The sequence below is a fragment of the Nicotiana tabacum genome, chromosome 20 (genome assembly GCF_000715075.1).
Source record: "Nicotiana tabacum cultivar K326 chromosome 20, ASM71507v2, whole genome shotgun sequence".
Taxonomy (NCBI): domain Eukaryota; kingdom Viridiplantae; phylum Streptophyta; class Magnoliopsida; order Solanales; family Solanaceae; genus Nicotiana; species Nicotiana tabacum.
Window position 1 is genome coordinate 124,307,513 of NC_134099.1, and position 144,179 is coordinate 124,451,691.

The window sequence follows — 144,179 nt, forward strand, 5'->3', positions numbered from 1 at the left end:
ACTACGTCATAGTCGTCGGTTCATCTAAAAGCTATTTTTAACTATACATTTATGTCATACTCTTACAAAATCATGCATATTTATTACTGAAACTGCTTTGTTTAGCAATTCTACCCTAATGATACAGACTGTATCGCCAGATCATAGTCGAACGAGTCAAGCAAAGCCAGCGGGGATACTAACTAACCTTCCCCCTACAAAACTCATAGTTTTTCTTTGGATGCAGGCACTGGGACTGCAAAATCAGTAAACACACTGTACGCCATAGAACAAACATTTGTCAAGAATACGGTTCTCCGAACCATTGCACTTGCCAACATTTTCCATCAGTACACACCAGTGATGTTCCGTATGTCACAATGCTCCCAATAATCGCGACGCCACAATCTGCTATCAGTTAAAAAAACTCTACTATCATTTGTTATTTTATTTATTGCATGAGGCTACTATTCTGCCTTTGAATCTGCATTAGGCTACCATTCTGCCTTCCGATACTAAATGTTGTCTCCATTTGCATTCTTGCATAACGCTACTATTCTGCCTTCCAATTTTCATAAGGCTACCATTCTGCCTTCCGAGACTAAACGCTGTCTCCATCCGCATTTCTACATAAGGCTACCATTCTGCCTTCCGAGGTTAAGCTCTACCTCCACCTGTATTTGCATCTTAACATAAGGCTGCTTTTCTTCCTTTCAAGGCTAAGCTCGGCCTCCAATTTTCTTCAAATGTAAGCACTATACTAAGCACTATTTATCTACCTCTGTATCATACTACTACATCCTTCATGGGCTGAAATATCGTCAACTAATCCAAAGGCGTCACGTTCGGAGGCACCATCTTCATAGCCCAAGAACACCATTTCATGGCCTGAGGATCCCTTTCAATCTTTTGCATATCATTATTCAAAGGCATCATGGTTCTGAGACACCATCCTCACAGCCCAAGAACATCATTTTATGGCTTGCGAATCCTTTATCATACGCTTCGTGGACCAGGACGTCATGGTCTAAGGACGTCATCCTTATCGTCCGAAGACAACCTTCATTGTCCGACGAGAATTTGCATCATGTTTAAATTGACGGACAATATATGCTTGTATTGCCTATTTGCAGGAAAGACGGCGAGCAACGGCCATCCCAGCAGGAGCGATCCCGATCCAATTCCCGCAGCCACATCAAACCTAACCATTCCCGTAAACCGTCCACTCACCCAATCCTAGATGTTGCGTCTGTTCTTGAAATCACCTCATTGGTATACTCCGCCGGTGAATCCTGAACAACATACGGACTGATTCTTGTATAACCAGGGATATGTAGGCAACTCAGAAGCCAGGGTGTGGCCTAAACCACTTCAAACCGCTTCGCTCGGTCAAAATTGGCCATCATATCTTTACCCGACAACCCTTTCATTCTTCCCGGGTAAAGAGGGGCAGCTGTTGATACACAATTTTTCCCTATATATTTTCAATGTGCAAAATAACTTCAAAATAGCATATATATGCATACATAAGAATGTCCAAGTGTTTTATTATTTTTCCCATAATTTTAAAGGTCTAAATTGATTTATTTTCTCCCTTTTTATCCGTAAAATCCTTAATAATTATTTCTAAAATTATTGTTTTGATAATTCATCTATGGTATTTCTATATTTATGCCAAAATATGGCTAAATTAATTTTTACAATTGTATTTAGTATTTTTAAAACTAAATTGCACATAAATGCAATATTAGCCATTTTAAGGTTCAATTATGTTTTATAAGCATATAATTGGATATTGTATTTTAAATTGTTAATTATGTATTATAAATAATTTTTATCCCTTTAAATTAGTTTTCAAAAACTATTTACTATTCTTTATAAATTAAATAAGGAAAATGGCTATTTAAAATGTAGCCAAACTGGCTTTCAATTATAGCCCAAATCAAACCCCAATTCCCAGCCCAACTTTAATTAAAAACCGGACCCCAACCCAATTGAAAACCCATCGGACCCAAGCCCAAACCCGGAACCCCACCTACCTCATTCGATCTTGACCGTTGATCATTTAGATCAACGGTCCCCCACTCCCCTTTCCTAAATTAAACCCAAATGACCCCTAACCTAATTCATTTCCTACCAATCCGCTGTCCTTGAATCCCATTTCCTCTCCAATTCTCTCTGAAACCTACCTCAAACCCTAGCAGCTGCCACCCAAATTAACCCTAATCCCCTTCGATGCTCAATCAATCCATGGACTCTCATAGCTGTTTGAGACGTGTACTTGTCTACTACATCCTGCTTTTGTGATTTCGTGGAAAGATCTCGAAGAGATATAGTCTAGGCCTTGCTCAACTTCTATCCATGGTCTTTTCCCGGCCATCCATCTTTCCGGCTAAAACTGGTAATGATCTAATGTTTTCTCATCTTCTTTGGGCTCTCTGAAACCTTAGCTCTTGAGATTTGTTACTTCTCTTTAGATCTATCTTCGATCTAGGTGTATCCATGGGTTTTAACCGTTCTTTTCTTCGTCGTTTTTATTTTTCCAAAAAAACCTAGCTAAAAATCCACTAATCTTTTTAGATCTGTGATGGATCTATGGGTTTGGTAAGGTTTTCACTTGTTTTCCTAAAAAATGTTTCTTCGATTTCAAACAGTTTCTTCATTTTCCAAACTAGGGTTTCAAAACCCTTTTGCAAAAAAGCGATTTCTTTCTAATTACTGTGATTTTTAGCATGTTCAAACATTACCTCAGTCTTTCCTTTTGGCTTGATTCATTTTTGTCAAGAAGCCCTAATACTTCTGGGTTCGATTCGAAGTTTGAATTTGTTTGCGGTGTGTTTTCATGACTATCATAAACATTATGGGTGTTATGTGTGTTCTATATGCTCTTGTGCTTCCTATTTTGATTTGTTCTTAAGGTTTCTTTGATTTTGTCCAAACTCGTGTCATTTATGGGTCCGACCATTTGTTTTACTGATTGTTCACATAATTTATGGTGATTTTGTATAATCTCCTTAAACCTACAATTTTAATTTTGTGAATTTTCCTTGGATTCTGTACTGATTTTCGAAATTGCTTCCTTACTTTTATGATACTTTCCTTAGTTAGTACTGATTCCCTATGATTTTCAATCTCATCTTGTCACACCCCAGCCTCGGGAGGTGCGACCGGCGCTCAATCGAGAAAAACCCAACTTAGCAAGACTTATCAAACATTTCCTACCAAACTCGATACGAATAAGGAAACCATGCTTTCATTCATTTATTTAGACGAGGGAAAATAGTGCATTCTGCATTGTTAGTTTAATTTAATTCACAAAATTAGACCGTCGATAAGTTCCAAGATTCCATAAAAGTACACTTTAGAAAAGCGAGACTTAGAATTACATCATAGTTCGTGGACCCTTCCGACGCCCATACATAACCCATACATATGTCTACGAATCCTCTAAGGATGAAAAGACAAGTTATGACAATGCCGGCAACAAGGCCCCGGCTATGCCTCAAAGGTAGAAATCTACAACAAAAGATGTGTAATATAACCCCTTGAAGGAGAAAGGGGCTCACCAAGACATCAAGAAGAAGGTACTCCGCTACGCGCGATTCGCACTATCTGCAATGGCGCCACCTACATTCATTTAAAAATGTAGCGCCCCCAGCAAAAGGGATGTTCGTACCATGGAATAGTACTAGTATATATAACTAAACACCATATAGTTAGAAAGAACTTTCATACAAGAATAAAAAATCACAATTATAACTCAAGCTTTAAACGATCACCACATTATCATATAAAATAATCATACAACTTCCACATCAAATTTACTTAGCTTTTAGTTTGGGGCATTTCACACTATTCATCATTGTTCACAGTACCACCACTATCTTGAGCGGAGTCCAATCTCGACCTGATCGGCTAGGTCGCGTCAATTGAGGCATATATTTCAATCACAATCTCATTTTCCTTTCCGGAATTCATTCCCAATACCCCCGCTATCTTGAGCGGAGTTCGATCTCGGCCCGATCAGCTAGGCCGCCTTACCAAGGAATTGTTCCCTTCTCATTAATCAATTCGTTTCACATATATCATCTCATAGGCACTTGGGGGCACCACTTATCATATCATTCTTGGCACTAGGCCGCATTTTGCACCGTTCCCAATTTCAATATTAGCTTTGCCATTTAGGACAGTAGGTGCACATAAGAACAATGGACAGTAGGTGCACATAAGGACAATTTAAATTGTAAGCATAGACAAGACGTCACATAGATGGCACAACAATGAAACTTTGATCTAAATTTAAGGTCGAAGCATTTCACTACATAATTCATATCTTTTGCCCCTTTCAAGTTATCAAGACAACACGTTGATCATGTTGAGACACATCTTTCACGCATATAAGGTTACAACACCAATTTATGTAAAACAACACTCAATGCACCAATTCAACTTTAACATTACCATATTCACACAAACACCGATAAAGCTCAATTTCTAAAAGACGGGGTTTTAGCCATACATACCTCAATATAGCTTTCCCCTACTTCTTATAAAATTCCGGGACTTTTAGCACTTCAATCACACATACATGATATGCGACCGCATTCTCGGCCGCAGAATCACACTTTTCTAGAAAAAAAATTTCTTGACTTGTTAATGCATAAACCAGTTCTAACACATGATCCTGATTTCCACTACGAGCTTTCGGGTTTAGAGTGGAAATTTTCACGGGGCCTCATATCCTTCCCCACTTAAGATCATTAGTCCTCGAATGAGGATCAAGGTTCCCTCATTAGCAATCTCTATCAAACCTTCCGCTTTTTACAATCTAAACATACTACTAGTCTCCAAATTTGGCTAACTCACTGAATATTCAAAATTTCGCCAGAGTTTCCTTTGTATCTGGGCCTTATCCACCTGTCAGAGAGCCCCAGAAACACATCCTAACAGCAGGTACACATTCCATAGGCATAACATAACTCGTACAATACTATCCATGGACGCATAGGCAACATATATATAACCAAAACAAAACAGAACAATTTTACGTAGATAAAATCAAAAGATAGTAGTTCAGAGGAGCTAAATGGATAATAGCTATTTTATAACTATTCAAACAAATGTGGGTACTTTTTTTTAATTTCATCCTCGTCTTCCCAAGTGGCTTCCTCAACTTTCTGGTTCCGCCATAACACTTTCACGGATGCAATTTCCTTATTTCTCAATTTCTGAACTTGCCTATCAAGAATGGCAACTGGAACTTCTTCATATGACAGCTCTTCATTAACCTCAATAGTTTCAACTGGCACGACAGTGGGTGGATCTCCCACTACCTTACAACACAAATACATGAAAGACTAGGTGTACCAATGACATCTCGGGTGGAAACTTAAGCTTGTATTCCACCTGACCAATCCGCTGGATGATCCTGTACGGTCCGACATATCTTGGGCTCAATTTTCCTTTCTTCCCAAATCGCATGATACCTTTCATAGGGAAAACCATCAAGAATACCCAATGATCTTCTTTGAACTTCAAGTCCCTACGACGAACGTCTGAATAAGACTTTTGGTGACTCTAAGAAATTTTTTACCTTTCCTTAATAATTTTGACCTTCTCCATGGCCTGGTGCACAAGGTCTGCCCTATCAATTCAGCTTCTCCAACCTCGAGCCACCCAATGGGAGACCTACATCTTCTACCATACACCGCCTCAAATGGTGCCATCTGAATACTAGCGTGGAAGCTGTTGTTATAAGCAAACTCTATGAGTGGAAAATGATCATCCCAGCTACCTTTGAAATCAAGAACACAAGCACGCAACATGCCCTCAAGCGTCTGAATAGTCCACTCTACTTTCCTGTCAGTTTGGGGGTGAAAAGTTGTGCTAAGATTTATCTGCGTGCCCAAACCTTGCTGAAATTTCTTCCAAAAGTTGGCTGTGAACTGAGCCCCTCGATTGGAAATGATTGAAACTGGAGTACCATGCAACCTGACTATTTCCTTGATATACAACTGGGCATACTGTTCCTCTGTGTTGGTAGCTTTAACTGGCAAGAAGTGTGCTGATTTCGTTTGTTGATCCACGATTACCCAAATTGAGTCAAACTTGCGTGGAGTGCACGACAACCCTACCACGAAATCCATGTTAATCATCTCCCATTTCCACATTGGAATCTCTATGCTTTGAGCTAGTCCACCGGGCCTTTGATGTTCGGCCTTCACTTGCTGACAATTCGGACATTTTGCCACAAGTCTGACACATCCTTCTTCATGTTGTTCCATCAGTAAATTTCCTTGAGATCATGATACATTTTTGTAGAACCTGGGTGCACGGAATACCTGGAAGTGTGAGCTTATGCCATGATCCTTTCCCGAAGACCATCAATATCAGGAACACATAGGCGATCTTGGTACCGTAGGGTACCATCATGCATGCCTAGGGAAAAAGCTGCGGTCTTGTGTCTGTGAATCCCCTCTTTCAGTTGTGCTAATAATGGATCATTGAATTGCTTTTCTTTCACCTCAGCCACAAGTGATGATTCAGCCCTGTTCTGCACAGGTACCCCTCCTTCATTAGAGTCCGCAAGGCAAACTCCCAAACAAGTCAACTGGCAAACCTCCCTGGCTAACGACCTCTGATATGCCTCCAAATAAGCCAAACTTCCATAGATTTTCGACTAAGAGCGTCTGCCACAAGATTAGCCTTTCCCGGGTGATAGAGAATATCAATGTCATGGTCCTTGAGTAACTCTAGCCGTCTTCTTTGCCTCAGATTCAATTCCTTCTGCTTGAAAATATATTGAAGGCTTTTATGCTCTGTAAACACATCCACATGGACCCCATACAAATAATGTTGCCAAATTTTTAGCACAAATACCACTGCCTCTAGCTCTAAGTCATGGGTTGGATTGTTCTTTTCATGATTCTTGACTTGCCTAGAAGCGTAGGCTATAACCTTACTGTGCTGCATCAACACACACCCGGGCCCGATCCTGGAAGCATCGCAATACACCACAAATCCCTCTATACCTTTTGGCAAGGCTAACACCGGTGCTGTTGTCAACGTTGATTTCAATTCTAGGAAACTCCTTTCACAAGCATCAGACCATTCGAATTTAACTGCTTTCTGCATCAATTTAGTCAATGGCCTCTCCACAAACCTCCTGTAGTACCCAGCCAAACCCAAGAAACTACAAATCTCCGTTGGAGTGGTAGGTCTAGGCCAATTCTTCACCGCTGCAATCTTTTGAGGATCAACCATAATTCCTTCCCTGGAAACAACATGACCCAAGAACGCTACACATTCAAGCCAAAATTCACATTTTGAAAATTTCGCATACAATTGATATTGCTGAAGAGTCTGCAAAACTGCCCTGAGATGGCCAGCGTGGTCCTCCCAACTCTAGGAATACACAAGAATATCGTCAATGAACACTATCACAAAGGAGTCTAGAAAAGGCTTGAAGACTCGATTCATAAGATCCATTAAAGTTGTCGGGGCATTTGTTAGACCAAAAGGCATTACCATAAATTCAAAGTGCCCATACCGGGTTCTAAAAGCCGTCTTTGGAATATCCTGCTCCCTTATCTTTAATTGATGATGCTTGGACCACAAGTCGATCCTTGAGAAACACGTAGCACCTTGCAGTTGACCAAACAAGACATCTATTTTTGGTAGAGGGTATTTATTTTTTATTGTGACTTTGTTGAGCTGTCGATAGTCAATACACATCCACAACGACCCATCTTTCTTCCTTATAAACAATACTGGTGCGCCCCATGGTGATACGCTCGGTCAAATGAAACCTTTTTCTAGCAAATCCTTCGATTGTTCCTTTAGCTATTTCAGTTCTGCCGGTTCCATTATGTAGTGTGGAATTGATATAGGCTGCGTGCCCGACATCATATCGATCCCAAAATCAATCTCCCTATCTGGTGGAATCCCAAGGAGCTTATCTGGAAAGACATTCGAAAATTCAATCACAACTGGTACAGACTCAAGGCTAAGCCCCTCGGCATTGGTGTCCGTAACCCGAACTAAATGATAGATACACCCCTTCTTAATCATCTTCGCACCCTTGAGGTAGGAAATAAACCCGCCTCTAGGCACTATATTTTCTCCCTCCCATTCAATAGCGGACTCATTAGGAACTTCAAGCCTCATGGTTCTAGTCAGGCAATCAAGATTGGCAAAACATGAATAAAGCCAATCCATTCCCATTATTACATCAAAATCTAGCATTCTCAATTCAATAAGATTGGCCTTAGTATCCCTACCACAGACCGTGACAACATAACTTCTATAAATTCGAGTAGCCAAAATTTACTCACCAACCAGAGTAGATAACGAGAATGGTTCATGAAGCTATTCTGGTTCTTTCCCAAATTCCATAGCAACAAAAGGGGTAACATAGGACAAGGTGGAATCGGGGTCAATAAGTTTATACACATCATGAGAATGATAAATCAGAATACCCGTAACAACATCTGGGGAAGCCTCTGTAGTCTGGCGTCCACTTATAGCATAGAACCGGCTGAGTCCTTCTAAACTCTATGCACCACACCTAGCTGCACCACACCCTGCAGGTGCTGGGGTACCTCTATCTAGAGAAGGGGATGAAGATATAGTAGTTGCTGGGCTAGCTGGCTATGCGGTGCCCCTACCTGCTCCTTGGCGGGACGCACGACAATGCATTTGGATATGACCCTTCATCCTATATCCATAACATATGGGCAACTCCATGTAGCAAATCCCCGAGTGTATCTTCTTGCACCTAGGGTACTAGGACCTCTCCTACTGTTGCAACCTCTCTTCTGACCGACTCCGTTGATGGGGTCTCCTGTCTCCCTGTTCGGGCCTGAAACGACACCGTTGCTACTGGCTGGGCCTTGATGGCGGTGCACTAGCAGAAGACTATGCAACATACTAGGAAGGCCCTGATGATCCTCCCCTGAAAGATGATCTTCCTCCACATAGTGACTCTCCCATGCTGCTCGTAGACCGGGCCTTGTTGTTACCCTTTCTCTCCATTCTGTTCTTTAGTTTACGATTTTTTGTGGCTTGAGTAAATGCTACCATCTTCCCATAATTCACATCAGAATTCAATGCAGCCATAGAAGCCTCATTAATAGTCAAAGAATTAAGGCCTTGAACAAACCGGCGCACCCTGGCCTCTATTGTGGGCAACATATGAATGTCATACTTGGACAAGCGAGAAAACTCCATGTGGTACTCCCACACACTTTTGTTACCTTGCCTCAATTTTTCAAACTCTACTGCATGGGCTGTCCTTGTCTCGACAGGCAAGAAATGGTCTATAAATGCATCGGCAAACTCGGTCCACCTTGCCGGAGAGCTCCCCTCCCCACGGGAATCTTCCCACAACTCAAACCATGAATAGGCCACCTCTTTTGGACGGTAGGCATCTAACTCTACTCCCTCCATCTCAGTTGCACGCATAACCCTGAGGGTCTTGTGCATCTCATCAATGAAATCCTGAGGTCTTCTTCTGGATTGGCACCTGAAAACACTAGAGGGTCTCACTGAAGAAATCTGTTAACCCTAGAACTAGTAGAATCCCCTAGCTGGCTAGATGAACTAAGCGCAACATTTGACCTCTAGGCTTGAGGGGCCACTAGCTGAGTCAACATCTGAATAGCTCCCCTAAGATCTCCATCAAAAATATCAGAACCGGAAACTGGGGCTGGAGGCAGGAAAGAGGTATCAACGGGAGGGATAGCAGTACCCTCCATAGGTGTAGGAACTGGGGTACTTTGCTCTAGAATAGAAGAATCAGGCAGAGTGATAGCAGGGCAACTGCCCTCGCCCACAGTATCAAGTAGTGATTCATCAGCTACTCCTGAAGTGGAATTATTAATGGCTTCCTGGCAAACTCTCACTTTCTTCTTAGGTGCCATTTAGTGAAAGATGGAACAATACACTATTCAGAAAGGGAACAGTTTCCCCGTACGATCCAGAATATCAAAGAAGGGTGTTATTCCTAAATGCCCAAGTAGCCTCCAACTTATAGATGTGGTTGACTTCACACCGATAAGAAGGACTCTACTAGACATGGCTCCGAGACATCCTAGGACAGTTTAAAACCTTAGGCGCTGATACCAAGTTTGTCATGCCCCATCCTTAGGAGGCGCGACTGGCGCTCAATCGAGAAAAACCCAACTGAGCAAGCCTTATCAAACATTTCCTACCGAACACAATACAAATAAGGAAACCATGCTTTCATTCATTTATTTAGACGATGGAAGATAGTGCATTCTACATCGTTAGTTCATTTTAAATCACAACATTAGACCATCGATAAGTTCTAAGATTCCATATAAGTACACTTTAGAAAAGTGAGAATTAGAATTATATCATATTTCGTGGACCCATCCAACGCCCGTACATAACCCACACATATGTGTACGAAACCTTTAAGGATGAAAAGACAAGTTATGACAATGGCGACAACAAGGCCCCGGCTATGCCTCAAAGGTGGAAGTCTACAACAAAAGATGTGCAATATAACCCTTTGAAGGAGAAAGGGGCTCACCAAGACATCAAGAAGAAGGTACTCCGCTACGCGCGATCCGCACTATCTACAATGGAGCCACCTACATTCATTTAAAAATGTAGCGCCCCCGGCAAAAAGGACGTTAGTACCATGTAATAGTACTAGTATGTATAACTAAACACCATCTAGTTAGAAAGAACTTTCATACAAGAATAAGAAATCACAAGTATAACTCAAGCTTTAAACGATCACCACATTATCAAATAAAAGAATCATACAACTTCCACATCATTTTTACTTAGCTTTTAGTTTAGGGCATTTCACACTATTCATCATTGTTCACAATACCACCGCTATCTTGAGCAGAGTCTGATCTCGATCCGATCGGCTAGGTCGCATTACCAATGCATTGTTCCCTTGTCATTAATCAATTTGTTTCACTTATATCATCTCATAGGCACTTGGGGCCGCAACTTATCATATCATTCTTGGAACTAGGCCGCATTTTACATCGTTCCCAATTTCAATATTAGCTTTGCCATTTAGGACAGTAGGTGCACACAAGAACAATTTAAATTTTAAGCATAGACAAGACTTCATGTAGATGGCACAACAACGCATCTTCGATCTAAATTTAAGGTATAAGCACTTCACAACATAATTCATATCTTTTACCCCTTTCAAGTTATCAAGACAACACGTTGATCATGTTGATACACATCTTTCATGCATATAAGGTTACAACACCAATTTATGTAAAACAACACTCAATGCAACAATTTAACTTTAACATTACCGTATTCACACAAATACCGATGAAGCTCAATTTTTAAAAGACGGGATTTTATCCATACATACCTCAATAGAGATTTCCCCTAATTCTTATAAAATTCCGGGACTCTTTGCACTTCAATCTATTGTGTAAGAATTACAATTGAACCAAAAATAAGTGACGAGACTAAGATTCTAGCTTGTTTGAGTATACCATCAAACATCAAAAGTGCATTGTGATCTTAGGCCCCTTTTTAAAAGAAATTTCTTTAATATTATACCTCAATTGTTGTCTCTTTAGTTCTCATCCTCCCCATGCCCCATTATCTCTTGTGCATGCAAAATTACTAGCCTTATACCCATGTACCCACTTGCTAATTACCTATTTTAATAGAAATTTTAAAATTATTGATGAGGGTATAATTCTTACCTCTTAGGATGAAGACCTAGTAGCTTCAATTGACAATCTTCAAGGATTTGGAACAAGGGTTTAGAGAGAACTTTGATGAAGATTAATCCTTCTCACCCTAAAACTCCCCCTCTCTCTCTTTGTTTTGAAAAATAATAGAAAAATGGTCTATTGGGGTGTTTTTAATGTGATGGAGTCGGGTTTTAAAAATTAGAAAATAGGAGACCGGTGTCAGATCTGCGATCGCATTTGCTATCGCAAAGTTGACATGCGGTCCGCATAATGGACCACAAAAATTCTCCCCAAAACCAAAACACACTGTCTGGGTATGCGGTAGAAATGCAGTCTGCATACCCGTTCTGCGGTCGCATAATGCACCGCAAAATTGCCCCTTACAAAATCCCAAGGGAATTATGCGATGACAATGCAGTCTGCATATCGGTTATGCGATCGCATAATTGACCGCATCGTTGACCTCAAATTTGACCAACACACTGACTCACTTTGCGGCGACTATGCGGTCCGTATACCTGATATACGACCGCAGAAGCGCACTTTTCTGGAAAATATTATTTCTTGACTTTCTAATGCATAGACCAGTTCTGAAGGGTCCAAACAAGAATTTCATGCATCTCTAACACATGATCCTGATTTCCACTATGAGTTTTCGAGTTTAGAGTGGAAATTTTCACGGGGCCTCACACATCCGTGATTCTTTCAACTAATTTTCAGAATCAATTTGTGCTCTACCATGTATATGTGCACAAATATGTTGTTAATTAACGTGTACCTTCTTTATGTTGAAACTATTTTTTACTTAGTCCCTATTACATGTTGCATGCTTTTACTATTCCTATTACAGTAAATTCAGTCTTACAAGCAATTCTTTTCATTATTTTGATATAACTTGTACCCAATCGAACTATGACTCCCTGAAGGAAGTCCGGGTCTTTAATTGATTCTGATTTGTATTATTTCTATCATTGTGCTAAGTCAGTACTTATTACCTTTTTTTCCTGCCTGTTTTCAAAAACTATAAATACTCTACCCTCTATTTAGCATAACACACGAAGATATAGTTCAGAACAAACACATTCACACTCAAACTATCTCTCCTTTCTCTACTACTTGTGCTACTTCTTTGCCTAGCGGGCTGAAAGCCAAGGCTAGACTGTGGAATTCTACTTGCTTTACTTTTCTGCACTTCGCTTCTTCAACTTGTATGTCCTAGTTTAATTTCAAATCTTCAAAAACAACATGTTTCTCTTATTGTTTCAGTTTCTCTCATTTCTGGTCTACTTCTACTTGTGTTCTGTTGTGGAACCTGTAGTTAAGTTACATTATTAGCATTCTATAATGTCTCCCCTTCCCCTTTAGATTAATGCACTCCCCTATGTGTGTTTCAAACCCTGTCTTGTCAATCACTTACTGTGTACTTACCATCTTATGAATCCCAAATCTCTATCCCCTCCATGTGCTTATGTTCTTTCTGACTGGTTTGTGATGATGCTAGTATCAACCATTGCTGAGCATGTCCAAACCAGTCCTAAGACCCTTTATGGTGTTATGTGTTTACAGTCAAATGTCTGTGTATCCTAAATCCTTTGACCCCCCAGTATGACTACTGATTCTGTAGGTGTTTGAGTTTTGTTTACTATTACCACTACTTTCAATCATCTCTGTTACTGATTGCTTTCAAAATGGACTTGTCAGTCCAATTTTATAAAATAAACTTCTTTTCATAAAAAGTGAAGCACTCTCATATATATTTTTAGGCTACTACGTTCTGCCCCTTTTGTGTGAGACTTGCTTTGGGACCCTTGAGCTCCCTCTGAACCTGGACACATAAGAGCTGGCCCTTCAACACTGCACTTACTCTTCGTTATACAATTTGGGTGTGAGCACTGCCCGGGATCCCTTAAGGTCCTTAGGAAACTCTAACACACCCATATATGAGAAAGGTTATGGAACAATATTGGCATTTGAGGTGATTTATTACATAACTCAGAGAGGAACTCCTAATCAGGCTTCCTATAGTGTAGCTTCTTATTTTTTCACTTCTATTTATGTAATTCATTCACATGGTCTGTAATAATTTGTAAACGAGTATTGGGGTGGCTAGTGAAACAGGATGGGATAAATATGCATGCTATAATTTGTTAAGGGTAGAAAACCTGTCAATAGGTTTGTATTCCTAATTGTGCAATAGAGACATTTAGCAATCATGCCTTAGAGACTCCGTTTTCAACAACCCTATCATTTGCATATTAGAATATCATGTGTTTAGGATCCTGTTTGCATTTAGTTCAAATGCCTAGTTAATTACTGATTCATGTAAATGTAGTAAGTAATAATTTTCACATTGTGATGCTTTCTGAATAAGCTGGTAATAATCTCTACATTCAACTAGAACAACATATTTTAGGTAAAAATAATCTCCAAACTGTCGTAATAACTCGGAATAACTATTGCATATTGCTTTACGCCTAGGCAAGCCTTAGGTAATGACATAAATAAAACTGGAATTGCCTTTGTTTAATTATCAACTGTTAAAATTCGTAGGCAAACCTGATTCGGACTTCTTTTCTAAGTCATGTAACAAATCTGGTTCTGATGTTATCACTTAAACACCCTGCTTAAGGATTTTTAAATTCAGACCTTAACTATGTATAAGTCATGCTGTCTATGTGCATTATTTGTGGAGGTATATCTGAGACTTCTGCTTATTTTTATGTTTTCCCCTTTTTAAATGCAGTCCTACCTGTTTTGTTTGTCGCCTTAGTATTTTGCCTTTAAACCTAAGGATCTGCCTAGAACCTCTTTCTTATAGTATAAGAGTCCTAAATTCCTCCGCGACTGATAGGAAGGGACGCATAATAGTATGTAATAGGGGTCGAGACCAACCTCCGCTCTAATTACCTTCATGGGGTGGGAAAGGGTTGATATGGATATGATGACCGGTGTACTAATACCATGTGTAGCCCCTCTTTTCAGGAGTGTCATACCGAGTATTGCATTGATGTGATCTATATGACCAACAAACCTAGGACACCCCCTTTACATTCATAAGCATGCTTAGATTGAAACTCTTTTCAAAGCCTTGCTTGATCGCTTGCAAACACTTGTGTGTTTAAATCCCCTATTATTTTAGCCCTACTTGTTCATTTGCTAATTTAAAAAATTCAAAAAAACTGTCTGACCGAGAACCACACTAGTGGATCCAGAGGGGTGCCTAACACCTTCCCCTTAGGATAATTTCATGCCTTTACCCTATCTCTGGTTATCAAACGTAGTTGTAGATGAACCTTATGGGTTCCCTAACGCACCTTAAAATCATTAGGTGGCGACTCTTCAAAAACGTAAACCCCCTTTCCCAAAAAGGAATGAGTTGTCCCATACCCAAAATGTCATGAACCCGATTCCGAGAAGGAAAAAAAGGGGGCGCGACAGCGACAAAATAGGAATGGATTGGTAGTAGACAGTTTTGCAGAGACAATATGAACATTTGAATAATCAACAAGCAACAGATTTACTACTCATTCAGCATCAGTTAACAATAGAATGCATACATGGATATTGTGATTGAGAGACATATGCAACTCACATAGTGAAACACATAACAACAGAAGCACAGAAGCTTTTTAGGAGTTTATAGGGTTAAGGAATTAGTCATATAGCTAATGATACAAACATAAGTCAAGGATTTCAGAACTGATAGTTAGAAACCTAGTTGTATTAGACGGAATTGAACGTAGAATCAGAATCACTTAGCAAACCAGGTTAATACCAGAGTCTAGATAGGAAAAAAAACAAACAATTCTGACATACATGGAGCACAGTTAGACTGAAGCATGCTAGAGGAAGCAATAGGTAACTCCTTAGACATGTTAATCATAAGTTTAACAGGACAGAACTCATTCTTGCTAAGATTTAAGCAGGCTAATTACATATTGAACAGCCATAATAATAAGCATGAACAAGACTAGAAACTAGTAAAATAAAGCAGTAACATAACACATATGGTTTTGGACTTGAAATTGAATCAGAACATACCAATTAAGGGGAGTAGACACAGAATACAAAGGCAAGTGTGGTACAATAACTAGCCTAGGCTTATAGCCGACTAGTTCAGTAAGAGTAGCAAGTAACAAGAAAGAGCAAAAAGCTTTTAAGTGTAAGGGAGAATTGATGAACTCATGTACTAGTGAGAATAGAAGGGGGTATATATATAGCAGTTGAGAGCTAGACAAATAAGGTAAGCAATAAATTGTTCAATAATTGGATTCATAGAATCAATCAAGCATAAAAATCAGTAAGATCTTCCCTTAATTAAGGGAGTAATTCACCAACGGTAAAGAACAAGAAACAAATAAAGAAAGAAATCAAATAACTCAGGTATAGAGTAGGAAATTAGGGGTAGATACACAAAGGTTCATTTAAGGAAATAAGTAGTAAAAATCAGTGAATAACACAATTAGTTACAAATAAGGTAGGAGATAATTGAAGACTGTGAAATACAGAAATAATTGGGGAAAATCAGCACATAAGTATCACCACAGCAAATCAGTGAATCCGATATTCAAAATAATACTGGTTTTAAGGAAAATAATATAGATTTTTCATGAATAAGCAAGTAAACCAAGTATAAACAGAAAGGATTGAACCTAAAACCCTAATAGAGGCATACTAGGGTAAAAATTTCAAAATACTCTAATTAAACGAGGCAATAATCATGAGAATTAAACACATAGCAAGATCATGTAGCAATCCAAATAGGGTACCAAAAATGGGGATTCTAGCATAACTATTTAGGGTTAGGAAAAGCTTAACAAAAGAAGTTGAAAACACATAAGAACATGATTAAAACACTTAAAAATCAGAAAATATTTGAAGAACAAAGGTTTTCAAGAAACCCTATTTTTAGGAAAATGAAGCATCGTTTGAAAATCAGAAGTTTTCATAGGAAAGCACATGAAATAGGTTTGGCTCATCTCAGATTTGTACAGATCTGAGAAGTTTAAGAGACGACATTAGGGTTTCGAGGAAATAACCCAGAGATGAAAATATCGGCTTAGAAACCATAGGTTTAGCCAAAAAATAGGAAGATCTTACTGGAGATCGAGCCATGAAGGCCCGGACAGGATTGAAGTCATAAGTGGACTGGCCCTGGTCCCTTGAGGACCTCAGAGATAGCAGAAACCCGGTGTAGGAGAGCCATTAGAGGCTTGAGGGTTGTGATAATCCACCATGATCGACGGTAGGTAAGTGACAGTGAGGGGGATTAGGGTTGGGATTTGAGAGAACTCGAGAGAGAAGGGAGATGAGTGACGGCGGGGTTGTGGTAAGAATGAGGGATTTAGGGAAGGGGTTATTTAGGTTTATTAAGGAAAGATTAAATCTGAGCCGTTGATCAAAATTGATCAACGACAAGGATTTAGCAAGAATTGGGTCGGGTTAGGTAGGGGTTTGGGCCTGGGGTATTGGGCTAGTTTAGTTAGGTGTTTGGGCTTGCTACATAGGCGGCAATTGAAATAATAAAATGGTTATTTGTTAAATACCCAAATAAATTAGTTAAATAATTTCTAATTATAAAAAAAATCATGCATAGATATGTTTTGAAAATGTTTATTTAGAATTAAAAAATACAAAGGACTAGTTTCTGGTAAAAATGATACGAAATTATATGCATGAGCTATAATTGCAAAGTTATTGGAGTTATAGCCAAAAGTTTGCCAAATTGGCTATTTATGGAATAATTTGGACTTAATGAGACCATAAATAATAACTTATATCAATAAATATATTTTTTAAAATTATTTTTTATGCAATTTTGTATTATTTATTAGGAAATAAATACTAGACAAATTAAAATTGTGGAAAAATACCAATTAAGACCAATGCATGATTTTGAGGCTATATAGGCAATTAAAAATTGTTTTGGGAAAAATTAGGTATCAACTGTTGCACCTCTTTATCCGGGAAGGATAAAAGAGTTTTCGGGTAAAGAAACTATGGCCAATTTTGACCGGGCGGGATGTTTTGAAAGATAGAGGCCGGACTCTGATCTTCAAGTTGCCTACATATCCATGGTCTTACGGGAATCAGGACATGTGTAGTTCTGGATTCATCGGCAGAATATACCGATGAAGTCATTGCAAGAACGGATGCGAGATTTGGAGCGGACATAAGAGTGGTTATGGTGAACGGTTAAAGTTTGAGACAATTGAAGGAACTAGAGCGAGGTTGCTCCTGCTGGGATAGCGGTTGCTTACTAGTTACCTGAAGATATAAAGAACATGTATTTGTGCAAAAATTTAAATATGATGCAGATACCCTTTTGGACCATGAAGGTCGTCTTTGGATGGCTAAAGATGACGTCCTTGGACCATGACGTCCTGGGCCATGAATTGTTAAGTGAGGGATTCGCAAGCCATGAAATGTTGTTCTCGGTCCATGTAGATGGTGCCTCCGAACCATGACGCCTTAGAATAATTATATGCAAATTTGAGGGATCCTCGGGCCATGGCATGGTGTCTTCTGGCTATGAGGATGGTGCCTTTTAAACTATGACGCCCTTTGATAGATTGGCAATATTTCTTCCCATGAGATGCAATAATTTGATGCTAACAAGACAAGGCTTAGTCATGTGAAATGGAGGGCAGAGCTTAGCCCAATTGAAAAGCAAATAGATAGTGTTAGAAATAGAGCAATATTTGTGCAAAGAGGGACAGTGTTTACTCCCATGCCAATGCGGAGGCAGGGATTAGCCTCATGCAGATATGGAGGTAGGGATTAGCCTCATACAAATAGGGAGGCAGGGATTAGCCTCATGCAAATGGGGAAGCAGGGATTAGCCTCATGCAAATAGGGAGACAAGGATTAGCCTCATGTAAGTATGGAGGCAGGGATTAGTCTCATGCAAGTATGGAGGCAGGGATTAGCCTCATGAAAGTATGGAGGAAGGGATTAGCCTCCATACAATTATGGAGCTAGGGATTAGCCTCATGCAAATAGGGAGGCATGGATTAACGTCATGTAAGTATTGAGGCAAGGATTACCCTCATGCAAATATGGAGGCAAGGATTAGCCTCATGCAAATATGGAGGCAGGGATTATCCTCATGCAAATGTGGAGGCAGGGATTATCCTCATGCAAATATGGACGCAAGGATTAGCCTCATGCAAATACGGAGGTAAGGATTAGCCTCATGCAAATACGGAGGCAAGGATTAGCCTCATGCAAATATGGAGGCAAAGATTTGCCTCATGCAAATATGGAGGCAAGGATTAGCCTCATGCAAGCAGGGAGGAAAGGATTAGCCTCAAGCAGGTATGGAGGTAGGGATTAGCTTCATGTAGGGAGCAAGTAGCAGATAAGAGTAGTATATGTCTTAGCTGGAGATATATTCGGTGTTTGATGTCCTGATTGATAGCGGATTTTGTTATGTGTATATATTTTTGGATGCTATCGCTACGTCTGATATGCCTGCGTAAAAAGAAAGATTGTAAGTTTTGTGAGGGGAGGTTGGTTCGTGCATTCATCTGCTGGCCTTGCTTTGCTCCATTCCAGAGGCCTTTTCGAGTTTCGCTGGGTAACACCTGACCGTTATGGAAATAGAGTTTTCGAAAATAACTATTGATAAAAATAGAGTCATTTTAGAAAGGTATTGATATATCAAGTGTCTTTTTGATGAACTAGTGAATGTAACTCATTTTAGAGACATTGCACCTTTTTCATGTTAGAATTTTGAGGGTCCTCCTCAAAATTCTACCCCAGTTTGATAGATGATTCTTCGGCTATTTGCATGTAATGAGCCTTGTCGAACCTTCTTTGGAATTTTGAGAATCCTTCTAAAAATTCTACCCCAGTTTCTTAACCGATTTTTAACCGTCTGACATATGTTGGCGTTGGCTGGACTTGCCCCAGTTTCTAATTTTGAGGGAAATGGAAATTTTATTATGATATGACCAAACACATGCCTACGTATCCCCTCTTAAACGGGAATTAGGTCAAGCGTAGTTCAATTACATCAGATGAGGAAATGTAAATAATCTAAGCATAGTATCTCTTGACTGCGTCGGAATTGATTAGTGTCGCGCCCCCTTTTCCCTTTTCGTGGAAATCGGGTTTATGACATTTTGGTATGGGAATGGGTTTTGAAATTTTGAAGAGTCGCCACCTAATGATTTTAAGGTGCGTTAGGGCACCTATAGGGTTCATTTCAAACTATGTTTGGATAACCAGAGATAGGGTAAGGGCTTAAAATTATCCTAACGGGAAGGTATTAGGCACCACTTAGGTTCCACTAGCGTGGTTCCCGGCCAGCCAGTTTTGTGAATTTATGCAATTAGAAAATAAACAAGTAAGGCTCAAATAGTAGGTGATTTGAGTTTAAATACACAAGTGTTTGGAAAACAATTAGTGAAAAGCAAGATATTTTAGAAGAATTGCAATCTAAACCTAAAGAGGAGGGGGTCCTAGGTTTGTTTATAATATGGATCACGTCAATGCAATACCCGGTATGACACTCCTCAAAGAGGGGCTACACGTGGTATTAGAGCACCGGTCATCATATCCATATGTACCCTTTCCCACCCCGTGAAGGTAATTAGAGTGAAGGTTGGTCTCGACCTCTATTGCATGCTATTACCCGTCCCTTTCTATCAGTCCCGGAGGAATTTAGGACTCCTATCCTATAAGAAAGAGGTTCTATGCAGACCCTCAGGTTCAAAGGAAAAATACTAAAGCGACATACAAAACATATAAGACTGTAATTAGGGGGAAAACATAGAAGCAAGTAGAAGGCTCAAGTATACCTCCACAAATAACACACATAGATAGCATGACTCATGCACAGCTAAAGTTTGAATTCATAATCCTAAAGTAGGGTGTTTAAGTGATAACAGCAGAACCAGATTTATTACATGACTCAGAAAAGAAGTCCGAATCAGGTTTGCCTTCTGATTTTAACAGTTGATAATCAAACAAAGGTAGTTCCAGTTTTATTTAAGTTATTACCTAAGGCTTGTCTAGGTGCAAAGCGATATGCAGTAGTTATTCCAAGTTATTAAGATAGTTTGGAGATTATTTTTACCTAAAACATGCTGTTCTAGTTGAATGTAGATATTATTACCAACTTATTCAGAAAGCATCACAATGTGAAAATTATTACTTACTACATTTTCATGAATCGGTAATTAACTAGGCATTTGAACGAAATGCAAACAGGATCCTAAAACATGATATTCTAATATGCAAATGGTAGGGTTGTTGAAAATGGACTCTCTAAGGCATGATTGCTAAATGTACACAAGCGTTGCAGAATTGTTGAGATACGACTTCATGAGTAACAACTTTATACCAATGTTGTTATTGCCCTATGAGCAGGATTGCTAAGCGATAGACATAAAACATTGATTAATGAATGAGATGCCAAAGCAAGAAACATGGATCCTAAAAATATGATTTCTAATGCACGTATGAATCCTAAGCATGGTTTCTATTGCACAATTAGGAATATAAAACTAATGACATATTTTTCTACCCTTAATAAATTATAGCATGCCTATTTACCCTACCCTTTTTTCACTATCCACCCCAATATTTGTTTACAAATTATTACAGGCCATGTGAGGGAATTACATAAGTAGAAATAAAAAATAAGAAGCTACACGATAGGAAGCTCGATTAGGACTTCCTCTCTGAGTTATGTATTAAACCACCTCAAGTGCCAATATCATTCCATAGCCTTTCTCATATTTGGGTGTGTCAAAGTTCCCTATGGACCTCCAGGGATCCCGGGCAATGCTTACACCCAGATTGCATAACCAAGAGTAAGTGCAGTATGGAAGGGCCCGCTCTTATCTGTCCAGGTTTAGAGGGAGCTCAAGGATCCCAAAGAAAGGCTCACATAGAAGGGGCAGAACCTAGTGGTCTAAGAGTATATGTGAGAGTGCTTGACATAGATTTAGAGGAGTTGAGTTGGAAAATAGTTTTGAAAACAGTCATGTTTGAAGTGAGTTTGCAAAAAGAAAACGGAACAGTTGCTTAAGGAAAACAGTTTTAAAAAGGGAAGGGGATAGAAGCAACAACAACACATATAGAACAAGTTCAAATAGCAGTACATTTTTAGAAGTTACAACCAGTGAAGTAAGGGTTGGGGACACAGAGGGTCAAAATTAGAAACACATAATCATGACTCAGAAGAGATGCACATAGACCAGCAAATACAAGGGGTGAGTAGGGGCTAATTGGTCTTCAAAACACAAAGAACTACTTCAGGGGAATCATGCTTGAAATTATAACAGTAATAAAACATAGGGACAGGGTATGTGAGTATTCATGCAAGGGGCCTATTACACATAATTAGTCATGAATTTGGATTAATCAAGTACATTAGGAGACATACTAGTTTAGGGACATAAACAGGAACAAGTAAACATGATGATTACATTTGAACAAAGGAGGGCAGAATTTTAGGCATGCTGAGTAAAGCAGTAAACAAGAAATGCAATTTAACAGCATGAGCCATTAAATCATTGCAGAAAGAGACAAGGATTGACAAACAAGGGAACACATAGAGTTGAATTTCAGAATTTGATCAAGGAATATAGCAGTTGAAGAAGCAAAGTGCAGAAAAAGTAAAGCAATCAAAGTTCCACAATCTAGTATTGGCTTCCAACCGGCTAGACAAAGCAGTAGCACAAGTAGTAAAGAAAGAAAAGAGAGTTTGAGTGTATATGTGTGTGTTCTGAACTAATTGTTCGTGTGTTGAGAGGTAAAACAAGAGTGTATATATATCATTTTAAGAGTAGAACTAATAAGGTAAAAGGAATTAGAGTTCAATTAATTAAGGATCAATCAACCAATCACACAATCAATTATCATAAGGGAGTCGGGAATAGACCCCTTAATTAGGGGTAATTGATTAACGGTAATAACAAGAGTGTCTGATTAAGGCAAGAATCCCAATCATACAAAGTAAAGGATCAAAAATCACAAAATCATAATGACGGATAGTTAAGGCAAGTGTAATTAATTAAAATTACAAATAAGGAAACAAATAAAGTTCATGCATACAAATCTTTAACAGAACAAACCAAGCAACCAAAATTTCAAAAATAATACTGATTTGAAGAGAGGGAAAATATCAGTTTTCCTTAAATAGACAAATAGGCTAAATATAGAATTTCATAAGCATGCATAAAGTTGCCAAGGGATCGACTCAGAAACCCTAGTAGAGATGAACTAGGGTAAAAGTCACGAGATACTGAAATAGGCTAAAGGGGGAAATCATTAAAGTCAAAGCACAACACCAAAAATGTAACAAGTAGCTCGGAAAGAATCAGAGTCGAAGGATAACATAAGAAAATTAGAGCTTTAACACAAACTAGTTAGGGTCCAGACAATCTTAGCAGAAATCAATCAATAATACCTAAGAACATATGATTAACACTCAAGAATCATGAAAACTTTGAGAAGACGAGTTTCTATAGACCTAGATTAGAAAAGATAAACTAAAATCGAAATAGTTACTCAAAACAGAAGATATTTTTAAGGAAAACATTTAATAACACTTGAATCATCTTAGATCTATAAAGATCTGAGAAGAATCGAACAATAGTGAGTTAGGGTTTCGAAAAAATAGCAAGGATGAAGAAAAAATCGGTTAAAACTGATGGACACACTTAGACCTAAGATATATCTAAAGAAAAATGGAAAATCTCAGGTGCTAAGGTTTTAAAGAACCTAAGGAAGATGAGAAAATATCAGATCATTACCGATTTCAGCCAGAAAAGCCATGGATCTTGCTCGAACGACCATGGATGGCCAGAAAGTAGCATAAGGGACCATGGGTGGAAGTTGAGCAAGATCTAGACTAGATCTCTTCGAGATCTTTCCACAAAATCACAAAAACGGGCAGCCAGGAGACGTAGGAGACAAGTATACGTCTCAAACAGCCATGGGAATCTATGGATTGAGTGAGGATCGAAGGGGATTAGGGATGGTTTGGGTGGCGGCGGCTAGGGTTTGAGTTAGGTTTCAGGGGATTCAAGGGCGACATATTTGTGATAATGATTTAGGTTAGGGGGTCGTTTGGGTTAAAAAAGGTATGGGGAAATAGGGGTCGTTGATCTTTGAGATCAACGGTCAGGATGAGACGGGTAGGTGGGGATCCGGTTTTGGGTAGGATTTAAATTAGGTTAGGGTCAGTTTTTAATTTAAATTGGGCTGGGAAATTGGGGTTTGATTTGGGCTATAATTGAAAGCCAGTTGGCTACATTTTAAATAGCTATTTTCCCTTTTTAATTTATAAAAATAGTAAATAGTTTTCTATAAACTAATTTAAAAGGCTAAAATGATTTATAATATATAATCAAAAATTAAAAAATACAGGATCCATTTTTATGCATATAAAATATAATTAAATGTTAAAAGGTCTAATATTGTAATTATGTGCAATTTAGCTTTAAAATATACTAAATGAAATTGTAAAAATATGTAAATTACTTTAGCCATATTTTGGCATAAATATAGAAATAAAATAGATGAATTATCAAAATAATAATTTTGGAAATAATTATTGAGGATTTTATGGATAAAAAGCGAAAACATAAATCAATTTAAAACCTTAAAATTATGGGAAAAAATAATAAAAACCTTGGATATAGTTATATATGCATATATATGCTATTTTGAAGGTATTTTGCATATTAAAAATATAGAAAAAAATTGGGTATCAACAGCTGCCCCTTTTTACCTTGGAAGGATGAAAGAGTTGTCGGATAAAGATATGATGGCCAATTTTGACCGAGCGAAACGGTTTGAAGAAGATTTAGGCCTCACCCTTGATTTTGAACTGCCTACATATCCCTAGTTTCACAGGAATCAGACCGTATGTAGTTCCGGATTCAACGACGGAGTATACCGATGAAGACCTTTCAAGAACGGACGCAATATCTAGGGCTGGATGAGTGGACGGTTTACGGAAATAGTTAGGTTTGATATGGCTATGGGAACTGGAACGGGATCGCTCCTACTGGCGTAGCTGTTGCTCGCCGATTTACTTGCAAATAAGCAATACAAGCATATATTGTGTGTAAATCTAAACATGATGAAAATCTGCTGGACCATGAATGTTGTCGTCAGATGATGAAGATTATATACTTAGACCATGATGTCTTGGGCCATGAAGTGTATGATAAAGGAGTTGCAAGCCAGGAAATGATGTTCTCGAGCTATGAGAATGGTGCCTCCGAACCATGATGCCTTTGAATAATTATATGCAAAAGATTGGAAGAGATCCTCAGGCCATGACATGGTGTTCTCGGGCTATGAAGATGGTGCCTCCGAACGATAGTACCTTTGGATGAGTTGGTGATATTTCAGCCCATGAAGGATGCAGTAGTATGATGTGGACAAGACAGAGCTTAGTCTTGCGAATTGAAGGGCAGAGCTTAGCCCGTAAGAAAAATGAGATAATAGTGCTTGGGATAGTGCTTAGTTTCGAAGAAAATTGGAGGCAGAGCTTAGCCTCGGAAGGCAGAATGGTAGCCTTATGCAATGCAGATATAGATGGAGGTAGACCTTAACCTCAGAAGGTAGAACGGTAACTTTATGCAATGCAGATGCAGATGGAGGTAGAGCTTAACCTCGAAAGGCAGAATGGTAGACTTATGAAAGTTGGAAGGCTGAATGGTAGCCTTATGCAAATTGGAAAGCAGAATAGTAGCCTTATGCAAGAATGCAAATGGAGACAACGTTTAGTATCGGAAGGTAGAATGGCAGCCTTATGCAAGAAATAAAATAACAAATGATAGTAGAGTTTTCTTAGCTGATAGCAGATTGCGGCGTTGTGATTACTGGGAGCATTGTGACATACGGGACATCACTGGTGCTGATAGCAATTGTTGGTAAGTGCAACGGTTCAGAGAGTTGTATTCTTGAACAATGTTTGTTCCATGGGCATACAGTATGTTTAATGATTTCGCAATCCTAGTGCCTGCATCTAACGAAAAATCGTGAGTTTTGTAAGGGGGGAGGTTAGTTCGTATCCCCACTAGCCTTGCTTGACTCGTTCGACTTTGATTTGGTGATACCGTCCATTTCATTGGGGTATCGCTACTAAATAGCCTAGTTTCAATAATAAACATGCATGATTTTGTAAAAGTATGACATAAGTGTATAATGAAAAATACCTTTTAGATGAACTGACGACTGTGACGTAGTTCAGGACATTGCAACCTCTCTTGCTATGGAATTTTGAGGGTCCTCCTCAACATTCTGCCCCAGTTTGATGGGTTTACGTTTCTGAATGTTGCTCGTGCGACGATCGACTGAAGTTACGGACCCTCAAAATTCTGCCTCAGTTTCCAATTGTGGGGGGAAATGAAATATTTATTGAATAGCGATCGAACCCATAGGGCTGCCTACGTATCCCCTCTTAAACGGGAATTAGGTCAGGCGTAGTTCAATTTAAATCATATAAGGAAAACATAGAGATTACACATAGTAACGCTTGACTATATGTGAATTCATTGGTTTTGGCTAAACTTCTCCATCTATTTTTACAAGTATGAGGGCTCCTACTGTCAAAACTCGGCAAACCATGTTTGGACCCTACCAGTTGGGAGAGAACTTCCCTTTGGCTTCATCTTGATACGGAAAAATTTTCTTTAACACCAGCCGCCCCGGTGTGAACTGTCTTGGTTTGACTCTTTTGTTGAAGGCTTTGGACATTTTGTTCTGGTAGAGTTGACCATGGCAAACTGCATTCATTCTCTTTCCGTCTATAAGGGCTAGTTGCTCATAACGACTTTTTATCCTCTCTTCATCGTCGAGCTCAGCTTCTTGTATGATCCTTAGGGAAGGAATTTCTACCTTAGCGGGAATGACAACCTTTGTACCGTAAAACAACATATAAGGGGTTGCCCCGATTGATGTGCGGACTATGGTGTGATACCCCAGTAGAGCAAATGATAACTTCTCGTGCCACTGATTATGCTTCTCTATCATTTTCCTCAATATCTTCTTGATATTCTTGTTGGCGGCTTCTACAGCTCCATTCATCTGAGGCTTGTAGGCTGTGGAATTCTTGTGTTTGATCTTGAAATTTTCACACATAGCTTTCATCAAGTCGTTGTTGAGGTTGGATCCATTATCAGTAATGATTTACCCTGGAATCCTGAATTGACAAATAATGCGGTCGCGGACGAAGTCTGCCATGACTTTCTTAGTTACTGCTTTGTAAGAAGATGCTTTGACCACTTGGTGAAATAGGTTATGGCTACCAGGATAAAGCTGTGTCCGTTGGAAGTGGCAGGCTCGATTTTTCCAATTACGTCCATTCCCCAGGCAGCGAACGACCACAGTGAGCTTGTTGTGTGAAGCTCGCTTGGAGGTACCTTTATCATGTCTGAAGGAATCTGACAGCCATGGCATTTTGGGACATACTGGATGTAGTCTATTTCCATAGTCATCCAAAAGTAACCAGCTCGGAGTATCTTCTTCGCTAAGACAAAACCATTCATATGTGGACCGCAAGTCCCAACATGAATTTCCTCTAGAAGCCTGGACGCTTACTTTGCGCCGACACATCTTAATAGTCCCAAATCAGGAGTCCTCCTATATAGGATTCCTCCGCTGTGAAAGAAGTTGTTGGACAATCCCCAAAATGTGCGCTTTTGAGTAGGATTCGCAAGCTCCGAGTACTCTCCTTTTTTTCCAAATATTCCTTGATATCATGAAACCAAGACTTTCCGCTTGCTTCCTCTTCGACATGGGCATAGTAAGCTAGCTGATAATGGATTTTCACTAGAATGGGATCAATGAAATTCTTGTCTGGATGCTGTATCATAGATGATAGGATAGCCAACACATCGGCGAACTCATTCTGGATTCTAGGAACATGCTGGAATTCCGTCTTCAAAAGCAAACCTAGTAAAAACATGTTACAACTACGGACTACTTAGCACAGTATATACCCATGACGGAGAAGAAATAATTGGAATACCAGAGCTATACAAAGCATTTGTCACCTTCAAGAGAATTACAAAAGGCAACCTATTCTTCATCAAATTCTATACAGCACCAGCGGAAATACTATATGATGAAATAAAACCCATAATACAGGTGATAAAGATAGGACTAACACGAGATATGATAATACCAGAAGAGATAGAGAAACAACCGGAGATACAGAAAATGGAGATACCAAGTTTCTATGCCAATAAAAGAATAATTGGTATAGCAACTATTATTCAAGAACTAGCTAACAATTATCTACAAGGAAATGCTATCTGGAGCTACTATTCCAGAGACCAGTTGATGATATATGCCGACATCCTCACCCTTACCTTCTCTCTCTAATATTCTCTCTTCTCTCTTAAGAAATATCTGAGTTATTTACAAGTATCTAATACAGCTATGGAGCCTTCAAACGAGTTACAAAACCAGGTAAGTTTATTCATAATCATGTTTAACTAAACTCTTATATTCCTTATAATCTCTTGAATATCATAATTGATTATCATATTATAGTACTGTTATAAAGAACATCTTGAGAAAGTTTGCCTGTCTAATAATGCTGAGAGTAGTTAAGCCCAGACTATGCCATCCTAAAGTGGAAACCAGTAGGCAAGGAAGCCGTTTAGGGGAGTACACAGAGTTGAGGCGCTGTTAGGGTAAATGATTGAAGCATGAAAAACATGGTAGTGACCAGAAAAGATTGTTCAGTATAACTTATTAAAATATGATAAACTCTATGATAAACAAAGAGGTTAGAGGGAATATGTTTAGTAAACACATGATAAGGATAAATAGAAATCTGAAGAACAACCACACGTATTTATTAGAAGAAAATATTGACTACAAAATACTTATGTTATATATCTTTAAGAGACTTAATAACGATGTTAAAAGAAAAATTTACGATATTTTAGTTACTTTTGAAATAATATATGTAATGGAACAAGCATTTACGGAACTAATTGTATCACATGAAATAGATATATTAGATCTATATGAACTAGATTTATATTCAGACTAATGATCACATATCAAGTTAATAAAATCTTTTTATAAATGAAACATAACACTTTTCATTATATAAGATTCTATAATACCCAGAAATGGAAACTTCTTAAAAACCTCAGTAACATAAATAGAAAAATAGATTGTGTTAAATACAATATTAAAACCTGCAAAGATATTATTAGATATAATAAATTACGTAATAAAGCTTTACTAACTATAGAAAATGAAATTGAATTTTATGAAGATAAACTTGAAAGTTATCAACACAGAAAAGAAATAACACTGAGAAATATAGAAACCATGGATATATGTATCAACAGGTATACATCTCAGTATTAATATGAACAAATCAAAAATTGATAGTTACAAATATTTTAAGTACTGGTTAGAAATTCTAAAACATATAAATATGTCCAAAATAATATTAGAAAAAAATATAGAAGAATATCAAAAAACTAAAGATATTAAATACTTAGAATACACACTTGAAAATATAAAAGAAATTTCAAGGTTAATTTCGTTAGCTACAGATAATCATGAAAAAGCATTTAATTCCACAACTACATGAAAAAGATCCTATGAAAAATAAGATGAACTCAAACAACCCCCCCCCCCAAATTATATTTTACAAAATTACCAGAACCCTTTAGCTCAAAAATAATAAAAAGTTGGAACGAAGCAGGACTAGCAGATACATTAGGAGTAAGGATAAAATTTCTACAAAACTGGTTTATAGAATTATGTGAAAAATATAAAGAAAACATGAAAATGGAAAAAATATTAGTAAAAAATTTGGCATGTTGCAAAAGTAGAATAGCACCCCAATTTGGCTGCACAGATAAATATTACAAAAAAGAAGGAAAGAAAAAGAAATTTAAATCAAAATATTCAAAGTATAAATATAGGAAACCAAGAAGAAGATATTATGTAAAAAATTATAAACATAAAAAACCATATAGGAAAAAGAAAAAACTAACAGAATGTACTTGCTATAATTGTGGAAAGCTAGGACACTTAGCCAAAGATTGTAAATTACCAAAAAACCCAAAGAAGAAACAAATTACCGAAATATTGATAGATAATGATAAATATACACAAATAGAATATGTAGATTATGAATTAAGCAGTGAAGACAGCATATATGAGATATCAGAAAATGAGTTCTCTGAAAATGAAATAAACAAGGATATAGAAGAGTCAGATGAAGAAAATTATGACTGAAAAAGATATACAAATTATACAACAAGAAGAACACCAAGATGAACAATCTTCAGAACAAAAAATAATATTTGACGCTAATATATTTGAACAAATAAAAGGAAATGAATTGGATCTAAGTATAGACAAAATATTAGAAGTACCAACAATAAAGAATTGGTTTAAAAGACAAAAAGAAGAATACTATGTAGTAAGCCAAAGAGAACATATAATAGATTGTAAATACATCAAAGGTAAAGCACAAATACCAATTTTAAATAAAAGACTACTAAATAAAGAAATACAAGATATAAAAGCAAAAACTCCCCTCAAATACAATCTTACCCAACACCTCCACTCACATACCAGCCAACTCCAAACTACCAAGCACCCTCACCCTCATACCAAGGTCTGCCACCAACTTATCAGTCATTTCCACCTTCTGCATATCAACCTACTTCACCCAGATACTCCCAACTCACTTATTTCTATCAAACTTATAATGCTCAACCATCCCACTATCAATTACCCACTACACACCAAAATTTCCCTAGACCCCGACCTAATTTTGATCATAGACCTCCAAAACAATATACAGTCATCGCTGAACCCATCGACCAGCTGTATGAGAGACTCAAAGCTGCTGGTTATGTCACCCCCATCCCTGCTACAACCCCTGAGAATCCTTGTTAGTGGGTTAACCCAAACAAGTCATGTGCATACCACTCTGGCATGAAAGGGCAGACCATCGATGAATGCTGCTCCTTGAAAGACAAGATATAGTCCTTGATTAATAACAAGATTATTATGGCAAGGGAACCTACTCTAAATGTCCAAAAGAATACTCTTCCAGACCATAAGGGTGGAGGTATCCACATGATTGAAATAGAAGATGACTGGGATCCCGAAGGATCAATCGGGATTATCGCAGTAGGTGATGACCCAAAGAAACCAACAATCACTCTCAATCCAATCATAGTCCAGATCCAACCGTTTGAGGATGCTGAGGTGAATATGTCTTTACATCTTGAGTTTGAAGCAGTGCCACCCGCAAAGACACCGGCAGCAATTGAGGTTGAATTCATGTCTCTGACAAATGCACCCGCACCATTTGAGGTTGCATTCTTGCCACCCAAGGCACATGGTCCACTCCAAGTGAGGATAGCCGCACTGATCCCAGTGGCGATGTCAACCATGACATCATTCTATACAAATGCTATACCATGGTACTACACAGCCGAGGCGAGAAGGAAAGGCAAGGTCAGGATTGAAGAAACTGTCGCAGCACAGGGTATGACAAGAACTGGTAGAGTCTATACCCCTAAACATCTCGGTGAATCAAGAAAGCAGGCCTTCAATCGGCCACCCCTCATTGAGAAATGTCCGGACAACCTTTGGAGTAAAATACAGGCCAAGGAATATTCGGTCATTGACTAGTTAAACAAGACGCCAACAAAAATATCCCTTCTCTCTTTACTGCAAATTATGTGATGCATAATAATGCCTTGTTAAATGTGTTGAATGAAGCATACGTACCAAGTAACATCACTAGCGAGGAAGTGGCTAATATGGTAGGACAAGTTCTGGAAAGCCATAAGATCACCTTTCATGAGGACGAGCTACAACCTGAAGGGTTGGGGCACAACAAAGCACTGCACATCACCATGCAATGCGAAGATTATTTCATCACCAGAATCCTGGTCGATGGAGATTCAAGTCTTAACATTTGTTCGCTGGTAACCCTCAAGAAGTTGGGTAAAGGGCTGCATGAGATAAAGGATGGAGCAATCAATGTGAAAGCCTTCGATGGTTCTCAGAGGTCCGCCATTGGTGAGATTATTCTATGCTTTCAAATGGGACCAACTTGGTTCGAGGTTAATTTCCAGGTAATAGATGTACCAGCATCTTACAAATTGCTTCTGGGATGACCATGGATTCATGCTGCTGAGTCTGTAGCATCAACGTTGCATCAGACAGTAAAGTTCAAATGGAATCACCAGGAAGTGATTATTCACGGCTTGGTAGCAACCCTATATACAGTCGCCAGACCATTCCGTCGATCGAGGGAAGAAGGAAGCTGGGTGGGGAAACTTACCACCACATTAATCGGGTCAATGCTATCGATAACGACAAATGGTGGGATAGAAAAATCGAGAGTATACTAAGTTGGAGTGGGTACGAACCTGGCAAAGGGCTTAGCATGAACCTCCAAGGAATCTCTAAACCTATAAAACTCAAGAAACATAGCACTACTTTCGGTCTGGGATATGAATACACCTGGGAAGAATTCAACAAATGGTCGCCACCATGGCGCGATCCTTACTACCCACTAGAGCAGCCTATACCACATCTAGAGCAGACCTTCCAATAGGCCGACATTATTTATGGGTCGGATGAAGAAGAAGCACTTGCAGCAGTGAAGAACTTTTTTCTAGAGGATAATGATATGGACTATTGTGTTATTCTTTAGGAGGATGGGGAGGAAGGACCTTCCATACAGGCTGTGAGCAGAGGGTCCCATCTTAAGAATTGGACCATCAGGACAAATAAAGCCCGATGTGCCTCGGGGTAGCAAGGCTAAAACAAGCATTATTCATTGTTTTTACTAAATGATTTTCTTTTCACATTTTCAATTCCCGCAATAAGATCTTCAATGTTCAAAATAGTTATTCAACTTATCAAAAGCATTTTAATTTTCTTATGAATTAATGTTTATTGCTATCGTTTTCTCTCCTCAATTTACTAATACAGCATTACTATTACTTATCTTGACGAACCAATGATTGTGACATGCAATGAGACAACGCAACAAATAGACATTGATTCAGAGGAAGATGACATACTCGACGAGATTGTCAAAGAAGTTGAGAACATTGAGAACAAACCTATGTCCAACCTGGACGAGACCGAAATTGTCAACCTGGGAGATGCAGAAAATGTCAAGGAAACGCGAATCGGCATTCACCTATCGCCATCAGAGAAGAAAGAATACACATAATTTCTAAAAGAGTATGAGGACATATTCGCCTGGTTTTATGATGACATGACTGGTTTGAGTACGTCTATTGTGGCTCACAAACTACCAACACATCTAATGTGCCCACCGGTAAAGGAAAAACTCAAAAAGTTCAAGCCTGATATGAGTTTGAAAATCAAGGAAGAAGTCAACAAGCAGTCAAAGCTAAGGTTTTCAGGGTAGTAGAATACCCGATATGGTTAGCCAACATTGTGCCAGTGCCAAAAAAGGATGGGAAGGTCAGAGTCTGTGTCGAATACCGAGATCTCAACCGGCCAGTCCGAAAGACGACTTACCTTTGCCACAAATACATATCTTGATCGACAATTATGCCAAGCATGAGTTACGGTCATTCGTACATTGCTTCGCTAGTTATCATCTGATCTGGATAGATGAGGAAGATGTTGACAAAACGGCTTTCATTACGCCGTGGGGAATGTACTATTACAAGATGATGTCATTCGGCCTGAAGAATGCAGGGGCCACATACATGAGGGCCATGACTACCATTTTCCATGATATGATACATAAGAAGATAGAGGTATATGTGGATGATGTTGTTATCAAATCCAAGAAGGCTACTGACCATATGGATGATCTGAGGAAATTCTTCAATAGACTACGGAGGTACAACCTGAAACTAAACCCTGCCAAGTGTGCATTTGGGGTTCGTGTTGGAAAATTGCTTGGGTTTATTGTAAACCGACGAGGAATAGAACTAGATTCATCAAAAGTCAAAGCCATTCAAGAACTACCACCACCAAAGAACAAGAAGGATGTGATGAGTTTCTTGGGGAGGCTTAACTACATCAGTTGATTCATAGCACAGTCTAGAATTAACTGTGAGCCAATCTTTAAGATGTTGAAGAAGGACGCCACTACCAAATGGACCGATGACTGCCAAAAGGCCTTTGACAAAATCAAGGAGTACCTGTGAACACCACCAGTCTTAGTCTCGCCCGATCCAGGTAGACCCTTATTACTCTACCTTGCAGTCTTAGATGGAGTTTCGGCTGCATTCTAGGGTAGCACGATGAAACAGGGAGGAAGGAACAAGCCATTTATTATCTTAGTAAGAAGCTCACCCCATAGGAGGCCCGATATCCTCTATTGGAACGCACCTATTGTGCTTTGACTTGGGTAGCTCAGAAGCTAAGACATTACTTCTGCACCTATACTACATATCTCATATCAAGGTTGGATCCTTTGAAGTACATCTTCCAGAAGCCCATCACCACCGGTAAGCTAGCCAAGTGGCAAATGTTGTTGAGTGATTTCGACATTGTTTACGTAACTCAGAAAGCGGTCAAGGGATAGGCACTGGCAGACCACCTTGCCGAAAACCCCATAGATGGAGGATACGAACCCCTGAAAAATGTATTTTCCTGAGGAAAAGGTATCATCCATAGGAGAAGACATTGCAGAATCCTATGACGGTTGGAGAATGTTCTTTGATAGAGCAGAAAACTTCAATGGAGTTGGCATAGGAGCAATCCTAATATCAGAAACCGGTAAATGCTTGTTCCATTACATATATTATTTCAAAAGTAACTAAAATATCGTAAATTTTTCTTTTAACATCGTTATTAAGTCTCTTAAAGATATATAACATAAGTATTTTGTAGTCAATATTTTCTTCTAATAAATACGTGTGGTTGTTCATTCAGATTTCTATTTATCCTTATCATGTGTTTACTAAACATATTCCCTCTAACCTCTTTGTTTATCATAGAGTTTATCATATTTTAATAAGTTATACTGAACAATCTTTTCTGGTCACTACCATGTTTTTCATGCTTCAATCATTTACCCTAACAGCGCCTCAACTCTGTGTACTCCCCTAAACGGCTTCCTTGCCTACTGGTTTCCACTTTAGGATGGCATAGTCTGGGCTTAACTACTCTCAGCATTATTAGACAGGCAAACTTTCTCAAGATGTTCTTTATAACAGTACTATAATATGATAATCAATTATGATATTCAAGAGATTATAAGGAATATAAGAGTTTAGTTAAACATGATTATGAATAAACTTACCTGGTTTTGTAACTCGTTTGAAGGCTCCATAGCTGTATTAGATACTTGTAAATAACTCAGATATTTCTTAAGAGAGAAGAGAGAATATTAGAGAGAGAAGGTAAGGGTGAGGATGTCTGAGGATGTCCTTCCTTCCTCGGATTTACATTCTATATAAAGAAAATTAAAATGACTCCTACTGTTTACAAATGACTCCTACTATTCATGAACGACCTTTACTGTTCATGATTATGACATATACTATTTACTTTACGACTTTTTTACATGACTCTTACTATTCATGAACGACCTTTACTGTTCATGATTATGACATATACTATTTACGTTATGACTTTTACTATTCATGAACGACCTTTACTGTTCATGAATGCGACTAGTACTATTTACTTTACATTATATGTTTCCAGTAGTTGTCTTCTTCTTTTGTCTTCTTGTTGATACCTTCATTCTAGTTGGACTTCTGGTACATAGTTATCATCTCCGTTGCATTTTGAACATATGTGGTCTGGATATTTGTGTCCTACTAGTTTGCAGTATCTTGTTAATAACTCGTTTGAAATAAATTCTTTTTTCAATGCTCTGGTAGTTGGTTGCATTTCTGGTTTTAATAATGATAAAATCCATTTCTGGACTTCATCCATATCTCCTTGTCGTAGTTCCTTCGAGTTGGCATATATCATCAACTGGTCTCTGGAATAGTAGCTCCAGATAGCATTTCCTTGTAGATAATTGTTAGCTAGTTCTTGAATAATAGTTGCTATACCAATTATTCTTTTATTGGCATAGAAACTTGGTATCTCCATTTTCTGTATCTCCGGTTGTTTCTCTATCTCTTCTGGTATTATCATATCTCGTGTTAGTCCTATCTTTATCACCTGTATTATGGGTTTTATTTCATCATATAGTATTTCCGTTGGTGCTGTATAGAATTTGATGAAGAATAGGTTGCCTTTTGTAATTCTCTTGAAGGTGACAAATGCTTTGTATAGCTCTGGTATTCCAATTATTTCTTCTCCGTCATGGGTATATACTGTGCTAAGTAGTCCGTAGTTGTAACATGTTTTTACTAGGTTTGCTTTTGTTTTTGGCTGGGCTATAAGCCTATTATATCCCTGTAGTTTTTGGGTTACATAATCTTGTGTTGGATCTGTAGTAGTCGTTGATCTAGGGTTTAGGTTTAGAAATGTCTGGATTTTATATATATTCTCAATATATGTTTGAGTAATATGGTTATATACCTTTTTGTTGTGGTGTAGGCTATTAGCATAGGTTGAAGTTTGTGGGGCTATAACTATTGCTTCTCTTGGCTTTTTTGATGTAAATGGCTTATCAAATACGGTATTTAGGTTTACATTGATATGTGGTTTTTTGCTAACTTGTTTGCTTGTACCTGCAGCTGTATATAAAGAAACTGTGTTATGGGTTTTTTGGAGTTTCCCAACGTCTCCTTCTACCTCTGGAAGTTTAGAGTCTTCCGATCGACTTAGCTCCGCATTTTTATAGTCATGCTGCTGACTTTCTAGCTGTTGTAATCTTTTTCCCATACTCTCCATCTGTAAGGATAGAGTAGTAAGGATTGTAAATATGTCTTTTGATTCTTGGCTTTCATCTGTTTGGGTACCTTTGTCTTGATAGGTAGTCTGCAATAACATTCTTGTCAGTCCGTATTACTTCAATTGTAAATGTAAAATTTTGTATATTTAATACAAGTCTCCTTATTTCCTTTGTAGTTACTGAATCCTGTACTTTCCGAGTTATCCACCATTTTACTTGTGTATTATCTGTTCTTACTATAAATTTGTTATAAACAATATATGGCTCAAATGCTAACAAACATTTATATAATCCAAATAGTTCTTTCCTATTTATTTCCCATTTTAATTGTGGTTCCGTGTATGATCCGGAATAATATCTACAATGGTGTTCAATTTTTTCATTATCATATTTATATTTTAGAACTCCTCCGTAGCTGTGATCACTAGAATCAGTTTCTACAATATATGTAAATTGTTTCTTTTCATCTGGAAAATATAGTTTTGGTAATTTTTTACACATATTTTTTATCTTCTGTATATGTATTTTATCTTTTTCGTCAAAATGATATTCTATGTCCTTTTTAATTTTTTCTGTAATGGTTTTAAGTTTTCTGCTAATTTAGGAATATATTCTCTTACTTGGTTAACCAATCCTAAAAATGATTGTAACTTCTTTTTTGTATCAAGTGTTTCATTCAAGTTAATTATTTTTTGTACTACATGGGTTTGCATTTTTATTCCGTTTTTATCTATTTGTATACCTAAAAATTCTATTTGATTTTTCATTACTTCTGCTTTCTTTTTACTTAAACTTATTCCTGATATTTCTACAATGTGTATGAATTTTTCTAGTAGTTTTATATGTTCGTTCTCTGTTCTAGAATATAGCAATATATCATCCATATATATTATACAATTTTCTAATTGGTTGAAGTAATTATCCATAAAATGTTGATACCTACCTGGTGCATTTTTATATCCAAAAGGTAATACGTTCCATTCGTAAAATCCTTGTGGTACTGTGAATGCTGTTAACTTTTTAGATTCATCTTCTAGTTTTAAATGGTAAAATCCTGATTTACAGTCAAATTTACTAAAATAGTTATATCCTTGTATTTGTCTAATTTTTAGTATTTTATTTGGTATCGGATAATTATATGTTTTTGTTTTTGCATTTAAGTTTCTATAATCTATAACCATACGGCTTTTTCCTCTTTTTTGTTCACTATGCTTATTTACTATAAATGCTGGGCTAGTATGTTTACTATTACTTTCTTGTATGTAGTTATTATCTAATAATTCTTTTATATGCATTTTAAATTCTGTTAAATCATTAAAATTGTATTTTAAAGGTTTTTGTGTTATTATGCTATTTTCATCTATTAGTTCAATCTTTATTTTTGTTTGATGTTTTTCCCATCCTTGGAGTGGATTATCATTATATAGTAATTCTAGTTTATCTTGTAGTGGTTTTATCTTATTTATTGAGAAAATGATTATCTCTATATTATGGTTACTTTGTATTACATTTTCTAATTTTTGGGTAATCTTTTCACTTCCTTTAATCCAGGGTGTTGTTTTTCTTACTTTATTATTTACTCTTTTTGCTCCTAATTTTTGTTTACACGTGGTAGTAAACCACCAATGTGTTTTTGTTATAATATGTGGGTATAATTTATCTAAAAATGGCATTCCTAATAATATATCTTTATTTGTGAATTCGTAACTATATATTTCTTCTATGGTTAATATTTTATCCCATATTTGTATTTTTATATTTCTTGCTTTATATGTTATCATACTTCCTTCATTATTAAATCTTGTTACTACTATGGGGGTTTTAGCTTTTCCCATTTACTTTCTGGTAAACAATTATGTCTACACATATTAGCTTCTGCTCCTGTATCCACCATAGGTGTATAATATCTATTATAATATCCTTCTACTATTATTTTGGAAAGTATGTATATCTTTGGCATTATATCAAAGTTCTTTTTATTATTATTTTCTTATTTTCATAACTTATTGTTAATTGCCTATCTTCTAATTTATATGGTTTGACTTTTTCTAACCATTTTATCCCTAGTGTAATATTTTTATCTCCTTGATATATTTTAAAATTTATTAATATTGGTATTCCTCCAATAATTAATTCTTTTCAGTTGTTTCTTCGTTTTTTCTTAACGCTTTTGGTAGTTCTGAATTTTGTTGTTCTATTGTTACTATCTCTTGTTCTGGTATTAGTTCTCTTATAACATAATTCTCTTCCTGCCCTGTATTTATTAGTATTAAATATTTTCTTTGGTCCATTATTCCTGTTATATAATAATGATGTGGGTTTATTTCTTCTATTTTTTGTTCTATTAATTTTTGTGGAGTGGTATAATTTATTCTTTTTGATGTACTTCTTGATGTGCTTCTTGATGATGTTTCTGGCATTTCATTATTTATTCGTTTTGATGTGCTTAATCTTTCTTTTACTATTTCTAAATCTTCATCCATGTCTATTTCTGTATAACTGTAATCATTGTTGTCTATAACTGATACTATTCTTTCGAATGGATTTTCTATTTTTATTTTATTTATTTTATTTTTAGCTGTTATCTTATGTTTTGTTGTTAAGACATATAGATTTTTACATCTTGCTGTGAATATTTTACTTCCTGGTGCTAATTCTATTCCAGACATTTTCCAGTATAATACTAATGATTTATCTATATTTTTATCATCTACTGCTACTGAATAATTAGCACTTACTATAAATTTAAATTTTTGGTATATTAAGTTACCTCTTACAGCACTTATTATACTCTTTTCTATAGGTTGTACAATCCTATCATCTGCCAAGTATATTTCTATAGGGGTATCTATTCCTTCCCTAAAACATGCTTTTATTAGGATCTCCGTTCCTCCTAAGTGTACATATTTTATTGGATTTTTTGCTTTTATATCTTGTATTTCTTTATTTAGTAGTCTTTTATTTAAAATTGGTATTTGTGCTTTACCTTTGATGTATTTACAATCTATTATATGTTCTCTTTGGCTTACTACATAGTATTCTTCTTTTGTCTTTTAAACCAATTCTTTATTGTTGGTACTTCTAATATTTTGTCTATACTTAGATCCAATTCTTTTCCTTTTATTTGTTCAAATATATTTGCATCAAATATTATTTTTGTTCTGAAGATTGTTCATCTTGGTGTTCTTCTTGTTGTATAATTTGTATATCTTTTTCAGTCATAATTTTCTTCATCTGACTCTTCTATATCCTTGTTTATTTCATTTTCAGAGAACTCATTTTCTGATATCTCATATATGCTGTCTTCACTGCTTAATTCATAATCTACATATTCTATTTGTGTATATTTATCATTATCTATCAATATTTCGGTAATTTGTTTCTTCTTTGGGTTTTTTGGTAATTTACAATCTTTGGCTAAGTGTCCTAGCTTTCCACAATTATAGCAAGTACATTCTGTTAGTTTTTCTTTTTCCTATATGGTTTTTTATGTTTATAATTTTTTACATAATATCTTCTTCTTGGTTTCCTATATTTATACTTTGAATATTTTGATTTAAATTTCTTTTTCTTTCCTTCTTTTTTGTAATATTTATCTGTGCAGTCAAATTGGGGTGCTATTCTACTTTTGCAACATGCCAAATTTTTTACTAATATTTTTTCCATTTTCATGTTTTCTTTATATTTTTCACATAATTCTATAAACCAGTTTTGTAGAAATTTTATCCTTACTCCTAATGTATCTGCTAGTCCTGCTTCGTTCCAACTTTTTATTATTTTTGAGCTAAAGGGTTCTGGTAATTTTGTAAAATATAATTTTCTTATCTCTTTACTTTCATCTGGACTATATGTTCCTTTATAATAATAGTCTCTAAATGCACAAGTATATTCATCTATATAACACATATTACATATTGCTAATTTTGTCATTAAATTTCTATTTGTAATTTTTTCTTTATTTTGTTCTTCTACTTCTGTTGTCATACTACTAAATTCATTTCTTATTGCTATTTCATATTTATTTAATATATCTGTAACTGTTGTTGTAGTTGTACCGTCAAGTTTTTTATTACTCCTTAATGTGTCTAAGCTTTCACTTGATAAATTTTGTAACCATAATTTTTACAGTTCCTATTAATGTTCTTTCTATATATCCTGGTGTTTCCGTTATTGTTATTTTATTATCTATTAGTTGTTTTGAGATATATCCTATCCATAATTGTATTGTTTTATTTATATCTGCTACACAATCTAGATCTAAAAAATTATATTGTTCAGTTATCTGTCTTGGTGCCCATTTCTTATTTAACCTTTTATCCCATAATGTTTTGTTTCTGTCATATGCATCATAACTTACTCTGTAATAGGTTGGGTTTAATTGTTTTGGATTTTTTATTCCTGATATGCTTGGTTTATCTTCGTTCATATCTCCTGTATTTATTTCTGGGTTTATTTTTATCTTTTCTGTTTTTCTATAAGTTCTGTGTATGTTTCACTTGTTTCTGAATAGTTTTCTCCTAGTTCTGTGTCTTTATCACTTTGGTCATTTATTTCGTTTATACTTATTTTTGATGGACTCTCCTGTACTTCTTCTAACTGTAATTTGAATCTTTCTATCTCATTTGTTAGTTTTAGTTCTTCTTCTTCTTCTTTACGTTTTCCTTTTCTTTTAGTTTATTTGCATACATCTGTTTTAGCATCTCTAATTCTTTTTCTAATTCTGTTATTTTAGTGTTTTTTACTTCCTCTATCTGTTGTATTTTTTCTTTAGCTTGCTGTTGTATTTCTTTAATCTCTCGTTTTCTATCTATTTCTTCGTTTTCTTTTGTTATTCTAACCATGGCGGTTAAACTATCCTCTAGTTTTACAGTTTCTTTTTCTAACATTAAGTTTAGGTTATTTCCTATTTTTTATATCTTCTTCCTAAGTTAGAAAATATTATTGTTATTTTTAATCCTTCTGGATTCTCATATGTTTTCTCTTCTAATGCGAATTCTTCTTTATTCATCTTTTATCCTTTAGATAACAAACATATTTATATTCTGTTTTAGATATTATATCGATTAATTTGGACAGCCTAGCTTTGTTTATTTTTGTGATACTTAAGTATTCATATTCTATATATAGTTTCTTTAGTTTCTTCCTAATTTTCTGCGATTTCTTAGTTATTTCACTTTTTTGCCGGTTTGTACTATCACTGGTATCAGAGCTATGAAAAATAAACATTTATTTTAAGAAACAAATCATGAAAAATAACACTGAAAATAATAGTACAAACCGGCAAAAAAGTGAAATAACTAAGAAATCGCAGAAAATTAGGAAGAAACTAAAGAAACTATATATAGAATATGAATACTTAAGTATCACAAAAATAAACAAAGCTAGGCTGTCCAAATTAATCGATATAATATCTAAAACAGAATATAAATATGTTTGTTATCTAAAGGATAAAAGATGAATAAAGAAGAATTCGCATTAGAAGAGAAAACATATGAGAATCCAGAAGGATTAAAAATAACAATAATATTTTCTAACTTAGGAAGAAGATATAAAAAAATAGGAAATAACCTAAACTTAATGTTAGAAAAAGAAACTGTAAAACTAGAGGATAGTTTAACTGCCATGGTTAGAATAACAAAAGAAAACGAAGAAATAGATAGAAAACGAGAGATTAAAGAAATACAACAGCAAGCTAAAGAAAAAATACAACAGATAGAGGAAGTAAAAAACACTAAAATAACAGAATTAGAAAAAGAATTAGAAATGCTAAAACAGATGTATGCAAATAAACTAAAAGAAAAGGAAAAACGTAAAGAAGAAGAAGAAGAACTAAAACTAACAAATGAGATAGAAAGATTCAAATTACAGTTAGAAGAAGTACAGGAGAGTCCATCAAAAATAAGTATAAACGAAATAAATGACCAAAGTGATAAAGACACAAAACTAGGAGAAAACTATTCAGAAACAAGTGAAACATACACAGAACTTATAGAAAAAACAGAAAAGATAAAAATAAACCCAGAAATAAATACAGGAGATATGAACGAAGATAAACCAAGCATATCAGGAATAAAAAATCCAAAACAATTAAACCAAACCTATTACAGAGTAAGTTATGATGCATATGACAGAAACAAAACATTATGGGATAAAAGGTTAAATAAGAAATGGGCACCAAGACAGATAACTGAACAATATAATTTTTTAGATCTAGATTGTGTAGCAGATATAAATAAAACAATACAATTATGGATAGGATATATCTCAAAACAACTAATAGATAATAAAATAACAATAACGGAAACACCAGGATATATAGAAAGAACATTAATAGGAACTGTAAAATTATGGTTACAAAATTTATCAAGTGAAAGCTTAGACACATTAAGGAGTAATAAAAAACTTGACGGTACAACTACAACAACAGTTACAGATATATTAAATAAATATGAAATAGCAATAAGAAATGAATTTAGTAGTATGACAACAGAAGTAGAAGAACAAAATAAAGAAAAAATTACAAATAGAAATTTAATGACAAAATTAGCAATATGTAATATGTGTTATATAGATGAATATACTTGTGCATTTAGAGACTATTATTATAAAGGAACATATAGTCCAGATGAAAGTAAAGAGATAAGAAAATTATATTTTACAAAATTACCAGAACCCTTTAGCTCAAAAATAATAAAAAGTTGGAACGAAGCAGGACTAGCAGATACATTAGGAGTAAGGATAAAATTTCTACAAAACTGGTTTATAGAATTATGTGAAAAATATAAAGAAAACATGAAAATGGAAAAAATATTAGTAAAAAATTTGGCATGTTGCAAAAGTAGAATAGCACCCCAATTTGGCTGCACAGATAAATATTACAAAAAAGAAGGAAAGAAAAAGAAATTTAAATCAAAATATTCAAAGTATAAATATAGGAAACCAAGAAGAAGATATTATGTAAAAAATTATAAACATAAAAAACCATATAGGAAAAAGAAAAAACTAACAGAATGTACTTGCTATAATTGTGGAAAGCTAGGACACTTAGCCAAAGATTGTAAATTACCAAAAAACCCAAAGAAGAAACAAATTACCGAAATATTGATAGATAATGATAAATATACACAAATAGAATATGTAGATTATGAATTAAGCAGTGAAGACAGCATATATGAGATATCAGAAAATGAGTTCTCTGAAAATGAAATAAACAAGGATATAGAAGAGTCAGATGAAGAAAATTATGACTGAAAAAGATATACAAATTATACAACAAGAAGAACACCAAGATGAACAATCTTCAGAACAAAAAATAATATTTGACGCTAATATATTTGAACAAATAAAAGGAAAAGAATTGGATCTAAGTATAGACAAAATATTAGAAGTACCAACAATAAAGAATTGGTTTAAAAGACAAAAAGAAGAATACTATGTAGTAAGCCAAAGAGAACATATAATAGATTGTAAATACATCAAAGGTAAAGCACAAATACCAATTTTAAATAAAAGACTACTAAATAAAGAAATACAAGATATAAAAGCAAAAAATCCAATAAAATATGTACACTTAGGAGGAACGGAGATCCTAATAAAAGCATGTTTTAGGGAAGGAATAGATACCCCTATAGAAATATACTTGGCAGATGATAGGATTGTACAACCTATAGAAAAGAGTATAATAAGTGCTGTAAGAGGTAACTTAATATACCAAAAATTTAAATTTATAGTAAGTGCTAACTATTCAGTAGCAGTAGATGATAAAAATATAGATAAATCATTAGTATTATACTGGAAAATGTCTGGAATAGAATTAGCACCAGGAAGTAAAATATTCACAGCAAGATGTAAAAATCTATATGTCTTAACAACAAAACATAAGATAACAACTAAAAATAAAATAAATAAAATAAAAATAGAAAATCCATTCGAAAGAATAGTATCAGTTATTGACAACAATGATTACAGTTATACAGAAATAGACATGGATGAAGATTTAGAAATAGTAAAAGAAAGATTAAGCACATCAAAACGAATAAATAATGAAATGCCAGAAACATCATCAAGAAGCACATCAAGAAGTACATCAAAAAGAATAAATTATACCACTCCACAAAAATTAATAGAACAAAAAATAGAAGAAATAAACCCACATCATTATTATATAACAGGAATAATGGACCAAAGAAAATATTTAATACTAATAAATACAGGGCAGGAAGAGAATTATGTTATAAGAGAACTAATACCAGAACAAGAGATAGTAACAATAGAACAACAAAATTCAGAACTACCAAAAGCGTTAAGAAAAAACGAAGAAACAACTGAAAAAGAATTAATTATTGGAGGAATACCAATATTAATAAATTTTAAAATATATCAAGGAGATAAAAATATTACACTAGGGATAAAATGGTTAGAAAAAGTCAAACCATATAAATTAGAAGATAGGCAATTAACAATAAGTTATGAAAATAAGAAAATAATAATAAAAAGAACTTTGATATAATGCCAAAGATATACATACTTTCCAAAATAATAGTAGAAGGATATTATAATAGATATTATACACCTATGGTGGATACAGGAGCAGAAGCTAATATGTGTAGACATAATTGTTTACCAGAAAGTAAATGGGAAAAGCTAAAAACCCCCATAGTAGTAACAGGATTTAATAATGAAGGAAGTATGATAACATATAAAGCAAGAAATATAAAAATACAAATATGGGATAAAATATTAACCATAGAAGAAATATATAGTTACGAATTCACAAATAAAGATATATTATTAGGAATGCCATTTTTAGATAAATTATACCCACATATTATAACAAAAACACATTGGTGGTTTACTACCCCGTGTAAACAAAAATTAGGAGCAAAAAGAGTAAATAATAAAGTAAGAAAAACAACACCCTGGATTAAAGGAAGTGAAAAGATTACCCAAAAATTAGAAAATGTAATACAAAGTAACCATAATATAGAGATAATCATTTTCTCAATAAATAAGATAAAACCACTACAAGATAAACTAGAATTACTATATAATGATAATCCACTCCAAGGATGGGAAAAACATCAAACAAAAATAAAGATTGAACTAATAGATGAAAATAGCATAATAACACAAAAACCTTTAAAATACAATTTTAATGATTTAACAGAATTTAAAATGCATATAAAAGAATTATTAGATAATAACTACATACAAGAAAGTAATAGTAAACATACTAGCCCAGCATTTATAGTAAATAAGCATAGTGAACAAAAAAGAGGAAAAAGCCGTATGGTTATAGATTATAGAAACTTAAATGCAAAAACAAAAACATATAATTATCCGATACCAAATAAAATACTAAAAATTAGACAAATACAAGGATATAACTATTTTAGTAAATTTGACTGTAAATCAGGATTTTACCATTTAAAACTAGAAGATGAATCTAAAAAGTTAACAGCATTCACAGTACCACAAGGATTTTACGAATGGAACGTATTACCTTTTGGATATAAAAATGCACCAGGTAGGTATCAACATTTTATGGATAATTACTTCAACCAATTAGAAAATTGTATAATATATATAGATGATATATTGCTATATTCTAGAACAGAGAACGAACATATAAAACTACTAGAAAAATTCATACACATTGTAGAAATATCAGGAATAAGTTTAAGTAAAAAGAAAGCAGAAGTAATGAAAAATCAAATAGAATTTTTAGGTATACAAATAGATAAAAACGGAATAAAAATGCAAACCCATGTAGTACAAAAAATAATTAACTTGAATGAAACACTTGATACAAAAAAGAAGTTACAATCATTTTTAGGATTGGTTAACCAAGTAAGAGAATATATTCCTAAATTAGCAGAAAACTTAAAACCATTACAGAAAAAATTAAAAAAGGACATAGAATATCATTTTGACGAAAAAGATAAAATACATATACAGAAGATAAAAAATATGTGTAAAAAATTACCAAAACTATATTTTCCAGATGAAAAGAAACAATTTACATATATTGTAGAAACTGATTCTAGTGATCACAGCTACGGAGGAGTTCTAAAATATAAATATGATAATGAAAAAATTGAACACCATTGTAGATATTATTCCGGATCATACACGGAACCACAATTAAAATGGGAAATAAATAGGAAAGAACTATTTGGATTATATAAATGTTTGTTAGCATTTGAGCCATATATTGTTTATAACAAATTTATAGTAAGAACAGATAATACACAAGTAAAATGGTGGATAACTCGGAAAGTACAGGATTCAGTAACTACAAAGGAAATAAGGAGACTTGTATTAAATATACAAAATTTTACATTTATAATTGAAGTAATACGGACTGACAAGAATGTTATTGCAGACTACCTATCAAGACAAAGGTACCCAAACAGATGAAAGCCAAGAATCAAAAGACATATTTACAATCCTTACTACTCTATCCTTACAGATGGAGAGTATGGGAAAAAGATTACAACAGCTAGAAAGTCAGTAGCATGACTATAAAAATGCGGAGCTAAGTCGATCGGAAGACTCTAAACTTCCAGAGGTAGAAGGAGACGTTGGGAAACTCCAAAAAACCCATAACACAGTTGCTTTATATACATCTGCAGGTACAAGCAAACAAGTTAGCAAAAAACCACATATCAATGTAAACCTAAATACCGTATTTGATAAGCCATTTACATCAAAAAAGCCAAGAGAAGCAATAGTTATAGCCCCACAAACTTCAACCTATGCTAATAGCCTACACCACAACAAAAAGGTATATAACCATATTACTCAAACATATATTGAGAATATATATAAAATCCAGACATTTCTAAACCTAAACCCTAGATCAACGACTACTACAGATCCAACACAAGATTATGTAACCCAAAAACTACAGGGATATAATAGGCTTATAGCCCAGCCAAAAACAAAAGCAAACCTAGTAAAAACATGTTACAACTACGGACTACTTAGCACAGTATATACCCATGACGGAGAAGAAATAATTGGAATACCAGAGCTATACAAAGCATTTGTCACCTTCAAGAGAATTACAAAAGGCAACCTATTCTTCATCAAATTCTATACAGCACCAGCGGAAATACTATATGATGAAATAAAACCCATAATACAGGTGATAAAGATAGGACTAACACGAGATATGATAATACCAGAAGAGATAGAGAAACAACCGGAGATACAGAAAATGGAGATACCAAGTTTCTATGCCAATAAAAGAATAATTGGTATAGCAACTATTATTCAAGAACTAGCTAACAATTATCTACAAGGAAATGCTATCTGGAGCTACTATTCCAGAGACCAGTTGATGATATATGCCAACTCGAAGGAACTACGACAAGGAGATATGGATGAAGTCCAGAAATGGATTTTATCATTATTAAAACCAGAAATGCAACCAACTACCAGAGCATTGAAAAAAGAATTTATTTCAAACGAGTTATTAACAAGATACTATAAACTAGTAGGACACAAATATCCAGACCACATATGTTCAAAATGCAACGGAGATGATAACTATGTACCAGAAGTCCAACTAGAATGAAGGTATCAACAAGAAGACAAAAGAAGAAGACAGCTACTGGAAACATATAATGTAAAGTAAATAGTACTAGTCGCATTCATGAACAGTAAAGGTCGTTCATGAATAGTAAAAGTCATAACGTAAATAGTATATGTCATAATCATGAACAGTAAAGGTCATTCATGAATAGTAAGAGTCATGTAAAAAAGTCGTAAAGTAAATAGTATATGTCATAATCATGAACAGTAAAGGTCGTTCATGAATAGTAGGAGTCATTTGTAAACAGTAGGAGTCATTTTAATTTTCTTTATATAGAATGTAAATCCGAGGAAGGAAGGACATCCTCAGACATCCTCACCCTTACCTTCTCTCTCTAATATTCTCTCTTCTCTCTTAAGAAATATCTGAGTTATTTACAAGTATCTAATACAGCTATGGAGCCTTCAAACGAGTTACAAAACCAGGTAAGTTTATTCATAATCATGTTTAACTAAACTCTTATATTCCTTATAATCTCTTGAATATCATAATTGATTATCATATTATAGTACTGTTATAAAGAACATCTTGAGAAAGTTTGCCTGTCTAATAATGCTGAGAGTAGTTAAGCCCAGACTATGCCATCCTAAAGTGGAAACCAGTAGGCAAGGAAGCCGTTTAGGGGAGTACACAGAGTTGAGGCGCTGTTAGGGTAAATGATTGAAGCATGAAAAACATGGTAGTGACCAGAAAAGATTGTTCAGTATAACTTATTAAAATATGATAAACTCTATGATAAACAAAGAGGTTAGAGGGAATATGTTTAATAAACACATGATAAGGATAAATAGAAATCTGAATGAACAACCACACGTATTTATTAGAAGAAAATATTGACTACAAAATACTTATGTTATATATCTTTAAGAGACTTAATAACGATGTTAAAAGAAAAATTTACGATATTTTAGTTACTTTTGAAATAATATATGTAATGGAACAAGCATTTACGGAACTAATTGTATCACATGAAATAGATATATTAGATCTATATGAACTAGATTTATATTCAGACTAATGATCACATATCAAGTTAATAAAATCTTTTTATAAATGAAACATAACACTTTTCATTATATAAGATTCTATAATACCCAGAAATGGAAACTTCTTAAAAACCTCAGTAACATAAATAGAAAAATAGATTGTGTTAAATACAATATTAAAACCTGCAAAGATATTATTAGATATAATAAATTACGTAATAAAGCTTTACTAACTATAGAAAATGAAATTGAATTTTATGAAGATAAACTTGAAAGTTATCAACACAGAAAAGAAATAACACTGAGAAATATAGAAACCATGGATATATGTATCAACAGGTATACATCTCAGTATTAATATGAACAAATCAAAAATTGATAGTTACAAATATTTTAAGTACTGGTTAGAAAAAGAAACTGTAAAACTAGAGGATAGTTTAACCGCCATGGTTAGAATAACAAAAGAAAACGAAGAAATAGATAGAAAACGAGAGATTAAAGAAATACAACAGCAAGCTAAAGAAAAAATACAACAGATAGAGGAAGTAAAAAACACTAAAATAACAGAATTAGAAAAAGAATTAGAAATGCTAAAACAGATGTATGCAAATAAACTAAAAGAAAAGGAAAAACGTAAAGAAGAAGAAGAAGAACTAAAACTAACAAATGAGATAGAAAGATTCAAATTACAGTTAGAAGAAGTACAGGAGAGTCCATCAAAAATAAGTATAAACGAAATAAATGACCAAAGTGATAAAGACACAGAACTAGGAGAAAACTATTCAGAAACAAGTGAAACATACACAGAACTTATAGAAAAAACAGAAAAGATAAAAATAAACCCAGAAATAAATACAGGAGATATGAACGAAGATAAACCAAGCATATCAGGAATAAAAAATCCAAAACAATTAAACCCAACCTATTACAGAGTAAGTTATGATGCATATGACAGAAACAAAACATTATGGGATAAAAGGTTAAATAAGAAATGGGCACCAAGACAAATAACTGAACAATATAATTTTTTAGATCTAGATTGTGTAGCAGATATAAATAAAACAATACAATTATGGATAGGATATATCTCAAAACAACTAATAGATAATAAAATAACAATAACGGAAACACCAGGATATATAGAAAGAACATTAATAGGAACTGTAAAATTATGGTTACAAAATTTATCAAGTGAAAGCTTAGAAACATTAAGGAGTAATAAAAAACTTGACGGTACAACTACAACAACAGTTACAGATATATTAAATAAATATGAAATAGCAATAAGAAATGAATTTAGTAGTATGACAACAGAAGTAGAAGAACAAAATAAAGAAAAAATTACAAATAGAAATTTAATGACAAAATTAGCAATATGTAATATGTGTTATATAGATGAATATACTTGTGCATTTAGAGACTATTATTATAAAGGAACATATAGTCCAGATGAAAGTAAAGAGATAAGAAAATTATATTTTACAAAATTACCAGAACCCTTTAGCTCAAAAATAATAAAAAGTTGGAACGAAGCAGGACTAGCAGATACATTAGGAGTAAGGATAAAATTTCTACAAAACTGGTTTATAGAATTATGTGAAAAATATAAAGAAAACATGAAAATGGAAAAAATATTAGTAAAAAATTTGGCATGTTGCAAAAGTAGAATAGCACCCCAATTTGGCTGCACAGATAAATATTACAAAAAAGAAGGAAAGAAAAAGAAATTTAAATCAAAATATTCAAAGTATAAATATAGGAAACCAAGAAGAAGATATTATGTAAAAAATTATAAACATAAAAAACCATATAGGAAAAAGAAAAAACTAACAGAATGTACTTGCTATAATTGTGGAAAGCTAGGACACTTAGCCAAAGATTGTAAATTACCAAAAAACCCAAAGAAGAAACAAATTACCGAAATATTGATAGATAATGATAAATATACACAAATAGAATATGTAGATTATGAATTAAGCAGTGAAGACAGCATATATGAGATATTAGAAAATGAGTTCTCTGAAAATGAAATAAACAAGGATATAGAAGAGTCAGATGAAGAAAATTATGACTGAAAAAGATATACAAATTATACAACAAGAAGAACACCAAGATGAACAATCTTCAGAACAAAAAATAATATTTGACGCTAATATATTTGAACAAATAAAAGGAAAAGAATTGGATCTAAGTATAGACAAAATATTAGAAGTACCAACAATAAAGAATTGGTTTAAAAGACAAAAAGAAGAATACTATGTAGTAAGCCAAAGAGAACATATAATAGATTGTAAATACATCAAAGGTAAAGCACAAATACCAATTTTAAATAAAAGACTACTAAATAAAGAAATACAAGATATAAAAGCAAAAAATCCAATAAAATATGTACACTTAGGAGGAACGGAGATCCTAATAAAAGCATGTTTTAGGGAAGGAATAGATACCCCTATAGAAATATACTTGGCAGATGATAGGATTGTACAACCTATAGAAAAGAGTATAATAAGTGCTGTAAGAGGTAACTTAATATACCAAAAATTTAAATTTATAGTAAGTGCTAATTATTCAGTAGCAGTAGATGATAAAAATATAGATAAATCATTAGTATTATACTGGAAAATGTCTGGAATAGAATTAGCACCAGGAAGTAAAATATTCACAGCAAGATGTAAAAATCTATATGTCTTAACAACAAAACATAAGATAACAGCTAAAAATAAAATAAATAAAATAAAAATAGAAAATCCATTCGAAAGAATAGTATCAGTTATAGACAACAATGATTACAGTTATACAGAAATAGACATGGATGAAGATTTAGAAATAGTAAAAGAAAGATTAAGCACATCAAAACGAATAAATAATGAAATGCCAGAAACATCATCAAGAAGCACATCAAGAAGTACATCAAAAAGAATAAATTATACCACTCCACAAAAATTAATAGAACAAAAAATAGAAGAAATAAACCCACATCATTATTATATAACAGGAATAATGGACCAAAGAAAATATTTAATACTAATAAATACAGGACAGGAAGAGAATTATGTTATAAGAGAACTAATACCAGAACAAGAGATAGTAACAATAGAACAACAAAATTCAGAACTACCAAAAGCGTTAAGAAAAAACGAAGAAACAACTGAAAAAGAATTAATTATTGGAGGAATACCAATATTAATAAATTTTAAAATATATCAAGGAGATAAAAATATTACACTAGGGATAAAATGGTTAGAAAAAGTCAAACCATATAAATTAGAAGATAGGCAATTAACAATAAGTTATGAAAATAAGAAAATAATAATAAAAAGAACTTTGATATAATGCCAAAGATATACATACTTTCCAAAATAATAGTAGAAGGATATTATAATAGATATTATACACCTATGGTGGATACAGGAGCAGAAGCTAATATGTGTAGACATAATTGTTTACCAGAAAGTAAATGGGAAAAGCTAAAAACCCCCATAGTAGTAACAGGATTTAATAATGAAGGAAGTATGATAACATATAAAGCAAGAAATATAAAAATACAAATATGGGATAAAATATTAACCATAGAAGAAATATATAGTTACGAATTCACAAATAAAGATATATTATTAGGAATGCCATTTTTAGATAAATTATACCCACATATTATAACAAAAACACATTGGTGGTTTACTACCCCGTGTAAACAAAAATTAGGAGCAAAAAGAGTAAATAATAAAGTAAGAAAAACAACACCCTGGATTAAAGGAAGTGAAAAGATTACCCAAAAATTAGAAAATGTAATACAAAGTAACCATAATATAGAGATAATCATTTTCTCAATAAATAAGATAAAACCACTACAAGATAAACTAGAATTACTATATAATGATAATCCACTCCAAGGATGGGAAAAACATCAAACAAAAATAAAGATTGAACTAATAGATGAAAATAGCATAATAACTCAAAAACCTTTAAAATACAATTTTAATGATTTAACAGAATTTAAAATGCATATAAAAGAATTATTAGATAATAACTACATACAAGAAAGTAATAGTAAACATACTAGCCCAGCATTTATAGTAAATAAGCATAGTGAACAAAAAAGAGGAAAAAGCCGTATGGTTATAGATTATAGAAACTTAAATGCAAAAACAAAAACATATAATTATCCGATACCAAATAAAATACTAAAAATTAGACAAATACAAGGATATAACTATTTTAGTAAATTTGACTGTAAATCAGGATTTTACCATTTAAAACTAGAAGATGAATCTAAAAAGTTAACAGCATTCACAGTACCACAAGGATTTTACGAATGGAACGTATTACCTTTTGGATATAAAAATGCACCAGGTAGGTATCAACATTTTATGGATAATTACTTCAACCAATTAGAAAATTGTATAATATATATAGATGATATATTGCTATATTCTAGAACAGAGAACGAACATATAAAACTACTAGAAAAATTCATACACATTGTAGAAATATCAGGAATAAGTTTAAGTAAAAAGAAAGCAGAAGTAATGAAAAATCAAATAGAATTTTTAGGTATACAAATAGATAAAAACGGAATAAAAATGCAAACCCATGTAGTACAAAAAATAATTAACTTGAATACAAAAAAGAAGTTACAATCATTTTTAGGATTGGTTAACCAAGTAAGAGAATATATTCCTAAATTAGCAGAAAACTTAAAACCATTACAGAAAAAATTAAAAAAGGACATAGAATATCATTTTGACGAAAAAGATAAAATACATATACAGAAGATAAAAAATATGTGTAAAAAATTACCAAAACTATATTTTCCAGATGAAAAGAAACAATTTACATATATTGTAGAAACTGATTCTAGTGATCACAGCTACGGAGGAGTTCTAAAATATAAATATGATAATGAAAAAATTGAACACCATTGTAGATATTATTCCGGATCATACACGGAACCACAATTAAAATGGGAAATAAATAGGAAAGAACTATTTGGATTATATAAATGTTTGTTAGCATTTGAGCCATATATTGTTTATAACAAATTTATAGTAAGAACAGATAATACACAAGTAAAATGGTGGATAACTCGGAAAGTACAGGATTCAGTAACTACAAAGGAAATAAGGAGACTTGTATTAAATATACAAAATTTTACATTTACAATTGAAGTAATACGGACTGACAAGAATGTTATTGCAGACTACCTATCAAGACAAAGGTACCCAAACAGATGAAAGCCAAGAATCAAAAGACATATTTACAATCCTTACTACTCTATCCTTACAGATGGAGAGTATGGGAAAAAGATTACAACAGCTAGAAAGTCAGCAGCATGACTATAAAAATGCGGAGCTAAGTCGATCGGAAGACTCTAAACTTCCAGAGGTAGAAGGAGACGTTGGGAAACTCCAAAAAACCCATAACACAGTTGCTTTATATACAGCTGCAGGTACAAGCAAACAAGTTAGCAAAAAACCACATATCAATGTAAACCTAAATACCGTATTTGATAAGCCATTTACATCAAAAAAGCCAAGAGAAGCAATAGTTATAGCCCCACAAACTTCAACCTATGCTAATAGCCTACACCACAACAAAAAGGTATATAACCATATTACTCAAACATATATTGAGAATATATATAAAATCCAGACATTTCTAAACCTAAACCCTAGATCAACGACTACTACAGATCCAACACAAGATTATGTAACCCAAAAACTACAGGGATATAATAGGCTTATAGCCCAGCCAAAAACAAAAGCAAACCTAGTAAAAACATGTTACAACTACGGACTACTTAGCACAGTATATACCCATGACGGAGAAGAAATAATTGGAATACCAGAGCTATACAAAGCATTTGTCACCTTCAAGAGAATTACAAAAGGCAACCTATTCTTCATCAAATTCTATACAGCACCAGCGGAAATACTATATGATGAAATAAAACCCATAATACAGGTGATAAAGATAGGACTAACACGAGATATGATAATACCAGAAGAGATAGAGAAACAACCGGAGATACAGAAAATGGAGATACCAAGTTTCTATGCCAATAAAAGAATAATTGGTATAACAACTATTATTCAAGAACTAGCTAACAATTATCTACAAGGAAATGCTATCTGGAGCTACTATTCCAGAGACCAGTTGATGATATATGCCAACTCGAAGGAACTACGACAAGGAGATATGGATGAAGTCCAGAAATGGATTTTATCATTATTAAAACCAGAAATGCAACCAACTACCAGAGCATTGAAAAAAGAATTTATTTCAAACGAGTTATTAACAAGATACTACAAACTAGTAGGACACAAATATCCAGACCACATATGTTCAAAATGCAACGGAGATGATAACTATGTACCAGAAGTCCAACTAGAATGAAGGTATCAACAAGAAGACAAAAGAAGAAGACAGCTACTGGAAACATATAATGTAAAGTAAATAGTACTAGTCGCATTCATGAACAGTAAAGGTCGTTCATGAATAGTAAAAGTCATAACGTAAATAGTATATGTCATAATCATGAACAGTAAAGGTCGTTCATGAATAGTAAGAGTCATGTAAAAAAGTCGTAAAGTAAATAGTATATGTCATAATCATGAACAGTAAAGGTCGTTCATGAATAGTAGGAGTCATTTGTAAACAGTAGGAGTCATTTTAATTTTCTTTATATAGAATGTAAATCCGAGGAAGGAAGGACATCCTCAGACATCCTCACCCTTACCTTCTCTCTCTAATATTCTCTCTTCTCTCTTAAGAAATATCTGAGTTATTTACAAGTATCTAATACAGCTATGGAGCCTTCAAACGAGTTACAAAACCAGGTAAGTTTATTCATAATCATGTTTAACTAAACTCTTATATTCCTTATAATCTCTTGAATATCATAATTGATTATCATATTATAGTACTGTTATAAAGAACATCTTGAGAAAGTTTGCTTGTCTAATAATGCTGAGAGTAGTTAAGCCAGACTATGCCATCCTAAAGTGGAAACCAGTAGGCAAGGAAGCCGTTTAGGGGAGTACACAGAGTTGAGGCACTGTTAGGGTAAATGATTGAAGCATGAAAAACATGGTAGTGACCAGAAAAGATTGTTCAGTATAACTTATTAAAATATGATAAACTCTATGATAAACAAAGAGGTTAGAGGGAATATGTTTAGTAAACACATGATAAGGATAAATAGAAATCTGAATGAACAACCACACGTATTTATTAGAAGAAAATATTGACTACAAAATACTTATGTTATATATCTTTAAGAGACTTAATAACGATGTTAAAAGAAAAATTTACGATATTTTAGTTACTTTTGAAATAATATATGTAATGGAACAAACATTTACGGAACTAATTGTATCACATGAAATAGATATATTAGATCTATATGAACTAGATTTATATTCAGACTAATGATCACATATCAAGTTAATAAAATCTTTTTATAAATGAAACATAACACTTTTCATTATATAAGATTCTATAATACCCAGAAATGGAAACTTCTTAAAAACCTCAGTAACATAAATAGAAAAATAGATTGTGTTAAATACAATATTAAAACCTGCAAAGATATTATTAGATATAATAAATTACGTAATAAAGCTTTACTAACTATAGAAAATGAAATTGAATTTTATGAAGATAAACTTGAAAGTTATCAACACAGAAAAGAAATAACACTGAGAAATATAGAAACCATGGATATATGTATCAACAGGTATACATCTCAGTATTAATATGAACAAATCAAAAATTGATAGTTACAAATATTTTAAGTACTGGTTAGAAATTCTAAAACATATAAATATGTCCAAAATAATATTAGAAAAAAATATAGAAGAATATCAAAAAACTAAAGATATTAAATACTTAGAATACACACTTGAAAATATAAAAGAAATTTCAAGGTTAATTTCGTTAGCTACAGATAATCATGAAAAAGCATTTAATTCCACAACTACATGAAAAAGATCCTATGAAAAATAAGATGAACTCAAACAATATGTCCAAAATAATATTAGAAAAAAATATAGAAGAATATCAAAAAACTAAAGATATTAAATACTTAGAATACACACTTGAAAATATAAAAGAAATTTCAAGGTTAATTTCGTTAGCTACAGATAATCATGAAAAAGCATTTAATTCCACAACTACATGAAAAAGATCCTATGAAAAATAAGATGAACTCAAACAACCCCCCCCCCCCCAAATTGGTATCAGAGCTATGAAAAATAAACATTTATTTTAAGAAACAAATCATGAAAAATAACACTGAAATTAATAGTACAAACCGGCAAAAAAGTGAAACAACTAAGAAATCGCAAAAAATTAGGAAGAAACTAAAGAAACTATATATAGAATATGAATACTTAAGTATCACAAAAATAAACAAAGCTAGGCTGTCCAAATTAATCGATATAATATCTAAAACAGAATATAAATATGTTTGTTATCTAAAGGATAAAAGATGAATAAAGAAGAATTCGCATTAGAAGAGAAAACATATGAGAATCCAGAAGGATTAAAAATAACAATAATATTTTCTAACTTAGGAAGAAGATATAAAAAAATAGGAAATAACCTAAACTTAATGTTAGAAAAAGAAACTGTAAAACTAGAGGATAGTTTAACCGCCATGGTTAGAATAACAAAAGAAAACGAAGAAATAGATAGAAAACGAGAGATTAAAGAAATACAATAGCAAGCTAAAGAAAAAATACAACAGATAGAGGAAGTGAAAAACACTAAAATAACAGAATTAGAAAAAGAATTAGAAATGCTAAAACAGATGTATGCAAATAAACTAAAAGAAAAGGAAAAACGTAAAGAAGAAGAAGAAGAACTAAAACTAACAAATGAGATAGAAAGATTCAAATTACAGTTAGAAGAAGTACAGGAGAGTCCATCAAAAATAAGTATAAACGAAATAAATGACCAAAGTGATAAAGACACAGAACTAGGAGAAAACTATTCAGAAACAAGTGAAACATACACAGAACTTATAGAAAAAACAGAAAAGATAAAAATAAACCCAGAAATAAATACAGGAGATATGAACGAAGATAAACCAAGCATATCAGGAATAAAAAATCCAAAACAATTAAACCCAACCTATTACAGAGTAAGTTATGATGCATATGACAGAAACAAAACATTATGGGATAAAAGGTTAAATAAGAAATGGGCACCAAGACAGATAACTGAACAATATAATTTTTTAGATCTAGATTGTGTAGCAGATATAAATAAAACAATACAATTATGGATAGGATATATCTCAAAACAACTAATAGATAATAAAATAACAATAACGGAAACACCAGGATATATAGAAAGAACATTAATAGGAACTGTAAAATTATGGTTACAAAATTTATCAAGTGAAAGCTTAGACACATTAAGGAGTAATAAAAAACTTGACGGTACAACTACAACAACAGTTACAGATATATTAAATAAATATGAAATAGCAATAAGAAATGAATTTAGTAGTATGACAACAGAAGTAGAAGAACAAAATAAAGAAAAAATTACAAATAGAAATTTAATGACAAAATTAGCAATATGTAATATGTGTTATATAGATGAATATACTTGTGCATTTAGAGACTATTATTATAAAGGAACATATAGTCCAGATGAAAGTAAAGAGATAAGAAAATTATATTTTACAAAATTACCAGAACCCTTTAGCTCAAAAATAATAAAAAGTTGGAACGAAGCAGGACTAGCAGATACATTAGGAGTAAGGATAAAATTTCTACAAAACTGGTTTATAGAATTATGTGAAAAATATAAAGAAAACATGAAAATGGAAAAAATATTAGTAAAAAATTTGGCATGTTGCAAAAGTAGAATAGCACCCCAATTTGGCTGCACAGATAAATATTACAAAAAAGAAGGAAAGAAAAAGAAATTTAAATCAAAATATTCAAAGTATAAATATAGGAAACCAAGAAGAAGATATTATGTAAAAAATTATAAACATAAAAAACCATATAGGAAAAAGAAAAAACTAACAGAATGTACTTGCTATAATTGTGGAAAGCTAGGACACTTAGCCAAAGATTGTAAATTACCAAAAAACCCAAAGAAGAAACAAATTACCGAAATATTGATAGATAATGATAAATATACACAAATAGAATATGTAGATTATGAATTAAGCAGTGAAGACAGCATATATGAGATATTAGAAAATGAGTTCTCTGAAAATGAAATAAACAAGGATATAGAAGAGTCAGATGAAGAAAATTATGACTGAAAAAGATATACAAATTATACAACAAGAAGAACACCAAGATGAACAATCTTCAGAACAAAAAATAATATTTTGACGCTAATATATTTGAACAAATAAAAGGAAAAGAATTGGATCTAAGTATAGACAAAATATTAGAAGTACCAACAATAAAGAATTGGTTTAAAAGACAAAAAGAAGAATACTATGTAGTAAGCCAAAGAGAACATATAATAGATTGTAAATACATCAAAGGTAAAGCACAAATACCAATTTTAAATAAAAGACTACTAAATAAAGAAATACAAGATATAAAAGCAAAAAATCCAATAAAATATGTACACTTAGGAGGAACGAAGATCCTAATAAAAGCATGTTTTAGGGAAGGAATAGATACCCCTATAGAAATATACTTGGCAGATGATAGGATTGTACAACCTATAGAAAAGAGTATAATAAGTGCTGTAAGAGGTAACTTAATATACCAAAAATTTAAATTTATAGTAAGTGCTAACTATTCAGTAGCAGTAGATGATAAAAATATAGATAAATCATTAGTATTATACTGGAAAATGTCTGGAATAGAATTAGCACCAGGAAGTAAAATATTCACAGCAAGATGTAAAAATCTATATGTCTTAACAACAAAACATAAGATAACAGCTAAAAATAAAATAAATAAAATAAAAATAGAAAATCCATTCGAAAGAATAGTATCAGTTATAGACAACAATGATTACAGTTATACAGAAATAGACATGGATGAAGATTTAGAAATAGTAAAAGAAAGATTAAGCACATCAAAACGAATAAATAATGAAATGCCAGAAACATCATCAAGAAGCACATCAAGAAGTACATCAAAAAGAATAAATTATACCACTCCACAAAAATTAATAGAACAAAAAATAGAAGAAATAAACCCACATCATTATTATATAACAGGAATAATGGACCAAAGAAAATATTTAATACTAATAAATACAGGACAGGAAGAGAATTATGTTATAAGAGAACTAATACCAGAACAAGAGATAGTAACAATAGAACAACAAAATTCAGAACTACCAAAAGCGTTAAGAAAAAACGAAGAAACAACTGAAAAAGAATTAATTATTGGAGGAATACCAATATTAATAAATTTTAAAATATATCAAGGAGATAAAAATATTACACTAGGGATAAAATGGTTAGAAAAAGTCAAACCATATAAATTAGAAGATAGGCAATTAACAATAAGTTATGAAAATAAGAAAATAATAATAAAAAGAACTTTGATATAATGCCAAAGATATACATACTTTCCAAAATAATAGTAGAAGGATATTATAATAGATATTATACACCTATGGTGGATACAGGAGCAGAAGCTAATATGTGTAGACATAATTGTTTACCAGAAAGTAAATGGGAAAAGCTAAAAACCCCCATAGTAGTAACAAGATTTAATAATGAAGGAAGTATGATAACATATAAAGCAAGAAATATAAAAATACAAATATGGGATAAAATATTAACCATAGAAGAAATATATAGTTACGAATTCACAAATAAAGATATATTATTAGGAATGCCATTTTTAGATAAATTATACCCACATATTATAACAAAAACACATTGGTGGTTTACTACCCCGTGTAAACAAAAATTAGGAGCAAAAAGAGTAAATAATAAAGTAAGAAAAACAACACCCTGGATTAAAGGAAGTGAAAAGATTACCCAAAAATTAGAAAATGTAATACAAAGTAACCATAATATAGAGATAATCATTTTCTCAATAAATAAGATAAAACCACTACAAGATAAACTAGAATTACTATATAATGATAATCCACTCCAAGGATGGGAAAAACATCAAACAAAAATAAAGATTGAACTAATAGATGAAAATAGCATAATAACACAAAAACCTTTAAAATACAATTTTAATGATTTAACAGAATTTAAAATGCATATAAAAGAATTATTAGATAATAACTACATACAAGAAAGTAATAGTAAACATACTAGCCCAGCATTTATAGTAAATAAGCATAGTGAACAAAAAAGAGGAAAAAGCCGTATGGTTATAGATTATAGAAACTTAAATGCAAAAACAAAAACATATAATTATCCGATACCAAATAAAATACTAAAAATTAGACAAATACAAGGATATAACTATTTTAGTAAATTTGACTGTAAATCAGGATTTTACCATTTAAAACTAGAAGATGAATCTAAAAAGTTAACAGCATTCACAGTACCACAAGGATTTTACGAATGGAACGTATTACCTTTTGGATATAAAAATGCACCAGGTAGGTATCAACATTTTATGGATAATTACTTCAACCAATTAGAAAATTGTATAATATATATAGATGATATATTGCTATATTCTAGAACAGAGAACGAACATATAAAACTACTAGAAAAATTCATACACATTGTAGAAATATCAGGAATAAGTTTAAGTAAAAAGAAAGCAGAAGTAATGAAAAATCAAATAGAATTTTTAGGTATACAAATAGATAAAAACGGAATAAAAATGCAAACCCATGTAGTACAAAAAATAATTAACTTGAATGAAACACTTGATACAAAAAAGAAGTTACAATCATTTTTAGGATTGGTTAACCAAGTAAGAGAATATATTCCTAAATTAGCAGAAAACTTAAAACCATTACAGAAAAAATTAAAAAAGGACATAGAATATCATTTTGACGAAAAAGATAAAATACATATACAGAAGATAAAAAATATGTGTAAAAAATTACCAAAACTATATTTTCCAGATGAAAAGAAACAATTTACATATATTGTAGAAACTGATTCTAGTGATCACAGCTACGGAGGAGTTCTAAAATATAAATATGATAATGAAAAAATTGAACACCATTGTAGATATTATTCCGGATCATACACGGAACCACAATTAAAATGGGAAATAAATAGGAAAGAACTATTTGGATTATATAAATGTTTGTTAGCATTTGAGCCATATATTGTTTATAACAAATTTATAGTAAGAACAGATAATACACAAGTAAAATGGTGGATAACTCGGAAAGTACAGGATTCAGTAACTACAAAGGAAATAAGGAGACTTGTATTAAATATACAAAATTTTACATTTACAATTGAAGTAATACGGACTGACAAGAATGTTATTGCAGACTACCTATCAAGACAAAGGTACCCAAACAGATGAAAGCCAAGAATCAAAAGACATATTTACAATCCTTACTACTCTATCCTTACAGACGGAGAGTATGGGAAAAAGATTACAACAGCTAGAAAGTCAGCAGCATGACTATAAAAATGCGGAGCTAAGTCGATCGGAAGACTCTAAACTTCCAGAGGTAGAAGGAGACGTTGGGAAACTCCAAAAAACCCATAACACAGTTGCTTTATATACAGCTGCAGGTACAAGCAAACAAGTTAGCAAAAAACCACATATCAATGTAAACCTAAATACCGTATTTGATAAGCCATTTACATCAAAAAAGCCAAGAGAAGCAATAGTTATAGCCCCACAAACTTCAACCTATGCTAATAGCCTACACCACAACAAAAAGGTATATAACCATATTACTCAAACATATATTGAGAATATATATAAAATCCAGACATTTCTAAACCTAAACCCTAGATCAACGACTACTACAGATCCAACACAAGATTATGTAACCCAAAAACTACAGGGATATAATAGGATTATAGCCCAGCCAAAAACAAAAGCAAACCTAGTAAAAACATGTTACAACTACGGACTTCTTAGCACAGTATATACCCATGACGGAGAAGAAATAATTGGAATACCAGAGCTATACAAAGCATTTGTCACCTTCAAGAGAATTACAAAAGGCAACCTATTCTTCATCAAATTCTATACAGCACCAGCGGAAATACTATATGATGAAATAAAACCCATAATACAGGTGATAAAGATAGGACTAACACGAGATATGATAATACCAGAAGAGATAGAGAAACAACCGGAGATACAGAAAATGGAGATACCAAGTTTCTATGCCAATAAAAGAATAATTGGTATAGCAACTATTATTCAAGAACTAGCTAACAATTATCTACAAGGAAATGCTATCTGGAGCTACTATTCCAGAGACCAGTTGATGATATATGCCAACTCGAAGGAACTACGACAAGGAGATATGGATGAAGTCCAGAAATGGATTTTATCATTATTAAAACCATAAATGCAACCAACTACCAGAGCATTGAAAAAAGAATTTATTTCAAATGAGTTATTAACAAGATACTGCAAACTAGTAGGACACAAATATCCAGACCACATATGTTCAAAATGCAACGGAGATGATAACTATGTACCAGAAGTCCAACTAGAATGAAGGTATCAACAAGAAGACAAAAGAAGAAGACAGCTACTGGAAACATATAATGTAAAGTAAATAGTACTAGTCGCATTCATGAACAGTAAAGGTCGTTCATGAATAGTAAAAGTCATAACGTAAATAGTATATGTCATAATCATGAACAGTAAAGGTCGTTCATGAATAGTAAGAGTCATGTAAAAAAGTCGTAAAGTAAATAGTATATGTCATAATCATGAACAGTAAAGGTCGTTCATGAATAGTAGGAGTCATTTGTAAACAGTAGGAGTCATTTTAATTTTCTTTATATAGAATGTAAATCCGAGGAAGGAAGGACATCCTCAGACATCCTCACCCTTACCTTCTCTCTCTAATATTCTCTCTTCTCTCTTAAGAAATATCTGAGTTATTTACAAGTATCTAATACAGCTATGGAGCCTTCAAACGAGTTACAAAACCAGGTAAGTTTATTCATAATCATGTTTAACTAAACTCTTATATTCCTTATAATCTCTTGAATATCATAATTGATTATCATATTATAGTACTGTTATAAAGAACATCTTGAGAAAGTTTGCCTATCTAATAATGCTGAGAGTAGTTAAGCCCAGACTATGCCATCCTAAAGTGGAGACCAGTAGGCAAGGAAGCCGTTTAGGGGAGTACACAGAGTTGAGGCGCTGTTAGGGTAAATGATTGAAGCATGAAAAACATGGTAGTGACCAGAAAAGATTGTTCAGTATAACTTATTAAAATATGATAAACTCTATGATAAACAAAGAGGTTAGAGGGAATATGTTTAGTAAACACATGATAAGGATAAATAGAAATCTGAATGAACAACCACACGTATTTATTAGAAGAAAATATTGACTACAAAATACTTATGTTATATATCTTTAAGAGACTTAATAACGATGTTAAAAGAAAAATTTACGATATTTTAGTTACTTTTGAAATAATATATGTAATGGAACAAGCATTTACGGAACTAATTGTATCACATGAAATAGATATATTAGATCTATATGAACTAGATTTATATTCAGACTAATGATCACATATCAAGTTAATAAAATCTTTTTATAAATGAAACATAACACTTTTCATTATATAAGATTCTATAATACCCAGAAATGGAAACTTCTTAAAAACCTCAGTAACATAAATAGAAAAATAGATTGTGTTAAATACAATATTAAAACCTGCAAAGATATTATTAGATATAATAAATTACGTAATAAAGCTTTACTAACTATAGAAAATGAAATTGAATTTTATGAAGATAAACTTGAAAGTTATCAACACAGAAAAGAAATAACACTGAGAAATATAGAAACCATGGATATATGTATCAACAGGTATACATCTCAGTATTAATATGAACAAATCAAAAATTGATAGTTACAAATATTTTAAGTACTGGTTAGAAATTCTAAAACATATAAATATGTCCAAAATAATATTAGAAAAAAATATAGAAGAATATCAAAAAACTAAAGATATTAAATACTTAGAATACACACTTGAAAATATAAAAGAAATTTCAAGGTTAATTTCGTTAGCTACAGATAATCATGAAAAAACATTTAATTCCACAACTACATGAAAAAGATCCTATGAAAAATAAGATGAACTCAAACAACCCCCCCCCAAAGTTCTGAGCCCGGACAAAGAACTTGTTCATTTGCTCCTCTTCTAAGGCAGGTCTGACCTTAGCAGCTTAGGACCTCCAGCGAGTAGCATACTCATGAAACGTCTCCGTGGGCTTCTTCTTCAAATTCTTGATATAGAACACATCTGGTGTGTTCTCCGTATTAAACCTGAATCTGTCCATAAAGTCAGATGTTATGCCTACCCAGATTGACCACTTCTTAGGATCTTGGCTGATGTACCAAGATAATGCATCTCATTTCAAACTCCTCATGAACATCTTCATTCAGATTCTTTCATATTTCCCTACTCTAATCAGCTTGTCGCAATATGTCCTCAGATGGTCCCTTGAATCACCGTACCATCAAACAACTCGAACTTAGGAGGTTTCGACATAAGGTTGTATGCAGAGATCCTCATAGTTCAGCCCCTCGATTCCTTTGCTTCCCTCAATGCCCTGAATCTGGCTGGTCAGTTTCTTAAGTTCCTCGGCCAAGTTGCTGACAAGCAGATCCTTCTCATCAGATTCAGGTGTGCTTGAGATATGTTGGGTGGAGTGTGGCATGGTTTACATGTATATAGGAGTGTTATGGTAGCCTGGTGTATGGGTATGTAAATGGTCGTTTGTGGAGTTTTGAGGTTCTGGGATGAGTAGTGGAGTATTGTTTGGGGTATGACAGTTGTTACATTGGTTCTTTGGTGGAGCAATGTGATGGTGAGGAGCGGGATGATTATGTTGTTTTGGGATATTTTTAGGAGGTGTAGGATTTTGAGTGTTGGGGAAGTTGACGTCTGGGGTGTTGAGGGAAAATGACAGGTTTGCTAGATTATGAACCTGATTGAGCTCTTCTTGGAATTTCAGCAGTTTCTGTTCATGTTGTGACACATTCTTATTAGGAACCCGAATACCCTGGCCATCAGTGGCCTCTACCCGTTCAGTCATGTTCTCCTTCCTGATGTTGTTCAAATCTTCCATCTTGCCTTTTTTCTTGCCTTTAATAGGACTAAGAGGACGAGTGGGTGGAGGGCCCATGGATCTTGTGAAATAAGATAATGATGCCAGAGTGCACGAACTAACCTTTGGGGAGGGGAATAATAAAAGAAAACAAAATAAAAATAAAAATGTAATCAAGTCAGTGAGGATTATAAAAATTATTGCGATATTTCAACACATAGTGTGGGAATGTAAAGCATGTCCTAATTTGGGAACCTCTTTGGGCCCGAGGTAGGCCTAGAAACAAACTGATTTGGAGAACTTAGAATGCTAAATGCCTCATTTTATTGATAAAAATAGACGAATCCCAAAACGACACTAAATAAGCAAGGAATAAAAGTCACTAATAGCCATTGACCTTATTACATTCACAAAGCAATAAAGGTAAACTCCTATCCACTTGGTCCCAGAAGGACCTTCCCCAGACTCGGCATCCCTGGCTCCGTCCAACAACTTCCCCAACTCGCGAAGTCCCAGCAACAGGTATGCTCTGGCTAGATGTCCACCTTCGGTCCCTTCTGCCTTCTGACAGTCTTCAACCATTTTGAGAAATTTCCCCTCTAGTTTTACTATGCCTCGCTCCAAGTACCCTAGCCTTTTGTTGGCACTGATAGCCATTTTTTCCACTACTCAATCAGCTTCTAGTTGGATTCTTGTATCTCGCAATGTTCGCTCTCGCATTCATGGATCCTTTTGTGCAGCTGGTTTTACTTGACTTGCGCCTTGGCCTTTTCATCTATAATTCTATGACCTCTAATGAACCCTGGGTGGCTATCATCATTTTGGAAGTCAGCACGGAAGTGGCTCATCTTGTCGACCCTGGGTATGAATTGCTTCCTACCTGCTTGCCTCATAACTCGAAGAGGGACGTAAAGATATGTTCCTCTTAGACCAATCAGTATCAGGAATGGTGCATCTCTGGATCGAGCAATGAATTCCTCTGTCGGAAACCACTCGAACATCCACTGAACCTATTCTTAGTCAGATTATCAAAGAGCTCAACCTATCCTTTGGCATTCTCAGGCTAAGCGAACATGTTGGGATGTAATTCATCCGCTTTAGGTGGTGGAAAGCGATGTGATCATCTCAGACCCTTTGCTAAATTTCTTGTCGGTATTCTCCCTTTTGGAGATGTTCCATGAGCCAAAGCTAAAGTAGTTGATTGCATCATTCGAAATGTTTTGCTCCTCGTTGACACTTCTCCAAGGCTCGGTATATGTCTGCAATGATCATGGGTATAATGCTGAATATCTGCCCACCAATCCCCTCCATTAGGGTCTTGGCTACCATAGCCAGCCTAGTATTGATTCTCCCTTTCTTTATCAGAAACACGATCAGACCCAGGAAGCAAAACATGAAGACGAACACCCTACGATGAGTTTGTCCCAAAGACGTGATGGCAAACTCGTCAGGGTAGGTACGATATGATTTGTTGTGACTGTATCTTTCATACAGGTAGTCAAAAGGGATATATGATTCCTTTAGGCATACAAATTCTACATTCTTCTTCAAACCCATCATTTTAAGGAAACCCTTGCCTTTGCGGTTCACAGGCATTAGCAAACCTAGAGTTTCCCACACTAGACCAGCCAGTCCTCATATCTCCTCTAGCAAAGGTGTCATCTCGATGTCCCCAAAGCGGAATACGGCCCTTTCACAATCCCAAAATAAGGTAGCAACTTCTATTATTATGTTGTTAGGTTGGACCTCCAGGAGGGATGGTAGATTGCCCAGATATTTTCTGACGATGGTTTGGTCACTAGAGTGTAAATCTCTCCACCAGCTTAGCAATCTTGGGTGGATGTTGGTGACCATGCCGAATCTGGGGACTTTGTGCCTCATATTTCTGCAAGTTAAACAAGGTTAGGACCATACCCCCACTAGACTTGACTATTTAATATCAATAATTAGCATGAAGCATTTAGTTCTCCAAATAAATGCACAGAACGTGATGGTGTCCGTTTGACTTTAGGGAAACCCAGTGTACTTTTGGACAAGGCTATCTTAAAGGATCATTATATGGACAACATAACTGACCCGGCTAGGTTTGATCATGATGTATGCATAATTTATATAGAGTAAGGTTTCTATGGGGTTTTAGACTAGTACCCTTGAGCGAAAAACTCAAGGGGGAAGGCATGGAACTGTCGACTGCACCGCTGATCGACTAGTTTTACCGCAAATATGCCTTTCCGAATTTAGAGGGGGTAATGATATATGAAGCGTGCAACCACTCATCAAGCATTGCTATAGTATTTGTTTGGTACGAGTGGAGTATGATGTTGAGCATTATTATGCAATAATTAAAAGCATGTTGACATGTATTTGCACGTTAAGAAAGCGATAAATACAGTAGTTTCATAAATTTAAAGCAGTTACAAAGGAAGGAAACAAGAAAAGATATGTCAGTTTTGCTTTTGAAGAAGAAATTAAATGCTTAAAGAAATTAAACAAGCAATTGCACATAGGGATGTACAAATTCACAAGAACAATCTGAAATGGTAAAAGTCTAAAAATCCCTAGCAGAGTCGCCATGTTGTCGCACCCCCTTTTCTCTTTCTGCGGAAATCGGGTTTATGACATTTTGGTATGGCACAACTCTTTCCTTTTGGGAAAGGGGTTTTGCAATTTTGAAGAGTCAACACCTAACGATTTTAAGGTGCGTTAGGTCACCTATAAGGTTCATTTCTAACTATGTTTGGATAACCAGAGATAAGGTAAGGACTTGAAATTATCCTAAGGGGAAGGTGTTAGGCACCCCTCAAGGTCTACTAGCATTGTTGCCGACCAAACAATTTGTGAATTTGTGCAATTAGCAAATAAACTAGTAGGGCTCAAATAGTAGGGTATTCGAGTTTAAGTACACAAGTGTTTGAAAAACAATTAGTGAAAAGCAAGATTTTTTAGAAGAATTGAAATCTAAGCCGAAAAGGGAGGGGGTCCTAGGTTTGTTGATAATATGGATCACGTCAATGCTATACCCGGTATGACACTCATCAAAGAGGGGCTACACGTGGTATTAGCGCATCGGTCATCATATCCATATCTACCCTTTCCCACCCCGTGAAGGTAATTAGAGCGAAGGTTGGTCTCGACCTCTATTGCATGTTGTTACTTGTACCTTCCTATCAGTCCCAGAGGAATTTAGGACTCCTATCCAATAAGAAGGAGGTTCTAGACAGACCTTTTAGGTTTAAAGGCAAAATACTAAAGTGACATACAAAACATATAAGACGGCTCTTACGGGGAAAACATAGAAGCAAGTAGAAGGCTCAACTATACCTCCACAAATAATGCACATAGATAACATGACTTATGCAAAACTAATGTATAAATTCATAATCCTAAAGCAGGGTGTTTAAGTAATAACAACAGAACAAGATTTATTACATGACTCAGAAAAGAAGTCTGAATCATGTTTGCCTACTGATTTTAGCAGTTGATAATCAAACAAAGGTAGTTCCAGTTTTATTTAAGTTATTACCTAAGGCTTGCTTTCTTGGAGTCTCTTACTTTGTTCTTTATACTGTGGAACAGTTTACTAAATATGTCTGAGTCATTTCCATCATCCTCTTTCCTAGCAAAAATGAATATGTCTCCTACTCTATATAAAACCTTGTCCAAAAAATATGATTACCTCTATGAAGTAGATATCCTGCCCGATGAACAAAAAGTATCTTCCACTAAACTACCCCTCATAAACCCCTACTCAGCTTTTGCCAAAAAATCGTTTGCACCTTGGACCCAAATTCGTTCCTTAGTCCAACACAGACCAAAAGGAGTTAAAGAATATGTTGCTGCCTCAAAACTTGACCAGCATCCTATTCTTGCCACTCGAGAGGAACAATTTATCACCCTTCAAATCCCAGATGATTTTCCCAGGAAATGGAGAGATCATGGTTTACCCATATCCATTTCGGTGCTATCTGAATCACTTTAACATATCATGGAAGAAAAGGTCAACATGTTGTAGCTCGACTTTCTCTTCTATATACAAGATACTTGGAGTACCAACATGGAAATATGGGTACTGCAAAAGTTACCCTGAATGCTTGGACTGTCTTTATAACTATATTTCCAAATTTTAACATGTCCCTTTATGATCCATACTTAACTGAAGCACTAAAAATCCAAGTCCAAATCCAAGGAGCCCCTCAAGCCAAAGATTCCATCCAAGCCACTCTTCATCACCAAATGGCACGGGGAGTCAAAAATCATGCCATGGATATTTGCCTACCCAGAGGAGAAAATGCTTTACTCTTACATATTGATGCTACCAAAAGAAACACCATGTGAACCCAAATACCCAGACAAATTTCTAGAGACGAACTTGTCAAAATTCTTCCAGATTCATGGATCACAAATTATGAAAAGTTAAGAGAACCAGAGGAATCTCTACAATCTGGTGAACCAACTTTTACCAAAAGAAATGACAAAATCGTCTGCATAATCTTTGACCATTCCCATCTCAAAAAACCCAATAAAACCATCTTTTCTTGCCAAATGATTCAACCCAAAGATACAACAGATACATACCCTGAACCTGATGGAGAGTTCTTTTGGAATATACAAAGCATCATGGAAGAACATGATTGGTGTCAAAAGTTTGACAAAGAAGGAAAAAGGGCTTGGTGGTTCAAATTCCCCTTTACAGGACACTGCCCTTAAGATCTTGATTGTGACTGCCAAGACAGTGTGGAAGATCCAATTGGAGAATATGATGAACACCACCAGCGTCATTGGGAAAGGTTCACCTTAACAAAACCAAACCAAAATCCAAGAAAAAAGGGAAGACCACTGAAAAACAATTTCGAGCCAAATATGAAAATAAAGACCCTTCAATTGGCTCATTAAGCCGTCCAGGTAAATATGAATTTCTTGTCAGTTACAAACCCTAGGAATGGCCAAAATTACCAGAAATATTCACTCCAAGGTGGGAGGATAGTGAAACCACACCCAAACACAAATCACCATCAGCTCATACCCTAGAATCCAAAAAGCCACCTGAACCTGAAACTTCACCAACTCAAAAAACCACAAATCCCACACAACCACAGATATTCATGCTAAATCCTTCAGGCTCCAGTCATACCCTAGATTTTCCTTCACTCCAACCTTTTGAAAACGAGGGTATAAGCCATGCTCCAAAAAATTCCAAGAAAAACATAGTGCTACCTACTGGAGAAAAACCCCCCAACAAGTGACATCGAAGCAACAATGAACTGGCAATCAGAAAACTCCATCTGCCAAAACAATGTATTGAACAACATTGGCAACACCATAAAGAGCGTGGCCCATACACAAAACAAAATGATGAGAAAAGTGGAAACAATTGAGAAAAAGATGGAGCAAACGTCGTCTCACCATGCGGGACTAATCAAAGCCTTGGAATTGAGGTTGGCAAATTTACAATACGAGATTTGTCCTCCAGGAACATCACTTTTCCAATTTTTCCAACAACAACAAAAGGAAATGATTTCCATCAGAGAACAAATTCAACTTTTGAGAAATAACCACTTTGAGCCACAAAAACCCCAGTTATCCCCTCAAAACCTACCTTTTCCCTATGTCTCCACAAGCATATTCCCCACCTAAATTAGACTACACCTTTTCTACTTTTCCATCTACCTCACAAAATCCAATCACTTTCACCCAACCCTTAAAAGAAGAACATGATTTTGATATTGCAAAAATGGTTTGGGAAAGGAAGGACGCTCTTGCAGTGCAAAAACAAACAAAGAAAAGGCAAGACCAAGGAGAAAGTTCAAAAAGATAGAACCCCAAAAATCTGATGATTTCTGACCAGAAGGCTCCAGACCTCTATGTCTCCCAGCCAAGATACATATCAGAAGAAGATACTCCATGGTCGGACTCTCCAAATTCATCACACGATGAAACAATGGAAGATAGCTCTCAATCAAGCAATGAATCCATAACAAACTCTTTCGAAGATGACAATCCCCCTATATTTGTAAATCAGCCAAGAGACCCAGAAGTATCTGAAGTAGATGAGGAACAAGAAGGCATGACAGATGAACCAATCCCAAAAAGAAGATATGAGCCCATGGCGTCAAAACTAGTTGGAACTGGCTTCCACACGTTTACCTTAGATGATGTCAAGGTTTCAAGATGGCCTCAAAGGATCCAAGACTTCTATACTTGGATGGTGACCAAAAATTTGGTGGAACGAGAAAAGTATATCATCCTGTTAGGAGTCACTTCATGGTTCTCAGTAATTCTCAGAGATTGGTGGAACTCACTTGGAATTCAAGATAAAAATACTTTTCTTACTTCCCAAGATTTTGCCTTCAACATCAGAATCCTACATGAAGTTTTCTGCGGAGATACTGGCCAAAGACAGGAGAAAATGCGAAGACAACTCTTCGAGATGAAGTGTGTGTCATTCGACAGAAATGACATTGACAGGCCTTTTCAAAAAATGGAGAAGATATACTTCGAGATCGGTGGAGATATCAATCTAAAGCAAGCCTTTGTCTCTTCCCTTCTAAAGTTGTTGGCAAGCCAAACCATGACCATCATTGAAGAAAAGTTTCAGTCTATTACAATCCTTCAAATTAGTTATATCAGGCAAGTTATTTTCGTCGCATTAAATGACATTTGTACAAAGTGCCCTGCCCAAAAACAAATTATCCATCACAATCCAGCTCTTGACAAAGCATGCCGCAAATCTGACCTAATCACCGGGTTAGGATGTTCCTACCACATGTCTAGGCGACGGAGAGAATTTAGGAGGTTCAAATGGCGAAGAATTCTATATGGGAAATCAAGGTAAAAGAGACACACAAAATATTTCATATGTAGAAGGCCAGGAAATTTTCACAAGAAAAACAGATATTTTATGTGTCACAAGATTGGACATTTCACTAAAAATTGTCCCTAATCGAGAAGATCTGTCAAACTCCTTGAAGAGATTTAAGATTACACTGGCATACATCTCGGAAAACAGGAGGACCATGAATCCATATCCTCTGTGGATGATGAACCTAATGAAGAAACTTTATTCTCTCTTGATGTCTATGAAGATCAAGGCAATGATCACTACCAAATTTTAGAACCAGTAATCGAAGCTCGAGGGGAGATCAACGCTCTCGTAGTCGTTCCTCGTGTAGAACTCAAGGTCTATTCATCCAAATGGGATAAACCAACTCGAGTTATTACTTTCATCGACACTGGAGCTGCTTGTTCACTCATAAATCCTGTTGTTCTCCCTGAAGATCAATGGGTGCAACACTTTAAGGATTTTAACACTGCATCAAATGGAATCCTGACTACCACCATTATCACAAAGCATCCAGTCACAATTGAGTTCTTTCCAGGATTGAAGTACAGAACCAAGCTAATAGGGTCTGATGTACCAGGAAAAGATCTTATTGTTGGATTCGACATTTACAGACAACTTAGGGATCTACTCCAGATCAAGGCTAACGGGATAACTTTTAAAAAGTAGTTCAAACTTTATTTTGAGATTCCAAGGCTATTCCAAATAACCAATGACGAACAAATCTAAGAGATTGAGCAAAATCTCATTGAACATTCATGTGCTGAATCCCACAAGGATTTCATGAAGAAAGGGAAAAGCCCTTTATGAAAAAACAAAGAGTTTTTTATCAAAATCCCTTTCAAGAAAAATGAAAACATCAATCCGACAAAGGCCGGTCATTCAAGCATGAATCCAGATAATCTTTATCTTGCAAAGAATAAATGCGAAGATCTTTTGGAATTTGAACTGATAGAGCCGTCAGATTCACAATAGGTATGCAAAGCATTTTATGTCAACAAAAGAGCAGAGCAGACAAGAGGAAAACTCAAATTAGTATTTAATTACCATCCAGTTAACCATTTCATCCAAGATGATAAATTCTCCATCCCAAATAAACTCACTCCTTCTCCCGCTTAGCCAAGGCCAAATATTCTTTCCAAGTTTGATTTAAAATCTGGATGTTGGCAATTGGGAATCTACCCTGAAGAACGACCCAAAATGGGATTTTGCATCCCCGATCATAACTTCTAATGGAAAGTCATGCCCTTTGGGTTTAAAACCGCACCTTTCTTGTTCCAAAAAGCCATGATAAAAATTTTCCAACCCATTCTCCATACCTCCTTAGTGTACATTGATGACATCCTGTTATTTAGTGATACATTGGAAGAACATGTCAATTTGCTTCGTCAATTTGAGGCATTAGTAATACAATACGAGATCATGCTTTCAGCAAAAAAGATGGCCCTTGCTCAAAAGGAGATCTATTTTCTCGGAATGCATTTTGTCTAAGGTGAATACAGTCTAGGACCACATATATGTCAGGAATTACTCAAATTTTTCTGGATACCAACCTCACAACAAAGCATATCCAACAGCTCTTGGGTGTAATAAATTATGTAAGAGATTTCATCCCAAATATCTCTACATACATTTCACTGCTCATAGAAATGCTCAAAAAAAGGCTCCATAATGGGGAGAGAAACAGGATGAAACAGTCAGAAAAATAAAGGAGATATCTAAAAATGTCAAGTCCCTCTACATCCCTTCAGATGGAAAGAAGATACTGCAAACTGATGCCAATAATGAATATTGGAGTGCTGTTCAATTTGAAGAAAAAGATGGCCCGAGGAAAATATGCGGATACGCCAGTGGGAAGTTCAAATATGCCTAGCAACATTATCACTCCACTTTCAAGGAAATTCTTGCTATAAAGAATGGAATCAAGAAATTCAATTTCTTCCTTATTCATACAGAATTTCTAATAGAGATGAATATGAAGGCCTTCCCAAAGATGATCCAGATAAATGCAAAAATTATTCCCAATCCTTAGCTTCTCAGATGGGCTCAATGGTTCTCTCCATACAAATTTCAAGTCAAGCACCTGAAAGGAAAGGATAATATTCTCGCGGATTTTCTGTCTCGACCGGAAGAATTCTCAAAAAGATTTTCCCCAGCAAAATTGAAGTCAAAGAAAAAGCTAATTAGCCACATCTTCGTGCTTTCAAATATGCCAGGAACAAGTTCATTAAAGCCAATAGATCATCCACTGGATTTGTTCAACCTCACGGATCCCTTTGATCCGTCAATTATGGAAAGAAGAACTTATTATGAGGTCCAAGTTTTCCGGCAACATGGAGGATCCATTCTCAAGCCATATTGGGTCAATCTAGAATATCCGTTCTGCCATATATTTATAGCTCAAGCCAAGGATTTTCCACAAGAACTATTATGGTTTTTCTGGTACTTATGCCATCAGTATCATATTTTCATGGAATTCAAATGCAACATCTTCATGGATTTTGATAGCATTACACCAACTCTTAAAGTATTTTTGCTATGGTTCAAACCTAGAAGATATTGGATAAAATGTTTCAATGATTCCTACACAACAAAGGTATTCATGTTCCATAGGCCAGTGAAGATTATTAATGGAAAAGTCCAGGCGCAAGAAGAGGCATCATTCTGGTGGAAATTTCCCGTGTCCATTTTATCAATAGAGGAAGAATATAACGAGTCACAAAGAATCCTTTCCCAGCAAAATAGGTGCATCCCGAGAGAGATATGGCCACAAGATTAGGCAAGCTAGAATTATACCAACACTCATCGTCACTGGGAAAAGTCCTGGAAGCAGCAAAAAAGTATCAGACCCAATACGAAGTCCTCCGAGAAAAAATCACTCACGACATTTCCAGGTTAAAGTTGCGAATTACGTCTCTCAATCCAAAGGAGAAAGAACACAGCGGAGAAGGACTATCAAGTTCTAGGCATTGCTACACAAGGTCTTTGAAAGATTCCTAGAAGACAACCCTAAAATCAACGAAGGATAATTATCTAAATCCCTACTAATCCCACCATAATCCTACATTACCCACCAAAAAACCCTTCAAAATCATCTACCCATGCCAAGACAAATTTTCACATCTTTCCATTCTATTCGGGCCCCACTTTCACTTGTTTTCACATACTTCCACATGCTTCCACATGCTTCGTCACATGCAACACCCTACTTTCACATGTAGTCACATGCTCCCTCATACTTTCACATGCTACACCATGTATATTTCGCCCCTTTCACATGTTTTCAGGAGCTTTTTAATTGTTTTGCGTAAAGTCCTTCACATGCCAAGAAGGACCCACATGCAGATAAGCTTGCCATGTAAGATAGGTTTATTTTAGCGTATAAGTTTGTCTTGTAATAACCTCCTAGTTCTATATAAAGGAGGCCTTGTAGTAGTTGCAAGAGCATCTTGTAACTTCTGTAAATCTTTTGTGATATATTACATATGAATGCTTTCTAAATTTTCCTCTTGTTCTTTCTTTCTAATGGATAGAAAGGCTGGTCCATGTATGAAAATAGAGTAAGAATACTCTTTTAAAGTTAGCTTATCGTAGTATGAAAGTTTTCTGAGTTATAAACAGCTAACGTTGGTTATAGTACAAAAGTTTTATGAGTTGTGTAGCTTAGCAAACCGTCCCTTATGGGTTGTTGAAGCCAACCCCTTTGTAGGAAAACTTTTGCGACTACAAACAAATAAAATATTTGTGTAGCTTGGCAAGCCGTCCATTATGGGTTGTTGAAGCCAGCCCCTTTGTAGGGAAACTTTCGTATCTATAATTTAGTTTGCTTTCTTGGAGTCTCTTACTTTGTTCTTTATACTGTCCAAGTTATTAAGACAGTTTGAAGATTATTTTTACCTCAAACATGTTGTTCTAATCCAATGCAAAGATTATTACCAACTTATTCAGAAAGCATCACCATGTCAAAATTATTACTTATTACCTTTTCATGAATTGGTAATTAACTAGACGTTTGAATGAAATGCAAAAGGATCCTAAAACATGATATTTTAATATGCAAATGGCAGGGTTGTTGAAAACAGAGTCCCTAAGGCATGATTGCTAAATATACACAAGAGTTGCAGAATTGTTGAGATACGACTTCATGAGTAACAACTTTATACCAATGTTGTTATTGCACTAAGAGCTGGATTTCTAAGCGATAGACATAAAATATGGATTAATGAATGAGATGCTAAAGCAAGAAACATGAATCATAAGAATATGATTTCTAATGCACATATGAATCCTAAGCATGGTTTCTATTGCACAATTAGGAATATAAATCTAACGACATGTTTTCTACCCTTAACAAATTATAGCATGCCTATTTACCCTACCCCTTTTTCACTAGCCACCCCAATACTTGTTTACAAATTATTACAGGCCATGTGAGGGAATTACATAAGTAGAAATGAAAAATAAGAAGCTACACTACAGGAAGCCTGATTAGGACTTCCTCTCTAAGTTATGTAATAAACCACCTCAAGTGCCAATATCATTCCACAACCTTTCTCATATCTGGGTGTGTTAGAGTTCCCTAAGGAACTCCAAGGATCTCAGACAGTGCTTACACCAGATTGCATAACCAAGAATAAGTGCAGTGTTGAATGGCCAACTCTTATGTATCCAGGTTTAGGGGGAGCTCAAGGTTCCCAAAGCAAGGCTCACACAAAAGGGGCAGAACCTAGTGGTCTAAGAGTATATGTGAGAGTGCTTGACATAGATTTAGAGGAGTTGAGTTGGAAAATATTTTTGAAAATAGTCATGTTTGAAGTGAGTTTGCAAAAACACAACAGAATAGTTGCTTAAGGAAAATTGTTTTGAAAAGGGAAGGGGATAAGAGAAACAACAATACATATAAAACAAGTTCAAAGAGCAGTACAACTTCAGAAGTTACAAACAAGGAAGTAGGGGTTAGGGACACGGAGGGTCCAAATTAGAAACACATAATCATGGCTGAGAAGAGATGCACATAGACCAACAAATACAATGGGTAAGTATGGGCTAATTGGTCTTCAAAACACAAACAATTACTTCAGGGGAATCATGCTTGAAATTAAAACAGTAATAAAACATAGGGACAACGTATGAGAGTAGTCATGCAGGGGGCCTATTACACATAATCAGTCATGAATTAGTATTAGTCAAGTACATTAGGAGACATACTAGTTGAGGGACATAAATAGGAATAAGTAAACATGTTGATTACATTTGAACAAAGGAGGGCAGAATTTTAGGCATGCTGAGTAAAGCAATAAACAAAAAGTGCAATTTAACAGCATGAGCCATTAAATCAGTGCAGAAAGAGACATAGATTGACAAACAAAGGAACATATAGAGTTGAGTTTCAGAATTTGAACAAGGAAAATACCAGTTGAAGAAGCAAAGTGCAGAAAAAGTAGTAATCAGAGTTCCACAGTCCAGCCTTGGCTTCCAACCGGCTAGACAAAGCAGTAGCACAAGTTGTAGAGAAAGAAGAGAGAGTTTGAGTGTATATTCATGTGTTCTGAACTAATTATTCACGTGTTAAGAGGTAAAACAAGAGTGTATATATAGTACTTTAGGAGTAAAACTAATAAGGTAAAGGGAATCAAAGTTCAATCAATTAAGGATCAGTCAACCAATCACAGAATCAATTATCACAAGGAAGTCGGGAATAGACCCCTTAAATAGGGGTAATTGATTAACGGTAATAACAAGAGAGTCTAATTAAGGCAAGAATCTCAATCATACAAAGTAAAGGATCAATAAAAATCACAAAATCATACTGACTCATAGTTAAGGCAAGTGTGATCAATTAAAATTACAAATAAGGAAACAAATAAAGTTTATGCATACGAATCTTTACCAGAACAAACCAGGCCACCAAAATTTCAAAAATAATACTGATTTAAAGCGAGGAAAATTATCAGTTTTCCGTAAATAGACAAATAGGCAAAAAATAGAATTTCATAAGCATGCATAAACTTGCCAAGAGATCGACTCAGAAACCTTAGTAGAGATGAACTAGGGTAAAAGTCACGAGATACTGAATTAGGCTAAAGGGGAAAATCATTAAAGTCAAAGCACAACACCAACAATGTAACAAGTAGCTCGGAAAGGCTCAGAGTCGAAGCAAAACATAAGAAAATTTGGGCTTTAACTCAAACTAGTTAGAGTCCAGACAATTTGAGCAGAAATCAGTCAATAATACCTAAGAACATATGATTAACACTCAAAAATCATGAAAACTTTGAGAAGACGAGTTTCAGAAAGCACTAGTTTAGAAAAGAGCAACTAAAATCGAAATAGTTACTCAAAACAGGAGATTTTTTAAAAGAAAATGTTTAATAACACTTGAATCATCTCAGATCTATAAAGATGAAGAAAAAATCGATTAAAACTCATGGACACGCTTAAAACTAAGACATATTTAAAGAAAAATGGAAAATCTTAGGACCTAGGGTTTTAGAGAACCCAAGGAAGATGAGAAAACATTAGATCGTTATCGATTTCAGCCGGAAAAGCCATGAATCCTACTCAAACGGCCATGGATGGCTGAAAGTAGCATAAGAGACCATGGGTGGAAGTTGAGCTAGATCTGGACTAGATCTCGAACGACTAGATCTCTTCAAGATCTTTCCACGAAATCACAGGCAACCAGGAGACGTAGGAGACAAGTATACGTCTCAAACAGCCATGGGAATCCATGGATTGAGTGAGGATCGAAGGGGATTAGGGCTGGTTTGGGTGGCGGCGGCTAGGGTTTGAGTTAGGTTTCAGAGAGAATTGGAGAGGAAAGAGGATTCAAGGGTGGCGGATTGGTGAGAATGATTTAGGTTAGGTGGTCGTTTGGGTTGAAAAAGGTAAAGGGAAATAGGGGTCGTTGATCTTAGAGATCAACGGTGAGGATGAGACGGGTAGGTGGGGATCCGGGTTTGGGTAAGATTTAAATTAGGTTAGCGTTGGCTTTTAATTAAAATTGGGCTGGGAAATTGGGGTTTGATTTGGGCTATTATTGAAAGCCAATTTGGTTGCATTTTAAATAGCCATTTTCTCTTTTTAATTTATAAAAATAGTAAATAGTTTTCTGAAAACTAATTTAAAGGGCTAAATGATTTATGCAAGTATGAGTGCTCCTCCTGTCATCACCCTGTGAACCATGTACGGACCTTGCCTGCTGGGAGAGAATTTCCCTTTGGCTTCTTCTTGATGTGGGAAGATCTTCTTCAGCACCAACTGACCTGGTGCAAATTGCCTTAGTTTGACCTTTTTGTTGAAAGCTCTGGACATTCTGCTCTGATAAAGTTGGCAATGACATACTATGTTCATCTTCTTTCCATTGATAAGGGACAATTGTTGATAGCGACTCCTTATTCATACTGCATCAATGAGTTCAGCTTTCTGTATGACTCTTAAAGAAGGAATCTCTACTTCGGCTGGGATGACAACCTCGGTACCATAAACCAACATGTAGGGAGTTGCCCTGGTTGATGTGCGAACCCTAGTGCGGTATCCCAATAAAGCAAGAGGTAGCTTCTCGTTCCATTGTTTGTGGTTCTCTACAGTCTTCCTTAGTATCTTCTTGATGTTTTTGTTGGCGGCTTCTACGGCTCCATTCATTTGAGGTTTGTAGGATATGGAATTCTTGTGCTTGATTTTGAAAGTTTCATACATGGTTTTCATCAGATCACTGTCGAGATTGGCAGCATTATCAGTAACAATGGACTCGGGAACTCCGAATAGCAAACAATGTGATGTTTGACAAAATCTGTGATGACTTTCTTGGTCATAGCGTTGTAAGATGTAGCCTCTACCCATTTTGTGAAGTAATCAATGGCTACCAGAATAAACTCGTGTCCGTTTAAAGAAGTGGGCTCAATCGAACCAATAACATCCATTCCCTAGGTGGTGAATGACCATGATGGCTTGTTGCATTGAGCTCGTTTGGTGGCACTTTTATCATAATGGCATGCACCTGCTATTGAAAACATTTCGGCACTTTTTGGTGGCACTTTTATCATGACCATGGTAGATCTTATCCTTCAATGTTTAGCACTCATTAGTGGTGTGCCCCTTCATACCAGAATGGTAAGTACAAGTTTTGTTTGGATTGACCCATTGGGATGGATTTTCTAATGCCACATCAGGAATGGGGGTGATATAACCAGCGGCTTTTAACCTTTCATACAGTTGGTCGATGGGTTCAACAATAGTAGTGTATTGTCTAGGTGGCTTGCAATCAAAATTGGGTCTTGGTATTGGAAAGTTTTGGTGAATTGGAGGTGACTAGAAAGGGGTGGTTGGGAGTTATAGGTGTGATGGACAGTGGCTGGTTGGGAATATCTGGGAGATGAAGGTTGATATGTAGGTGGTGATGCTTGGTATGTGGGCAGATGTGTTTGATATGTGGGTGGAGTCATTTGATATGCGGGTGGAGGTGTTTGATAGGTAAGTGGAGATTTCGGGCCCTGGGCTACCATTACTGCCCCAAAATCTCTCTTTTTTGATATGTCGCTTGATTGTAATGCCTTATTTGTGGGCTGTAGTGCCTTAAAATTCTTTACCATCCCGCTCTTGATTCCTTCTTCAATTCTTTCTACGAGTTTGATGATATCGAAGAATTTATGATTTTCGATAACCATCAACCGTTTATAATATTTTGGATCCTATGCTTTGACGAAGAACTTGTTCATTTGTTCCTCATCCAAAGATGGCCTGACCTTGGCTGCTTCCGACCTCCAATAAGTAGCATACTCACAGAAAGTCTTAGTAGGTTTCTTCTTAAGATTATGAATGTAGAAAACATCTAGTGCATTCTCTGTGTTGAATCTGAATCGGTCCATGAAATTCGACGCATACTTACCCAATTGGACCATTTCTTGGGATCTTGGCTAATGTACCAGGATAAAGCATCCCAAGTAAGACTGCTCATAAAGAGTTTCATTCATATCTTTTCGTCTTTCCCAACCCCGACAAGTTTGTCGCAATAGGTCCTCAGATTGACCCTGGGATCACTTGTGCCGTCAAACATCTCAGACTTGGGAGGTTTGTATCCCTTTGGCAGTTCTACGTCTGGCTGTATGCATAATTCCTCATAGTTCAAACCTTTCATTCCTTTGTCTCCTTCGACATCCTGAACTCGACTCACCAACTTTTTGAGTTCTTCAGCCATGTTTTTAATGAGTAGGTACTTCTCGAAGGATTCCGGTGTATGGGAGATTGGTTGGATAGAGTGATGTACGGTTTCTATGTATAGGATTGCTTTGATAGGTGCCAGGGACTTGGGTGTAATGATGGTCATTAGTTGAGTTTTGGGGATCAAGAATTGGTTGTGGTGTGTTTTGGAGAGTGTGGTAAGTGGTGGTTGGTGGGTACTAAATTGGATGATGGTGATGTTGTGGCGAAGTTGGTACTGGTAAGGGATTGAGATTTTGGGGTAGGGTCGCGTATATTTATTCGGTGCATGAGGATTTTATGGGTCTTGGTTTTGTGTGTTTTGGGGAGGTGCTGGATTCTTTATGTTTTGTTGTGGATGTTGGGAACATTTAGGGTGAGTGACAAGTTTGCCAAGTTGCGAACCTGCTCAAGTTCTTCTTACAATTCCAATATTTTTTGTTCCAATCTCAAGACTAGATCATTTGGGGCCGGAGTTCTACGACCATCTGAAGTTTCTGTGTTCTCAATATACTCATTCCGGATACCACTTAAGTCGTCCATTTTTGCTTTTCCTCTCCCTTTTGTATTGCTTGGAGGAGGGAGGATGTGGAGGGCCTCTAGATCTGGTGTGATATGCTGATGAGGCCAGTATGAACGAACCAACCTAAGGGGATGAGAATAATCAAAATAAGGAAAAACAAAAAGGTAACAAGTCAGTGAGGATTCTAAAATGTTTGCAGTATTTAAACACATATTGCGGGAATGTAAATTCATGTCCTAATTTGGGGAGCCTCGTTGTGCCACAGGTAGACCTAGCGACAAGTAGATTTGGAGAACTTTAGATGCCAGTAAGTACTTCATTTCATAATGAAAAATAGGCGAATCCCAAAACGACACTAAGATACTAGAAAAATAAGTCACTACTGGCACTTGGCCTTATTACATTTCAGGAAAGCAAATAAATCTAGCCTATTTGGTCCCAGAAGGACCTTCCCTAGATTCGATCTTCCTAACTCCATCATACAGTTCCCCCAGCTCACGCAAACCCAGCAGTAAGTAGGCTCTGTCCAGATGTCCTCCTTCAGTTCCTTCAGCCTTCTAGCAATCCTCGATCCTCTTTATGACTTTACCTTCTATCTCCACTATTCCTCGCTCCAGATATTCCAACTTCCTGTTGGAAGTGACTCCTATTTCTTTCCATTCTTCAATTAACCTCACATTTCTCTCATGTATTTCCCGATGCTCATTCTAAGAGTCGTGGACCCTCTTGTGCAGTCTGTTGTATTTGAATTGAGCATTAGCTTCTTCGTCTATGATTCTATTCCCTCGATTGACTCCTGGCATCACCATTCCTTTTAGATTGTCGTCTAACCATGCTGGGTAGAGAGGTTCACACCCCGAATGATACCTGTCCAGCTCAACGGTGTTCTTTTCCATAATGATTTTGTAGTTCCACATGTGCTGAGCTTGGCACTTGTAAGGGATGTCGTCGTCTTGAAAGTCTGTCCTGAAATGACTCATCTTGGCAAACCTTGGTACAACGTGTTTCCTGCCTGCTTGCCTCATAACTCGGATAGGGACATAAGGGTATATCCCTCTCAACCCAACCAGTACCAGGTGTGGAGTGTCCATGGATCTGATGAAGAATTCGCCTGTTGGGAACCATTCAAACATCCATTACACCTATTCCTTGGTCAGATTATCGAAGAACTTTACCCATTCTTTGGCACTTTCCAGCTGAGCAAACCTGTCTGGAATGTAAGTCATCCGCTTGGTGTGATGGAAGGCAATATGGTCGTTCCAAGCCCTTCGCGAATATTCTTGGTGATAGTGACCCTTTTGAAAATGTTCTAACAACCACAATTGCAGCAACAAGTTACAACCCTCGAAATGCTTGACCCCTCTTTAACAGCGCTTTAGAGCCTTGTAGATGTCGGCTATGATCATGGGGACTATTGTGTATGTCTGTCCATTGACCCCTTCCATCAAAGTCTTGGCGACTATGGCAAAGCTAGTGTGGATTCTTTCCCTTTCATTGGGAATACTATCAGACCTAAGAAACATACAATTAACACGAACACTCTGCGGTGGATGTGTCCCAAAGAAGTGAGAGAGAGCTCATCATGGTAGGTACGATAAGACTTGCTATGGCCATACCTCACATACAGATATTCGAAGGGTTTGTAAGATTCCTTCAGGCATACCAAGTCAGCATTTTGTTTCAGCCACTCATCTTTAAGAAACATTTACCGGTACGGTTCTTTGGCACCAATAACCCGGGACTATCCCAAGTCAATACCCCTATCCCTCCAATTTCTTCTAGAAGTGGTGTAATTTCTATGTCGCCGAAACGGAACATAGACCTCTCCCTGTCCCAGAACAAAGTGGCAGCCTCGATCAACTTGTTGTTTAGCTCAATGTCTAGTAGGGAAGACAGTTACCCAGGTACTTTCTTACATGTTTCTTGTCACTTGAGGAAAGGTCCTCCCACCAATCTAGCAGCAATGGTGGAATGCTGCTAACCATACCGAATCTGGGGACCTTGTGCCTTATTTTCTGCAAAATAAAAGGGTTAGGCCCTTTTCCCCTACCAGATTCGACTATTTATACATTCATGATTAGAATATTGGCATTTAGTTCTCCAAATTAATGCACAGAACATAGTTGTATCCGTTGGGATTATGGAAACCCCGGTGGACTTTTGTATAAAGCTTGTCTTAAAGGATTATTATGTGGACAACATATTAATCCGACTAGGTTTGACCATCGTGCATGCACATTTATAATCAAAGTAAGGTTACTATGGGGGTATAGACTGGTACCCTCAAGCGCATAATAATTTAAAGAGTTACATTTCAAGCTGAATTAAGGACGCACGATAAGAATTCAAGAATGTGAAGTTTTTCCTAAAGGTTCTGCTTTCTCCTGAGGATAAGTACAGACGTCTCCGTACCGATCCGCGAGACTCTACTAACCTTCTCATGACTCATGAGACCTATGTAACCTAGGCTTTGATACCAACTTGTCATGACTCAAGAACCGACCCGGTCGTGATGGCACCTATCGTGAAACTAGGCCAGCCAACACAACTCCTGAATTAACCATTAATCAATAAAAGTCCTTTTTCAAGCCTTTAATTAATCAAATATTTCATAATGAAGGTCTAAATGAACAGTGCAGATTAAATACACAAGCCCGACATCGGGGTGTCACAAGTCACGAGCGTCTACTAGGGTCTGAATACAACAAGAGTCTAAAAATATACTAATACAGTCTAAGGAAGACAAGAGGGAGAAAAGCAGTGTTGCGAACGTTGGGCAGCTACCTTGCTAACTCCCATGACTCTACCACTGAGCAATCAACACCCGCTACCGGGTTCAGAACTACCTGATTCTACACACCAAATGCAGGGAGTAATGTGAGTATGCCAACTCAGTAAGTAATAAAGGTAAATAAAAGCTGAGCAGTAAGAAAACACATAAAACACAGCATATTGGTACAGCAAATGTTGTACTATTCCAAAATACTACAGAAATCATTTTCTTCGTAAATCAAGCTCAGTTTTACTAAAACCCTTTTCAAACAACTTTCAATAGTTTCAAACGAGTGATAAAAACAGTGAGTAAAAAAGGATAGAAACGTAAATAGCCCCTCAGGCAAAATATGTACCATAAACTACCCATCGGGCATAATATCAAAAGAACTAGCCCCTCGTACTACCTCACAATCACTCGTAATTAGACCCTCGGGCAAACATGGATCAAGAACAGCCCCTCGGGCTACAACATATCACTTCCACTGGGGACCCACGCTCACTGGGGGTGTACAGAGTCTGGGAGGGGCCCCTTACGACCCAAATGTAATAACAAGCCGTCTCGTGGCATAATCAAACATGTTCTCGGCCTCATATTAACAAGCCACCTCGTGGTATAAATCAATCAAGCCTTCGGCCTCACAATATCACGAATCAATAACAACCTGCTGCGGCGTACAACTCGATCCCATAATATCCTTACAACACAAGACCTCGGCCACTCTCAGTCAGAAACCTTCTCAAGCCACTCGGGCGACAATAAAACATGATGCTTAGCCCAAAATATTATTGAAATATCAAAAACGAGTAAATATGGTTGAGTTATGAAAATAGTAGAATATAGCATGACTGAGTACAAATATGAAGTCAAAACAGTGAAGAATAGTAGTAAAAATCCCCTAAGGATACAAAACAGTTGGGGTCGCGCCCCCTTTTTTTCCCTCCGCGGAGAGAGAAGTCTAGGTTCCGACATTCGTATGAGTAATAACTCATTTCCTTTTAGGAATTTGGGTTTTTGAAGAGTCGCCACCTAATGGATTATGGTGCGTTAGGGCACCTAGAGTGATTAACTCTTAGACTAGTTTGCATTACCAGAGATTTGGGTTAAGGGCTCGAAATAACCTTGAGGGAAGGTGTTAGGCACCCCTTACGTTCCACAACGGTGGGTACCGACCGAACTTATACTTATGAATTAGTCCTTTTAACGAATATATAGTTTAAACACATACTTGCAAATAAAGCATGTTTTGGACATTGTATGACTCAAGTAATGAGATAAAAAGGAAAAGAATTGAACAAATTGTATACATATAGAGAAGGTAAAGTTTAAGCACCTGGAATTGGAAAGAGGGGTCCTAGGTTGGTTAGCCTACAGGATCGCCCCATGCAATGCCCGGTAATCACTCCCCAAAGAGGGGCTACATGTGACATTAGCACGTAGTCATCATATCCTTACTACCTAATTCCCTCCCCTTTGTCGTAGCCTAAAGCGTTCTAATAACCTTGACATATGTCCTATGCGTGCACTACCAATCCCTTCTTTGTGGCCCTGGAGGTATTTAGACCTCTAACTAAGGTAGTTCTAGAACTTCCTAAGGTTTTAAAGGATAAAAGTCTAGGCGTCAATGGGAACAATTAGGACTGCATTTAAAGAGAACAAATTATAGGCTCACAGTCAGCTCCACAAATATAACAAGTAAGTGCACTTCTTCAAATAACAGTCAAGTATTTATGAAAATCCTAGAACATGATATTTGAGTGAGCAGAACATATACAACATTGAATTAAGATTGAAGTGTCAAAGACCTACTGATTTTAGACATGTAAATGTGAGCAGTTTTAAATATCAAGCCACAGTTTTATAGTTCCAGAGTTTTAATCGCCCTACCGACTTGCCTAAATGCATAACAATGTTGTCCTAAGAGCATGATATCTATTAGGAATGTAGTAAAATAGTGAACAATTTTTAAATGGACGACTTGAGATCCTATAGGCATGTTTTCTAGCGGCATTGATTTAAGGCAGTGTTTGGAAACTTATTTAAAGAAACAGACAGTTAATTAAACCAGTTCAAACATGAATTAAGCTGATTTGTTTAACTACACTAATTTTAAGTTCTATAGGCATGATTTCTATTAGAGCCGAGTTTAATCCCTATAGGCATGGTTTATGATACTGTGAAAGTATAGCAAACATGGCAAATGCTTTTGAATCAATACAACCCTATAGGCATGGTATCTACCCGATTTACCCAACATATATATAACTACCCTCCCCTTTTCACTAGCTATCCCCAAAATTTGTTTACAAATAATTATTACAGACTAATGGCTAAAATGAATTACAGAAATAAAACAAAATAAGTTAAACTATAGGGAGCCTGAAGCAGGCTCGAATACAACCTGAGGGTACCAGACCTTTAGCAATATCAAATGTCAAGGGTTTCAAAGCCAATTTTATGTCCAAGTGTGTCATAGTTCCCTAAGGACCTCAAGGATCCCGTGTAGTGCTCACACCCAGACTTCGATAACAAGGATTGAGTTAGTGCGGTGTGGAATAGCCAGCCCCAGTGTGCCAGAGTTCCAAGGTATCTCAAGAGGATTCCAAGGCAGTACACACACTAGAGGGGATGACCTAGTGACTTAGGAGTAAAGTGAGAGTGCTTGACATAGTTTTGATATGAAAAATAGTATTGAAAAGGACTCAATTAAGTAAGGAAGTTTTATAACAAAATAGGAATGGATTGGTAGTAAACAGTTTTGAAGAGACGGTATGAATAGTTGTAAAATCAATAAGCAACAGATTAACTACTGATTCAACATCACTTAACAACAGAATGCACACAGGGATACTGGGATCGAGAGACATATGTAACGTACATAGTGAAACACATAACAACAGAAGCACAAAAGCTTTTTAGGAGTTTATATGGTTAAGGAATTAGTTATATAGCTAATAATACAAATATAAGGCATGGATTTCAGAAATGACAGTTTGAAACCTAGTTGTATTAGATGGAATTTAATATAGAATCAGAATCACTTAGCAAAATAGGTTAATACCGGAATCTAGATAGGAAAATAAGCAAACAATGCTGACATACATGGAGCACAGTTTGACTGAAGCATGCTAGAGGAAGCAATAGGTAACTCCTTAGACATCTTAATCATAAGTTGAACAAGATAGAACTCATTCATGCTAAGATTTAAGAAGGCTAATTACATATTGAACAACCAGATAAAAAGCAGGAACAAGACTAGAAATCAGTAAACTAAAGCAGTAACAGAACACATAGGGTTTTGGACTTAAAATTGAATCAGAACATACCAATTATGGGAAGCAGACACAGAATACAAAGGCAAGTGTGGTGCAATAACTAGCCTTGGCTTATAGCTGGCTAGTTCAGTAAGAGTAGCAAGTAACAAGAAAGAGCAAAAAGCTTTTAAGTGTAATGGAGAATTGCTAAAGTCGTGTCATAGTGAGAATAGAAGGGGGTATATATATAGCAGTTGAAGTTAAGGTAAGCAATAAATTGTTCAGTAATTGGAGAGTCACAAAATTAATCAAGCATAAAAATCAGCAAGATCTTCCCTTAATTTAGGGAGTAATTCACCAACGGTAAAGAATAAGAAACAAATAAGGAACGAAATCAAATAACTCAGGTACAGAGTAGGCAATTAGGGTTAGATATGCAAGGGTTCATTTAAGGAAATAAGTAGTAGAAATCAGTGAAAAACACAGTTAGTTACAAATAAGGTAGGAGATAATTGAAGATTGTAAAATATGGGAATAATTGAGGAAAATCAGCACATAAATATCACCACAGCTAATAAGTGAATCTGAGATTCAAAATAATACTGGTTTTAAGGAAAATAATATAGATTTTCCATGAATAAGCAAGTAAACTAAGTATAAACAGAAAGGATCGAACCTGAAAACCTAAAAGAGGCATACTAGGGTAAAAATTACAAAATACTCTAATCAAACGAGGCAGTAATCATGAGAGTTAAACAGATAGCATGATCATGTAGCAAATAATCAAGGATGAACTCAGAATCCAAACAGGGTACCAAAAATTGGGGATTCTAGCATAACTATTTAGAGTTACGAAAAGCTTAACAAAAGCAGTCGAAAACACATAAAAATAGGATTAAAACACTTAAAAAATAGAAAACATTTGAAGAACAAAGGTTTTCAAGAAACCCTAGCTTTTGGAAAATGAAGCATCGTTTGAAAATAAGAAGTTTTCATAGGAAAACACATGAAATAGGTTTGGCTTGTCTCAGATTTGTACAGATCTGAGAAGTTAAAGAGACGAAATTAGGGTTTCGACGAAATAACCTAGAGATGAAAATATCGGCTTATAAACCATATGTGTTAGCCAAAAAATAGGAAGATCTTACTGGAGATTGAGCCATGTAGGCCCGGACAGGATTGAAGTCATAAGTGGATTGGCTCTGGTCCCTTGAAGACCTCAAAGATAGCAAAAACCCGGCGTAGGAGAGCTATTAGAGGCTTGAGGGTGGTGGTAATCTACCATGATCGACGGCAGGTAAGTGACGACAAGGGAGATTAGGGTTGGAATTTGAGAGAACTCGAGAGAGAAGGGAAATGAGTGACGACGGGGCAGTAGTAAAAATGAGGGGTTTGGGGAAGGGGTTATTTAGGTTAATTAAGGAAAGATTTAATTCGGGCCGTTGATCAAAATTGATTAACGGCTAGGATTTAGCAAGAATTGGGCCGGGTTAAGTAGGGGTTTGGGCCTGGGGGTATTGGGATAGTTTAGTTAGGTCTTTGGGCTAGTTACATAGGCTGCAATTGAAATAATAAAATGGTTATTTGATAAATACCCAAATAAATTAGTTAAAATAATTTGTAGAATAATTGCTAATTATAAAAAAATAATTTCACGTATAGATATGTTTTAAAAATGATTATTTATTATTAACAAATATAAAAGACTAATTTCTGGTAAAAATGGTACAAAATTATATGCATGGGCTATAATTGCAAAGTTATTGCAATTATAGCCAAAAGGTACCAAATTGGCTATTTATGGAATAATTTGGACTTAATGAGACCATAAATAATAAATTAGATAAGTAAATATTTTTTTTAAATCATCTGTGATGCAATTTTGTGATTATTTATTAGGAAATAAATACTGGACAAATTAATAAAAATGTAGGTAAATTGTGAAAAAACACCAATTGAGACCAATGCATGATTTTGAGTGTATATAGGCAATTAAAATTTGTTTTAGGAAAAATTGGGTATCAACAGTTGGCACGAAGCCCAAATATGGCATTCAGCCCAAAACATGGTAATAATTTCCAAAACACAATGACATCAAACGGTTTTCAATAAAATACGCGACTTAACAGTCATATGGGACGGACTAAGTTACAATCCCCCATGGTGCACAACCCCACACTCGTCATCTAGTATGTGCGTCACCTCAAAGTAGCACAACGATGTAAAATCTGGGGTTTCATACCCTCAAGACAAACATTTACAATCATTACTTACCTCTATCCGGTCCAAACTCTAGCCCGTGATGCCTTTGCTTCTCGGCTTGGCCTCCGGATGCTTCAAATCTATCTAAAAACAGAATTATACTATCAAAATATACAAAGGAAACAAAGCACACTCAGAAATAACCAATTTACATCACAAATCCCAAAATTGGACAAACCCGATCCCCGGGGCCACGTCTCGGATTCCGATAAAAATCACATAACTAGAATCCTTACACCCTCACGAGCTCATACATATCAAATACATCAAAATCCGACCAAAATTGACCCCTCAAATTCCTAGATTTAGGTCTCCAATTTCCAAGCTCTAACTTCCAATTTTAGGCTTAAATTTCACAAATTTCACGATTAATTAGATAGAAATCACATTAGGATTGAGTATAGAGTTCAAAAATCTTACCTCCAAGTGTTTCCCTTCGATTCCATCTTCAATCCTTCTCAAAAGATCCAAAAATTGTTCAACAATGGAGAAAATAGACCAAAAGTCGCGGATACTACTTTCAAACATTCTGCCCCAGGTAAAATTTCCTTCTTTACGAACGCGACCGCCCTCACGCTTTCGCGTTGACCAAATTCACTGCTTCTCCACTTTTCCCTTAGCGAACGTGGATGCTGCCACGCGAACACGATGCTTCGCCATTTCAGCCTTTCGTGAACGCGATAAAAATCTCGCGAACGCATAGCTTAAATGCCTGGCGAGCCCAACGACCTCACTCCTCTTAGCAAACGTGGATGCTGCCACGCGAACGCGATGCTTCGCCATTATAGCCTTTCGCAAACGCGATAAAAATCTCGCGAACGCATAGCTTAAATGCCTGGCGAGCCCAACGACCTCACTCCTCTTCGTGAACGTGATCCCAATCACGCATCTGCGATGCACATGTTGCCTTCACCTTCGCGTTCTCGTCCTCTCCTTTGCGAACGCGTAGAACAAAATCACCACCACAAAAAACACCCCTCACGAACGCAATTCACCCTCCGCGAACACGATGAAAAAAAATCTCTGCAACAAAAACCAACAAAATTGCCAAGTCCAAAGTCCATGAATTGATCCGTTAACCACTTGAAATCCACCTGAGGACCCCGGGACCTCAACCAAACATGCCAACATATCCCATAACCACATTAAATTTTGTTTCAACCTTCGGAACGCTCAAAACAACATCAAAACACCAAAATCACATCGGATTCAAGCCTAAGAATTCAAAAAACTTCCAAATTCCGCTTTCGATCAAAAAGACTACCAAACCTTGTCCGAAAGACCTGAAATTTTGCACACACGTCATAAATGATACAACGGACCTACTCTAACTTCCAGATTTCCATTTTGACCCCTATATCGAAATCTCACCTATCAACCGGAAAACGCTAAAATCCCAATTTCGCCAATTCAAGCCTAAACCTTCCACAGACCTCCAAAATGTATTCCGATCATGCTCCTAAGTCCCAAATCACCTAATGGAGCTAACAAAATCATAAAAATTCCAATCTAAGATCATACACTAATAAGTCAAACTTGGTCAAACCTTTCAAATTTTAAGCTTCAAACTGAGAACTGTTCTTCAAAATTCTATTTCGATTACCCTGAAAATCAAAACAGACGATTTACATAAGTCATAATACATCACACGGGGCTAGTCATGCCCAATAACTGGCGAGCAAAGTACAAAAGCTCAAAACGACCGGTCGGGTCGTTACAAAATCTTTAACGATAATTAATTTGTTGCAATTAAAATGGCAATAGTATCCCATCCTACAAAATCTTAGTTTCCCTTTTAGTGTCCATTTTAATAGCTAATATGTTTAACTAAATTGCCACTAAAAATCAAAATCTTTAAAAGCCACAAGCGATAATAGCAATAATTTGGCCATAATTAAAATATAGTTACTACATTTGTATAGAATATGACCCAAATAATAAAATATATTAATATTAATTCAAAGAAACATAATATATCTCATTAATTCTTAACAAACAAAAGGAAGTACTAATAAAAAAATATTAATATCACAGTAACTTAAAACAAAAAAATATATTGTTTGGACTAAATAGATAATGTCATCATAGTAATATTTAAGAATGATGGTCTTCAAATGATTTCCGCAGCTTTTCATCATTTTTAAATCTTCCAACCATTAAATTATCGAACATCGGACTGTATGACCTGAGATTATTAAATAATTGTGTTAAAGGATAAAGTATAATATGAAAATATATCTTGAAGATTCCATCATTGCTAGATACTTTATCAACCAACTCCCTCACCTATCATCTATAATTAGAAACAACTACATTTTTTTAATCGTGCATAGCGAAAAATCAAAATCATAACATAACGAAGAACTATGGTCAACCTTCAGCTATTATTTGAACATCAATGGCTTCATAGATCAGATTGATAGATTAGGAATTTTCAGTCCTATTCCGTTCATATACTATCTAAGGGAAAAGGTAAACTGAATAATTCTAAACTTAGCCATAAACATGAGACTAGTGTTATCAAGCTCAACACTTTTCATTCAGAAATACAAACGAACAACTTGTTTGGAAGCTAGGCAATGATCACACTACTAAGCTAGGCGTGAAACTTCTCATATTGTAGCTACACGTGATGGTGAGGTTAATTGGGTGAGGTTATTGCTACAACAGCTGCGCAAATTTCTAAGGATCATGGCAAGTATACTAAGGAGGTAAGAATAACTATTGTAACATGTACACCTAATGCAGCTGCTACTGTTGAAGCTGGTGCACAAACAACTTGTTTAGAAGCTGAATTTGTTAGTGCTGAGGACCATCCTCCAAAGTACACTATTTTTGTAGGATCCAAGGCTCACCCAGATATATATTCGGATAGCCCGAGCATCTTACGGTGCGTACATGTGGAAATGGCTTCCACAACGAATTCCAGTACACACCACATAACCAGACAACTAAACCTTGAGAATGATCATACATTTCAAACTCTCTATACTTGCTTGTAGAAACACTTAAAAGATCTTTCATTACACAATTCCATAATCTTGAGAAAGTTGCCCCACTCACTAGCCAAGTAAAAATTCTAGAACCAACCCAGACAATCTAATTTGTGTAGGATTTCTTTTACTACAATTGCTTATCCAAAACAACAAGACTGAGAATACAGTGAAAGCATTCAGGGAGATCGCATTATTTTTGGGACCTTGTACACCTAACATGGATAAAGAGTATTACATATTAGCTATTAATTTGAAAAAAAGACAGAAAAATAAAACAAAAAAGAAACTCTCCAGTCAGACCAACATTGATTATAAAATTGTTCTTTCAAAGCCCTGGAAGAAGTTTAACAGTATACTTCCCACAAACATGATAGAAGCCACAAGAAATCGACAAACAAAGGGGAAGGACCTAACATAAAGAAATAAAGTAGAATGAGTTGCAACAAAGAGATCACATCATTTTTCCAAAGCAATCTAGCCAAAGTCGTGATTCTCCGGAGCTTTTGCAATAGAAAACATCAATTGCAGATGATTGTTTTGCTGATACTTCCATGACTTATTTAGATTGTAGTAGATATGGCCAGTACTGACATAGGAGAGGGATAGACTATAAATCAATCAACTAAATATTACTCCCAACTAGTTGGAATGAACCATATAAATCCTTTGCATCCATTCCACTCTATTAGAGACTAATGTGGCACGTGCATAGGACATGTTACGAAAATTCAATATTCATCGGAAAATGGAGATGATAAAACAGTATATAATAACTGGGAGAATTACTTCTGCATCATTTTGCAAATAGCTTGTGTCTAGAATTTGTTTAGTTCTTGCTTTGAACCGAGTGTTAGATTCTTTATCGTTGACATAGTAAGTTCTAACTTACGGTCGTAATGTTGAATATCGGCTGAGTAGATGGGTAATGTTTGGTTTTGCTATTGGGATGTTAACATAGTATGCAACCGGCTCTGACTTCGTCGAACAAGTAAAGATCCTTCTCTCAGATTGTGGGATAGTAGACCTGGAGTGAGACTCTGTTGTATGTATTATGAGAGTTATAGATTCTCACCTCTATAATTCAAATGTTAAAATACAATTGTTTCTTGTAAGTTCTCTGTCTGATTTTTCAAGTTTATCTGTTTGAGTCACTTGATTGGAGTACACTGTATCTTACAACTCGTTTTACTTTTCATGAATATAGAAAATATGTAATTTTTTGTCTAACACATATCATTTTCTGTCATTGTCACCTTCTTTTTTCATCTCCTTCTTCAGTTTGAAAAAGGTACTTATTGATATGTCACGTCTTGCCACACACAATGGTTATATACAAGATTCTTATACTTGGATCATGACTTTCTTTTGCTTTTATATCTATCTTTTTGACATTTGAAAGGTTCATCATGTGCTTTGGCAGGAAGGACAAGTTATTGTTTGGTTTTGAAGTATATAATGTCTAAAGCTACCGTTGTATATATAGCTACGAACTTTTCGGTGCTCAAATTGTTAAATATTCTCATCAAACTTGATCCATTCGGACAAATGCATCTTCTTATGATAATTATTTTCGTTATTCAAACACACCATTGTGCTTGTGTTTGTCTCCATTAGTCACAAAGACAAATAGATAATGCAGAATCTCTGTTACCAACTTGTTGGGAAGATAAAGTATGATAATGATGCAAGGCAATTTATAGGGAAATTGAACATTGCAAAGGTAAACAATCAATTAAACACAAACCACACTAGCTAGGAATTTTACATGGGAATACTCATCAAAGTGAAGAGTAAAACCGCGGGACCTATAGTCCATCAAAAGACTCCAAGTATATCATACGAGTGGGTTTACCGTGAAAATGGTAATAACAATTAAATTTGTTAATGGGACGCTAAAAATGCGTGATCTATTTTCATGCTAGTTTTTAGAGCAGTTGATCGAGGTGTATATATATAAGTGACGAAATGCGAGCAAAAACATTGTTACAATCGAACCGAGAGATCAGTTACTTTGGCATCGAATTGGCCGATGGGGGCCTCGGGATCAATGCCTGGGATCGAGGACGATGCCGGGGCACAGGCTCGAGCTATCGGGGGTAACCAAGAAGGGACTAATAGTTAGGATATAATTAAAAGGAGGCTCTTTATGGCCAATACCAAGCAATAACTAAAATACAATTATGAAAGCAATAAATGAGAAAGGTCGCCTTGAGCATGTAAGTTAGAGAGAAAAGAGAGAGAGAGTTGTTATTGATCTTATGTAGAATGGTTGGAGAAATAGCAGCCCCTTACAAAGTGGTAAGGATCCCCTTTATATAGGAGGGGAAATACAATACAGTATAGAACACATTAATTGTAAAGATACGGAGATGGGACAGCTAGACATGATATTAGACTCCACTGGTGCTATCTGCTCGCCTCGGGAATTTCCCACCCTTGGGATCATCGTTGGGTCGGGCATAAATGAACCTCGAGGGAGATAACTCGACCGCAAACCCACAACCTCAAGATATCGATATGACTCCCAGAAAACACCTTAATGGAGAGAAATCGGACCCTCCAATTTCACCATATACAGATAGTCTCCTCGTTTCCTGGAATGAAGTAATAGGAAATGATTTTGAGCCGTCGTTCCAAGGACATCATTGCCACGACTTCAATCGATAAGAGCATTAAATGCCATGTTCTAGAAAATAGTGCAAAGGTCGTCGTCGAATGCGATAATCGAGGAACCCATGAACTGCCATTATCTCATCCTTTCTGCTACCCAAACATTTCCTATAAATGCATCGACTATTTCAAACTTCTTACTTTCACCCCATCTGCAAATTCATGAGTTAGAACCCATTGTCTTTTATACTCTTTCATCTTTTTCTAGAGAAATTTTCACCATTGATATGGCTAGGACTTCCAGAACGGTTCCTTGGAGGAACAAAGTTGCATCATCATCTCGATCGTCTAAAGAGAAAACCAGAGCGATTCCTTCCTTGAAACAATGTACCCCACCTAATCTCAATATGTCAAAGGATTTTAACATCGATTCCATTTCATCCACATCGGGCTGGTGTGAGTGCATGTCTCAGTACATTAATATTGTGACCAACATACAAACAGTGAGGACAAACTGATGATGGAATGAGGCAGTAAAGGTGGAGATTCCCGGTCCTAATGAGAATATAATGGACCATAAGGCTGGCTTTCTTTACGTTACCTACCCGTTCACCTTGGGCCCTAACAATTCTTCTGAATCTTCTCCCCCGGCGATAGACCTGGTCATCCTTGACTTCTATGACAAGTACCAAGTGACGTTTGGTTAGATCTATCCCTCTTTCTAGAGGATAGTATTAATGCTACGCCATTTTACCTAAGGGGTTGGGGGGTGAGACCTTTACCCTCAATCATTTGATCAGGATGTATAACCCTCGATTTTATCGAGGTTTGATCAGGCTCCATCACCGGTCCAAGAAATCATTTTTCTAGAGCATCGACGAGGGAAAGGATTGAGGGTTGATGAGCAGATTTGTCCGGGTAAAGACTTGAATATCATCCAGGCCCGGAGGATTCCTTTTCCGGAGAGATGGAACACGCAACGTAAGCAATTTTCCCTTAACCACCTATTATTACTTTTCTTTTTAAATGATGATCTCTTTGCACTTCCTGCAGCTGCTGCTTGGTACCCCGAGGTAGTTATGGAGTTATCGGGGTGGATCAAGCGATTGGACAAGGTGTTACCATATCTCGTTCGGTCTTGGACTGACCTGGCCAATGGGTGATGGGTGGCCTAGAATCATGGTAGAGTTTCTTTACCGCCTATGACTTGTATTTGTGTTTCTATCTGCGCCCTTAGTGATGATATCTTGCAGTTACTACGCTTGTGCAGGTCTTGGCGAGAACATGCAGATGAGGCCACCCCCTGATAATGAAGTGGAGGCTTCAGAGCCCGACAAGGGCAAAAAAATAAAAGGCAAGGCAACTGTCTCCCTTCCTACAACAAAGAAACCCATGTCACTCGAGCATCGAGCTGCTGCTAGGACTTTTGTTTCAACTTCTCAGGCGAATCCTGACAACAAGGAAGAGGATGTTGATGAATGCCATCATGCAGGGGGGACGAGATCGAATGCGAGAGCCTCGCAGGTGCCTTGATCAGAGGCTGTTGAATTCAGAACAGCTAACTCCGGTCGGTCTCGTAAACCGAAGACCCTTGAAGAGGGTGTTAATACGACTTCATATCGCACGACCGGGTTCGATGCAATTTCCATTGGGGGACCACTGCCATTGGTCCTGAAGGGTCGGGGACCAGAGCTTTTCAGGAGCAGGAGTTGCTTTTTGGAGAAGTCGGCGACATGAACAACTTCATCTCATGTTCTAGGTGTTGTCAGGGGAGTTGAGGGACACTCAAGAAGCGGTCAGCATCAAAGCAGGGATTCTTCTCCAAGGGGGTGGTTCTATTGCCAACATCTTTGACGGTGTTAGTGATAGTACTAATCTTGATGTTCTCGATGCCGTCAAAGTGGCAAAGAAATTGATGCGGCAGGTGATATCCATCTCTCGTGCATTTCTTTTATCCTTCAGGCGTCATTCTTTGTCTTTCTAACTTTTTCGCTATGCCGCAGTGCAAGGATATGTACGATCATGCCTTCTTTCGGCATCACGAGGATATTTCTTACCATGAAAGGGAGTGTAAGAAACCTACCTCGATGCTTTGGGATTCGAAGAATCGCTCTGCCCGAGGAGGGAAAGAACTGGGAGAACTCCGATCTACTTTGGAGACAACGCTCCGGGAAAAGGCCAACCTTGTTGTGCATGTATTTTTCCTTGATTGTACCCGTATCCCGACATAAATTGGTTTACATTTCTTTTGTAGGTCGAGCAGAATGGTTCACAGATTATCCAAATGAACATGGAGGTCTCTGGGCTGAGGAAGCAGAACGAAGTAGCGACTGGGGAGTTGGCGACATCCTAGGATTTTCTCAAGGATGTTGGCAAGGAGGTTACTGCTTTGGCCGTGACTAAGTCTAAGGCTGAATGAAATGCTGCCACTTATCTAATGGATGTAGCTAGGGCGTATAAAGTAGCTCGTGACTTATCGATAGCAGCTGAGAAGAAGCTAACTCGAGCTATTAAGCATTCTAAGGTCGAGGTTAGGAGAGAGACCTTGGAGGAAATCGGAGCCAGAGGTGTCGACCTGTCAGCTGACCTCGAGGAAGCCCGCAAATTGAAGAGAGAACTGGTGCATTTAATTGCCCCCGATAAGGGCAAAGATAGTAGTGATGAGGAGTAGTCTCCACGTTGTTTTGTATCCCCTCCCTTTCCCTTTGTATGCAGCCCCCGGGGGATGGATTTTGTAAATATGTCTTTTGTGGATACGTTTTTGGCAATGTAAAAAAGAGGAATTTTCCTCGTATCAGCTTTTCCAGTCTTTTTTTCTTTGTTCCTTTGCTTTTGTAAATTAGCTTTTGACTTTCGACGTTGGTCTTTCAGAATCTGTTCTCGGAGAAATCGGGACCCTCAAACTGGACATGCCCCAGGGTTAAATAGACAGCTTCTATCAGACCGGTGCTGGTGACACCTAGGAGCCCCTCGAGGCCTCAAAGTGTTTTAAGTTCCGCGGGGTAACAATGTTTGTTTGATCCAATAAAGGGGGCCCAGGGTAACTACACCGGTACGTTTCCATAGGAAGGGGTGACGCTCACGCGGCTAGAATTAATTGGCCCTTTTGGGTAGGTGGGCAGTTGCTGCTTTGCCCTTATATATTCATTCATTCTCTTTTCTAATGGTGATTTTGTTGTTTTGATAGACTATCTCTTCTGCAGAGCCTGGCGCTTTACGCCAGTCCTTCCACTCCCCTAATTCATAATTTTTGCTCAGACCCAGATCTTTCCCTTCATATTCTACCGTAGCCATGACTGCTATGTCGACGTCCGATCGTCGGGTGGAGAGGAGTTCTTCCTGTGTTCTACATTCGGTTGGCACCAGCGGATCACCTCCGATGTCAGTTGAGCGAGGCTTGGGGTGCCCTGCCTCTAGGAAAGTTGTCACGCCGAAGAGATCTTCAATGTTTCGGGTCATCGGGAGCATGTGTCGAGGATCATCTCATCAGTGGGAGAGGAAAACCTTGAAACGATCAGAAGGCATGGTATTACAAGTACCTTCTCCCGAGGAGAGCATCATGACATACGTTGAGGGGCTTTGGAGCATATACACGCATGTTTTTTCCTCTGGTTCCCCCGCACGGGTCATTCTTGATTTATGTCAGAGATATCAGGTTACACTGGTGCAGGCTCATCCCTTCCTTTGGAAAATAGTAGAGGCGATGAGATATTTCTCCAATAAGGCCGGGATAGAGTTTACCCTAGTCATCTCGTGAGGTTATATCGGTCATTGTGTTATCGGGGTTTGATTGCTCTTCAGCATCGATCCACTTGAGATCCTTTCGTCGTTAGCGAGAAGGATGAGGACCGTGAATGAATGAACCGGTGCGTTCGGATTCGAACGATCGATGTCATTCCTATAGAATTTTTGCCATTTCCTGAGAAATTGAACTCCACACGTAAGTGTCTCATCAGAACTATCATGGCTTTGACTGGAGGCAGGCTCCGTAATGATATCTTTTCATTACATATTTGTAGCAACTCATTGGTCGTCGAACGTGGTCAACGATTTAACCGAGTGGTATCGTAAGATAGCAGCTTGCTCCGTTTATGATAGGAGCCGGTGGCGAGATATGTCCAAAGGGAGATGGGAGGCGAAGCATCGTGGCAGGTGTCCAGCGCTTTGCTTCCTAGAAAATGGCGCTTTTTTGCCAGCTTATTTAACTCAATTGTCGCAGGTGCTGGGGGTTCTTTTGAAATGAGGTTGTGTCCTCCAGGAGAGGAGGAGAGATTGCTGGCCTCGGGATCGAGGAGTGATGAAAAAAAAAGATGCTCTAGGGTGCGAAAAGGCTTGCAGTGAGGCGACTCCTTCTCACCGGTTAAGGAGAAGCGATTTGGTCGATCAGCCACCTTTTGAAAGCGGTACGCCATAAGATGTTGCTTCGGCCTTCGGCGAGGCTCAACGACTTGGCATCATGGTGAGTTCTGATTGCCGTTAGATTATTTTGGCCCCGTGCCTTTCTTTCTCCCCCCCTCTTTTATTTAGCTTTATTTCATAGGCCTTTGACAGGGTTAAATCCGAGTTGCTTCATAGTGAGGCCCAGTTGTGGGAAGCTTTGGATAGGAAAAAATCCATTAAGGTTTTTTTTACGGAAAAGGAAAGAAAGCTGGTTTCCCTACAGCGCGAGGTGGACCAGAGCCGGAGCCGTGAGATCCGCCTGGAAAAATAGGTACCCTGTATTTCACATTGCTTGCTCTCCCTTTTTACCTAGGCGTCTTGATGTTTTGATATTTCAGTTGGAGGACAAGGAGGAGGAGCTGGGACAGCTCTGGGCCAAGGTTGGTCGAGCCAAACGCAAATTCAACGAGCTGCAGGCGCATGTTAGTGCCCATTTTGCCGCTAAAGAGAGGGATCTAGCCATGATTTCTGATCTTGAGCCGCAAATCCAAACCATTTACGCGAATGATTTTGCTCGGGCGAATAAGATCACAAGGCTCTTGTCCGAGCTTTTGAAGGCGAAGACCGAGGTGGTGAATGTCGGGGCCGAGGTTGTGATAAACCATACCAGGGTGAGACAGAAAGTGGCAGCTTATTCGAAGAGCGCTGCCATTGCTAAAGTTGAACTGAAGGGAACCCTTGATCGTGCAAGTAATATCAAGGAGTATGCGAGGTGCAGATCCCGAAAGGAAGTTCTAGAGGAGATTCTTGCCAGGGGATTTGATCTCTCAGGGGAGATCGAGCAATCCAAATGGGAGGAGTATGATACCAAGTTCCTTCTGTCTGATGGTGAGGACAGCGACGAGGGGGCTGCTGGGCCGTAGTTGTCGAAGGGGAACATTTATTTCCTGCCTCGCTGTTGTGTACATAGATTTCATAATATGACGTAGATGGGACATGTTTTGCATCGCCTGTATGGAAAAAAGGGGGAACCTCGCAATGTGCGTCTTCTGTATTTATGTTTGCCAAGTTTTCAATCGAGTCGATTCGACCTTTGAATTAGTAGGAATCCTCGAACCAGTGATACAGCCCCGAGGTTCGTTAGGCTGGCGACAATGACTTTAATCTTTTGCCCTTGGGCATACACATTTTATTTGTTTTGGGTTTAGTCTCTGAGTTGGGCTTCTACTCGAGCTCAATCGACCCTCAAGTTTTATATCTGCATGGGCTGGCGATAGTGTCTATTATGCCTTGGGTCGAAGAGACCTTTTATGTGTGCGGACCTGAGGTTTTGTCCTTAGGCATGTATAGTTAGATATTTTGGATTCGGTCTCCGAATCGGGGTATGACTCGAGCTCACTTTGACCCTCAAGCTTTCAAATTTTTAAGCTGGCGATAGTGGCTCTTACGCTTTTGGTCATTGTGACCATTTAGTGTGTGGCCCTGAGGCTTGTTTGGCTGGCGACAATGGCGGTTACGCTTTTGACCTTGAGCACATGTAGGCTTTGCTTTCCTCTCGTTAAGGACTTTTTGAAATTATTTTGCCTGACCCGTCGTTGGTTCGGGAAGAACATCGATTTCAAGTCGTTTACAGTGATGTTTGAGCACCTCAGAAGGTTTAGCTTGTAGGCTGAGTAGCTCGAAGCCTTATGATTTGGAGATGACATGGTCGAAACTCGTTTGCCTTTCGAGGGTAGCCTGTTTTAACAAGTTTTTTTGAAGTAGATTCGAAGTAATGACCTGTGATTTTGTAGCGACAGTCAGACATCCCCGAGTCGCGTTAATTTGGCTAGTGCAGCCGTATTGACCGGAGTCATTTGTTTTTGGTCGTAGCCATTTGTTATCCCAAGTGTGGTAGTTTAGGCATCTACATCGAGGGTGTGCCCTTTCGGGAGTCTTACAAATGTGAGATATAGCCTAAACTTTGGGATCTAGTTTTATGCCTATAGTAAGGTCTTACAAAATTTTCATTCATGTTAAGGTCTTACATTTTTTTCATTCATGTTGAGGTCTTACAGTTTTTCATGCCTGTTGAGGTCTTATAATTTTTTCATGCCTGTTGAGGTCTTACAATTTTTTCATGCCTATTGAGGTCTTACAGTTTTTTGTTGTTATGTAAAATAGATCTTGCTAGACCGAGTTTGCCTGCTCAGGGTTTTACGACCTCGGGTTTTTAGTGAATGGCGATTGGAAACAGTCTCCAAGTCATCGAGTTTTCTTAGGCTCGAAGGTCGTTACTCGTGAGCTTGGAATTGCCTTATTGAGGACTTATGAGCATGGAGTTCCGACCCTAAGGCCATGCTGGGATCATATTGTTAACGCTAGTCTCCGAGTATTTCGGGACGTACTCGATGGAGGGATCCTTACTGCGAACATGCTGAATTTTCTTTGGAGTATGAGATGTTTTAGGCGAAAGATATTCTTTGATTGCTTGGCGTAAATACATGTCATTGTGTTGCCGTAATCTTGGCTTATGCGAACACGGTTCGTTCGACCGTTTGGTCCGATACGTCATTTCCTATTGGAACCTCGATTGTTATTTCCTGGTATAGGGTTGATTGCGAAGGAAACCCTGTAAGCTTGTTGAGTACTTCTTAGGTAGCACGTGGACATTGCCTCGTTAAAAACCTTGATGGCAAAAACCCATTTCAGGATAATAACCTAGTTGAAGGAAAAGAGTGCAACAGATACTTTGAAATCACAGGGCCATCGAGCTGGAGCGGCGTCCCGACTGCCTTGGTCACTGGCCTGCGCAAGAGTTACCGTGAGGTAAAAGATAGAGAAAGGGAGAGATGATTATACCTTAGTGGAAATGGCACTCTAGGGTTCCGGTATTCGTTTGGCGGATGCGATGTGGTCCTTTATGTGAATACGGCCGAGGGTGCACATCAAAAATCATGTGGATGACGTTTTGGGGATCGTCTACTTTGTTCTTTTTGGTTGATTCTCTTTCTCGGGAGTGGTTTTTAGCTCAGTTACTGAGAAATTCCCGAAGGTACCCGTTATCGAGTAGCCGAGACACTTCCTCTCGGAGTTGCCATCCTCAGTTCTGTGCCCGTGCGAATTGTGAAACTCGCATATCAAGTTGTAGTTCCTTTGGGAAGGATCCGAGCGTATAGTCCTGGGCCATCTGGCGTCCCTGATTATGCTAATGGAGAACACAATGTCCGATACATCGATGTTAAAGTTTTATTCTGATAGGCGAGGTGCCCCCGTTGGCACCGTGTCCCCGTCGAATCCACCTTATTGATGGGTCCCTGAGGGTTCTGTCCTCTATTCACTAATCGATCATTGTGAGGCAGATTACGTCTCGGAGCATTCCTCCTATCATCGGGATACGGCTGGTACCTCTCTTTATTCGATTTTGACACCATCTCTAGGAGTCTTATTAGATATACTAAGCCCGAGGGGGCTCCCAGCTGGTCATCCTCAACCCTGATCTTTGACTGGTACCGATTGTGGATATCCGATCAGGTTACGGCGGGATATTCAATCAGATTCTCTTTCAACTTCCTTGAGGCCACCGAGCTTCGTTTATTCAGGCCTTGAGTGAAGTCCTGCACTTCCCAGTCGTCAGAGACCGCATGTAGTTCCATTCATTCCGTTGACATGAATTCCAGCAGCATTTCGTTATCCCTCTTCTTAATCTTGAATACGTCAGACTTCCTTGTTGCTACCTTGATGGCACCGGCATGTGCCTTTATGAAGGAATCTGCTAGCATGGAAAATGAATCTATGGAGTTGGGAGCTAGGTTGTGATACCACATCATGGCCCCCTTTGAGAGCGTTTCTCCGAACTTCTTCAGTAAGACGAACTCTATCTCATCGACTTGTATGTCATTGCCTTTCGCCGCGCATGTATAGGTAATGACGTGTTAATTGGGATCTGATGTCCCATTGTATTTTGAGAGTTCAATCCTTCTGAACTTCTTTGGAATGGATTTCGGAGCCGCTTCCTCTAGGAATGACCGTTGTACGAACTTCTTCGAATCTACACCCTTCAAGACTGGGGGTGCGCCCGGGATTTGGTCGACTCTGAAGTTATAGATTTCGGCCTTCTTATCAATGTCCTCTATCATTTTCTCGCCGGACTCGATCCTTTTGGTGAGGTCCTCTAGCATTTTCACGATGGTTGGATCGGCTACTGATCCGTTGTTGCCTGATCTCTTCGATACGTATTCGGCCGGGGGAGTAGTTTCTTGTGCCACTGTTCTGGGAGTTTTTGGGTGGCTTTGCAACTGAGCGATAGCCAAGTGTTGTGCCTGCAACATTTGAAAAATAACATGAAGACTAACTTCTTGTTCTTCCCGGTCTGGAGTTTTTTGGGCTTTCTGTTGGTCGTCATGCCATATGCTCCTGTCGGTATGTGAGGTTTTGTCGACCTGTTGCGCATCCTGCGAATCCGCATCCACTGGAATCGGTTCGGGCGCTTTATCAGGGTTCTACGGTGGCACGCCAATAACTGGAGCAACCATACCACTTTCCCTGTGGTTTTCGAGGTTGTCGTTCTCTACTCTGTTTACTAGGCTAGACATTTTGACCTGAAATCAAAAGAGCCCGGACAAGAAAAAATGTGAAATATAAGTTGCGTTGTGTAACGGAACCAGCAAGAAAATAATCACTATTATTTTTAGCCCTATGGTGGGCGCCAAACTGTTTACCGTGAAAATGGTAATAACAATTAGATTTGTTAATAGGACTCTAAAAATACGTGATCTATTTTAATGCTAGTTGATAGGGAAGTTGATGCTAGGCGTATATAGATAAGAGCTGAAATGCGAGCTAAAACAGAGTTACAATCGAACTCAGAGATCAGTTACTCTGGCCTCAAACTGGCCGATGGGGGGCCTCGAGATCAATGCCTGGGTTCGAGGTCGATGCCGAGGCTTAGGCTCGAGCTATCGGGGCTAATCGGGAAGGGACTAGCAGTTATGATATAATTAAAAGGAGGCTCTTTATGGCCAATACCAAGAAATAACTGAAGAACAAATATGAAAGCAATAAATGAGAGAGGTCGCCTCGAGCGATTAAGTTAGAAAGAAAAGAGAGAGAGATAGAGTTGTTATTGATATTATGTATAATGGTTGGAGCTACAGCACCCCCTTACAAAGTGGTGAGGATCCCCTTTATATAGGAGGGGAAATACAAAATATTATAGAACACATTAATTGTAAAGATACGGAGATGGGACAGCTAGACATGATATTAGACTCCACTGGTGCTATCTGCTCGCCTCGGGAATTTCCCACCCTTGGGATCATCGTTAGGTCGAGCGTAACCCCACAGCCTCTAGACATCGATATGACTCCCCGAAAACACCTTAATGGCGAGACATCGGACATCTAATTTCACCATATACAGAGAGTAACAAAATTTCTCCAAAATGACTATAACAATACCAAGAAAAGAGAAACAATAACAACAAATGTAATAGTAAAAGAAGTGAAAAATGAGAAAGCTTTACCAAAAATGAGCTAATATCTTAATTTTTATTTTCATTTGGATAGTTCAGCTGTGGAATTTCATTATTTATGTATATTTCTGTAGAATGCGTATGAATCTTATTAATAGTACGGAGAATTTGTCTTGTAATTTTCATAGAGGTTCTCTAATTCATCAGATTTATTCTAATATATTTGAAATACGTTGTAAGAGCTTAGGGAACTACCAGCATTACTTATTTAGAATTATAGTTTTTCAAATATAAAGGCAACTCTAGAACATTTTTTCATTCTCAACTATAAAAATCCAACTTCGATATGATATTTCATGACTTGAGGGTATTTACATTTTTATTCTCTAAAATTAATAGGTCTGAGAATCCTTTTTCACTTATAGTAAGTGCTACCGCTACTTTGGTAACAACACGACCGGTCATTTTGAGCAATTGCACTTCGCTCAGTTGTTTGAGGGTATGAGTAGCTCCGTATGATGTATTAATGACTTGGGTGAATCGTCGGTTTTGGTTTTCAGGTTACTCGGAATTTATTTAGAGAATGATTCTCAACTAGGAGGTTTAAGTTGACCGAATGTTGACTTATATGTAAACGATCTAGGATTGAATTTGGATGGTTCCGTTAGCTTTGTCAGGTAATTTTGGACTTAGGAGCGCGTCCGAAATGTGATTTGGAGGCCCGTGGTAGAATTAAGCGTGAATTGGCGAAAGTTAAAATTTTGGCGATTTTGGTTGGCAATGAAAATTTTGATTTCGGGGTTCGAATGAAATTCCATAAGTTGGAGTAGGTTCGTGGTGTTACTTTTGACTTGTGTGCAAAATTTGAGGTCATTCGAGAATTGATTCCTTTAGCCTATATTGATCGTATTGTATTGCTTGTGGTTAGATTCGGGAGGTTTGGAGGCCGATTTGAGAGGCAATGGCGTCGCGGAGTATGATTTAGGCTTGGTTTGAGGTAAGTAACGCTTCCAAACTTGGTTCTGAGGGTTCGAAACCCCGAACTATGTGTTATGTGATTAGTATTGAGGTGACGCACATGCCAAGTGATGGGCGTGCACCATGAGAATTGTGCCCTGGGTGATTCCATGACACCATTTAGTGACTTTGTCCTGTTGATATCCATGTTTTCATCATGTGACAAAGTAATTGAGCTATAAATCATGCTAGATATCATGTTAGGGATTTACGCCGATACTGTTGGGACCTTTAGTGGTCGTTCTTGCTTTAGTGGTTCGTGGTGTCACTTTTGACTTTTGTGCAAAATTTCATATCATGTCTCAATCTCAGTTGTTATTTATTGGCACATCATATCAATGTTCCGGGCAAGTTTTTATGGCATTGTGAGCCCGTGTGTGAGACTGGAGAGTGATGACTGAGTGAGGCCGAGAGCCTGATTATGAGTGACAGTTATGGGATCAAGCTGCACGTCACATTATGTTAATGATTATGATAGCGCTTGGGCTATAGGAGCCCCTCCGGAGTGACTTATATTCAGCGTTGAGTATGTTCCGAGTTGGATTTCCCTGGGCCGGATGGCCATATGCGGTACCGAGTGGTTGAGTATGTATATATATACACCTAGAGATGGATTTCTCCTCAGGGTTGGATTACCCTTCTTCCTCGGTACTGGTTGACTTGCAGTCAATATATTAAATGTTCTTCGATAGATTTCACTTGGCCGGATGGACATTTACTGTACCGAGTGGTTGAGCACTTGAGAGTGGGAGAACATGTCATTTCATACACCATGTGCATTAGCATGTAGATGTAGCAGAGTTTTATTGTATACCTTGCTCGTATCTGCTCTGTTTTATTATTTCAGTTGCCTATTAAACTGAAAGCATGCCTGTGTTTCTGTATGTTATTTTTGTATATATGTTGAGGTTGAGTTCGTCACTACTTTTCCGTCCATAGTTTGGGCTTGTTACTTACTGAGTTGGTGTACTCATGCTACTCCCTGCAACTTGTGTGCAGATCCAAGTATCTCTGGGCGGTAGTGGCTAATATATTTCTATTGCTGATCATTGGAGTTAGGAAGGTAGCTGCCTGGCAACCGCAACCATGCTTTCTTCTTCTCTATCATCCCGTTGCTATATTTTGGATTTTTCCCAGACTATGTTGGTCTTGTTATTATCAGACCAGTTGTAATAGTTGCTCATGACTTAGTGACACCCCGATGTTGGGCTATCTTTCCCGCATTTTCTTATTTTGAGTTTAACTCTTTTATGAAATTTCTATTATGAAAAGCTTTGCCTTAATATTTATGAGATAACAAACTGCTTTTAAGAAGTGTCAGCTTGCCTAGTACCACGATAGGTGCCATCACAACAAGTTAGAGTTTGGGTCGTAATAAGTTGATATCAAAGCCTATGTTACATAGGTCTCACGAGTCATGAGCGGGTTTAGTAGTGTCACGACCTGGATTTCCCACCATCGGGACTCGTGATGGAGCCTACAAGTGAAAGCTAGGCAAGCTGAGCAATTGGATTTTTTACCTTTTTCCCATTTTAAAACTTTAATAATTAATAACCAACATTAGATAAACAACGCAATTTTATAAGCGGAAGACTGGAATGAAATATTTAGATAAAGATGCCAATACCAATCCATACATAAACTACCCAAGACTGGTGTCACAACTTCACAGACGGTCTAGGAATACTACAAATAAGGTCCGAAAAATAGATACAATTTTGTCTCAAAAATACATAAATGAAACAGGATGAAAGGTTAGAGGGAGACGTCAGGGCCTGCGGACACCTGCAGGACTACCTTGAATCTCCGAATGGACTGAAGGCAGCAACCCAAAGCTACGGTCTATATTCTCCAGTACTGGGATCTACACACCGTGCAGAGTGTAGTATCAGCACAACCGACCACATGTGCTGGTAAGTGCCTAGCCTAACCTTGGCGAAGTAGCGACGGGGCTAGGACCGGACTACCAAAATAAACTTGTGCAGTTAGATCATATACAACGGAAAATAAAAGCAGGAATGTATAGTTAAGGATGGGAAGGGGAAACATGTTGTGGGGGAACATTAAATAATCACAAAGAATAGAAGGTAATTGTAAGGAACACCATAACTCGATTATCAACATGAATCAGAAATTGAACAAGTGCACGGCATCACCCTTCGTGCTTTTACTCTCTTCCTCACCATAAGAATCAATATAATCTGCATGACATTACCCTTTGTGCTTTAACTCTTGTACTCACCATAATAATCAATATAATCGGCTTAGAATTTTACATCGTGTGGCACGGCATCACCGTTCATGCATTACACTCTTCCTTACAGAAATCATACATGGCATCACCCTTCGTGTTTTAACACTCTCTCACCAAAACAATGCACAACATCACCCTTCGTGTTTTAACACTCTTCCTCATCCAAACAACAATCACAAGCAATAAGGGAAAGGAAATGAATAAAATCACATTAAAATCCAGGAAAGGGAACAATAGTATAACAATCAAATCCCGGCAAGGGAACAATATCAAAAGCATCAACATCTCGGCAAGGGAGATAGTATTAAAAGCAACAACATCCCGGCAAGGGAGACAATATAATAATCCTCTTCTCTTTTTCATATTTACTTCACAACTCAATTCACAACTTGAGCCAATGCTCTATAAGGTTCAATTGCCAATTATACTTCCACGAATCCTTTTACAACTTAAGCCAACGCTATTCAATATTCAAATACCAATATTACTTATACAAGCCTTGTTCAACAATAGATATCATCACATAAGGCATGAACAATACAAAAGGAGTCACATTAATCATAGTATAAGACTCACGTGCATGCTTGACATCAACGTATAGATACGCGTCACCATGCCTATACAACATACTCAACAACTAACACATACCAAATAGGACACAACTCCTAATACCTCAAGCTAAGGTTAGACCAAGCACTTACCTCGATGCCACAAATACAATTCAAGCCTCAACTACCGCTTTACATTTTGATTCCACCACCAATTCTCTCGTATCTAGACAAAAATTACTTATCTATATCAATAAATACTAGATGAATCAATTCCAAAGCATGAAAATAGGTTTTCTAAAGTTTTTCCCAAAAAGTCAAAAATCGACCCTGGACCCACATGGCCAAAACCCGAGGTTCGAACCAAAACCTGATTACACATTCACCCACTAACCCAAATATATGATTTGTTTTGAAATCGGACCTCAAATCAAGGTCGAAATCCCAATAATTTGAAAAAAAAACTAGGTTCTACCCAAAACACCCAATTTCCCCGTGAAAACCCTTGATTTTGAGTTGGAATCATTTGAAAAGTTGTTAAAGAGTTAAGAAAACGAGTTAGAAATGACTTACAATCGATTTGGTGAAGAACTTTTCTTTGGAAAAGCGACCAAGAGAGTTTATGTTTTGAAAGAGTTTGAAAAATGAAAAATTTTCGGCTAAGTCATGAATTTGCAGGTCGCATATGTCGCAATTGCGACCAGGGTTCAAAATTTCGAACCCTTCAAAACCTGCTAACTTCGCAAATGCGAAGATTTTGTCACATTTGCGACACTGAAGAAAATCCGGTCTACTTCGCATTTTTCTATGGACTTTTCGCATTTGCGATATCGCATTTGCGATGAACAAGTCTCATTTGCGACCAAGGCAGCCCAGGACTTCTTCGCATTTGTCGGCTCGCATTTGCGAGCCAGGCTTCGCAAATTACGAAGCCTGCAGACTTGCAAAATACCAGTTGAGAACCTACAACTTCCTAAGTTCAATTCCACTCCGTGGCCTATCCAAAACTCACCCAAGCCCTCGGGGCTCGAAACCAAACATGCACACTGACCTAAAAACATCATACCGACTTGCTTGTGTAATCAAACCATCAAAATAACATTAACAACTATGAATTTAGAACCAAAATCAAAGAAAACCTCAAGAACTTTCAATGTTTCAAATTTTATAACTAAGGTTCTGAATCACGTCATATGACCTCTGTTTCCTACCAAATTTTACATGCTCAACTTAAATCACATATAAGTCATGTATCGGGCTCCGGAACTAAAATACGGACCTGATACCATCAAATTCAAACATATTTCATTTACAAAAACTCATATATATTCCAGAAAATAATTTTCTTTAAAGATTCATTTCTTGGGCTTGGAACCTCAGAATTCGATTCCGGGCATATGCCAAGTCCCATATTTTCCTACGGACCCTCCTGGACCGTCAAATTATAGGTCTTGGCCTGGGTCCGATTACCCAAAATGTTGACCGAAGTCAACTTAAATTTATTTTAAAAGTAAAATTTATCATTTTTAATAGATTTTCACATAATGGCTTTCTAGATACGCGTCCAGAATATGCACGCAAATCGAGGTGTGACATAAAGAGGTTTTTCAGGTCTCGGAACACAAAATTTGTTTTTCCACCTTTAAAACAACTATTCGTCCTCGAACGGACATAAGAAGGAAGTACCTGAGTCGGGGAAAAGATGGGGATAACGGCTCCGTATATTGGACACGGACTCCTAGTTCGATGCCTCAACAGGCTGACTTCTCCACTGAACACGAATAGAAGAAAAACTCTTCGATCTCAACTAATGATCCTGCCGGTCTAGAATAGCTATCGGCTACTCCTCATAGGACAAGTCCTTGTCCAACTGGATAGTGCTGAAGTCTAACACGTGGGATGGATCACTGTGATGCTTCTGAAGAATGGACACATGAAACAACAGATGCACAATTGATAAACTCGGTGGCAACGCAAGTCTGTAAGCCACCTTTCCCACTCGATCAAGAATCTCAAACGGGCCATTGAACTTAGGCTAAGCTTGCCCCTATTCCCAAATCTCATCCGGCCCTTCATAAGCGACACCCCAAAGCAACACCCACTTACCGACCATGAATGCCAAATCACAAACCTTACGGTCGACATAACTCTTTTGCTTGGACTGAGCTATACGAAACCTATCCTGAATGATCCTGACCTTGTCCAAGGCGTCTTGTAATAGATCTGTACCCAACATCTAAGCCTCTCCCTGCTTAAACCATCTAACCGGCGACCGACACCGCCTACCATATAAAGCCTTATAAATAGCCATTTGGATACTCGACTGGTAGCTGTTATTGTAGGCAAACTCCGCTAAAGGCAAGAACTGATCCCACGAGCCTCCCAAGTCAATGACACAAGCTTGGAGCATATCCTCCAAAATTTGAATAGTACGCTCATACTGCCCCTCCATCTGTGGATGAAATGTTGTGCTCAACTCAACCCATGTGCCCAACTCCCGCTGAACTGCTCTCCAAAAATGTGAGGTAAACTGTGTACCTTGATCCAAAATGGTAGACACGGGTACACCATGAAGACGAAAATCTCTCGGATATAGATCTCAACTAACCTATCAGAAGAATAGGAGACTGCCACCGGAATGAAATGTGTTGACTTGGTCAACCTATCAATAATAACCCACACTGCATCGAAATTCCTATGAGTCCGTGGGAGTCCAACAACGAAGTCCATGGTGATACGCTCCCACTTCCACTCAGGAATCTCAATCTTCTGGAACAAACCACTAGGTCTCTGATGCTCGTACTTAACCTGCTGACAATTCAAACACCCAGCCACATACGCAACAATATCCTTCTTTATTCTCCTCCACCAATAATGATGCCGCAAATCCTGATACATCTTAGTGGCACCCGGATGAATAGAGTATCGGGAACTATGGGCCTCATCTAAAATCAGCTCTTGAAGTCCATCCACATTAGGCAAACAAACTCGACCCTACAGCCTCAAAACTCCATCATCACCTAATGTAACCTGGTTGGCACCACCGTGTCCCTAAGGACATACAAATGATGATCATCATACAGGTGATCTCAGATACGCTCCAATAGAGAAGAACAAGCGACTGTGCAAGCCAACACACGACTGGGCTCAGAAACATCCAACCTCACAAACTGATTGGCCAAAGCCTGAATATCCAAAGCAAGCGGTCTCTCATCGACTGGAATATACGCAAGACTGCCCATACTGGCTGAGTTCTGACTCAAAGCATCGGCCACCACATTGGCCTTTCCCGAATGATATAAGATTGTGATATCATAGTCCTTTAATAGCTCCAACCACCTTCTCTGCCTCAAATTTAGCTCCTTCTGCTTGAACAAGTACTGCAGACTCTTGTTATATGTTAACACCTCACATGACACTCCATACAGATAATGCCTCCACATCTTCAATGCGTGAACAATGGCTGCTAACTCCAAATAATAAACCAGATAATTCTTCTCATAGATCTTCAACTACCGTGAAGCATAAGCAAAGACATTGCCATCCTGCATCAACACCGCACCAAGTCCAATACTAGATGCATCACAATAAACTGTGTATGGCCCTGAACCTATGGTCAAAACCAACACCGGTGCCGTGGTCAAAACTATTTTGAGCTTCTAAAAATTCGCCTCACACTCATCCAACCACCTAAACTGGGCACCCTTCTGGGTCAACCTGGTCATCGGGGCTACAATATATGAAAATCCCTCCATAAACCAACAATAATAGCCTGCTAAACCCAAGAAACTCCGGATCTCTATAGCTAATGCGGGTCTAGGCCAGTTCTTGACTGCCTCTATCTTCTTCGGATCTACCTGAATACCCTATGCTGATACAACATGACCCATGAATACAACAGAACTCAACCAGAACTCACACTTTGAAAACATAGCATAGAGCTGACTATCTTTCAAAGTCTGAAGAACCACTATCATATGTTGCTCATGCTCCTCCTGGCTGCGGGAATAGATTAAAATATCATCAATGAAGACTATCACGAATGAATCCAAGTAAGGCTTGAACACTCGGTTCAACAAATCTATAAAAGTAGCTGGGGCATTTGTCAACCTGAATGACATCAGCAAGAACTCATAATGCTCGTACCGAGTGCGGAAAGCTATCTTAGGGACATCGGATGCCTTAATCCTCAACTGATGGTAGCCAGATCTCAAGTCAATCTTCGAAAATATCTTGGCATCCTGAACCTGATCAAAAAAATCATCAATCCTCGACAATGGATACTTATTCTTGATTGTAACCTTGTTCCACTGCCAGTAATCTATACACATTCTCATCGATCCATCCTTCTTCTTAACAAACAACACCTCCACACCCCAAGCCGAGATACTAGGTCTAATAAAGCCCTTATCAAGCAAGTCTTGCAACTGCTCTTTCAACTCCTTCAACTCAGGCGGGGCCATATGATACGGCAGGATAGAAATGGGCTGGGTGCTCGGAGCCAAATCAATGTAGAAGTCACTATCCCTATCAGGTGGCATACCCGGCAGGTCTGAAAGAAATATCTCAGGAAACTAGAATCACGAACATATTCCAAATAAGCAAAACACCCCTTCTCAACCATATGCCGAGGCTTGATATATGAGATAACACTACGGGTAGAATGACCAGGAGTCCCTCTCCACTCTAAACGAGATAAGCCCGACAAGGCTAAGGTCACAGTCTTGGCATGACAGTCCTAGTAGCGTGGTAAGGTGATAACCAGTTCATCCCTAATATGACATCAAAATCAACCATGTCCAAAAGTAACAAGTCTACTTGAGTCTCAAGATCCCCAATCGCAACTATACATGAACGATAGATACGATCTACCACAATAGAATCACCCACCGGTGTAGACACATCTACAGAAGCACTCAAAGAATCACTGGGCATGACTAGATATGGTGCAAAATAAGATGACACATATGAGTATGTAGACCCTGGATCAAATAGAATTGAAGCATCTCTACTACAAACCAGAACAGTACCTATGATAACTGTATTGGAAGCCTCAGCCTTAGGCCTAGCTGGAAGAGCATAACATTGGGGCTAGGCCCCACCACTCTGAACTACATCTCTAGGACGACCTGCTTTTGTCTAGCCTCTACCTCTGGTGGCCTGACATCTACCTCTAATACCTCTACCTCCACCTCTAGCACCTCTACCTCCACCTCTTGCTAGCTGAGCAGGTTGTGGAACACTTGGTGCCTGAACCATGATACGGGAACCCTGATGCTGGGAGCTGCTCGATGATTGAGGGCAAAATCTATAAATATGCCCCATATCTCCACAAGTATAACAAGCCCTCGACAGCTGACCGTGATGACCTAAATGACCATCTCGAAAGCTCTAGAGTGACGGTGCACTAATAGGAGCTGGTGCTACATTGTAGGACTACTGATAAGAATACCACGACCACCTGATGCACTGTGAGAAACCTGAAGTGTTGACTGAAAATGACTAGGAGTATGGCCTCTACTATACGAATCCCTACCTCCAGACGAGGCACCACTAAATCTGCCTGAATGATGAGGCCTCTTGTCAGACCCCTGACCACCCCCTGCGATAGAACCATCTTATCTCTCCTGGCCACATTGGTCACCTCCTGAAAAGAAATCTCACTCCCCGTCTCCTTAGCCATCTGAAGTCGAATAGGTTTAATGAGCCTTTCAATGAACGACCTTACCCCCTCTCTCTCAGTGGGAAGTATAAGAAGAGCATGATGGGCTAAATCAATAAACCTTGTCTCGTACTAAGTAACAATCATAGAACCCTGCTACAGATGTTCAAACTACCTCCGATAGATCTCTCTCTGAGTGGCAGCAAGAAACTTCTCCAGAAATAGCTGAGAAAATTAAAACCAAGTCAAAGCTGGTGACCCAACTGGTCTAGCCAAATAATAATCTCTCCACCAAGTCTTGGCGGATCCAGATAAGCGAAAAGTAGCAAAGTCGACCCATTGGTCTCCACTATCCCCATGTTCCTGAGAACCTTATGACAATTGTCTAAATAATCCTGGGGATCCTCAGAAGATGTACCGCTGAAAGTGGTAGTGAAAAGCTTGGTAAACCTGTCCAATCTCCACAAGGCATCGACAAAAATAGCTGCTCCATCACCGGTCTTAGCTACCACACCCAGCTGAACTGCTCCAACTGGCTGATCTGCTGGAGTTTGAAACTGGGAAGCCATCTGTTTTGGAGTGCGAGTAGCAGGAGTATGGGCTCCTCCTCAGCCTAAGAGACGGATGGTGCTACAAGAAGCAAGCCTGCCCAGGTGACACTCTCTATAAGGCCCACTAGACGGACTAGAGCATCCTCAAGTACTAGGTAGCAATGAACACCTCTGGGACCTTTGCTGGGCCCACCGAAACTGCCTGAGACAGAACCTCATCATCAATCTCAACCTGAGGCTCTGCCATTGGTGCTACTACCCTAGGTTTAGCTCTGCTCTTGCCTCAACCTCTAGCACAGCCTCGGCCTCGCCCTCTGCCACTCGTAAGAGCTACTGTTGGGGGCTCGGGCTACTGATCAATGGATGAGGAAGCGCGTGTTCTCGCCATCTGCGAAAGAACAGAGTAGAAATTCAATTTGCTTTGAGAAACAAAACCGCACGACAAGAAAGAATAGATGTGACGTTTTTTCATAATTCCATAGCCTTTGGGGGATAAATATAGATGTCTCCGTACTGATCCCTCTGGCTCTACTAAGCTTGTCTGTGAATTGTGAGATGTAAGTAACCTAGAGCTCTGATACCAACTTGTCACGACCCGGATTTTCCACCATCGGGAGTCGTGATGGCGCCTACTAGTGAAAGCTAGGCAAGTTGACCATTTGGATTATTTATCTATTTCCCATTTTAATCCTTTAACAATTAATGACCAATATTAGATAAATAGCCAAATTTAATAAGCGAAAGACTGGAATGAAATATTTAGACAAAGATGCCAATACCAATCCATACATAAACTACCCAAGACTGGTGTCACAATTTCACAAACAGTCTGGGAATACTACAAATAAGGTCCAAAAAATAGATACAATGCTATCTCCGAAATACATAAATGAAATAGGATGAAAGGTTAGAGGGAGACGCCAGGGCCTGCGGACGCCTGCAGAACTACCTTGAATCTCCGAATGGACTGAAGGCAGCAACCCAAAGCTATGGTCCGTATGCTCCAGTACCGGGATTTACACACAGAGCATACTGTAGTATCAGCACAACCGACCCCATGTGCTGGTAAGTGCCTAGCCTAACCTCGGCAAAATAGTGACGAGGCTAGGACCAGACTACCAAAATGAACCTGTGCAGTTAAATCATATACAATGGAAAATAAAAGCAGGAATGTACATTTAAGGATGGGAGGGGGAAACATGTTGTGGGGTAACATCAAATAATCATAGAATAATAGCAGGTAAATGTAAGGAACACCTTAACTGGATTATCAACATGAAATAAGGGCAAGGAATGAGAAATAAGGGCAAGGAAATAAATAAAATCACATTAAAATCCCGGCAAGGGAACAATAGTACAATTATCAAATCTCGGCAAGGGAACAATATCAAAAGCATCAACATCCCTGCAAGGGAGATAGCATTAAAAGCAACAACATCCCGACAAGGGAGACAATATAATAATCCTCTTCTCTTTTTCACATCTAATTCATAACTCAATTCACAACTTTAGCTAATACTCTATGGGTTCAATTGCCAATTATACTTCCATGAATCATTTTACAACTTGAGACAATGCTCTTTAATATTCAAATACCAATACTACTTCTACAAGCCTTGTTCAACAATAAAAATCATCACATAAGGCATGAACAATACAAATGGAGTCACATTAATCATAGTATAAGACTCACGGGCATGCTTGACACCAACGTATAGATACTCGTCACCATGCCTATATGTCGTACTCAACAACTAACACATAGCAAATAGGATACAACTCTTAATCCCTCAAGCTAAGGTTAGACCAAACACTTACCTCGATGCCACGAACACAATTCAAGCCTCAACTACCTCTTTACCTTTTGATTCACCCACCAATTTTCTCATATCTAGCCATAAGTCACTTATCTATATCAATAAATGCTAGATGAATCAACTACAATGCATGAAAATAGGTTTTCTAAAGTTTTTCCCAAAAAGTCAAAAATCGACCCCGAGCCCACATTGTCAAAACCTAAGGTTTGAACCTAAACCTGATTACCCATTCACCCACAAACCCAAATATATGATTTGTTTTGAAATCGGACGACAAATCGAGGTCCAAATCCCCAAAATTTGAAAAAAAACCTAGGTTCTATCCAAAACACCAAAGTTCCCACATGAAAACCCTTGATTTTAAGTTGAAATCGTGTGAAAAGATGTTAAAGATTGAAAAAATGAGTTAGAAATGACTTACAATCGATTTGGAGAAGAATTTTTCTTTTGAAAATCGCCCAAGAGAGTTCATGTTTTGAAAGAGTTTGAAAAATGAACAATTTTCATCTAAGTCATGAATGTGGAGGTCGCAGATGTCGCAATTGCGACCAGGGTTTGCAATTGCGAACCCTTCAGAACCTACTAACTTCGCAAATGCAAAGATTTTGTCGTATTTGTGACACTGAAGGAAATCTGGTCCACTTCACATTTGCGATATCGCATTTACGATGAACAAGTCACATTTGCGACCAAGGTAGCCCAGCTCTTCTTCACATTTGTGAGCCATGCAAAGACTGCAGAACTGCAACATACCAGTTGAAAACCTACAACTTCCTAAGTTCAATCCACTCCGTGGCCTATCGAAAACTCACCCGAGCCCTTGGGGATCCAAACCAAACATGCACACTAACCTAAAAATATCATACAGACTTGCTCGTGCAATCAAATCATCCAAATAACATTAACAACTATGAATTTAGCATCAAAAACAAAGAAAACCTCAAGAACTTTCAATGTTTCAAATTATTCAACTAAGGTTCCGAATCACGTCATATGACCTCCATTTCCTGCCAAATTTTACAGGCTCAACTTAATTTACATATAAGTCTTGTATCAGTCTCCAGAACCAAAATACGGGTCTGATACCATCAAATTCAAACATATTTCATCCTCTAAACTCATATATTCCAGAAAATAATTTTCTTTAAAAATTCATTTCTCGGTCGTGGGACCTCGGAATTCAATTCCGGGCGTACACCCAAGTTCCTTTTTTTTATACGGGCCCTTTGGGACTTTCAAATCATGGGGTTGGGTCTGTTTACCCAAAACATTGTCCGAAGTCATCTTAAATTCAATTTAAAAGTAAAACTTATAATATTTCATAGATTTTCACATAATGGCTTTCCGAATACACGCCCGGACTGCATACGCAAATTGAGGTGAGACAGAAAGAGGTTTCTAAGGCCTCAGAACACAAAATTTATTTCTAAAATAAGTGATGACCTTTTGGATCATCACAAGTAGAGTCTTGCTGATCGGTGCAGAGACGTCTGTACTTATCTTTGAGAGGCTGCAGAACCCTTAGGAAACTTTACATTCTTTATTTTTTATCATGTGATATTGATTCAGCTTGAAGTGTAATCCTTTGAATTCCATCCATGTATTTGTATGTGCCATTGAGCGTTTTGTATCAGTTGTGCATTGACGACTTGAGATTCCATAGATGAGATTCGAGGTGTGATTTCAGAATGCAGATGAAGGGCCAGTCTGGAGGACTTGAGGCTAGGTTTTGACCGTAGCTTGATCATATCAATGTTAATTGTGTGAGCGTGCTTGTGGATTTAAATATCCACTAGTGTCCCTATGAGTATGATGTGACTACTAGATGAGTTCATATGATTTGCTTGTGGCGAGAGGGATTGGCTTGAGGTATAGAAAGATATATTTGGTACTTGATTTCTATCCTGATTTGACGTATAGTCTTAAGTTATGAGTGTGACGGAGGATCCTTTTCATGTTGTTTTGTTAAGGAGTGAAGTAGGTTTTCATGTCGTGATATGAGTTCAGACTTAGAAAGATTAAGTGATTGCGTAATGTTTATGAATGTGGAAGGGTATAAAGAGATGTTAATTTGAGGCAAAGCATGTGGGTTATCTCCTGCGGGGTGTCTTGAGGGTCCTGTGATCCCTATGTTGTTTTGTAGCGAGTTCTCTTTTACCAGTAAAATATGTGTCGCAATTTGAGTTTGGATTGCTTGTGAGAGTGGGCTTGACTGTGACAAGGGTAAATGCGAGATTTGCAAATGATTCAAGATGCTAGTGGTTTGTGTTACATGAGCTTATGAAAAATTTCGTTGAATCTCACCGCGGTATATGGCTGTAATAATGTATAGGCATTGTGAGTTATGGTGTGTTTCGATCTATGGCTTTGAGCTAAGTGGGGGAGTCCATTATTGATAAGTTGATTATACTGTGATGTGTTGTATTGGTTTAAGTTTGAGGTATACTTGTGAATTAGTTATGTTCAGTAGAGGGTGAAATCGAGGATGACTTGAGTAAAGAAATTTCTAGATACGAGTTGTATTAGGCTTTATGAGAATGTGAGAATCACTGAATGATTGAGTTGTTATTGGTGAAGGATGTAATGTATATGGAGCAGGAATTTATTTGGTTGCATTAAGATGGGGTTACTTCCTTAGGTGTTGGAGTGCTAATGGGGCATAGGTCGTTTGGTCCGTTTGATCAGTCCAATTGAGATTTGAGCAGAGTGGATGACTCTCGAGAATGGTTCTAACGAATTCAAGCTTTATATGTGGCAATTGAGAATGTTGTGGATTTGTATATGGCTAGAAGTTGAGAGTTACATTGGATGGTGTCGAGACTCGCAATATTTTTATATCACTATGGATTCTATATTCAGTATCAAAAAGCTAAAAATGAACAGCTTTAAATTCATAGAAGGTCTCTTCAAAGTGGGTATCTCGGTTGTGGTACTTTTAGGGTGCTTAAGAGAGCATTCAGCGGGTTATGAGCCTTAGGGCGGTGTGGTTTTATGCTAGGGTCTCCCATGGTGAGTCTTTGTTAAAGATTGTGGTATTATGGCGAGGAGAAGTATCAATTTGAAGGTAATTCAGAAGGAACTCAGATAAATAGGACAACTTGGTAGTAAGTTGGATCAGCATGGTAATGGATATGATCTGTTATTTGGGTGCGTATGATGTGGTGGGTTTCTATAGGTATTTTGTAGAAATGCTCTTTGTCTTTTGGTGACTTGCGTAGCTTGGTTGAGATAGGAGGAATCAGTCCTGGTGGTTTGGTTTTGTGCAAATGGGATTTGGAGAGTTCTTGATGGTTTCTACCACGATTTGAGATGTATATTTCCTACTGGTTTGTGGAGCATGTTGCGTATTGTGATTTTCTCCTAGATGGGATCAAATTGAAGATTCTTAGCTAATTGAGTATGTATTTTGTTTGCGACTCAGAGTTGATCTTCATATTTTTGTCCTTTTCATATGATGGCATAATAGGTGTCGTGTGGTATGTAGGATTGAGATTTGCATGGACAAGGTCACGATTTGGTTTTGAAAGGAAGATCCTGAATTTTTAGTCAGCATGGATAGTTTCAGATGACTAGGTAACTGACATTTCTACTTGGTATGGCTTGATAAGAGTATACATTTCAGAAAGGGCAATGTGTTTTGATTTGTGGATACTTCATTGGTATTGCGTCACTCTCTTGTTTGATCTACTGTTGGTGTTCATATTTTTCCTTGTGGCACAGAAGAATGATAGAAGTATTCCAGTACTACAAAAAAGATGTTTGGCGACAATACAAAAAAGCTTTAGCGGCAATAACAATAGCAGATATATCTTTTACCAGCCAATAGTGTTTTGCTGCTGATGCTGAGGTCGGCAAAGCCTTTAGTGTCTTTTCTCGTGAAAGCTGGTAAAAGGTATGCTTTATTTCCACTAAAACATATTATCAGCAATTATAATGGCTACTAAATCCAATCCAAAATGACCTACTATACTTCTTTAGCATCAGTTTTTATAGCCGCTAAATTCAAACTAATTGCCCATGAAAGTTTGCATCTCTAAGGGCAATTGTTCATGGCAATTATAATGGCTACTAAATCCAATTCAGACGGCTAATTATACTTCTTTACCATTCATTTTTGTAGCCGCTAAAAGTTTGTATCTCTAACGGCAATTGTTTGTGGCAATTATAATGGCTACTAAATTCAATCCAAGCGGCTAATTATACTTCTTTACCATCTATTTTTAAAGCTGCTAAATTTCAAATAATTATCGCTAAAAGTTCGCATCTTTAACGATAATTATTTTGTTGCAATTAAAATGGCAATTATATCCCATCCTACAACATCTTAGTTTCCCTTTTAGTGTCTATTTTAATGGCTAATATGTTTAACCAAATTGCCACTGAAAATCAAAATCTTTAAAAGTCATAAGCGATAATAGCAATAATTTGGCCATAATTAAAATATAGTTACTACATTTGTATAGAATATGACCCAAATAATAAAATATATTAATATTAATTCAAATAAATATAATATATCTCATTAATTCTTAACAAACAAAAGGATGTACTAATCAAAAATATTAATATCACAATAACTTAAAACATAAAAATATATTGTTTGGACTAAATAACTAATGTCATCATAGTAATATTTCAGAATGATGGTCTTCAAATAATTTCCGTAGTTTTTCATCATTTTGAAATCTTCCAACCGCTAAATTATCGAACATCCGACTGTATGACCTAAAATTATAAAATAACTGTTTTAAAGGATAAAGTATAATATGAAAATATATCTTGAAGATTCCATCATTGCTAGATACTTTATCAACCAACTCCCTCACCTATCATCTATCAGTAGAAATAACTACATTCTTTTGATCGTGCATAACGAAGAATCAAAATCATAACATAACGAAGAACCATGGTCAAGCTTCAACTATTATTTGAACATCAATGGCTTCATAGATCAGATTGATAAATTTGGAATTTACAGTCCTATTCCCATCATAAACTAGCTAAGGGAAAAGGTAAACTGAATAACTCTAAACTTAGCCATAAACATGAAGTGCTTAAACATGATACTAGTGTTATCAAGCTCAACACTTTTCATTTAGAAAAACAAACGAACAACTTGTTTGGAAGCTAGGAAATGAGCATACTACTAAGCTAGGCGCGAAACATCTCATATTGTAGCTACACGTGATGGTGAGGTTAATTTAGGTAAGGTCATTGCTACAACAGCTGCGCAAAATTTTAAGGATCATGGCAAGTATACTAATGAGGTAAGAATAACTATTGTAACAGGTACACCTAATGCAACTGCTACTGTTGAAGCTATTGCACAAACAACTTGTTTGGAAGCTGCATTTGTTAGTGATGAGGACCATCCTCCAAAAGTACACTTATTTTGTAGGATCCAACATGCACCCGGATATATTTTCAGATAGCCCAAGCAGCTTACGCGTACTTGTGGATATGGCTTCCACAACGAATTCCAACATACACCACATAACCAGACAACTAAACCTTGAGAATGATCATACATTTCAAACTCTCTATACTTGCTTGTAGAAACACCTAAAAGATCTTTCTTTACACAATTCCATAATCTTGAGCAAGTTGCCCTACCCACCAACCAAGTAAAAACTCAAGAACCAACCTAGGCAATCTAATTTACGCAGGGATATATTTTACTATAATTGCTTATCCAAAACAATAAGATTGAGTAGATAGTGAAAGAATGCAGGAAGATTGCACTATTTTTAGGATCTCTTTGACCTAACATGTAACGACCGGACCGGTCCTTTTGAGTTCTAGCATGTCGTTCTGCACTTTGAGGCCCTGAGTAGCTTCACAACAGGTATTATAACTTGTACGCATGGTCGGAATTAAATTCCGAAAATTTCGGAGTTGATTTGGAAAGAGAATTCTTATTTCGGGAGCTTTAAGCTAGAAGAATTGACTAAGATTGTATTTTTGAGTAAACAACCTCATAATCGGTATTCGAAGGTCCCAGCGGGTTCGTATGATGATTTCGGACTTGGGTGTATGTCCAGATCGGGTTTTGGAAGACCCGAAAATGTTTTGTCATCTATTATGAAAGTTAGCATTTTTTGAAGAATTTCATAAGTTTGGGTTGTAGTGCATTTCAGTGTTATCAATGTCCGTTTGGGATTTAGAGTCTGGGAATAGCTTAGTATGGTGATTTTAGTGTTGATAATGTGATCGGAAGAGAATTTAGAGGTCCGTGGGTCATTTTGGAGTCATTTGGCTTAAGATGGAAACTTGAAGGTTTTTGAGAAGTTTGACCGGAAGTGGACTTTTTGATATCGGGGATGGATTCCGATTTCAGAACTTGGAGTAGGTAATGTCAAATATGACTTTTGTGCAAAATTTGAGGTCAATCGGATGTGATTTGATAGGTTTCGGCATCGAATGTTGAAGTTTGAATTTCTCAAGTTCATCAACTTTTATTTGGTGCGTGATTCGTGATTTTAGCATTGTTTTATGTGATTTGAGGCCTCGAATAAGTCCGTAATGTGTGTTGGTACTGGTTGGTGTGATTAGATGTTGTCCCAGAGGCCTTGGGTCGATTCCGGATGGTTAACGAATCGATTGGGACTTAAAGAAAGCGCTGAAGGGAGTCTGGTTGCTGGTGTAACCGCTACAACAGAGGCTTCAGCGCAGAAGCGGCTCCATAGAAGTGAGTAAGGGAACCGCAGAAGTGGCTAGAAGTGAAGGGGTCAGAAGCTGCAGGTGCGAAGGAACTTCCGCACCTGCGAGATCGCAGATGCGATCTGGGCAGAGCAGAAGCGGGCTGGGGCAGCTGGAAGTTTCCTGCAGAAGCGGAATATGAACTGCACCTGCGGAACCGCAGAAGCGGTCATGTGACCGCAGGTGCAAAGGTCGCTGGGCCGAAGTGGATTTTATAAAAAATGGAGATTTGGTCCATTTCTTCCATTTTTTGTTGTTTGGAAAATTTTTGGAGAGCTTCAAGTGGGAGTTTTCATCATCAACGGCAAGGTAAGATATCCCCATCTGTCTTGAGTTAAATACATTGATTATGTATGGTATTTAGCATGAAAATTGGTAGAAACTTGGGGTTTGAGGGAAAACCTAGAAAATTGGTATTCTTGGATTTTGACCACGATTTTGGGCATCAAATTAAGAGTAAATTACATATTTGAGCTTGTGAGGTCATGGGTAAACTTTATCTTCGAAAAATTTCAGAATCCGGGCACATGGGGCCGAGGGCAATTTTGTCAACTTTTCGAGCGGAGTTGGGATTTTATATAAATTGAATTGTTAGTGTATTAAGGTTTATTTTCATTGGTTTGCCTGTTATTTTGCTAGTTTTGGAGCATTGGGGCATCAGTTTGAGTCGTCGTAAATGCTTGGAAGCCGGTCATTGGACTTCAAAGCAAGGTAAGTCTCCTTTCTAACCTTGTAAGAGGGAATTGCCCCATAGGTAAAATAATTGGTTATGTGCTTCTATTTGTGGGGGCTACGTACGCACGAGGTGATGAGTGTCCGTGCACAACTACTATTATGTTTATGTCCGGGTAGTCTAGGACCTAAAAGCATGCTATACTTGATTTATTTGTAATCCCATTAACAGTTTGAATTGCTTAAATTACATAGAATTTTGTAAATGAATTTCTAAAAAGATTAAACTTCATTTTCTTAAACTGTTGGAAGAGAATTGGCTTTTCTTTGGATAATTGTTCCCTGATGACTTCTTGATTGACTGTATTTGTGTGTTAAATTTTGGAATGGGCTGAACGCCTCAACAGATTAAATAGATGCATCTATGGTTCGCGCCATTTGATCCTCTCGCAGTGCACAGTTTAAATATTTGTTGGATCGGGCCGTACGACCTCGACATGATTTGCGCATGCTAGTAATGCTTGCTTGAGATTTAAAAATTGATATTGCCTCCCTGGTCTGAGATATATTGGTAAATAATGGATTATGAATTTGGAGACTTCTAAATATAAAAAGGAATGCTTACTTGTTTCTTGACTTAGTTGAGTGTACTGCCATTTTTATTATAAATCCATGATTATTTGCATTATTAATATATTATTATTGGACAACTAGCAAGTGTGGAAGTCGACCAATTGTCTTTACTTCTTCGAGGTTAGACGGGATACTTACTGGGTACACGTTGTTTTTATACTCATACTACACTTGCTGTCCATTTTTGTTGCATAGGCACATGTATGTCTATTGTCCTAGTTGGGCGCAACGACATGGTTGATACGGAGACTTAGGTGATCTGCACCTCTCGAGACGACCCGCATCCATCAAAGTCTCCTTCAGAGTATTGTATTGTATTTTCTTTTTTGTTCAATTTGTGTTCCGGACATTTGTTTATTAATTTATTTCCTAGAAACTGCTCATGCACTTGTGGCACCGAGTTCTGGGATGATTATGGGATATTTTGTATTTACTTCTAAACATTCTTCTATTTACCTTGTAAAGATTATATTTTACTAGCTGATTTGATGGAAAATTATAGTTTTCGAAATTATTAAAATAAGAAGTAAATTAAGTAGTCATGGTTGGCTTGCTTGACAGTGGTGTCCGGCACCATCACGAACCTTAGTGGATTTTGGGTCGTGACAACATGGTATTAGAGCACTAGGTTCCCTTAGGTCTCACGAGTCATGAGCGAGTCTAGTATAGTCTTGTGGATCGGTGCGGAGATGTCTGTACTTATCTTCGATATGCTACAGGGCTGTTAGGAGTACTGCCCTTCTTGATTCTTCATCATGCGATTTGATTCCTTTGAGGATTATGCCCGTGTTTACTTCCTACTCAATCTTACGATGCAAAACACTTATTATAAATCGAGAATTAAAGAATTTTAGTGGTACTACAAGATGGGGTGCAGCCTGATACTCCCTCCATAGTGGATTGGGCTATTGTCATCACCTGGCAGAAGGGTATTCTGTCATTTCAGCTTGGTAGCTGCACTTTTGAGAGCTTTGAGGTTTTTCGAAGATCGCTATGATTTCTCGTGATTGGTTATCGCACAGTATTGACATGATAATAGGATACTTGCCCATGTGTCAGGGTAGTTAATGACTTGATTGGAGGTCTACTCAGTGCACGATTTAGATATTCGATATTTCATTTCCGGCAGAGGAAAAGCAATTGTTCTGTGAATGTACAAATTTAGATTGACGGGGTAATGAGACTTAGTTTTTTCAATTATCGTGGAATTTTCATATGCCATGTGGTATCATCGTCCTCGATTGAATATGTTAAGTTCGTCGGTGTTATGGTTTTTTTCAATTCACCTTTTGGGCAGGATGTTATGAAATTATAATGGAGAGGCGACTGTCAAAGATCACAATATGCGCTGGTTTAGGATTGAAACGGTGTTCCTAGTGTTGATGGCTCAAGAAAGATGACCCTCGGAGAGATTTAAAGTTAGTGGTGATCTGTTGGATCCAGTGTTACAGAGAATGAGATTGAATCAAGACAACAACCGGGCAACAATTGATGAGAAAGGACATGTGAGAAGTGTCAGGCGGTGGTTAAATTTCTAGAAGGCCAGGTATAAGAAGCGAAGGTCGAGTAGTTGATTAAAGAAGTGAGTTTCACCAAAGTGGGAGAGTGGCGGAGTTGCATATGGGTTTTGTGGTAGGATGACTATGCACCTTAATGAAAGTTGGAATTATTTGGGAAATTTTAGTGGACGGTGGTTGGTCTATGAGCTTAATTTGAAATATTGGTCAGCATACGGCGGGAGATTGGATGTGACAGAAATGAGTTGCTTTATATGGAGAGGGATACACCATGACTTTGGATAGGAAGATATTACAGCACCTTTAGTTGATGTCCACAAGGAGTGAATGGACTTGTGCAACTGGTGAGCGAGCAAAGGCTCAGGTGGGTTATCTCTTAAGAGCAAGTCAGTGGTCGCGTGGTTGGTGAAGCTTCTGCGAAGGATTTTACTGGCTATCCAGTAAGAGGTCGAATATGTGAATGTGCTAGAGAATTCGGAGTGTTCATGAAATGCTAATGGAAGGATTTCGAGGGATTGGCGGTTTGATTGCGCAAGGTCATGTCAATGAGAGATAAAGAATCTTGGTGTGTTCCATAGTTGTGTAATAGTGTCTTCAAGCTAAGTGAGAGAGTCCCACCGCCTACAGTTGGATTGCATGGTCATCTATTGGTGAGATTTTGGGTCATCAGTGTATTGGCGAGCTATTATAGCTAAAGGAAAAGAACATAAGTGGTCATTTAAGGCAAGGGATTTAATGAAGATGCGCTACGGTTGGCCTTATTGGATCATGTTCAGGTTTTGGGAAGATTCAAGATTTATGCTTCGTCCAAAGGTGATTTACAAGGGAAGTGATTCAGTCCGGTGCTTCATCGAGATGGGTGTTCATATGTCTGCGGAGCCTTGTAGTTGATTATATTCGGGACCAAGCCAGAGTGGGTGACTTTCAACAACGGTCCTAGTGAATTCAAAGGTTAATATGCGGTGCCTAAGGATTACAAGCCCACGGTATGGTTAAGAATTGAGCTTGGTAGCAGATTGTGATAAGAGGCTCAGAATGTTCTATGATATTTTTGGCTTGCAGGGTAGCATTTGGAGTTATGAGAGAAAATGACTTCATATTCGTAGAGGGATTATTAATATGGGAGTACCAGTCGAGGATGCGAATGTGCATACAAGGGAGGTACAAAATGGTTAGTGGAATTTGAAACAGCATGGTCTCGAGTTACAAGGTCACTCGGGATGAGTGCAGATGGAGTGTGTTATGTGTGGAATTGAGTTATTATTATTTCTAAGGTGATCAAGGATAAACTGGAAGAAGTTAGGTTGATTAGCCATAGTTGAATTGGCATATTGGTAGTAGTGATCAGTTTCTTCAGCGTGATTAAGTTATGCATGTGATTCCAGCAGTGCGTGTGAGGCTTGACGACCGTCGTAATCAATTTTATTTGAATGTATTCAAATATTATGGCCTGTTATGTGTAGGCGGATCCCGAAAGGGATATGGTGGCCTAGCCGCTACCTGAAGATTTGCATGTTCTACAGTTATGAGGATTCACTCGCGTGTTGCCATGATTCTCCTGAAATGAGATAAGCGAAAAGTTTCTATATGATGAAGTGGTTTCCCTATTAGTGGTCCAGGGACTATGATGAAATTCTTGTGCTATCGCATACTAGCGTGTTAGGCGCAGTGAGTGGTATGGAATTTGAAATTGAGGATCACAATTGCGATTCGATGTTGACAATGATGTCGCGAGATCGGATGAGCAGGGAAGGAACTTGAATGTTTAGAGCAAGCTGCGATTGTTTCTAGCGTCACCTTTGGCTAGCGTTTTGTTAGAGAGGCTTTACAACCTAGTTATGGATTCTCGACTTGCCTTACAGCGTTAATGTAGCCGGTGGTATGGGTGTGCAAAATTGTTACCTAATACGGAAGGTCGTGGGAGCGTATCTCACGGTAAGATTGTGTAAGTGTAACATGTACTCACTTGATTGATTAAAGATTTAGACCAAGTATGAAGATTGTGGTAATATTGCTAATTTGAGAATTTATGCCTGGAGGACACTCGGTTTATTGGGTTATGAACTTTGGAGGTTTGCTCCAGTTATGATGGTGGTTCTTGTGTAATATGAGAAAAAGAAGGTTATTATGGACCCACGAAAGGTTATTAGCCTAGTTCAGTGGGATCAGAATCGATCTGAGATCTATGGATGGATTTAAATATGAATGTGGGCCCTGTAATAGGCCAAATATGTGCATTTCAGTAATGCTCTCCTTATGGAGGAGCATTCAGACGTTGGGTGTTATTTCATCGAAAACTAATTCATGAGATGCTATATTGCCCTGTGTGAGTTGTGAGGCGGTTTGCTAATTTCTTATGCGTTAAGGTTCTGCGTAGCGATGGTGTTATGTGAGCAGGATGGCTATTGAGATTCAGATCATATATCGCACCTCAGTTGTGCTTGAGTTTTGTAGCTTATGACACTATATGTCTCCACAGGGATGGTATAATGCACTTAGCATGCTTGTGACCGATATTCGGTATTTTGTAATAATGAGCAATTTAGCTCGATGTGGATCTCCTTATGCAAATTTCATGTGTGGATCGGGTGGCACGCCGCCACGGGTATATTATTTGGATCGGGTTGCACGCTGCAACAGTGTGTTATTGAGTACAGTTTTCTATATGCTATTTTTGTGTGCCTTGTTTCCTATTTTCTGAGGAATGTCCATATTAGCGCGTAAGTTGAGTAGTCTCTTCCATAATTCATTTTCCTTTTTATCACGTTCGAGTTCATATTCTATTGGCACATTGTGCCATCCTATGAGACTTTTGGTTTTTTCTAGGATGACTTATTGCCTGAGCAGTTCGTACGGGGTGAGATGTGATTATTGGATCTAGGATAATTGCGATCGGATTATATGAAGTATGTTAAGGAGCAAAGATCATTATTTGGTTCAGAAAGAGGTGGTGGTTCTTGTCAGGAGTATAGACTCAATGAATTATTGACTCGGTAGTTGGTTAAGAATTTCTACGTGTCTCTTCCGTCGTGGCGGTATTGTAAGAGTTGGAACAAGACTTATATATCATGAGGTGCATTGTGAGCATCAGATTCAGGGAATGTTGGTTATTATGATCAGAGAATGTCATTATGGTCCTGTGAATGACGTGGTGCATGGTGTGAATTCAGAAAAGGTATGCAATCTTGTATCGGTGCAATGTGTGGTGATTTATACAGTGTTCACATGGTTGGAATTGAATTCGGGAAAGTTCGGAGTTTATTTGGAAAGAGAATTCTCATTTCGGAAGCTTTAAGTTGGAGGAATTGACTAAGATTGGATTTTTGAGTAAGCAACCTTGGAATCGGGATTCGAAGGTCCCAACAGGTTTGTGTGATGATTTCAGACTTGGGCGTATGTCCAGCTCCGGTTTTAGAAGACCTAGGAATGTTTCGGCACCTATTGTGGATGATAGCATTTTTGGAAGAATTACATAAGTTTGGGTTGCAGTGCGTTTCAGTGTTATCGATGTCCGTTTGGGATTCTGAGTTTGTGAATAGCTCTGTATGGTTATTCTAGTGTTGGGAGCACGATCGGAAGTGAATTCAGAGGTCCGTGGGTCATTTTGGAGTCATTTGGCTTATGTTGGAACTTGAAGGCTTTTGAGAAGTTTGACCGGAAGTGGACTTTTTGATATCGGAGTCGGATTCTGATTCCAGAAGTTGGAGTAGGTCTGCAATGTCAAATATGACTTGTGTGAAAAATTTGAGGTCAATCGGATGTGATTTGATAGGTTTCGGCATCGAATGTTGAAGTTTGAATTTCTCAAGTTCATCAAGTTTGATTTGGGGTGTGATTCGTGATTTTAGCGTTGTTTGAAGTGATTTGAGGCCTCGAGAAAATCCGTAATGTGTGTTGGGACTGGTTGGTGTGACTGGACAGGGTCCCGGGGGCCTCAGGTGGATTCTGTATGGTTAATGGATCTATTGGGACTTAAAGGAAGAGCTGAAGGGGGTCTGGTTTCTGGTGTAACCGCTTCTACATATGCTTCAGCGCAGAAACGGCCCCGCAAAAGTGAGGAAGGGAACCGTAGAACCGACTAGAAGTGAAGGGGTCAGAGGCCGAAGGTTCGAAGGAACTTCTGCACCTGCGAGATCGCAGATGTGGTCTGGGCGGCGCAAAAGTAGGATGGGGTAGCTGGAGGTTTCCTGTAGAAGCGAAATTTGAACCGCACCTGCGGAACCGCAGTAGCGGTTAAGTGACCGCATGTGCGAAGGTTGCTGGGTAGAAGAAGATTTTATAAAAACGGAGATTTGGTTCATTTCCTTCTATTTTCACTTGTTTGGACGATTTTTGGAGAGCTTCAAGTGGGAGTTTTCATCATCAACGGCAAGGTAAGCTATCCCCACCTATCTTGAGTTAAATACATTGATTAGGTATGGTATTTAGCATGAAAATTGAAAGAAACTTGGGGTTTGAGGGAAAACCTAGAAAATTGGTATTCCTGGATTTTGACCACGATTTTGGGCATGATATTAAGAGTAAATTACATATTTGACTTCGTAGGTCATGGGTAGACTTTATCTTCAAAATTTTTTGGAATCCGGGCCTGTGGGCGCGAGGGCGATTTTGTCAACTTTTCGAGCGGAATTGGGATTTTATATAAACTGAATTTTTATGTGTATTAGGGTGTATTTTCATTGGTTTGCCTGTTATTTGGCTAGTTTTTTAGCATTGGGGCATCGATTTGAGTCGTCGGAAGGGCTTGGAAGCCGGTCATTGGACTTCAAAGCAAGATAAGTCTCCTTTCTAACCTTGTAAGAGGGAATTGTTGCCATAAGTGAAATAATTGGTTATGTGCTTCTATTTGTGGGGGCTACGTACGCACGAGGTTACGAGAGTCTGTGTAGTCTATGACCCAAAAGCATGCTATACTTGGAATATTTGTAATTTTATTGACTATTTGAATTGCTTAAATCACATCGAATGTATAAATGAATTTCTGAAAAGATTAAACTTCATTTTCTTAAACTGTTGGAAGAGAATTGACTTTTCTTTGGATAATTGTTCCCTGATGACTTCTTGATTGATTGTCTATGTGTGTTAAATTTTGGAACGGGCTGAACGCCTCGGCAGATTAATAGATGCATCTATGGTTCGCGCCATTCAACCCTCCAGCAGTGCACAGTTTAAATATTTATTTGATCGGGCTGTACGACCTTGGCATGATTTGCGTATGATTGTAATGCTTGCTTGAGATATACAAATTGATATTGCTTCCATGATCTGAGATAAATTGGTAAATATAGGATTATGAATTTGGAGACTTCCAAATGTAAAAAAGATTACTTGTTTCTTGACTTACTTGAGTTTATTGCCATTTTTTTATATATCCATGATTATTCGCATTATTAATATATTATTATTGGAGCACTAGTAAGTGTAGAAGTCGACCTCTCGTCTCTACTTCTTCGAGGTTAGACGGGATACTTATTGGGTACGCGTTATTTTTGTACTCATACTACACTTGTTGTGCATTTTTGTTGCACAGGCACATGTATGTCTAGTGAACTAGTTGGGTGCAACGACATGGTTGATACGGAGACTTAGCTGAGCTGCACCTCTCGAGACGACCCACAGTCAGCAGAGTTTTCTTCAGAGTATTGTACTGTATTTTCTTTTTTGTCCAATTTGTATTCGGACAGTTCTTGTATTACATTATTTCCTAGAAACTACTCATACACTTGTGGCATCGGGTTCTAGGATGATTATGGGGTATTTTGTATTTACTTCTAAACATTCTTTTATTTACCTTCTAAAAATTATTGTCACGACCCTAAACCCGAACCCGGTCATGATGGCGCCTTTCGTGAAGACAAGGCCAGCCAATGAAACCTAATTTACTTGTTAAAACATTTAAACAATATAAAACCAGTCTAAAACATGATTAGCAATACTAAGTAGCGGATAATATCAATAAAGTGCGTAAGTACAACCCAACACAGCCCTAATCGGGGTGTCACAAGTTACGAGCATCTAACAACATAGAATCCTCAAGTGTAACTACAAAGAGATAGGGAGGAGCTCCGGGCTGCGAATGCCAAAAGCTACCTAAAGACTCCTCGAGATCCACCTGAAGCTGGAATGAATTAGCACTCGAGAGCGGGACCAGCTATGCCTGAATCTGCACACAAGGTGCAGGGAGTAAAGTGAGTACTCCAACTCAGTGAGTAACAAATGTAAATAACGACTGAAAGTAAGAAAACACGTAAGGCACAAGGCATTCTATAACAAAGCAGTAAAACCATTTTTTAAAGCAGTAAACTGGTGAAAAGTTTAGTAAAAATCCTTTTTCAACAAGTAAACATGTAATTTGGCAAGAAGTTAAGGAAAATAAATAAATAGAAGTTCGCCCCTCGGGCATAGTATCGACATATCTGCCCCTCGGGCAACATCTCAGAACAGTACCAGCCCCTCGGTCTCAATCTCATATCACAATGAGTACCCGCGCTCACTAGGAGTGTGCAGACTCCTGGAGGGCCCCTTACGGTCCAAGGGCAATACTAAGCCATCTCGTGGCATCATCACTAGGCTCTTGGCCTCATATCAATCAAACCACCTTTTGGCGTACATATCTCAGGCCCTCGATCTCAAATCAATAACAGTATTTCTTCACAACATAGGCCGTCGGCCTTACTCCGTCAAAAATCCTCACAAGCCCCTCAGGCAATAGTAAAACAGTGTTTCTCACCCCAAACATCATTTAAAATACCACTTAAGTCTTAAAACTGAGTAAACATGGCTGAGCATTAAAAACATTGGAAAATAACATGACTGAGTTCAAGTGTAAAGTCAAAACTGTGAGGAAATATCAATAAAGAACCCTGAAGGGTTCAAATAGTTGGCTTTCAGCCCAAATAATAATGAAAACAAATAGATCTCAGTCAAATACGTGGTAAAATTATCAATCGGGACGGACCAAGTGACAATCCCCAAAAGTGCACGACCCCACGCTCGTCATCAATCATGTGCCTCCTCAATATAGCACTACGATGTGCAATTCAGAGTTTCAAACCATCAGAACATCATTTACAATTATTACTCACCTCAAACTGATCAAATCTCTAATTCGCGACGCCTTTGCCCCTCGTATTGGCCTCCACTCGTGTCGAATCTATCCAAAATCATAACGAGGACGTCAAAATATGCTAAGGGAATGAAGCCCAAGCGAAAACAATCAATAAAGGGCACAAATTCAGAAATTACTAAAACTCGACCCCCGGGCCCACATCTCGGATTCGATAGTTTTTATATCAATAGGTTCTTTATCTCCCCATGAGTTCATACATATCAAAAGTTCTCAAATCCGACCCCAAATGGTTCTTCAAATCCATAATTAAAGGCCTAAGTTTCCAAGCCCTAGTTTCCCAAATTTTTAGCTTAATCTCCATGATTTTCTAGGTGGAATTTACATAATAATCCAGTTTTAAATACGAGAATCTTACCTCCCAACGATTCCCCTTGAATCCATCTTCAATCTCCTTCGAACATCTCCCAAAATGACCAACTATGGAGGAAATAAGCCCCAAAATCGCGGACAAGGCGAGTTTAAAAACCTTCTGCCCAGGCCCAATTTCATTCTTTGCAAACGCGGTCAAAGCCTCGCTCGCGAAGCCCACAAATTCCGCTAACAAAAACTCTCCTTCGCGAACGCGACCCTACCATCGCGAATGCGATTCTTCAGCCTCTCAAACCTACTTAAACGCGACAATGCCTCTCGTGAATGCGATACATACTAACCTGGCTGACCCAATTCTTCTACACGAATGCGGTGCTTCACTTCCAAGCCCTCCGCGAACGCGAAGCCCTTCTCGTAAACGTGAAGGCCAACATTCCAATGACTTCCACTAACTCTATGCAAACACGAGGGTCCGCTCATGAACACGAAGAGTAAAAACCTGCAACAGCTGAACCTGCAACCTACAATTTTCTTAACTCCAAAATGATCCGTTCAACCCCTCGAAACTCACCCGAGGCCCTCGAGACCTCAACCAAAGGCACCAACATATCCTAAAACCTTATTGAAACTTGTTCGAATCATCAACACACCTCAAATAATATCAAATCACCCAAAACACATCGCATTCAAGCCAAACATTCTAAAATTTTCCGAATTCTGCTTTTGATCAAAAACTGAACCAAACCACCTCCGAATGACCTGAAAATTTACACACACATCTCAAATGACCAAATGAAACTACTGCAACTCTCGAAATTCCATTCCGACCCCTATATCAAAATCTCGCCTACCAACCGGCAATCGCCAAAATATCAACCTCGCCATTTCAGGCCTAAATCTACTCGAACCTCCAAAACTCATTCCGATCACGCTCCTAAGTCATAAATCAACTCCCAAAACTAACCAAACCCTCGAAACTCACATCTGAGCCCTCAAACACATAAGCCAACATCCGGTTGACTTTTCCAACTTAAGCTTCCTCAAAAGAGACTAAGTGTCTCAAACCTTGCCAAATCCTTTCCGGATTCGATCCGACCAACTCGATACTACAAAACACAGATAACGAAGAATAAAGAAGCAGAAACAGGGGGAAACAAAGTGGTAAATCATGAGATGACTGGCCAGGTCATCACATCCTCCCCAACTTAAACAAACATTTGTCCTCGAACGAGTCAAGAAACGTACTTGAAACCTCAAACAAGTGAGGATATCTGCTCTGCATCTCTCGCTCGGTCTCCCAGGTAGCCTCCTCCACGGGCCAACCTCTCCATTTTACTTTTACTGAGGCTAGATCTTTCGACCTCAACTTCCAAACTTGACGAACCAAAATAGCTACTGGCTCCATATCATAGGCCAATTCATCATCAAATTGGACCATGCTGAAATCCAGAACATGAGATGGATCCTCAATATACTTTTAGAGCATAGAAACATGAAATACCGGATACACACTCGGCAAGCTAGGTGGCAAAGAAAGCTCATAAGCCACTTCCCCAATCCTCTGAAGCACCTTAAAAGGCCCAATGAACCGTAGACTCAATTTCCCTTTCTTCCCAAATATCATAACACCCTTCATAGGTGAAACCTTCAACAGAACCTTCTTGCCAACCATGTAGGACACATCCCGAACCTTCCTATCAACATAGCTCTTTTGCCTTGACTGCGTTATTCGAAGCCTCTCATGAATCACCTTCACCTTTTCTAAGGCATCCTGCACCAAGTCTGTCCCCAATAGCCTAGCCTCACCGGGCTCGAACCAACCAACTGGAGATCTACACCGCCTCCTATACAAAGCCACATATGGAGCCATCTGAATACTCAACTGGTAGCTGTTGTTATAAGCAAACTTTGCAAGCGGTAGAAACTGATCCCACGACCCTCCGAAATCAATGACACAAGAACACAACATGTCCTCGAATATTTGAATAGTACGCTCGAACTGCCCATCCGTCTGAGAATGAAAAGTTGTGCTCAACTCAACTTGAGTACCCAACTCTCGCTACACAGACCTCCAAAATTGTGAAGTAAACTGAGTGCCCCTATATGAAATGATGGAAACTGGGACACCACACAAACGAAGAATCTCCTGCATATAAATCTCTGCCAACCCTTCTGAAGAATAGGTAGTACACACAGGAATGAAGTGTGCGGAGTTGGTCAGTCAATCCACAATCACCAAAATTGCATCGAACTTTCTCAAAGTCCGTGGAAGTCCAACAACAAAGTCCATAGTGATCCTCTCCCACTTCCACTCGGGAATATCCATTTGCTGAAGCAAGCCACCCGATCTCTGATGCTCATATTTCACCTGCCGACAATTGAGATACCGAGCTACAAATCTCACAATATCTTTCATGATTCTTCTCTACTATTAGTGTTTCCCCAAATTCTGATACATCTTCGCAGCACCCGGATGAATAGAATACCGCGAGCTATGGGCCTCCTCCAGAATCAACTCCCGAAGCCCATCCACATTGGGCACACAAATCCGGCCCTGCATCCTCAACACCCCATCATCAACAATGGTCACATCTCTAGCATCATCATGCTGAACTCTATCCCTAAGGACAAGCAAATGTGGATCATCATACTGGAGCTCCCTGATGCGATCATATAAGGAAGACTGAGACACAAGTCAATACCCGACTGGGCTCCGAAATATATAACCTCACAAACCAATTGGTCAAGGCCTGCACATCAACTGCAAGAGGTCTCTCCCCAACTAGAATATATGCCAAACTCCCCATGCTTACTGACTTTCGACTTAGAGCATCAGCCACCACATTGTCCTTTCCTGTATGGTACAATATAGTGATATCATAACCCTTAAGCAACTCCAACCATCTCCACTGCCTCAAAATTTTGCTTGAACAAATGCTGAAGACTGTGATGATCAATGAACACCTCACAAGATACGTCATACAAGTAATGCCTCTAAATCTTTAACGCGTGAACTATGGTAGCCAACTCCAAATCATTAACGGGGTAGTTCTTCTCATGGATATTCAACTTATGAGAAGCATAAGCAATAACTCTACCCTTCTGCATCAACACACAACCAATCCCAACTCTCGAAGAATCACAATACATGGTATATGAACCTGAAGCTGATGGCAAGACCAACACTGGAGATGTGGTTAAAGTTATCTTGAGCTTCTGAAAGCTCTCCTCACACTCGTCTGACAATACAAATGGACCACCCTTCTGAGTTAACTTGGTCAAGGGCGATGCGATAGATGAGAATTCCTGAACAAAACAACGATAATAACCCGCCAAACCAAGAAAGCTACGAATCTCTGTGGCTGAGGATGGTCTGGGCCAACTTTGAACCGCCTCTATCTTCTTCGGATCAAGATGAATACCCTCATTGGACACCACGTGCCCCAAGAAAGCCACTGAACTGAGCCAAAACTCACACTTGGAGAATTTTTCATAAAGCTTCTCCTCCCTCAATCTTTGCAACACGACTCTCAAATGCTCCGCGTGCTCCTCCTGACTATGCGAATACACTAGAATATCATCAATGAAGACTATGACAAGCGAGTCAAGATAAGGCCGGAACACACTGTTCATCAAATCCATGAACACTGTTGGAGCATTGGGTAGCCCAAAAGACATCACCAAGAACTCATAATGACCGTATCGGGTCTTGAAAGTTGTCTTAAGAATATTCGAGTCCCTGATCTTCAACTGGTGATAACTTTAATGGAGATCAATCTTGGAAAACACCCTCTCTCCCTGAAACTGGTCAAATAAATCATCAATGCGAGGCAAAGGATACTTGTTCTTAATTGTTACTTTGTTCAATTGCCTATAATCAATGCACATTCTCATAGTGCCATCCTTCTTCTTCATAAATAGAATTGGCGCACCCCAAGGTGACCCACTAGGCCGAATGAACCCTTTATCAAGGAGTTCCTGAAGCTGTTCTTTTAATTCCTTCAACTCCGCTGGCGCCATACGATACGGCAGAATAAAAATGGGCTGAGTGCCCAGCACTAGGTCAATACCGAAATCAATATCCCTATCCAGTTGCATACCTGATAGGTCTGCAGGAAACACATCAAGAAAATCCCTCACAACTGGAGAAGAATCAATACTGGGAGTCTCAACACCGACATCCCTCACGAAGGCTAGATACAAAAGACAACTTCCCAACCATATGCTGGGCTTTCAAGAATTGGATCACTTTACTGGGAACATAATCAATCACGCCTCGCCACTCGATCCGTGGCACACCCGGTATAGCCAATGTAATTGTCTTAGCATGACAATCCAGAATAGCCCGACACAGAGATAGCCAATCCATGCCCAAGATGACATTGAAATCCACCAAACACAATAATAAAAGATCCACATGGGTCTCCAGACCCCCAATAGTCACCACACCCGACCAGTACACAGATCTACAACAACAGTATCACCCACTGGTGTTGATACATGAACAGGTAAAGCAAGAAACTCGCGGGGCGTACCCAAATAACGAGCAAAGTATGATGACACATAAGAAAAGGTGGAACCGGGATTAAATAATACAGAGGCAACTCTGTGGTAGACTGAACCAATACCTGTAATGACAGCATCTGAAGCAATAGCATCGGGTCTGCCTGGAAGTGCATAGAAATGGGCCTGACCGCCCCCTAATCGACCTCCCCCTCTAGGGCGACACCTATCTGACTAATCTCCACCCTTAGTGGGCGAGTGGTGCTGAAGTAACTAGCGCTGAATCCGATGACTGACCCCTCTACTGAGATGAACGCGCAAAACGACGAGGGCACTGCCTCTACATATGACCCATCGCACCACAGTCATAACAACTCCCAGGTGTTGGAGAAGGGGACTGAAGAGAACCCCTCGCACCAGAGTGACTAACAGATGCACTCGGCATAGAAGATCATTGAGCTAATGGAGCAGGGGTTGAACTCTGAGCTGGAAGGGCACTAAGTGATGACTAGCCCTGCTGGGAACTATGATAACCATGACTCTATGATGCCCCCCGATAACCTGGGCGAGCTGGCTGATCATGCCTGAATGGACGACCTTAGTCGTGCTGAAACTGACCCCTCGAAGGAGCACCACTATAACTGCCAGATCCTCGAGGCCTCTTGGCCTCCCTCTCCTCTCGCACCTGTTGACGAATAAACTCAATCTCACGGGCAATATCCATAACCTCCTCGAAAGTAGGACCAGATACCCTCTCCCTGGTCATGAGAATACGGAGCTGATAAGTAAGACCATCAACAAACCTCCTAATCCTCTCTCTATCAGTTGGGACCAACCACATGGTATTTCGAGCCAACTCGGAGAACCTCAACTCATACTGCCACATGGTCATCTCCCCCTGACACAACCACTCAAACTGCCTACACAGCTCCTCTCTGCGACACTGCGACACAAACTTCTCCAGAAAGAGAACGAAGAACTACTACCAGAAAAGGGGTGCTGCACCGATAGGCCTACGCCTCTCAAAATCCTCCCACCAGGTGAAAGCAATTCCTGAAAACTAATAGGTGGTAAAAGCGACCCCGCTAGTCTCCAGAATACCTACAGTACGAAGCATCCTCTAACACTTATCCAAAATGCCCTGGGAATCCTCGCCCTTTTCGCCACTGAAGGATGGAGGCTACAATCTACCGAATCTCTCCAACCTACGCTGCTCATCCTCCAGCATGACAAGAACCACACAGTCCTGAGTATCTGCAACCGGCTGGGCTGGATGCGCCCCCAGCATCTGAAGTCCCTGCACGACCTGCTCAGGTGTGCGAGCGGCGGGAGTCTGATTGCCTCCCCTGGCCTGTAAAGTAGCTGTGGTTGTAGTGGCTGAAACCGCCTGAGCCAGGCTAGGCCAGTCCAAACAGATAAGATCTATGCCAAGGCCTCTTGAAGACTGGGAATCATGATGGGCACAACTAGTGCCTGAACTGGTGCTGTTGGAGCATCCATAGCTGGGACTTGGTCCCGAACTAGGGCAGCTGGTGGATCTGCAGGTGCTGCTCTAGCTGCTTTGCCCTTACCACAACCACGACCGCGTCCTCGGCCTATGGAAGCCACAGCCGGTGGTACTGGGGGTCGTCCACCCAGACCAATAGCACGTGTCCTCACCATCTGTGAGAGTGAGTAGTACAAATGAAGTTTAGTGCTCGGATGCACAAGTTCTCATGACAAGAATTTCAAGAATATGAAGTTTTTCCTAAAGGTTTTTCAGCCCCACGAGGATAAATACAGATGTCTCTGTACCGATCCGCGAGACTCTACTAAACCTGCTCATGACTCGTGAGACCTATGTAACCTAGGCTCTGATACCAACTTGTCACGACCCTGAACCCGAACTCTGTCGTGATGGCAGCTCTCGTGAAGACAAGGCCAGCCAATGAAACCCAATTCACATTTAAAATAGTTAAACAATATAAAAGTAGTCTAAAACATGATTTAGCAATATTAAGTAGCGGATAATATCAATAAAATACGGAAGTAGAACCCAACACAGCCCTAACCGGGGTGTCACAAGTCACGAGTAGCTAACTACACGGAATCTTCAAATGTAACTACAAAGTGTAAATACTGAACTAAGGAAATAAAGGAAAACATATAGGGAGGAGCTCCAGGATGTGAACGCCAATAGCTACCTGAATACTCCTCGAGATACGCTTAAAGCTGGAATGAATTAGTACTCAAGAGCGGGACCAGCTATGCCTAAATCTTTATACAGGGTGCAGGGAGTAAAGTCAGTACTCCAACTCAGTGAGTAACAAATGTAAATAATGACTGAAAGTAAGAAAACGCGTAAGGCACAAGGCATTTTATAACGAAGCAGTAAAACCATTTTTTAATGTAGTAAACCAGTGAAAAGTTTAGTAAAAATCCTTTTTCAACAAGTAAACAGGTAATTTGACAAGCAATTAAGGAAAGTAAATAAATAGAAGTTCGCCCCTCAGGCACAGTATAGACAAATCCACGGGCAACATCTCAGAACATTACCAGCCCCTCGGGCTCAATCTCACATCATAATGGGTACCCGTGCAAACTGGGTGTGTGCAAACTCCTGGAGGGGCCCATTACGACCCAAGCGCAATATTAAGCCATCTTGTAGCATCATCACTAGGCTCTCGGTCTCATATTAATCAAGACACCTTGTGGCGTACATATATCAGTCCCTCGACCTCAAATCAATATCAGTATTTCCTCACAACATAGGCCCTCGACCTTACTTAGTCAAAAATCCTCACAAGCCCCTCGGGCAATATTGAAACAGCTTATAGGATAATTTGCGTAAAGGGACTGCCTTTTGAAATAGCATTTTTCATGTGGAAAGTGTGGAAAGCAAAGCTACCTTTAGATGATTTCCTGAAAAAGGTAGCCTACTGCATGCCATCAAAATGTTGGTGTTGTGTACAGCCTGATGAGGAATCTCTTCAGCACTTGTTTTTTAGATCAGAAACTGCAAGGACAACTTGGAAGTATTTTCTATCGAGGGTAGGAATAGCTATGGAGGGATTAACAATGCACCAAGCAATCACAAAATGTTGGACTGCAAATGTGTGCTTAAGGCTCAAACCAATAATGCAAGTACTCCCATCATGTGTAGTCTGGGAACTCTGGAAAAGAAGAAATAGTATGAAGTATGGTGATACTGTGACTACTAGCAGGGTGATTTATCAAGTTTCATCAAATCTCCAGGCATTAGTGAAAGTGAGAAAGCCTGGGATGGACATGGTACCTCACAAATGGCAAGATCTATTAGCTATGATGGAAAATTTCACTCCTAAACTTAAGGTTACCAAAGTCATGTGGGAATTTCCAAGTGCAGGATGGCTAAAAGTTAATACGGATGGTGCATCGAGGGGAGATCCAGGCAGGAGTTCAATAGGTTTTTGTATAAGAAATGAAAATGGTAACATAGTCAAGTCAGTAGGGAAGGAGATTGAGGAGACAACAGACATAGTAGCTGAAGTGAAGGCCGTGGTAGAAGCACTAAGGTTCTGCAGATTTCAACAATATTCTCATGTATGGCTTCAAAATGACTCATTGCTATTAAAAAGGATAATGGATGGGATCTGGAAACCACCATGGATCATATCTGAGCAGGTAGAGGAAATGATGCAACTAATGAATGGGGCCAATTACACAGTTACTCATATTCATATGGAGGGCAACAAGCTGGCAGATCACTTGGCTAATTATGCTTTAGATCATGGAGAAATAGAATGTCAACAATTCTGGCATCTGGATGCACAGGGAAGGAGGTTAGTTAATGAAGATAAGATGCTATGTCCAAGTCTAAGGGTGAAGGTGGACAGGAGATAGGAAGCAAAAAGAAAAGGAAAATATTTCAATCCACTCCGAGGACATTAAAGCAGGTGAAAAGGGGTTTAAAGAAAAATGGGATGGATCGAGACCTCCTCAAAATGGGAGCATGGAAAACATGATGGGCATGTCATGTTCTGCACACAAATAGATGCCATTTCGATTGGAGGTTGCACCAGCATGCTAGGGAATTTCGAGGATTTGCAGGTTTATAATTGTTTAATGCTGGAAGATGAAGGGCACTCGAGAACTGGTCAAATGAGTGGAACAAATATCAAAATGCGTGTTGGAAACATAAGAAAAACCAAATGCTCGACATAAGCTGGAAGCTCACGTTCTGAAGAATTACACACACATGGGCTCATCAACCAGCATGGTAGAAAACTCGTTTTCGAGGAAACCTGACCATACATTCGA

The 144,179-nt window shown here is 37.5% G+C and overlaps 1 protein-coding gene across 1 annotated transcript; it reads left to right on the top strand.

Annotated features, from left to right (window-relative positions):
- The first annotated feature begins 142,760 nt into the window (after window positions 1-142,760).
- Window positions 142,761-143,762, top strand: LOC142174527 (uncharacterized). Its single transcript, XM_075240337.1, has one exon. It carries the CDS (start codon window positions 142,761-142,763, stop codon window positions 143,760-143,762), a length of 1,002 nt encoding a protein of 333 aa, XP_075096438.1.
- The last annotated feature ends 417 nt before the right edge of the window (window positions 143,763-144,179 follow it).

Coding starts and splice junctions, on each gene's coding strand:
- LOC142174527 (XM_075240337.1), top strand. CDS start 142,761: ATGTGGAAAGTGTGGAAAGCAAAGCTACCTTTAGATGATTTCCTGAAA.